The following is a 144179-nucleotide window of genomic DNA, read 5'->3' on the forward strand; positions in this document are numbered from 1 at the left end:
GGGGGTAGATAAGGGGTATTTTCATATATTCCTTGCATGCAGGTGACGTCTCCTTATTACTACTAGTGAATCCCCTGTGAACTTAGGTGACTAGGTGTTCCTTGGGTCTACTTTGCAAGCAAAGAATCTAGCCTTATCCCATGAGGATCAGCATGCATATTCATACAAAGGACCTATCTACAGTCTCTAGTGGCATAGTAACATCAAGCTAAGGCGATCACTATTGGTAAGTCGTCTAAGAGCACCACACTTGGTTTAATGATAGTGAGAAATAGGGGGGGAGGGGGGACGGGAGGGATTGAGCATCAATCCCTTTGCTCGTGAGGCATAGTCTCACATCAACTCCCTAAAACAGTGCTAAATCAGTTCTAAGACTCCACCCTAAGATGGTCACAATTCATAGCCCTTTCTTAAATTTTTTGGAGAAGCTATCAAGCTAATTGGGTTCATCCAGTCATAAGATGATTTTGTTAGGAAGACCATCCACCCACTTCTCATTTTCAAACGTGGCATATTTTAGTCTTCTAACAAGCATGCTACTCACGTTGTGAAACAAATTAAGATAACTTAATTAATGTTAGCACAAGGTTCATTGTCATGTTTCTTACATGTGAACATAAAAACATTCCTTTGGAAAATAAGATATTGAAATTATTATAATAGTTACAATCACTTTGAAGAGCAAAACCAACGAAAAACCTAGGTTGCTACCCTACTTTGTTCATCTCAGGCCCTCCAACACTAAGCCATATTAAGCTCGTATAGATTTCCTTTCCTATCAAAGATAGCACAGATGTCATTAGTATCATTTACAAGATTTTCTTCAACCACAATCCATCATTTAAATTAAATTTGAATAAATGTTCAGTTCTTTTTAGATAATTTCTCATGTAACTTTTTCAATGGAATCTCAATAACTTCTATTGAAAGTGTTTTGATTAATTTTAAAAATATTAGAAAGTAAGACAAGAAGACTAAATGATTTACTTACCATATTCTAGTAAATTATGGAAATGGAAAATAAAATATGCCTTTTTCATAAAGGAATTGATTTTTTAAATAACTTCTAGGCTATTGTTTTAAAAGATACTAAGATTACTCAACTATTTTAGTGACGAGTTAAATAGAAAACTTCCTAGAAGTCTATTAATACAAAAAATAAAATTTAACTTTTTATAATAGATTTATAGAATTACAATATATTATTTATTTTCTCAAGTTTTACTTACTAATTTAACCAATAACTTTAAGAAAAATCTAAATTGAATCTCTAATCTAATTTACTTTTATTTTATTTTATTTTTAAATTTTAATTTGATTATTTACATTTTAATTCTAATTATGCAAGCTAAATTTAAACTTAATCTCTAAATGTTTAGTTTTCAATATTTAATATTGCACAATGGGAACTACTTAATTAACACTGAGAAAGTAAAACTTAACATAAAGAGAGTTGAGATTTTTGGAAGCTTAACTTGATTGAACCCTTTTGGTCCTGTGAAATGAAGGCCTCCAAGCTCTTTACTCTCTAGAAGAATATTTCTTGAAGATTTTGGAAGATCTCTACTATACCCCAAGATACTACATAGACATGCACTGGCCTCAATATGGCATCTACTACTTCATTGATGCTAAGAGGATAGATTTAATCTTAAGTGGATTTGGTGAATGGAGGAACTAAAGCTTATCAAAATATTCTTGTTTGAAGAACCTAGGATAAATGCCAAAACAAACATAAGTAATCAGAATATATATCAGGGCCAACACATCTATGACTGAGTAACAGACATCCTCATAGGATAGCATATTTGGTAAGACTTAAGCCAAACCTTTATGTCTTTAAAGGAATCCCAAAGCAGCCTAGTCACGACCGTATTCTCAAAGTCCATGAGAAGCCTCCACTATCTAAAGAAGTCTCTATCACCAATTTCGATGGCTAAGTTTCCAACTAGTGTTTTAAAAGCTCTTCTAAAGCTATGAGCAATGTAAATATTTCATGCAATAAGACTTGAGCTTTTTGTGGTGCGAATAATCACGTGTAAATTTTGTAAAACTTTTTAGGTACTCCCCACCTCCAATTAATTTGTCTGACCAGTAGCAAGAAAAGAAAATTATGCTTAAGCAAATAGAGCCCTGAGTTTAATAGAGGGGGTCTCAAAATCAAAACCAACGTGGAGACCTAGATCGAAAAAAATGGTGAACTACTTTTCTACCACCCCTAGGACAAGTGTAGCCAATTAGGTTGAATCACATGACTCCGTCTTATTGGAGAAGCTCATCTCTAGTGGAAACAATTGTGCAATGACAAGGCCATCACCGAGACCTCCCAAACATGGGAACAAATAAAGGCAATAGTCCAATGAAGTTAAGTGTCTCCATCTTATCACATTTGAAAGACAAATGAGTTCTTTAGTTTGAAATAGCAAGAGTTGACATAATGGAAGGTTACTATTCTCATTTTGTTACCCTCTCAAAATATGTTCCAATATGACAATGACATACCAAGTAGCTTGATTTTGCTAAGGCTTGAACCCACCACTAAATGGGCAACTAAAAGCCATGAAATCCTCCAATCTTGAGGATGTCCTATTGTGAGCTCAACCAAACTCACTCCCCCGATGCAAGTTTCAAACAATCATACACTTCTGAATCAAGGATTCTCCTTGAGAGGGAATTTTAGGAGCAAAATCTAAGCTTTTTTATGGGATGTGGGAGTGGATTTTAAATATTTAAGCCCAAAAAAGAAGAAATAAGACTTAATTCAAGTCTTTTTCACAAGACATCCAAGGTGCAATTCACAATACAATCCAAAGGCATAAGTGCAATGGAGCTCAAAGATAGTGTTGTAGGGAAGCATAGTAGTGGCCAGCATTTAAGTTATATATTTTAGTCTAGAAATTTTGTCAAAACACTTCAGTTTCGAAGGGAAGTAGTGGGAGGACATGTATTTGGTCAAAAAAGGCCCAAAGTCAAGTGGGCATAGTCAAATTTGAAGGGGTGTGCGACCTAAGATTTGAAGGCATGTAGTTCTCATGAGTCCAATCATGGTGAGAAAAGGGAAGAACAAAGACAATGACTTCCTCTTGCTTGATCCTCACCGTCGTCTTGCACATTTAAATACACATTCGGGGCCTCCTCTTATTGTCTAGTGAGATGATACCACCCCTATGCAATAGAAAAAGGTAGCACTATAACTTGACATCATAATAGCCACCATGAGTACTTTAAACCAATGTTCTACATCATCACCATGACTAAATGAAAAATGCAATAGATTTCTCAGCACAGAAAAACCACCACTAGTGATGCTAAAAGCTACCATGGTTGCTTGAGGAAACTTCATCACAATTGCATGCTTTCTCCACCATGATTTCTCAAATATCAAAATTTAATTTTCTAATCATGGCATACCAAATCTTTGCAATTCTATGTGCAAAATCATTGTGGTATTTTTCTTTGATTTTTAACTCTCACCAAGGCCTACTATATCAGCAAGAGACAACACCAAATTAAGTACATGTGGTTGCAAAGACAACCATCTCTGCATACATATCACCAAGGATACTCATAGCCAATTCTTCTCTTCATAGGTATAATCCTTGATTATGATTTTTTCTATTCATGTTGAATTATTGAAGGGATTGAATGAATTCTGCTTCTATGGATGGCATACAAGTCAAGTTTGTAATATTGTGTTGCCTTTGTGCTTTTTCTACTCTATTGTTTACCATGACTACTAAAGAAGCTTTAACATTCTCAAACTCCTCATGTTTAGTTCATTTACCTTACATGATTTGCATGGCATATCGAGCTTAAATCTTGTATCTACATTCACTTATGTACGTTTCATGCCCACCTTAGATCAATTGTGCAACCATGTGCTTATCAATACAACTCATGCATACAATATTATGATTTCTTGGCCACATAACATCCATGACATAATACTAATTTGATTGTATGCTTTTTGTGTATCTTCATCTAGGTTGCATGGATATACTATGTTATATAAACACGTCTTATACCTCGTATCATTAAATCTGTATATTATTATAATTATCATATAACTAATTTTTTACAAATTATAAGTTATTTAAAAATAAATTTATCCTAAATAATTCTTTCATAAGAAATGGCTATTTTGTACAAAGTATACTCTTGTATAAAATGATTGTTTTATATGAAATATTATTTTGTATGAAAGGACGTTCTTTAATAAGTACGAAAGAAAATTTAGTAAATGATATGTATTTCTCTATCTCGAGACCTCAATTTTTCAATTATGCATAAGAACAAAACCATTGATTCACACTATCATAAATTAAAAGAAAGCATGCTAAAGGACTTTGAAGCTCAACAATAAATAAAATTTAATGTTTTTATCTTAAAAACCAAAAATCAATAGCTTTGTGCTTTATGATGGAAGAGCTCTTTTTAATATATAACTTGGTTGTTTTATAGTGATTCATTGAGACTAAGGGCTTTGTTATGCTTATTTTCTTGGTTTTCTTAGACTCAACATACATTGCTATCAAGTCCAACCAGGCAAAGAAAAAAAAGCATAACAAAGACCCTATTCTAAGTAACTCATTCATAAACAACTAGATTGTAGATCTAGGAAGACCTCATCCATCATAGAGCACAAAGTCATTTGCATTTGGATAGATTTTTGAGTCTTTTTACATTTACTAGTCTTGATAGTGTGTAGCTCCCATGTCCTTTAGTACCATTTCTTTTACATTTTCAACATCTCTTGTTGTGTATGTGGTTTGAGCACTATGAAGAAGAATAATGATTTATGGCAATAGAATATAGGGCAAAGACTAGTGTATTTTGCACCTACAACAAACATAAAAAAGCCCCAAAATAACTACCAATGCACAAAGAGATTAAAATGTTTGATAGTGATAGGAGATACTAGCTAAGAAGAAATAAGAGGATAGATATTTAGAACAAGCACCAAGATCAATTGAATCATATATTTGTTATACGCATTACACAGAATCACTCTGAAGGACTCCTCTATCCATCAAAGAATGAGTACATTTATAAAGTCCTTGAGCGGTTCCATATGCAAGATGGTAAGCCTATTGGTTTCCCACTACCTTCTTATGTAAAGGTTAGTCTTAGGAAGATTGTCCCCAGTTAAATTATGAGAAGGTCAAGATGGCCAAGACCCCATATGCATCTACAGTGGGCAACTTGATGTATGCCATGATAGCCACACTGGACCTGACATAGCATTTGCAATGGAAATTGTGGCTTGTTATATGGCGATACCTAGCAGTAGGTGACATTGGGATGCATGAAGTATATTATGACATATATTAAGGGTAGTGTGCATATGTGCCTTTGTTATGGTGGCCAAGATACTAGAATTGTAGGCTACAGAGACTTGGATTATGTGGGACATGCAGGTAGTAGGAAGTTCATCTTTTTCTATATCTTCACATTTGCTAGAGGTGTTGTTTATTGGATGTCCAAGGTGCAGAAATGGACGGCCTTGAGACTAAGTACATTGCAACCACCATCGAGACTTGCAAGAAGGCCCTATGGTTAGAGGCTGCCTAGTGTGGCAGACCTTGGTATGCCTATGACTCTTACATTGCATTTAGACTCTATGAGTGCCGTTCAATTGTTGGCATGTAATCCAGTCTTTCATGTGAAGACCAAGCACATTGAGGTTCATTATCACTTCATTTGAGGTGATTGAGGACAAGAAAATAGAGCTTGACTAGCAAGGATCTTGCAATTTTGCTCACTAAAATTTTCTTAGTGGGACATTATGCCTTCCTTAGGAACATGATAAGCCTAGGATGAGATGATGTCTATTCCTTATCCCGTTATACTTCTATGTATACTTTGTACTTTGTCACTTTTTTCTTATTTTCTCTACACTTAGACATACTTATCTTTAAGTAAAAGGTTATTGGAAGTTAAAGGCCATCTGTGCCACATACATTTACTTGTACTTATTACCCTCATATCTATACACTATAGGTGATGGCTACCCATCACTATCACTTTATTCTTTGTTCTTACTATGACCATAAAATAACGAAAGGCAGTAACACATTGTGACTGTTGAAGTTCCCACATATTGTTCTTTCTCTTCCTTTCTTAAACTTTTGTAGCTCTTTCTTTCTCTTGTGCTTCCACTCTTACTCTACCTTTCGTGCCCTACTTATGGATATTACTCAACACGTGGCTAAGTTTTACCAAGGCTTAAATCCACCTTTGGACACCCAAATGGAAATCATACATTCCACAGATCTTCAAGATTCTTTGATAAGAGCTAGATTACGCGCACTCTAAACTCATAAAAGTTTATTAATTTAATATGCATTTTGCGGAATCACCCGCTATGGAATCACCCATGTACACACTAAATTAATGAAACGCCCGAAAAGGACAGGCGTCCCCATCAACTTCTCGCACAAAGAATCCACTTTGTGTATGAGCCCCGGTCATCAAAGTTTATGGAATCCACCATAAAACCTCACGGAATCCACCGTGGCACGGAATCCACCGTGAAATATGCCTCCACCGGGGCTCATACACAAAGTGGATTCTTTGTGCGAGAAGTTGATGGGGACGCCTGTCCTTTTCGGGCGTTTCATTAATTTAGTGTGTACATGGGTGATTCCATAGCGGGTGATTCCGCAAAATGCATATTAAATTAATAAATGTTTATGAGTTTAGAGTGCGCTTGGAGTCATTTGTAAAGGATCATTCTTTGGATTCTGAGTTAGTACAGAAGACACTTGATAGTATTGGTATCAGTCGAGATGCTTATATGCAACTTTTCCAGCTTTTACAATCAAATATGAAGCAAGGACAGGTACGCAATTGCATACTTCCGAAGTCATTTGTGGTTAGGACTATCAGACAGAGAGTTAATAACAAAGTGATGGGGATTCTAGGTGAGCCTTTTCATATCAATGCTAGCTTCAAGGGGTCCAAGAAAAATCAAGGAATGGAAAATAGAGAGTCAAGGGTAGCCCAATGAAGAACCTCGTGCTTTCAAACAAAGAGTGTAGGGACAATAACAATTCAATGAAAGGAAGAAGGCCAAGGTTAATACAAATGATACATGTTAGGAATTAGAGATCGTATGTGCATAGCCACCTACGTTTACTTATCATCCACATGCATACATATATATAGGTGATGGCCACCCATCATTCTCACTTTATTTTCTATTCTTTCTATGATAATAGAATAAGGGAAGGTAGGTCACACATTGTGACTATTGTAGTTCCACATACCCTTTTGCCCTCTCTTACTTGAACCTCCATAGCTATTGCACCTTCTTGCTTCCACTTGTGCTCTCACCTCTTGCTCCACCATTCAACTAGTATCAAAGTGGACATTCGAGGAGCTTCACTAACATTCACTTCAACCCAAGAAGAGAGCTTTAATTGAGATTCCATGGTAGCCCCAGTTTAATCTATTTGAGGTACGTAGCAATATCTTTCCTTCTTCCGGGCTTGTTTCCTAGCATTTGGAGCACCTAATTCCCCCTTGCTAAGTGACCTCGAAGGTCAAGCACAATACAACAACCACCTTAGGATCAACCCCATAATTTGTGGTCCATCTGTAGGGGTTGTTCCTACTTTTTGTAGTCATCAACCATGACTCATCGGTGGTCCTCTTGCTTATTCCCTAGCATTTGGGGATTCTTCCTAACTAATCGGACTCCTTCTTGATCTCTATTTGAAAGGTTTTCAATCAGCCATTGCTCTACATTTCAAGACATGTTTGTTGTCCATTGTTTGGATAGCAAGAATTTGCTTGGTTTATACTGTCAAGATTGTGGGAGAGAAGGAAGAAGTCTCACTTGTAGCTTTCTCACTTGCACAATGGGGGAATACACACAAAGGTGGAGGCTAAAAATAGTTTTTCTCTTCTTAGTTGTGTAAGCCAAAAGAACTCTAGTACATAGAAATAGAAGAACCCTATATATGGGTCTCAAACCAAACTCAACTAACTAAGGTAGCATACTAACTAAGCCACGAACTAGAGTAGATAAGGATAGCTATCATGTAGCTATTATTCATGGGCGATGTACCAACCGCATCTGTAGCTAACAAGTCGATGACATAAATGCACAACGGTCACCCTGGCATATCACGAGTGGAGCTCGATATCTCAACACTCCCCCTCGAGCTCAATCCCAATTCATGCACACCAAGCAGGTCTCTGAATTTGCGCAGCTTCTCTGTGCCCAATGCCTTCGTAAATATGTCAGCTACCTGATCCTCTGTGCTGACATAAACTAGATCAATAAGACCTAGTAAAACCCTCTCCTGCACATAGTGATAATGCACCTCAATGTGCTTTGTTCTAGCATGATAGACTGGGTTATTTGCCAAGTGTATACTACTCATGTTGTCATAATAAATGACAATTGGCCCATCTGTAGACTGATGCATATCATAAAGTAGCTTATGCAACCAAGCTACCTCACATGCAGCCATTGCTGCACCCCTGTACTCGGCCTCTGTGCTCGACAAGGCAACTGTAGACTGTTTCTTGTTGCTCCAAGTGACTGCAGCACTCCCAAAAGAGAACACATATCGACTGGTAGATCGTCTATCAGAAATACTACCAGCCCAATCAGCATCAGTGTATCCATGCAACTGTATCTGAACCCCAGTCTCATAAAATAGTCCATACTGCAATGTGGACTTCACATACCTGAGTATGCATCTAGCCGTATCCAAATGCAGTTTCTTTGGAGCTTGCATAAACTGACTTACCAATCCAACAGCATAGCTCAAATCTGGCCTGGTAATAGTCATATAAATCAAACTTCCTACTATGCGTCTGTACATAGTAGGGTCTTCGAGAAGCTCACCTGCATCTGCGCTCAACTTCACATTCTGATCCAAAGGAACTGGAATAGACTTACAGCCTATCATCCCATATTTGGACAGCATGTCCAATCCATACTGCATTTGCAAGAGCCATATCCCACCTGGTGATCTAATCACCTCAATGCCCAAGAAATAACGCAGCTCTCTCAAATCCTTCATCTCAAACTTCTGCTTCAATAGCATTTTCACATGAAGGATATCTTCATCACTATCACCTGTGATAATCAAATCATCAACATAAATGACAAGCAGCATAATACATTTCTCTGTTTTTCTCACATAAAGTGAGAAATCTGCCTTGGAAATCTAAAATCCAATAGTGACAAGATACTGTCCTATCTTGTCAGACCATGCTCTAGGTGCTTGCTTCAAGCCATATAAGGCTTTCTTCAACCTGCAAACAAACTCAGGATGAACAGCATGCACATAACCTGGTGGCTGCTCCATATAGACCTCTTCTTGCAAATCACCATGCAAGAAGGCATTCTTTACATCCATCTGATGTAAAGACCATCCCTTTGATGCACTCATAGCAATGACTGCTCTTACGGTTGCCATCCTTGCAACCGGACTGAATGTTTCTTCATAATTAATGCCATATATTTGTGCATACCCCTTAACTACTAATCTTGCCTTGTATCTGTTCACAGAACCATCTACATTGTGCTTCACCTTATAAACCCACTTACAACCAATTGCATTCTTATCTTTAGGCAAAGGTACCAATTCCCATGTAGCATTTGCTTCCAAAGCATCCATTTCTTCATCCATGGCTTTCTCCCATTTTTCTTTTTCCATGGCTTGCTCAAAAGAAGTGGGTTCTGGTTCCTGTATCACTTTGACTATATAGGCATAATGAATGGCTGTAAATCCATCGTATTTCAGCCTATCCACAGGATACCTAGCTCTAGTAGACTTGCGCAAAGTAGGCTCACTTCCAGGTGCTCTCAAAAGATCCCTGGTCTTCCTTACTCCAGGTGTAACAATAGAAGGAATACCCAACTCATCATCAATGCTGTGTTCTGAGCCACTAGATTCACCATCCACATAAGAGTGACCTGTATTCACATCAAACATGGGCTGATCTACCTTCTCTTTTCCTTTTCATGAAACTTGCATACCACTATCTGCATTGTTTTGAGGAGATTCTCCTGATCTCAATATGCCTGTCCATGGCGAAGAATGTGAACCACTGCTAGAGGGCACTCCATATCCACTAATATTTTGTGACTGCTGCTGTGAAATCTGTACAGCATTACCATTTTGTGCATCTACATCATCAATCACATTTACTGGTTTATACCAGCTACTCATCTCATCAAAAATAACATCTTTGCTCACTGTAAACTTACGAGTAGAAGGGTTATAGCATCTATACCCTTTCTGCTGCAGAGAGTAGCCAATAAAGATACACTTCTCAGCTTTTGGATCCAACTTGGATCTCAACTCATCTGGCACATGAACATAGGCAATGCAACCAAAAATTTTGAAATGAGAAATATCTGGTTTCCTACCAGTATACCTCTCCTCTGGAGTCATCCCATGTATTGCTACAGTGGGATTCCTATTCATTATGTAGACTGCTGTAGCAATTGCTTCAATCCAGTAAAAATCTGGCAAGTCTTTTTCATTGAGCATGGCACGAGATACCTCTCCAATATGCATGTTTTTCCTTTCTGCAATTCCATTTTGTTGTGGGATATGACTGCATGAATATTGCTGCTTTATGCCATGCTCCTGCAGGAACCTTGCAAACTCATTTGAGAGGTACTCTCCCCCTCCATCTGACCTTAGGCATTTTATTTATAGGCATGTTTCTTTTTCAACCATAGCTTTAAGGGTTTTGAAATGCCCAAACACTTCACTTTTCTTTTTCATAAAATACACCCAAACTTTTCTACTATAGTCATCAATAAAAGTGACAAAATAATGACAGCCTCCAATAGATGCAACTTTAATAGTCCACACATCAAAGTGGATTAATTCCAATGGCTTCTTACTCTCTTGAACATGTCTAAGAAATGGTTTCCTTGCCTGTTTTCCAAATTAACAGGCTTCACATACGTTATGCATTTCTGCAACCTTGAATTTAGGCAATCTTGCAACAATATTTTGGGCCTGCATTGATTTAAGTCAATGTACATTAACATGACCAATGCGTTTATTTCAGATATCAATATCTGCAACTACACCGGTCCCATGTGCAAACATTGCTGCACTCAATTCAGGCATGTCTGCATCCAACGTAAACATTCTGCCCTTCTTCTTTCCTTTTGCTATCAAGCTACCTTTATTTTTCATATCCTCAACAAAGCATCCATGAGGATTAAATCTGACCTGCAAGCCCTGCTCAACCATTTGACCAATAGAAACCAGGTTCTTGGTGATATTCGGGACATGAAATACATCCGATAGGTATTTTTTTTTCCCATCCTGCATAGACAAATGAATTTTTCCAATCTGCCCAATAGGATGTACAGTATCATCACCAGTCTCCACAAATCCTGGTTTTTCCATTTTCCTTGCATCCTCCATCCATTCTGCATGACTTGTCATGTGGTTTGACGTACCTGAGTCAACATACCACACTTCGTTGCTTTCTTCTGCACTTGTCACTCAATTGTTCATGTGCTGCACCATAAACAAATGCTCATTTCTATCATCACCCTGTCTACTAGAAGATGCATAATTCCCTTATTGAAATTTTCCATTCATGATGTCATTCTGCTTTTTATAGTAGTCTTTAGCCATATGATCCATTTTACCACAGTAGTAGCATTCAACATTGCTACTTGCATTTTGGCCTCTTTGCCATCCACCACGACCTCTTTGGCTCCCCCTGCCTCTAGAGTTACCACGTCCTCCTCCATAGGACTGGTTTTCTTGAGTTTGCTGCATATTCTGATTTCTACCACGGCCTCCAGATCGACCTCCTCTACCTCTGTCTCTACCTCTTCCAGCATTTGAGTAGAAGACAGTTTCTTTTGAAGTTTCTCCTGAAGAAGATGCACCACCATTTCTCTGCTCCTCAGAAATTAGAAGAGCAATCAACTCCTCAAAATCAGGAAATCTTTCACGGACGGAAATGGATGTTCGGAACTGTGCATAATCCTTTCCTAGACCATTCAAGGTCACAGAAACTAAATCACCATCTTCCACTGGCGACCCAATGGAAGCAAGTGCATCTGCAATCTTCTTCACCTTCATGTGGTAGTCATTGATGCTCATACTTTCTCTTTGCATATTGTGCAACTCTTGCTTGAGCTGTATTTTCCTGGCTTGCGTATTTGTGCTATACATTTTTTACAAAGTATCCCATGCCTCCTTTGGTGTACTTGCATCCTGAATATGCACAATCATAGAGTCTGAAATACTGATAGACAGCCAGTACATAACTTTTCTGGCTCTCTCATGCCATCCTTTAAATGCCTACATTTGCTGTTGATTGGGAACATCAGGAAGAACTGGTTCTTCTTCATTTCCTGCAACGAATTCCCAATATCCTTTTCCCATAAGGAAATTCGTCATTCTAAGCTTCCATGCTTGGAAGTTGTTCTTGTCAAGCTTTTCAGTGACAATCTGAGAAAGAGAATCAAACGCCATTACAGAACACTGCAAAGAATTCTGTCACTACAAAAAACACAGCTTCAACCTCACAAGGGCAAATCTACAAAACTGACGAAAGTGGTATTTGACCACACAGTCACTTCCTAGTGACGATTTTGCATCAACAGGCAACAAGGATGATTCTGTACCTCCCAATGTCTCTGCGCACAGGCATACAATGCAATTTCTACGATAAATTTTCACCGACCTGTAGAACAGTGGTCGCACAGCAAAAAATAGGGCCTTTTCCTGAGTGCGTGCGGAAAACTTTCGCCTCCAAAATAGGCCCCGAAATGGCCTCAAATCAAAAAAACAGGGCAACCAAGGGCTAAAGCCTAGTCCTGTAGCATATACTGCCCTCTTGCTACACCGCAAAGGGCATCTCAATCTGAGACAATGCACTCTTGCACTTTCCGGCTGTGCTACCTGCAAAGACTTGCTCCCAAAACAGAAAAATGAAAGCAACATTGGTCCTCTTACCAGAACACCACGAACTTGGTTTGCTTTCTTGAGCTCCTTACCACAAACAAGGCTCTGATACCATGTCAAGATTGTAGGAGAGAAGGAAGGAGTCTCACTTGTAGCTTTCTCACTTGCACAATGGGGGAATACACACAAAGGTGGAGGCTGAAAACAATTTTTCTCTTCTTAGTTGTGTAAGCCAAAAGAACTCTAGTACATAGAAATAGAAGAACACTATATATGGGTCTCAAACCAAACTCAACTAACTAAGGTGGCATACTAACTGAGCCACGAACTAGAGTAGATAAGGATAGCTGTCATCTAGCTATTATTCATGGGCGGTGTACCAACCGCATCTGCAGCTAACAAGTCGGTAACATAAATGCACAACGGTCACCCTAGCATATCACGAGTGGAGCTCGATATCTCAACATATACTCTATTGGTGCTTATGGGAAAATTTTACAATGCATTGATGATATATTGATACTCGAGAAAGGCTTTTGGATTGATTGGGGCTTGTTTAGATTTGCATTTGAAGGTTTATTTGTTGTAATACCCTATGGGTAGTAAGCATTCACTGTGAAGGCTTATGTATTGAATGACTATATATTATTTGGGATGCTACATTGATGTATTGATTATTGGTATTGGTTACGATGCACGAATATGCTTATGTTGAACTCTAGGCTTTGGTTTTTGAGCTCTGATTGTTATATATTTGCAGCAGCTACTTGCCTTGAAGCTTTCTTGAGTACAGGCATGAAGGCCTTTTTGTGGGTATATTCTCCTAGATGTATTGATTCACATTATTGGGCAGCCAAATGTTATGAGACACATGTATTGAGCTTTTCTTTGCTCTTGGACATTCTAGTTTTCTTTCTTGGGTTTGATTTTTTTTTTGTAGAGCTTGGACTCTTCACTTACTAGGACTCTTACTTGCCTATGTATATATACCTAGCTACTTATGGTCTACATTGTTAGCTTTGGCTTGTACACTGAGTAGTTTCTCTTGTTAGATGGGTTTGTCAAATTTGGATGCGTGCTTGGTTATATACTTGAGCCTCGCTATTCATATGCAATGATTTCATTACTTAAATTATAATATAAATAATAAATATCTTAACACCGCAGCTAATGGCATATAGTCTTGAGCCCAAGGGGTCCACCTTGACATCTTTAAAATAGGAAATTTTCGATACATTGATGCAGCCCATACTTCTTGTGCACTTATAATTAGAGGTAGAAATGATGGTAAAGGGAATAATAACCATGGTAGAGCCTCATATTCCAAATAGGGGCAAGTCTAAGTCTCGTGGTGGGTAATCATACAATAAGTCCCATGGTCCGAAGTCCTCTCCTACTTGTCATTATTGCAAGGAGAAAGTTCACATAAGACCACAGTGCCATAAGATGCACAATGATAGGCATAAAAAATGTAAAATAAAAGTGCAAATGATAATGCCAAGTCTTCTAATAATCGCAATATTGTTCCCAAGTCCAGTGTTAAGATAGAAGAGATAAATACCTTAGAGTACAACTCACATGATTTCTTACTTGTTGCTTCTTCACTTGATGCTACTCAGTTGCTTGATGTTCAGTCTACTTACTCTCAATGTTAGCTTCTTGATTTAAGGGCTTTCTTCTATATTACCCTACATCATCATTGGTTTTATACTTACTGCACTATTACAAGTTCAATCAGACTAGGTAATGATCATGCATATTCATTATTGGCATAGGTAATGTGAGATTGCAGTTTGGTATTGGTGCTCCATTTGTGCTACATGATATACATCATGTCCTAGCTTTGACTAAAAGCCTTATCTCAACTAGATAGTTGGATAATAATAGGTATCATGTAACTTTTGGTGATTTTGCATGGAAGATTACACATAGCAACCTCATTTTTGCTAGAGGTGCCAAGGTTGGCAGCCCATAGTTAAGAGTGAAAATCTGTGTGTGTCCATATTTACTTTTAGCCCAACATTGATATCCAATGGATTCATTTTTGACACATATTTGTGAAAATGAAGGAACACAAATGCATTGTGTGCCTTGGCTACAAGCCGTTCTGACACAGTGTTTTGATCTTGATTTAGCATACAACCAAGGCATGAGAGGCTTGGAACATATTGAAGAGTCAATATGAAACATGAAATCAAACAAGGATTCAAAACTTGGAGAATCAACTAGCAGTTTTGAGTTTGAAAAGATAGACTTGGACATGTTGCACTATTGTTTAGGAAACAAAATCTTCATCTTTCACAAAAAGTATGCATGGAGATCGTGAAAGCATTTGGCATGGCTAAGTGTAAGGAGATGTTTGCTTTGTCCAATGACAAGGTAGCATGTGTTATACAAGCAACAAAGTACAAGACATTTGTAAACATTTGTCAGTCAAAAATGTGATTTAACATGTCAAAGTTCCTAGTTTTGGCTCAAAAAGCCCAAAAATGCCATTAGAAAGAAAGGTAATATGAGGAATGTATGATGCCATGGATGCTACGCTACGTGAATGGGTAGGACAACAAATTGCAAAAAATATATATTTATATTATAGTGCAAAGTACAGAGGCTTGTTTTTTACAGGGGTATGCTTAAAATCTTAAAGCTCAATACAAGTTTTAGGTTGTCTTTAAATGCTTGATTTTCTCATGGACCTACTTCCATCTCTTCTTGGCCTCTGGAAACCCTACCTTGATGCTCTCCTACATGGTGGCCTAGCTGGCTCCTATGGCTTTGCCAATCCCGATAGCCTGTAGTATCCTTATGTACTTGCATGTACCAAAAACATGCTTCACTAACTCCTTTTTAATAAGAATGGTCTCATGCATATTCGAGGTGATGATGGATGCACACAACACTTTTGACATGGCCTTCAGAATAGAGAGCTGAGCCTGTTGTCCATCTCGGGTGAAGGTGGTATGGACAATGGCTATGTCAACAATGGGGATCCAGCGCCAAAAATGTGCTTCATTAACTTCTTTTTAATAAGAATGGTCTTTTGCATATTTGATGTGATGATGGATGCACACAATACTTTTGACATGGCCTTCAGGATAGAGAGTTGAGCCCATCATCCATCTAGGGTAAAGGTGATATGTACAATGGTTATGTCAACAATGGGGATCCGGCCAATATAGCGCCCTATGGAGGTACTCTTTTCCAATGCTCCCCAACCCTTTTTGCAACTTGCAAAATCATCGATGTTGAGCACGACCTACATTTACATGAAGTTATCTCAAAATAGCATACATAGTAAAATAAAATGTCTAGATGGACTATTGATACACGCTTGACTTGGACTCGTCGATTAGGGGGGCTTATTACTCTTCCAAGGGTACCTATCTTGCCACTAAGCTGACTTGCACTGCCTCAAACTCTCGGGTGCCAACAGTGGTATGGTCCACCAAGTCCATGGCATTTCCAAGAGCTATGAGTATTCCATCTATGCCTTCTAGCTTTGGGTTTATGTACTCCATAGGCACATCATCAGATACGAGGGGGAAGTCATTGGCGATTGCCAGCATCTCATCCTCCCTCACTCCAAAAAAATTATAAACATCATGTGGACAAATACAAATTCTCTGTCATCAATTAATACTTTGAACATGATGTTATTTATGTGATAGTTTGCATCAATGGTAGAGGGTACAACCTCGTGCTCACCTAATCCACCTCCTAAGGTGTTGTTCACAACAACTATAGCTTTATTGACCATAAATTCTAGAGCTTTTGCCTCTTCTATGGCCTTTACTTTCTCTCTAACATTGTCCCACTCATGAAGATCAAGGACATCCTTCAATAAGCCTCCTACTTGATCTTTAGCATCCACTATGACTGCAAAATGGGGGGGGGGGGGGGGGGGGGGGGGTCCTCACCTTCATTGAGTAAAAAAACAAAAGTGGTAGTCCATGAGAGGTAGTTAGTGCCATGTTGATCAAAGAATTCCTTATTAAAACCCTCAAACATGATTGTATATTCTCATAAGTATGTGTTTATGTACTCAATAGGGTATTGTAGACTTGGGTCACGCCACAATACTATATCATAGTACTTATTGGGACAAAAGATCTTGTAAAAATCTGATCTCCCAACAAATTCCGTGCCTTGAAGGAATTGCATGAAGCTATTAAGAGTGCAATCAATCGTGGAAGAAGGGGTGAAGGAGGCAAGTGCAAGGGTTCTTTTGGGAGAGGAGAAGTGGTTGGAGAGTTGGAAAATAAAAATGACATTAAGTGAATCGTTTTTATAGACCATGGACTTAGAGTTTTGGTTTTAAAAAAACTATTAAATATTTTTAATATAATCTTAAAATTTTTAAAAATAAAATCACAAAAAATCCAAAATATAAAATGCTAGCGAATCTAAAATGTGTATAAAGCATTAAAAAATAAAATCCCATGATTTATTCATCACTAATTTTTTATACATCATTTTGTACACAAATTTTGATTTGTTACAAAACACTCGATAACATATAATTATTCTCCATTATTTTGCCTATTTGAAAGAAAAAAAACCAAATAAGATTCAAAATACTATGTCTCAACCAAAATCAAAAAACTCCATATTAAACAAGCTCACCTTTCTACCAGCAATACAGAAGTTGAAGCTCTTTGTACAAATGCTTCCCATCAAGACAAGATGCTCCCATAGATTTAGAAGACTCCAACAATCACTCATTGTGATTGACTCAATCATTCCACCTGACATATGAATTTGAACATCAAATGCTTGTCCCATGCCTTTAGTGGACTCCAAAGGAATCCACTGGCATGCTTTCTTCATCCAATGTCGGTAATAGAAGTGCATGTGTAATGATGAACATGCAATCAAGTAATAAAAGGTAACACTAGAGATCACCACTCTACACAAAAAGATATAATCTTTGTGCACCCCATCCACCTCATTCCATCCTTTTTCAAAATTGGAATTACAAAAGTCCTCAATTATTATGTCCATACAAATGAACATGGAGGGACATTGATGTGTATTAGTGCTTTTTGAATATATATGCAAAAAAATGAATTGGTACAAATCGTGAAAGGCCCACTAATCTTGAAGCTCTCTCAAATCTCAAATGAGCTATGAATGTCATGTACGACCTTCATTTTAATGTCTGAAATGGGCCAATCCTAAGAATTGAGGTGAACAAGGAAGTAATTCAAGAGAACCATACAAATCAATTGATGTAGGCACTATATACATGAACTTATAGAAGAAAATCTTATGATATAAAAGATATTGTGATAACTTTCCAATCATCATTGTCTCCCCACATCCACATGTAGAGCTTTGTGTATTCTAGACAAGCTTCCCAAAGGTTGATCCTCAATAAGATTCAAAAGAAAAATGTCTGGTAGGAGAGTAGAAGTAAAAACCTCAAAAACACATGAGAAGTTAAGAACATAAAAGTAGTGACTTACAATTTGAGGGGCAATTTTGTGGAGCTATTCTAGGAGGTAGCTTCAAGTCCTTCACACCATATACATGTTGAACTAATGCAACAAGACCACTATCTCAAGCCTCCCAAAACCCAAGCACTTTGCCTTTCCAATGCTTTTGCAGTACACCATGATGATGAATTACACAATAAGGCCCTATTGCTGAAGGTTGCATATAGACCCATGAATCCTTCTTGAACAATGTTCCTTCCCATTTTCCATGTTCATCCTTGCTCTCTATATATTGTATACATAGATAGTAGTTATGGAATCATGAGGTTGCCTTTGTTGACATGTAGATGCCATTGGAATGGAAATGAAAGTAAGAAGGGCTATGTGGCTATGGTTGTGTGAGCACAGAAAGATAGGAACTTTTGTGGAATGGAAGAAAGAAAATTACCATGGAAGAAAGAGGGAATTTGGGTGTTGGGTGGCTATGGCTAGGAGAATAGTAGGGCTGTGTGGCTAGGGCTATGCTCAAAAGAAAGAGAGAGGTCGTGCTATGCAGCTATGACTGGAAGAAGATGGGTGTTGTGTGGCTATGGCTATGTGAGAATAGAAACATGAGAAGATTTATTGAATGGAGATAAGAGAATGATCATGCAAGAAAGACAGAAGCTAGGTGTTGTGTGGCTATGGTTGAGAGAAGCTAGAGGCTATGTGGCTGTGTGGCTGAGAGAAACTAAGAGCATAGAAAGCTGAGAAGATTTGTGGAATGGATGTAAGAGAATGACCAAACTGAAAGCATGTCTCACAAAAAGACACCAAAATTTTACATTTTTTTAACTATTCATGTCATAAGAAGAGTTTCGGGGATGGAGGAGAGAGAGGGGGATTTTTAAATTTTGGGTCACCTTTTTGGATGCCCAATGGGACCCACCTGCTGACATGTGGTGGTAAAAGTGGGGGGGAGGAGGGGGAGAGGACATAGTGGGGGACAAGTCTATAAGTGGTAGGGACAAGAGAAAAAAGGGAGTGGCTAAAATGTGCACACCACCCCCTCTCCCATTGGTCCACCTCAAATCTCTTGTCATTAGGAGAGACATTAACTCTTAAGCTAAAGGGCCCTTTTTGAGTCCATATTTCCCCTAATGGATGTGGCGATTTCAAATGCTTAGTATGTATGGACGTAATAGTTTATTAGCAATGGATGAGATCTTTCGTACTAGTAAATATAAGGCACTATTTTCTTATTATTTCTTGGCTTAAAATCACAGTGGAGGGCCCATGATGTGGAATATTACATCCTCTTCTTGTGCGACGATAGTTACATCATGGTTAGTTACATTAATAAATTGTGTCTATGACAAGTCATGAGAACCAAATGTGTTTCTGGTGGATGATGCTCAAGTAGACATCAGTGCCATTCAGTATGGGTTTCTAAATGTATATTTGTTGTCTTTTATTGCCATCTTTTATTTCCACGAGCAACCATTAAATAGTTTATATATTTGTATTTTCAATGATGTTTTTGGTATTCCTATATATCTATATATATGGCATGTAAGAAGGTGTTGGCTAAAAAGCCATGTCCACCAGGTCCATGATTGTCAAGTTCATGTTGATATGTTTAGAGCACTTGGCAACATTATGAACATGAAAGGTATGCCTAATTCATATGAGAATGCCAACATCCATCTGCCATAATTTCCAACCCTTAGAAAAAAGACACTAATGCAATGATTGTTCTCTCTTGGCAACTGAGCTGAAAGTCTCCTCATAATCTAGGCCATACCGTTGTGCATATCCGTTTGTAGCCAGTCGAGCTTTATACATTTCCAACAAACCATCTAACTTACATTTCACGTTATAAACCCATTTGTAGCCAATGGGTACTTTGCCTTCAGGTAGATGGACCGATTCTCATGTCTCATTTTTAGCCAATGATGTGTATTCCTCATCATCCATGGCAGCACACCAGTTCTTCTCATATGTATAATTGCCTCACTGAACTTCGTAGGCTCTCTATAGCCTGACATTTTAGTCATATATGCATGATGTTTGGTTGAATACCCACTGTATGTCGGTCTATCAACTGGTTTTCCAATCCTTTCAGACCTTCTCAACTACAGTGCCCTTTGATCTTACCTCTTACGAGGTGGCACATACCTGCTTTGCCTTGCACCAAGCGTTATAACTGATGGTATGCCCAATTCATTGTCAAGATTGTCACTGCCACAAGTGACTCATATCCAGTTGTAAGTGGGCATGTCACATCATCAAACATCTTTTCTTTGCCTTTATCCAATCTCCCCCTCACTAACATATCTATGTCAATGGATGCAGTAGCACGACTACAGAGTCGTCTTGTCCAAGGACTAACAATAGGATGAACCATCACCTGTCGGTCCACTCATAGACGTACTAGTTGAAGGATAATTTTTAGCATAAGTAGGGTTAGCTGGTCCATCAAAGACCAGTGCATTCGGATTACCATACCATGAGGCCACCTCATCAAAACTACATCCCTGCTGATCACGTTTCCCGAGTGGATGGATCATAGCATTTGTAAGCCTTTCTCTCCTGTGCATAGGCAAGAAAAACACTTTTGACTTGGCACCACCAAAAGATGCATTATGGGCAGGACCGCATATATCCAAATGTATTAACGACAAAGGACGAGAACTGTTTGTGGCATGTCTCATGAACGGGAATCTTGCTTGTTTTCCAAACTAACAAGCATACATGTCCAAGATCAGTGTACTTGAACTTTGACAAGCCAAGTATAACCTCTTTCTACTGTATATTTTTCAGCTTCTATATATTAACATGACTGATGCATTTATGCCAGATTTCTACATCTCGAACTGCTCCATTATCATGGGTAAACATGGCTGCCTTCAATTCCGGGATAGATGTATCCAAGGTAAACATTATACCATCTTTATAGCCATTGCTATATTCTTCAATAAAACAACCATCCCTTTTGAATATGACTTGCATATTCTATTCTCTATCATCTGTCCAACTGATAGTAAATTCTTAGTAATAGAAGGTACATGTAGTACATCATGTAGGCTCTTCTTTCTCCCATTAGGCATGAGCAACGGATCCACACCTGCATGCTAAATATCATGTTGTGTATCATTACCAGTACATAAAAATCCATGAGACCCTATTACTAACTTATCAAACCATTCACCATGAGGAGTCATATGATTGGATACTCCTGAGTCTATGTACATTTTCTCATCTTTTCCTTGCTTAGGCGTATTCTTTGATACATGCTGCATAGCAAGCAGTCTATCTCCCTGGTCATCCTAAGTACCACTAGAAGATACATAATGTCCATGTTGCTTGCCTTTTGTCTTCATATTAGCTTGCTTTCTATGGAAATCCTTCACGATATGCCCATATCTTCCACAATAATGACAGACTTTATCACTATTAGACTGCTCATGCGACTACCAGGAGCCACCTTAGCCTCTAGGTGATCTCCCCCTGCATCTAAAGGCTCCAAATCCTTGCTATCCTTATGTATTTGAGCAATGCCAAGTATTTTGCTACTGATGTCCATGTGTGTTTTGAGTGTCTTCTCGACTAGCCCCACGAGCTCTACCACCTCTAGCTCGCTGACCAGAGTAAAATACAATGTCTCTGTCGTGAGATGTGCTTGAACCTGTATTCAAGCCAAGATTTACTTCTTCATGTAGCAGCAGTGCAAGTAACTCATCCCAATCAAGGGGTTCTACTCTCACAGAAATGGACGTATCAAATGTATTATACTCCTTGCCTAACCCATTCAATGTCACTGCAATCATATCATCCTCTGAAACATGAGATCCAATAGTAGCCAGCTGGTCAGCTATGGTCTTTATTTTCGTCGTGTATGCTTGAATGCTCCTACCATTCCTCAACATATTGTTGAACTTCTGCTTCAGCTATATCTTCCTTGCATGTGTGACATTACCATAATTCTTTATGAGTGCATCCCAAGCATCCTTCCGGGAATGGTAAATGGTAATCTGCATAGCCATCGCATCAAAAATGAACAAAGAAAACCAATACAATACTTCACTAGCTCTTTCTTCTTACCGTTGTTGGTGAGCTCTCTGTTATTCCTATGTCGGATTCGGTTCAAGCAATTCAGGTTCAGCTTCAGCTCCCATACATAAATCCCAATAGCCTCTACCAATCAAGAAATTTTGAATCCTAAACTTCCATAGAGCAAAGTTCTTGTTATCAAGCTTCTCTCCCACAATTTGAGTGATATTTTCAGTGCCTTCGGCATTTGCCATATTTGCAACTAAGGTATTCAATGCTATATGCAATCTGTAAGTGCTTGACTCCCTCCAGTTCAGGAATAGACTTTTTGCAGTTCACGAATAGTCTTCCTATAGTTCAGGAATAGTTTTTTGCAATTCATATGATCAATTTTCTACAATTCTTCAGATACAGTTTCTTGACAACCTGCTTGCTATAAATTGTATTCCAACAATGAAAAAACATAGTCAATTGAGCATAAACCAAGCTCAAATCAGTTCAGAACATTCTATGGTAGTGGCAAAATATCCCAAGAACAAACTCTGTCTATACAAGCATCAATAAATACATAGAACTAATACTGACATTCACTAGACTTTCCCATAGTTTATGACAAGAAAGCAGTCTGTTATGACTAGCAGCAGCATAAAATCTGCAATAATTAGGGTATTCTCAACTCAAAAATATCTTTAAACCACCACAAACATGTCCCAGTACATTGGGAATTCAATATGCAGCCAAACAAGCATCAATGTTTGTATTATATACAAGTAGCAGTGCCAAATACTCTTCCCACAGGTTGTTTACAACTAGTCCATTACTATAACCAACCCATATTTAAGTATTTAATGCTCATTTACATTCACAAAAAATATTATATTCATGGACCAACATGCCAGCATTTACGAATACCAAATAGGTGTCAATATACTCCAAAACTTCATGTGTAGGCTGTCATATATTTAGGATAGATTTCAACCCACATTCTAGACAGATTTTAGTATGTTATTACCATTTAATTCTAAGTGTTGGACTCTTCAAAGCCATGCCAAAATGCATGAGAGTAAAGGCATATACATTGCCAAGCATCAGTAGCAGTAGAGCTCAATATAGCTCCCAATGAGCTACAACCAACTAGATGTATGATGTTCCTGTATAATTAACATCAGACCTACTCTATTTTCCAGCCAATGTTTGATTTGAACATCCCACAAACAAGTTGAGAACCAAGCTACAAATGCTATGAAGCTTTCTTCAATCCTCCCTGACAAGTTCTATATCAATAGTAGAGTGTGTTTATGGTTGTCAATGTCTGAGTTGGAGCAAGAGAAGATGATCAGCAAACTGGCGCAATCTGTGCAGGTCACGTTTTTTACCTTGCTACTATTTTCTCCCTCAATGCTCATGCAACAAAGCTCATTCAAGCGGCAAAGAACCCCTCTAGGAAGCCTCAACAGGTTGTAAACTGATAAACCACAAGAAACATACCTTCCAGCTGATCCAATGGCTGCCAACACATGGACTTTTGCAGGCATAGTGTAGCTCCTGACTTCAGACTCCAGCTCTTGGAATGCCGATGCCAATGCCACCACCAAGCCTTCAGGCTTCAGGCTCTAATACCATGTTCAAGATTTTGAGGGAGAGAGAGACAAATACATGGAGCTATAACAGAGAGTCATGAACTCCCATTGTCCTCTACTTCTCATTATTCCATAATACTTACTAAACTCTAATCACACATAACTGAAAACACACTAGGTCACTAACTAACCATACCACTAATTGTGGTTAAGTCTGACTCGCTCGGTTATTACAACACACATGGAGAGTGATAGCTAAGACGACAGTTGTCTAGATAAGATCGCTCATGTCAGTGTGATATTGAGCACAAGCTTGATTCTCAACAATTTTGATTAAAGCACATGTGTAAAATCCAAATAACCATCAACAAATCAAAACTCTAATAGAGGAAGACCATTCAATAATCCACCATAATTTTTAAAAAAAACACAAACTCTTAAGTATCACCCATCATGGAGCGAGCCGAGCGCACTTATTCTCCATGTGAGCCAATAATTGCTTTCGATGATGGCAACTGGCAAAGAAGCTCGAGGGGGTTTCACTATATGTAAATCCTCTATATCACATTATCACACAAGTGGTGATCAAGGGAAAACCACTCTAACAACATAAGGACAACAGGAAAAGGAGAGCCAACAAGTGTATGTGGTTTATGCTTAGCTCAAAAAAACCCAAACTCTCACTTTAAGGACCGTTGGATTATTGAATCTCTCTCCACACACATTGAGAAAACACAACATCTTCCAAGCTTATTGGGAAGAATAAATATCACTCCTAAGATATGGAGAAGTTAGCATGCATTTGCGACCAAACTGGTTCCTTCAATTTTGAAGTAAATTGGATTTGATACAACTTCCAAGCAAAAGTCTCCACCACAAACAATAAGATGTCACCACAACTTAATAAGCATTGCCACTATAACACTAGTCCCACCTTCCATGCAAATTACTAGAATCACGTCCAAGACATGCTGTAGTTGCAGCCTAAGAAATCGATGATAACCTGCATTATTCCCCTACTATAAATAAAGCTATATTTTGCCCTAGCTTTTTAAAAGCTGATTTTTCACACTTTTTTTATTTTCTTGCATTGTTCTTTACATCGTTTATCTTGTTAATATCATAAATAATTCTTAATTAAAATAGTTCAAAACAATATTAGTGAGTTTGGGAATCTCCCAATTCCCATTTTTTGAACACTAAAAAGGTGGCACCCGGATAACATGCCCATAAGTTTCTCAAAGCCATATGATGTGACCTACCATTGGAAAGCGCTTGAAAATTGGAATCTATTGAGCTGCTATAGAGCGCTCAAGTTGGAGTTATAGTGTTCAAGTTATGACAAATCCAAAGATTTGACCACGTTTTCTAAACTTATGGGAAATTCCCATATTCTCCAATATGGTGTTGTTCTTTTTTAAAACCAAAACTAAAGGCCTTTGGTATGCACTCATGCTCAACAATCTCTAAGGCATCAAAATATGTCTTTATTGGAATCAACCAGTTAAAATTTTCATGATGTTCAACATCCAATGTCTTCTGAGTAATGTCTACCATATTTTGGAATCAATCTTGTAGCTACTAAAGCTCTCAAGCCATGCCAAATTTTCCAAAAAGCACGTGACATTTAGCCCTCCCCCCAATGTGCAAACATTCATGTGTAGTACTCCAATTGGATCAAAGATCAATCTAACATTTCTCTCATTGTGCTAACCTACAATGAATACCTCCTTAGTACCTAGATCAAATACAAAGATGATGTTCTCATCATCCCATGTGAGATACTTCTGTAAACTCGTGCTAACAAAGAGTCCAGCCTACTATCCCAAATACTATGCTTCATAAGAATCATGTTTGCATAAACTACATCATCAACTTGCTATCTTTCATACATGTCTCCAAGCTTCATAACATCTTTCTCATAGCCTGTAAGCCTTACAAGAACCTATATGCATCCAAGTAAGAAAACCAAGAAGTTCTCAAAGCATTTTTTCATCCTAGTAGGCATATACAAACCAATGATTATAATTACATCCTTTGACCTCATCTACATACAACAAAAAGGCTAATCGCACCTCATATCCCATACTACTTTCTCACCAAGCAATAATCCCATTTGCTCCATTGTGTAGCCTTCCTTGCAACCTTGGACACTACACATTGATGCATGCATCTTATCAATATAAATACTTTGCCAAATGCTAGAAACAAACTCCTCTTTTAGCATACCTTGATCCTTCTTTATAGACACATCATGTGCTACCCTTTCCAACTTGCACATATAGTACCAACATCCTTCACTGTATCCTCTGGTGTATACTCCAATAAATGAGAATCTTTAAAAGACACATCTAAGTCAAATTCTTTTCCCATAGTAACATTTGTATTCTCATACAACTGCAATCCCTAGATATACAACTCATAAGAGAAGTCTAGATCAAAAGTAAAGGAAAAGAGAACAAGTGAAAATTCTTCTCCATTCAGATCACTTCGCATCTGCTCTTGGCATGCAACATGCTCAAGATTGTCTTTCCTATTTTCTTGCTTATCCAAAAGCCCCTTTTCAACACAAGAAATATCATCCAAATCCACAAATTGCTCCTTAAGAGTTTCCCCATCTTTTAGTATACCGGGGATAGGTGTTCAAGTTTACTTCCATCAAACAAACAATCTTCATCAACCATCTCTCCAACCAACTCATCATCTTTAGACCCAAAAACATCCCCACAACCCTCATGCATATCTTCATCAAGATGACTACAAACATTACATAAAAGAATCATCAAACCCACAAGAAACATCAAGATCCACTTCACAAAACAAAGAATCTGAACCAAGATCATCATCACCATACAAAACACCTACAATTTTTATATCACCATAAGATAATGGGGACTTATGGAAGCCTTGCCTCTCTTCTATGTCACTACAATTGACAGTAATACTTGCATAAAAACAAGATTCCTCCATACCAAAAGAAGTATCCACTAATGTACATCCTTTTCCACAAACTAAACACTATTACTTTCATATATCCCATATGCCAAGTCCTACACTTTCAGCCAGATCAAATACAACACATCTTTGTAATCCCCATAAGAGTATCCCATCTCCCTAATCTCATTGAGACAAAGACGGTACAAACCCTAAAATCACCTATATGACTGGTCACTTAAATACTACTATAAGATTTCCCAACTACTAACCATATCATCTGGCACATAGCTGATAACTTCAAAGGCATAGTCATCAAATCCATGTAAAGAAAAAATCACCTTTGCTTCATCATCCACAACATGAAACCTTTGCATGCGCATTTCAACATATACAAACCCAAGCATTGACATCTTCATCCAATCTCCCATGAAAATGAGCCATCCTATAACTGACTAAAACACCCAAGCCATTGTTGGCACTCTTAAGCAAGGGCATCAAAAAATGTCACATGAGCAGTGATCAAGCGAAAACCTCTCCCACAACCCAAGGACAAGAGTAAAAGGAGCACTGATAAATGCATGTGGCTTGGTGCTTAGCTCAAAAATAACCTAAACTCTCGCTTCAATACATTGTGGAGTATCGAACCTCTCTCCACACACACTAAGAAAACACAATCTCTTCCAAGCTTATTGGGAAGCATAAATATTAATCCTAAAATATAGAGAAGCTAGCACGCATCCGCGGCCAAACTAGTTGCCTTCAATTTTGAAATACAATTGATTTGATACAACTTCCAAGAAAAATTATCCACCATGAACAATAAGATGACATCGTAGCTTAATAAAGGTTGCCACTATGACAGTGGTCACCTATAGTTGATGGCGATGATGATGATATACGATAATAGTAGGGTCTACTTTGAATATAATGTTTTCTTTACTAGTACAAATGCTACCACATTCTTGGACGATGCTCTAAATCACAAAGGAGAAGCCCCAATCACCATAGCCATACTATAGTCGTTCGGTCAGTCATCATATTTTGTGCTAGTAGCCTAATACTCCACAAAATCTAGTCCTACCCCATCACTTCAACTCCCAAACCACGTAGGGCATCTCTTCTCAGTCCATGCATGACTTTTGTTATTGCAAGTAAATTTGAGCTACACACTATGCAAAACTCCCCAACTTTAATGATGATGAGGTGCTACTCACAAGACTCCCCCTCATGAATTCAGCAAGGTACTGCAATCATTCCTTGCATCCATTCAAAGAAGCCCCTCCAAATAGTGACTAGTCAAATCACAACATCACAAATTTCAAGTGGTTCAAACAGCATTCTACAGCTTCTTCATGCTTACACCCAACTCTCAATCAAACCATGTAAACATATTGCTATATGAGTGTTGTTGTCATGCCAGCCCACATCAATTGCAACCACTAAAAGACACACTGCAACATCTTGTAGAATAACACATCTACCATCTACATCCCACCTTCCATGAAAATGGCTAGCATCGCATCCAAGACATGTTGTAGTCGAGTTTAACTTTAAATCAAGCACAGTACAACCTAGCAAAGGTAGAAACCAAGCATTAGCAAGTCAAGCATTGTAAAGAGCAAGCCATACTTATCAAAAGGGCACCCATAAGCCTCATCCTCTTGGTCACTCTTCATACTATCATTCTCTCTGTCAACCCTAGGAGCTACAAGAGGTCTCTCTACTAAAGGCGGCACATTGCAATCAATAGTATCAAGGTCACTATCAAATGAGTAACATGGATGCCCAAAAGCTATACATGCATGATCAATGGAGCTATACCACATCCCATCTCCAAAGCTAGTTTCTGAGGAGGACACAATGCATCTAAAAGACTCTACACGAAGCCAATACTACGTTGCACACTAATTGTGAGGTAACATTCCTCTCTGGCCTCCATCGCTCTCTGCACATATCTGGCAAGTGGTCCTGTAGCGCATGTGCATAGTGAAGTCTAAACCCCCTGCCTTTGTGCAAATGATGCAGAGCCATCCAAGACACATAGAGAAGCCAAAGCCCCATGATGTCAAAGCATATGTAAGAAGAATGCATCCATTTGTTACAATAAACCAATATAAAAATAAGAACATCAACACAAGCACATGGAGAAAATATGAATTGAGAAAGAACTCGAACATTTGAAAATCACCTGAATGGAGATGCCATCAACCACCATCACCCTATATGAACAAAGTCCTCCATTATGAATCTACACACAATCTCTATATCCGAGTGGGTTGCATGCCTTTCTATCCATGAAGGTGAAGATCCTTAGATGCACATCATAAAAGACCAAATGCAATTAGTAAAAAATAATAAGATGAGCATTGACTAGTAATAAAACTTAAGGCAAGCATTGCAAACCACCCAAATGTTGAGATATCGAGCTCCACTCGTGATACGCCAGGGTGACCGTTGTGTATTTATGTCACCGACTTGTCAGTTGCAGACGCGGTTGGTACACCGCCCATGAATAATAGCTACATGATAGCTATCCTTATCTACTCTAGTTCGTGGCTCAGTTAGTATGCCACCTCAGTTAGTTGAGTTTGGTTTGAGACCCATATATAGGGTTCTTCTATTTCTTTGTATGAGAGTTCTTTTGGCTTATACAACTAAGAAGAGAAAAACTGTTTTCAGCCTCCACCCTTGTGTGTATTCCCCCATTGTGCAAGCAAGAAAGCTACAAGTGAGACTCCTTCCTTCTCTCCCACAATCTTGACATGGTATCAGAGCCTTGTTCGTGGTAAGGAGCTCAAGAAAGCAAGCCAAGCTCGCGGTGGTCTGGTAAGAGGAGCAGTGTTGCTTTCATTTTCTGTTTTGGGAGCAGATCCCTGTAGGTAGCACAGCCGGAAATTGCAGGAGTGCATTGTCTCAGATTTGAGGCCATTTCGGGGCCTGTTTTGGAGGCGGAAGTTTTCTGCACGCACTTAGGAAAAGGCCCAATTTTATGCTGTGCAGTCACTGTTCCACAGGTCGGTGAAAAGTTTCTGTAGAAATTGCATCGTATGCTTGTGCGCAGAGACATTGGGAGTTACAGAATCATCCATGTTGCCTGTTGATGCAAAATCGTCACTAGGAAGTGACTGTGTGGTCAAATACCACTTTCGCCAGTTTTGCAGATTTGCCCTTGTGAGGATGAAGCTGTGTTTTTTGCAGTGACAGAATTTTTTGCAGTGTTCTGTAATGGCGTCTGATTCTCTTTCACAGATTGTCACTGAAAAGCTTGACAAGAACAACTTCCAAGCATGGAAGTTTAGAATGACGAATTTCCTTATGGGAAAAGGATATTGGAAATTTGTTGCAGGAAATGAAGAAGAACCAGTTCTTCCTGATGTTCCCAATCAACAGCAAATGCAGGCATTCAAAGCATGGCATGAGAGAGCCAGGAAAGTTATGTACTGGCTGTCTATCAGTATTTCAGACTCTATGATTGTGCATATTCAGGAGGCAAGTACGCCAAAGGAGCAAGAGTTGCATAATGTGCAAAGAGAAAGTATGAGCATCAATGACTACCACATGAAGGTGAAGAAGATTGCAGATGCACTTGCTTCCATTGGGTCGCCAGTGGAAGATGATGATTTAGTTTCTGTGACCTTGAATGGTCTAGGAAAGGATTATGCACAGTTTCGGACATCCATTTCAGTTCGTGAAAGATTTCCTGATTTTGAGGAGTTGATTGCTCTTCTAATTTCTGAGGAGCAGAGAAATGGTGGTGCATCATCTTCAGGAGGAACTTCAAAAGAAACTGTCTTCTACTCAAATGCTGGAAGAGGGAGAGGCAGAGGTAGAGGAGGCCGATTTGGAGGCCGTGGTAGAAATCAGAATATGCAGCAAACTCAAGAAAACCAGTCCTATGGAGGAGGACGTGGTAACTCTAGAGGCAGGGGGAGCCAAAGAGGTCGTGGTGGATGGCAAAGAGGCCAAAATGCAAACAGTAATGTTGAATGCTACTATTGTGGCAAAATGGGTCATATGGCTAAAGACTGCTATAAAAAGCAGAATGACATCATGAATGGAAAACTGCAACAAGGAAATTATGCATCTTTTAGTAGACAGGGTGATGACAGAAATGAGCATTTGTTTATGGTGCAGCACATGAACAATTCTGTGACAAGTGTAAAAGAAAGCAACCATGTGTGGTATGTTGACTCAGGTGCATCAAACCACATGACAGGTCATGCAGAATGGATGGAGGATGCAAGGAAAATGGAAAAACCAGGATTTGTGGAGACTGGTGATGATACTGCACATCCGATTGTGCAGATTGGAAAAATTCCTTTGTCTATGCAGGATGGGAAAAAGAAATACATGTCCGATGTATTTCATGTCCCGAATATCACCAAGAATCTGGTTTTTGTTGGTCAAATGGTTGAACAGGGCTTGCAGGTCAGATTTAATCCTCATGGATACTTTGTTAAGGATATGAAAAATAAAGGTCGCTTGATAGCAAAAGGAAATAAGAAGGGCAGAATGTTTACATTGGATGCAGACATGTCTAAATTGAGTGCAGCAATGTTTGCACATGGGACCGGTGTAGTTGCAGATATTGATATCTGGCATAAACGCATTGGTCATGTTAATGTACAGCGACTTAAATCAATGCAGGCCCAAAATATTGTTGTAGGATTGCCTAAATTCAAGGTTGCAGAAATGCATAAGGTATGTGAAGCCTGTCAGTTTGGAAAACAGGCAAGGAAACCATTTCCTAGACATGTTCAAGAGAGTAAGAAGCCATTGGAATTAATCCACTCTGATGTGTGGACTACTAAAGCTGCATCTCTTGGAGGCTGTCATTATTTTGTCAGTTTTATTGATGACTATAGCAGAAAAGTTTGGGTGTATTTTATGAAAAAGAAAAGTGAAGTTTTTGGGCATTTCAAAACTCTTAAAGCTATAGTTGAAAAAGAAACAGGCCTGCAAGTAAAATGCCTAAGGTCAGATGGAGGGGGAGAGTACCTCTCAAATGAGTTTGCAAGGTTCCTGCAGGAGCATGGCATAAAGCAGCAATATTCATGCAGTCATACCCCACAGCAAAATGGAATTGCAGAAAGAAAAAACAGGCATATTGGAGAGGTATCTCGTGCCATGCTTAATGAAAAAGACCTGCCAGATTTTTATTGGGCTGAAGCAGTTGCTACAACAGTCTACATAATGAACAGGACTCCCACTGCAGCAATACATGGAATGACTCCAGAGGAGAGGTATACTGGTAGGAAACCAGATATTTCTCATTTGAAAATTTTTGGTTGCATTGCCTATGTACATGTGGCAGATGAGTTGAGATCCAAGTTGGATCCAAAAGCTGAGAAGTGCATCTTTATTGGTTACTCTCTGCAGCAAAAAGGGTATAGATGCTATAACCCTTCTACTCGTAAGTTTACAGTGAGCAGAGATGTTGTTTTTGATGAGATGAGTAGCTGGTATAAACCAATACATGTGATTGATGATGTAGATGCACAAAATGGTAATGCTGCACAGAATTCACAGCAGCAGTCACAAAATATTAGTGGACCTGGAGCGTCCTCTAGCAGTGGTTCACATTCTTCGTCATGGACAGGCAGATTGAGATCAGGAGAATCTTCTCAAAGTAATGCAGATAGTGGTATGCAGGTATCACGAAAAGGAAAAGAGAAGGTTTATCAGCCCATGTTTGATGTGAATGCACGTCACTCTTATGTGGATGGTGAATCCAGTGGCTCAGAACAGAGCATTGATGATGAGTTGGGTATTCCTTCTATTGTTACACCTGGAGTAAGGAAGACCAGGGATGTTTTGAGAGCACCTGGGAGTGAACCCACTTTGCGCAGGTCTACCAGAGTTAGGTATCCTGTGGATAGGCTGAAATATGATGGATTTACAGCCATTCACTATGCATATATGGTCAAGGTGATACAGGAACCAGAACCCACTTCTTTTGAGCAAGCCATGGGAAAAGAAAAATGGGAGAAAGCCATGGATGAAGAAATGGATGCCTTGGAAGCAAATGCTACATGGGAATTGGTACCTTTGCCTAAAGGTAAGAATGCAATTGGCTGTAAGTGGGTTTATAAGGTGAAGCACAATGCAGATGGTTCTGTGAACAGATACAAGGCAAGATTAGTAGTCAAGGGGTATGCACAAACATATGGCATTGACTATGAAGAAACATTCAGTCCGGTTGCAAGGATGGCAACCGTAAGAGCAGTCATTGCTATGGCTGCATCAAAGGGATGGTCTTTACATCAGATGGATGTAAAGAATGCCTTCTTGCATGGTGATTTGCAAGAAGAGGTCTATATGGAGCAGCCACCAGGTTATGTGCATGCTGTTCATCCTGAGTTTGTTTGCAGGTTGAAGAAAGCTTTGTATGGCTTGAAGCAAGCACCTAGAGCATGGTCTGACAAGATAGGACAGTATCTTGTCACTATTGGCTTTCAGATTTCCAAGGCAGATTTCTCACTTTATGTGAGAAAAACAGAGAAATGTATTATGCTACTTGTCATTTATGTTGATGATTTGATTATGACAGGTGACAGTGATGAAGATATCCTTCATGTGAAAATGCTATTGAAGCAGAAGTTTGAGATGAAGGATTTGGGAGAGCTGCGTTATTTCTTGGGCATTGAGGTGATTAGATCACCAAGTGGGATACAGCTCTTGCAGAGGCAGTATGGATTGGACATGCTGTCCAAATATGGGATGACAGGCTGTAAGCCTATTTCAGTTCCTTTGGAGCAGAATGTGAAGCTGAGCGCAGATGCAGGTGAGCTTCTGGAAGACCCTACTATGTACAGACGCATAGTAGGAAGCTTGATTTATATGACTATTACCAGGCCAGATTTGAGCTATGCTATTGGATTGGTAAGTCAGTTTATGCAGGCTCCAAGGAAATCGCATTTGGATGCTGCTAGACGCATACTCAGGTATGTGAAGTCCACATTGCAGTATGGACTATTTTATGAGACTGGGGTTCAGATACAGCTGCATGGATACACTGATGCTGATTGGGCTGGTAGTATTTCTGATAGACGATCTACCAGTGGATATGTGTTCTCTTTTGGGAGTGCTGCAATCACTTGGAGCAGCAAGAAACAGCCTACAGTTGCCTTGTCGAGCACAGAGGCTGAGTACAGGGGTGCAGCAATGGCTGCATGTGAGGTAGCTTGGTTGCATAAGCTACTTTATGATATGCATCAGTCTACAGATGGGCCAGTTGTCATTTATTGTGACAACATGAGTAGTATACACTTGGCAAATAACCCAGTCTATCATGCTAGAACAAAGCACATTGAGGTGCATTATCACTATGTGCGAGAGAGGGTTTTACTAGGTCTTATTGATCTAGTTTATGTCAGCACAGAGGATCAGGTAGCTGACATATTTACGAAGGCATTGGGCGCAGAGAAGCTGCGCAAGTTCAGAGACCTGCTTGGTGTGCAGGAATTGGGATTGAGCTCGAGGGGGAGTGTTGAGATATCGAGCTCCACTCGTGATACGCCAGGGTGACCGTTGTGTATTTATGTCACCGACTTGTCAGTTGCAGACGCGGTTGGTACACCGCCCATGAATAATAGCTACATGATAGCTATCCTTATCTACTCTAGTTCGTGGCTCAGTTAGTATGCCACCTTAGTTAGTTGAGTTTGGTTTGAGACCCATATATAGGGTTCTTCTATTTCTTTGTATGAGAGTTCTTTTGGCTTACACAACTAAGAAGAGAAAAACTGTTTTCAGCCTCCACCCTTGTGTGTATTCCCCCATTGTGCAAGCAAGAAAGCTACAAGTGAGACTTCTTGCTTCTCTCCCACAATCTTGACACCAAAAACCCATCTAAAAGACTGATGACCCATCCTAATTCTACCAAACATGCTAAATCAACCCCAAGGCCATGATAGATGTGGTTCTCAGTTACTTTGTTCCACGTTGGAATACCATCCATGCCTAACAATGCATCCATAAGGAGATATAGGAGAACAAAGTTAGCAACCCAAGCCACAACACTTCTCTCTTCTTATATTCAATTCCAAGCTTATCTATGCCTAAAAAGAAGTTATGAATATTGCCAAAGTCCTCGTTTCTTATAAAAGACACAAAATCCTTACCCATAGATATATAATCACCAACCCCAAATGCATAGAGAGTTGGATCACAATTATGAAGAGTACGTGGAGGAGAGTATGCAAGGGGCACGTTGCCGGATTTGTGAGGGTATATAGATTGGTCCCTTGCAGAGGCAAAAGAGAAAAGAAATTTTTCAAAACAAGTGGAGAGCATTACACCAAACAATCATAGGAAATGCTTAGAAATAAACCTCTACTACCGAGACTCTCCCCCACGAAGGTAAACCTATCAAGGGCTTAGCAGAGTCATCATGTACCCCAACTATCAATCAAAAATGCAGCGCTTTCAATTTCAACTCCCTACATTTTAACCAAAAATAAAGGAATTTGTTGAGCATCTACCGGTCTCTTTATGTTTCCCTTGTTGCTGTGGCTTCCCTTTTGTAGCCCTATCTCTCCTCTCAGGCTCATCTAGAAGAAAAAAAAGATGATGGATTTAGAAGGAAAACAAGATAAAAGATTTCCCAAAGATATGCATATCAAATATGACAATGAAAATTTTAAATGTCATATTAGTCTTACCTCGTGCTTGTGAACAAGCCCCATCACCAAGCCATTTGAACTCATCAAATTTTTGCCTCTCGCTTGGCAAGACATTAGGTTTTGACATATCCAACCATCATGGGAAACTCTCAATCTCACACCTAGATAGCCCATCCATGTCATCCCCATACATAGTTCATTCCTTGTTTGTAATGTCAACCCATGACTTGCAAGCTACCGGCAATTCCACTATCAACTTAAGATCCCTTAAGTGCAAGAAGTACCTATCATCGAAACATAAAAGAAAAATGCATGCATTCACAATAACATATCCACCAACCAAGGAGACATAGAAAATAGCAAAAAGATTCATCTATTGTAGTTTCATAGATGTAAAGCAAGCAACAAGAGGCTACATCTAGCTGACACTGTGTAGGACCATCATCCTTCTTTTTGGTCTTATCCTTTGAGCCAACCTTCTTGATAATTCCAAAGTTTGTGTTTTTTGCCTTCATAACAAATCTATGAGAAGTGATCATGTAGAGAGGGCTCGAAAGGAAGGACTAGAGGACTCCCTATAGTTGTTGCCAAGTTTACCTCATCCTCTAGTGTCCTCAATGCAATTTTCTCTATCATATCTAGCAACACCTCTCTAGACAACCGCCCACACCAAGACTAACTATAAGCTTAAAATTCAAAGAGCATGTTTGTACTAACGGCAATTCATATTTCCAATTCAAAGAGTTGGGGCATGATCTTACATTCTAAATTCAAAATTCGTGTGCTTGGCATCCCATCACTTCGCACTACTCTTGAGGTCTCAAGCATCCTCGGCCATGTGATATTTTTGTCAATGGAAATTCGTGAGATTGCTATCATGTTCAACTTTTCAATGCCTACTATTGTCTCAGGGCCATCAAATCTCAAGGAGAATAAACTCTCCCTCCACTCCCTTCTAAGTGAAGGATTGATTATGTTGAGAACCTATGGATGGAAGACAATCCAAGTAAGCAAACAAGTGTATGGAGACTAGAACGTAGCTATGGGGAAAACAAGCAAAAAGCTTACCTTTTGCATACAATCATTGTATTTGCACTTTACGTCTACCAAAATCTCCTATTCCTTGATCAACTTCTAGTCCTCGCTAAGATTATTTGTTGCCTCTCCAATATTTAAACATAATTCTTTTCAAAACTCAACCTAGAAACCTAAATATTAGGAATGTTCAATCCTCAAATTTTGAAAATGTTAGTATACAAAATAGGAATACTCAATAAACTAATTGCGCCATGTCCTCTCTCACCAGTGGTGGATACCATGATGGGGAGCTTTTTGTCTCAAGCTTCTTCTCTGCCTCCAATTTCCTGCCAACTTGTGATTGTTGTTCTTGCAATTATACCTTTATGTCCCAGTCATAGATGTTGGCAACATTGACCAACGTGTCTTTGAGTTTTGTAACTATGACTACATGCTCATTCCAGCTTAAGGACATAAAATATTAGAACCAATATACAAGTTCTATAATCCAAAACATATATGAACAATGTACTACTTACTCATTCATGCACAAAAGGCCAATAAGCAATGCAACCTCGCTAAGCCTAGTGGGATCAATCATTGTGCTTATGGCTCTCAAATGCCACAACTGTACATGCTGATATTTCTTCAAGATAAGCTCCATCCAATCCTCTATGTACTGACGGTTTCCTTCCCAGATATAAAACATCTTGTTTGAGAGAAAGGTAAGATGCATTTTTCCTTTCAATTCATGCTCAAACTCCCTATCCATGTCTTGCCAATGGGCATCCCACCTTGCACGATCCTCATTTGTCATTGGCATGTCTTGAGCAATGGGAGAGACAACTAAAACAATGAAAGTGTCCTTCTCAACATAGTAGGTCTCTCCCTCAAGTGCAATCTTTAAAAGAGACACATCACTCCTTAAACCATGTAGCCTCGGGTACAAGTACATGCTGCACAAAGGGATTATGGACATTTTGAACCATCTAGAATCCAATACTTGGACAACACATCACCCCCTTTCATGATCTCCAACCATAGGGTCAATCAACTCCCCACTTGTTTCTATTGGCTTCACTGGAGTATGCCAAACTTGTTGCAAATTCACAATTAGAGTATTCTTGTTGTCTTCTAGTCAACACCTTCAATAAAAATTAAACATTCAAACAATAGGACAATTTGATTCTCAAATCTTATGGCAACATGCTCAAATGCAAGTGATAGATCTAGTGTTTATACATTGGTGTCCATGAAATCAACATTGTCATCATCAAGAGGTATGAGACTAGATCCACTTTTGTTCCTGAGCTTGAACTCTTGGCTATAAGAAATTGACACATCAAAAAAAGGAAAAAATCAAGAAAACTCCATGATTTTAACCATACACTTACCGTAATTGCCTCCATTTGCAATGGTTTCATTGCATGTCTCTTCCGCTTAGGGGCCATTGAACTCAACTTGTATGAAAACAATCATCAATGAACCCATGCATGATGACTTCAATGAGTCTACATGAGCATCATATCTATACAAACTAATGATAAAGCCACACAAAGCACTCAACACTTATAACCACTTCTCCACATGTCATCTAATCAATCAATGCACACAAAATGACAAGGGCGCTAGCACTTGGACTATGTACAATGAAGACCATGGTCACAATGAAAACCAAATTATTTACACAAATTAGGGATCTAGCACAAGGCTAATAGGATAATCAGTCGATTGTTCCATAATATCAAAACATGTGGGGGGGGTATACTGCAATGGAAAAAGGGGCCTAAAAATCCAAAGTATGTAAGGTCTTGGGTAAGGGTCTTAACTATTTTTTTTCAAAAGGCCAACTTTCTTATGGCCTCTATAGAAAAGTTAAATCTTCAAATTACTAACGGGGAGGCTATGACTTTCCTTCTTATATCCTCTGAACCAAACTATATCACACACCCCACACCATGTTAGTTATCATGGTGTGCTCACTCTTTATTGGCAATGCCACACTATGCAACCTTCTTCTTGTAATGCACCTAATGGCTATTTGAATGATCATTCAGCCAATAAAGAGGATTAACTTGAGAAATGTAGACACAAGGAGGCCCATAGAGCTTTTGCAAGGGATTGGTTGAACGGTGTGGAGACCAGATGCCAAGCTATAGAGGAACGCATGCATCATGGTCATGGTCTCATCAATTATTTCATTTTGAGATAGCATAACCACCTAATGCATGGCTAGTGTAGAGCCATGCCTTTTGGCTAAACCAACGAACATAAAATGCAGACTAATATATGAGTCAAAACACATATGCTTATGCTCAAAGTATTTCCAATCGAGAGCTCATGACATTGTCTTTAGAAACTTACGAGTAGCCATATGAAAGGGCTACATGTCCATATGAACATTTCTATAGAATGAGCTGCAGGGAAAGGAAGGAAACTTTGAAATGGGTAGCAATACTACTTGCTAGAAAATAATGCCCAGTCAATAGGAATGATTTATGTATGATATTAAACAATGACATATCCAACAATGTAGCCATGTGAAGCAGCCCTAAGCAACAGCAAAAAGGGTGGTACCCTTGAGTGATTTGCAATGTGAAACGAGGCAATTACTGAACGTCGTGAAATCACCATTAAAAATAGTCATGAGAGAGTCGTTTGAAACAAGAGATACGACCCACCCTCTCATGACAAGCGAGGTCAGAGTCGGAAGGCCAGTGGAGAGAGTGCGGAAGGGAAGGGAGTGTGGAAAGACTGTATTCCAGAGACCAAGCCCATGAGGCCAAGCGTCGGTGCCTCCCCTTGTAAGCATCCGGTTGTACCTTTGCAAGCACCAAGTTACACCTAAGCACCTATTATTAATCAAAATGATTCAACCTAAGTAATCATACACTAACCAATTTTAGCAATCATGTGGAGCCTTGTTGCGATCTGGCCAACAAGCGCCAACGCACCAGCATTCTGAACCTTGTGAGCATGACCAAGGAGGCTACATACACTCAACACTACATACACTCAAACTCAGCACTACACACACACACACACACACATGCACTTAGTCCCTTTACACACACTATACCCACACCTAGTCCTTGTTCTCTAAGCTCTATTCGTGTAGAGGGTGTGTGTACACGGTAAAAGTGTGTCTATGTTCATAACTAAAAAATTGTTAGCGCATGGTGGTGGAGAGTTTATTCCTCTTTATGGGCAATTATGCAAAATCGGTACACATTTGTTGGCACATCATTGCTTAGTTATTTTCAAATGTATTTTTTAATCGAATGAATTTGTGTACCATGTAGGATTGTTTTGCTATATATATTTTTGTCCTCTTGTACCCTATTAGCCACATCCAAATATTACAAATGGTACACACAATAGACATTAGGAGCAATACGTTCATTCAGGTTCTCTCTATATTTTTTGAGCCAATTGAGATAACGGTAACAAAGGAGGAGCTCCAAGAATATTTTGAGATTGGTGATAGGCACTTGTTCTATGCAATCCCATTGTGAAAGACTCCCTAGATTTCAACAAGCAAATGGTAAGTTTGCATTTCAATTAACCGCTTCCCTAGAAAGGGACTGTATTCTCTCCTTCCTTAATGACAATACAACCAACATAAACCTAGATAGTCTTGTAGATGACTCTGCCTTAACATCCACCTCTCAACTTTCATTTGCAGGATCCTGCATGCCATCCTCTATGGAAGGCAAATAGAACAGTATCATTGGTCTCCTCAAAAGGTTGCCTTTGAATGAATCATTGCTTATTGTTGTGTGATGAATACCTCTATTGCTATGCAAGTTGATGAATTGCCTTCTCAATATGATGGAGACATTGTCTTTGAGCTACGTGCATCCCCAAAGAGTAAACCAACATCAAGGATGAAGCAAAGACATGATGCTCATGTTTAGGTGGAGTACAAAACTTGCACCAACTATAATTTTGAAGGTCTGGTTCGATGTAGCTCCTGTCCAGGACACTTGAGATGTTTTAATTTAGAGTGTCTGTATTATGGACGCACTTACGCCAAGTGCCCTCTATCAATATTTTGACACAAGAAAATGGGACACTAGTGTGTCGTCACTATTCCATCATCCCAGAGTGTCTACTGGTTTGTGAGTGCTGCATATATTACTCATATCCTACCAATAAAGTCAACACTACTAGGTGTGCCATACACATGGGATATCATAATCACCCCATCTCTAATGGGGTATGTAGGAAGAATATAACAACTGCAGAAGCCTTGGTGACGGATAAAGCCATTCTAGATCTTGATGCAAAGTGCAAAAAGGTGGAGACAAATGTTGCAAGGGACTTGGTGATGAAAATGATTGATGGGGGGACAATGAGGCCAAGGGTGAGTGTGGTGTTGAGATTCAATTGGAGAGGGTCACTCCTCTTATCTAGCATAAAAGGTGAGTGCTCTTTATTAACATTGCCATTCATCATGGAATTACATATTGGTCTAACATTTTGTCTTCATAGGATACAAAGGACCATGGATATTGCCAAACAGAATATAAAAGGGTTTCTGTTGGGCCTTGAGGCACTATTAGAGTTGAAGGATAGAACAAACAAGCCGTCCTTACTTTCACAACATCTTGTTTCCAAATCAATTGGCTCATGCAGAGGAGCCACATATTTTTAAAATGCCTACTGTGGGTCCTAGAAGTGGAGTAGACATTGTCAAATGAGACCTGGAGGCCCATTGGAGCACCAATTTGTGCATTTCAATCATGTTCACTGCGCTCAAAGAGATGGACCACAATGCGTGCCCCTATATATCACCCATATGTTAGAGAGTTGCTTACTATTGCTATTGGTGAGTTCAAGGTGGAAAACACCAAAGCTCAGGTGCTTTTTGGGACCTTGTTAAATGAATGAATGGGTGAATCTGGATTTCCAAGAGCACAAATTGCTAGCTTCATGACCAATGAGGCTCATGCAAATTGGTTGGCAGTGCATAGTCTTTTTGAACAAAGGAAAGAGGAATGTGATGCACTATAAGGAGAGATCGTGCTCCTTTCATTGGGAAAATAGTATGCTAGAGCATACAAGATAATGTATCAAACCACAATTCCAAGAGGAACACAAGGAGCTATGTGGTCAAACTAGAGGGATGCCCCAAGTGAGGTATGTGCTGAGGCAACAAAGGACAAACTCATTAGCTTTTGGAGATTGGGTCATGGTCATGTGAGGATGAATTACAATCCTTAGACACTTAGATATCTTAGTGGGAGGTAACTTTCTAACTACAACCAATCTTTCCAAAAGCAAGCATGCACCAATGAGGGCAGCCCTTGGATATGCTCAACAACTTAGCTTGTACTCTACTTGTGCTGCAGACCTTGCTACAAGCTACTTGTGCTACAAACCTTGCTATGTTAGTTCTTCAAAACGCCCATTGTAAAGCTTATTTGGTAGGAAGACATGAGGGCTCTAGACTAAGCCTTAGAAATATACATAATAGATTTATGGAAGGGGAAGAAGTGGTTCTAGTAAGAAAACATTTGGTGGACCTAACATCAACTGTGTTGGAGGAGCAACAAATAACAACTGATCTGCAAAGTGGTTTTGAATAACAAATTGCTATGTGAAAGAGGAGAATTGTGCATGCGAGCATTGTACTAAACATTGACGGTCATAGGCTAGAGTATGAGGATGTTACTATTCATCATCCAACAAGGGAAGGGTCAACACTCACGAGGGGCATTCCTAAAGAGACTAATGTGGATGTGAAAGATGGGTGATTCATCGAACACCAGCCAATTGTCAATCCACATGCTGGGGTGTGTTGTAGGGCAAAACAAAGTGATGTGCAGCCTTTATTTGTGATGGAAGAGGTGGAAGAGTTAAGGGCATCTCTACAACACCATGCTTTAAGGGCCGGAGATAATATAAGGATAAGGAGAGTTGGCAAATGTTTTGGTTTTGCCCCTCAATTGTGGTTCACTTAGCTAGGATTGATAAGCAGATTCAGAGCTTTAGTGGAGTAGCACCATTAGTGTGGAAGGTAGCCAAGAGGATAGGTTTAACTGCATATGAGGCATCTAAATTGGTTTTTGCAAGATTTCTTTTGGATGGTGTGGAGCATAGGGTGCCAACTGTGCAAACAACTCAAAGCAATGTGCGCCCCTCAAGTAGAGGAGACAATCTTGTTGTTAGAGAGAGAGAGAAATTAAGCAAGCCTAATAATGAGTGCATTGTCCGTGCTCATTTGTTGCAAGGAAAAATTATCCCTAAGATTATAGTTGTCCTCGGTGAGTCCCACTATTTTGAGGTTTCAACAGTGGAATCAAAGGAGACAGGGATTGCCTACACAATGAACCTAAGTGAGTTTTCGAGATACTCACGCCCTGATTTTTCTCTCCAAGAGTCAAAGAAGGAGCCTTACATAACTTTTGTTCATATATATTTTGTGTTCATTAGGGTGCTTAGATGAGACCTTGGTTGACAAATTTATGGACCAAGCAACTCTAACAAAGTTGGAGATCAACCAAGCGCTATCAGGGCGTCACAATGTTCCTTTTCTTGGTACTATGTAGGTAGTGATTATATGTGAAAGAGAAACTTGGGTTTGGTAAGCATGTGATGTATTCCACATTTTGGCCTTGTTGGGTTTGCTAGTGGATTTTGGAGGGAAAGCATACACTAAACTTTTTGGAAGGGAAAGCATGCGCTAAACTTTTATGTGTCCTCCTATATCTAGCCTATATATGTATTGGTTATCATAGGTTGACACATTTGGTTGAAAGAGATTAAGAATGCATTCCTATAAACGAAAATATATAGAACTATAAATAATTTTTTGGCATACATATAGCTTTTGACATGTACAAAAGAGTAAGTGTGTTGTTCTTGAAAAAGTGTGGTGTAAGGATAGTTTGTCTTGCATCAATTCATGTGCATGATTGGTCAAGTCATGCTCAGTTGCTTTAGTTTCTCACTCCAATCTTGCTCAGTTTAAAGTAATCCTCTATAGTCGTAGCCCAAGAAATCAATGATGACCCCAATCGCAGCATCATCCCCATACATGAATCATTCCCCCACTATTATAGTTTCCTTAAAGCTATTATTCGCCTTAACTTATTAAAAGCTATGCTTTTCTATGCTTTTTTAATTCCCTCATGTTGTTCTTGAGTGTTTCTCTTGTTAATATCATAAAAAAAATTTAATTGAAACTGCCCTTTTTAAAAACCAAAGCCAAAGACATTTGGTATGCACATGTGCCCAACAATCTTTGAGACATCAAAATATGTCTTTGTTGGAATCAACCAATTAAAATATGCATGATGTTCAACATCCAATGCCTTCTAAGTAATATCTATCATATTTTGGAATCAATCTCATGGTTATTAAAGCTCTTAGGCCATGCCAATGCACATTAGTACCATTCACTAGCGATAGTTTCCATACTCAATTAGTGTAGTTCAAATTTGTTGAAAAGCACGTGACAACGTGTGTTCCAAGCCTATTTAAAAATACCCTTATCTGCAAATTTTCTCTAAATAAAACACACCCTTTTCTATTCAATCTGTGAATAATCCATGTTTATGATACTCTTTTTTATGTAAAGCATGTCTAAAAATGGTACTTTAAAAATCCCCTATTTTAAGTCCACATGATATGCTTACATTTCCTCCCCCACCCCCAACAATGTAGAAACTAGTATAAAAGACAAAAAAGACCATTTGAAGGGAGGAGAAATGAGAAATGAATGGTTAATGAAGATTTGTAGGCCATGCAATGAGCTACCATGGTAGAGGGTGTTACCTTTTTCCTACATAATAATTTTGCATCACTAAATATTCCCTTATCTTAGTTCAAAGTGTGATAGCCCCATGTAACTATGGAAAAAAGGTGTATTTAGGGACCTTACCATTGTAAGATTGACCTTTTAGGACATGTGGCCAAACCTCATTTGTCTCTTCTAAAAGTATGATTTATTTTTGAAACAAAATACATATTCTCCATGTAGCACACAAATTGCTAATTGAACTACCATGCTTCCTAAAAAGATTGATTATAATATGCAACCATGGCAGCTCATGTGCATGGTTTTTCATTACTAGAAGTCAACATTTAATGAACCGTTAACCAAGCTACCATGTTTCATCAAAAGTTTAATTGTAATCCCCAACCATTGTAGCTCATGTGTGGGTTTTCATCATGAGAAGTGAACAGTTAATGAAAAAGAAGAGTATCAGTGAGAGAATAAAACAGTCATAACAATAAAACTATTAAAAATATTTCTTTTCCATTAGTTGAATTTACGTGCTAAGAAAAATCAATAGTCTGTGATAATTTATTATTGCATTTAGTAGGTCAAAAATGTGCATCATACATTAGAGCCAAAAATATGGATCACCAAAACTACATGATCGCAATATTCACAACCAGATTGCATGAGTCAAAAGATGGATGACCAAAATAATATGATTGTGAGAGTGTGAGACTATCAATAATCACACTAGTTCAAGAAGGCAAAGATCTAGCAACAAAATTGGCCCGTTGTAAAATTCTAATTTAATTTCCTTGAATGATCATCTAAAGGATGAAATGGGCTTCAACGAATATGGAAGGTTTATGGAATGCCACTGTCGATAGTATTTAGAAAAAGTAGCCATAAAGAACAACACAATTGGGTGGGTCTGATAATGTATCCACGCGACCATATTACAAAAGGATAGCGCATCATCCTAGCCATGAACGACATTATCTATTTTTTTAAAACAAAATGTACTCTTAGCTCCTAATAAGCAATGTTTCAACAAATCGTTAGATGTTTTGGGCCTAGATTCTCCCAACACTTCACACCAATGTTTGGAAGTATATTTCATGTGACGACAATTCGTGCAAAGTTGATATAAGAAACATAATCCAAAATTCAAAAGCTTTGGCAACCTAGACTAATTTAATATTGAATGCACAAAAATACAATATATGGAGATGTGGCACTCACTAATATATAGACAATGGAAAACCAACATTAACAAGATCAAGCCTAAACTATATCTTCAAAGAACAACCCATATGACCATTTTCCAAAGTTTCTCAAAGACAAATGCATTTAATGGTGATTTCTATTCACATTAAGCTTATTATGGCATGCATATTATCCTCACACACCATGTCTACAACATCATCATCATCTCCTCCTCCTCCTCCTCCTCCTCCTCCTCCTCCTCCTCCTCCTCCTCCTCCTCCTCCTCCTCTCTCTCTCTCTCTCTCTCTCTCTCTCTCTCTCTCTCTCTCTCTCTCTCTCTCTCTCTCTCTCTCTCTCTCATGATTAATAATTAATTATTTTATAATTATAATTATATGCATATACATAATGTTTTAACTAAAATATAATTAATAATTTTATTAATAATAAATAGTTAATACATCATCAAGTACATTATTGTATCATTATACATATTGATTTATATATACATAATCAAGTATATTAAATTATTCACAATCAAAATAATTATATTAAAATTATTGTTAATGTAAATAATACATAACGGCTCATTGAATATAATGATAATTTATTAAAATAATAAAACATGAATAAATATATAGATTATAGCTATATATTAATATATATGCATTATACATATATACATTAATCTATTTATTGATCATTATAAACATACACACACACATATGCATCTTTTATCATATTAATAATTAATGACTAATATGTAACAATTATACACATAATTAATATGTATAATATTGAATTAACTTACAACTATATCATAGATATCATTATTATTATTTGTCAATATACATATTGATTATGATATACTTTAATAATAATAATAATATAGATACTCATTCTTATATTTATATATATAATTATTATAATTCATTTAAATAATAAACTAATTATAACTATACGTAATAATTAAGCATTAATTCATAATAAAAATATTTCTTATAAATATACATATTAATTATAGATTAATTATAATTTACATAAATATTCAATACTTAATATTTAATCACTTACATTAATAAATTGATAAATATAATTCATATATATTATTAAAATAAGACATAATTACATCATATATATCATCATCGTCACCATTATACATATTGAACATAACAATATATATAGATATAATTGTGTGTGTGTGTGTGTGTTTGTGTGTGTGTGTGAATTATCTTTATCTATATATTAATAATTATAGTATGAATACTATAAATATGTTTAATATGAAAAATAAAGTACTTATACTTATATATAATATTTAAGTATTCATTATAAATATACGTATTAATTATAGCTTATAGATCAATAGTAATTTAGGTATTCACATTCAATTATAATAACAATATGGTATCTCGAAGAGAGATTAATTATAAGTTAAGTATAATTTACATAATAATATTCAATTGTAATAATTGTGTGTGTGTGTGTGTGTGTGTGTGTGTGTGTGTGTGTGTGTGTGGAGAGAGAGAGAGAGAGAGAGAGAGAGAACCCCTCATCCTTATCGAGAGGAGATTTTTTTTTTTAACATAGAAAAGAGGAGAGAGAAAGAGAAGGTTTTTGGGAGTGATGAGAGGTTACCACATGGAATCCCCAATACCTCCTAGTAATAAGTATGTAAGGTAGGGTGGGTGGCTTTGTGTGTGTGTGTGTGTGTGTGTGCATATTCATCTTTTGGTCTTGTAAATGTTCTCTCGCTCTCATCATTTTTATTCTCATTTATTTTTCTTCCTCCTCTCATGTTTCTTCATCTCTTATGTGCATGTTTTGTATGCATGTGTACATATGTATATATTTATGTATGTGTATACGCGTGTATATCAATGTATATGCTCATGTATATATGTGTCGGTGCATGTATATCTCCATATGCAAGGGTGTGCATCTCTCTCTCTCTCTCTCTCTCTCTCTCTCTCTCTCTCTCTCTCTCTCTCTCTCTCTCTCTCTCTCATTTTTTCTCATATATTCTACATGTGCGCATATATGCATGTGCATACATGTATGTATGTATACATATATTACAAAGTACTAGAACATGGATTTTGCAACCACCTATGAAGTTAAGAACAAAAGCAAAGCAAAAGGGGGTTTCTTGTCCTGACCAAACTTATTGTAAATTATCAAGCCTTTCATACCACCCTCTTGAGATCATTTTGGTACGTATATTTGCTAGAAAGGAGTTGTGACACAAGAATAGATTAAAACTTATCTTCACATATGTAAAATAGCTTATAATTTGTTGACAATTTAAGTTACAAGAGAGACCGATCAATTATTACAAATGTCATTAGTTTATGCCAACAATATGATTGGATGTGGATAGTCTCTATAGTCTTGAAAATAACCAAAAAGTTGTTATACGTCAACTTGAAAATATGAAGAAAGAGAAATGGTAATGCTAACTTATGCTATACTAACTTAAAAATCATAATCTCATTGTTAAGTAACCAAAAGTTGTTATATGTAATAGAGTGAGAGAAATGATAACATCAACAAGAGACACAATCAACATCCGCAACACCACAAAGAAAGGAGCAAATAAAGACAACAATGTCAAAACGGCTAGAAAGATGTATCACAACTACAAGACTAGACACAAGCACTTAACAAACATGGCACAAAAATTTATGTAAGATCCATGCCATAACCCTAGCAAATCTACACTACCCCATCTCAAATCAAGCCATGGTACTAACTCCATGTGAGTGAATGCACACCTCAAGCGAGGTGAAGTGGGTGGCTGTAGAATAACATCCCAATTTGGTACTTAGACCTCATGCAAGACTATTTAACAAAAACTTAAGCATCTAATGTTTTTTTTTTCTACAAGCTTGTTATAAAAGTTTCAAAAGCCAAAGAAGAACAAGGGCATTATTACCTTAGGAACCTTGCTCGACAATGATAGTATAGTTCCCTAAAACAATAGCATATTATTTACTATAATAAGAAACATCACAACATAATAAAACCAATTGAAGATTGGTAGAGAGTACTATAAGCACAATAAGGTATGATGGAAAGGAGTGTGGCATTAGGAGTGCAATTCTAGCCCTAGGATCTAGACGGTGACATGCTATGTATAATCACCTTCTAAGAGGTTACATAGGATATTCTCCATAAAGTTTTGGGGTCATGCCACACACAAGCAATGAGTAGACTATTCTAATGTCTTGTAAGTAATCCCCTTTTAAAGTAAGAGGGTTTAAAAAAGGTGGAACCTACAAGTTACTTGATATACTTCCAAAAGGTAGAACAAGTTAACTTTTATCAACACATGCCTACAAAAAAGCTGTAGTAAGATGTAATAGAATGTGTACTAAACCTAAAACGTATATGGTAGCATACTATGTATAATCGCCTTCTAAGAGGTCACATGGGATATCATATATAAAGTTTTAGGGTCATGCCACACATAACCAGACAGTATACTCTAATGTCTTGTAAGTGTAATAATCCCCTTTTCTAGTGCGTAGGGGGTCTTAAAAAGGTGCCACATGCAGTTTCTATACTTGTGAAAGTCTAGCAAGTCTGCCTATGGAATGGCCCTTAATATTGTTTCCTTTTATTAACGCATACCCACAAAGAAGCTTTTGATGTTGTCAAGAGAGAATATGATAAATGTGTCTGTTGCAAACATAATTGTTGATAAAATTTCTAGAGAAAAGTATCCATAAACTGGACATCTAACAATTAAGGCATTATCTGCGTGCATATTTAAAAAGCACATAAAAAAGAAGCTAAAAGTATAATGATCTGCCCAATTCCTCTAGGATAGAAGGAAGCCTTAACAATAAATTAGAGGATTTAGAAATGAGAAAATTCATGAAAAAGGTATTATCACACTTCTACAACCAAAATACGTTAATGAACTCACCCCACCCACCAAAACAGGGGAAAAAAAGAACTTAAAACTGGATTGTGTGTATAAACAGCTACATTGAGAGAGTAAACAAGTTTCATAGAGTCAGAAGCTGGTGGTCACAGAAGACAATAGACCTATGCAATATTTTCTTGTAGCATTGTCTCCACCTGATTGCCAGCCACCATCTCTCCAGCCTGAGATGACCCTCCTTTCTTACATTCACACCCTCAAGCGATTGCAAAAATCTCTTGACTTCATCCAGGACCACCAATCGACTTCTTGTACCGAGAGTGTCCCATCCACAGATGGCATCTCCAAGCAATTTACAACCAGTGGGGCTAAGGTCCCTCTGGTTTCCCATGTCACCAAGAAGTTCAACCAACCCAGCAACCCCATCAACAGAGCTGCACATGGATACTATATGCTCAAGTGCAATGTCAGCATGCAATGTGGTTTGGAGGGAAGTGAGGAGGTTGATGCATTTGGCCTTCAGCTTCTCATATAAGGTCCTATCCCCTTCTGTGCTTAATCGCAATCCAGACAATGCAAGGTGCCCATGTCGCTTGCGGGTCTCTGCTGATGCACAAGCCAGGCGCAAGGCTGCTAGAAGTTGAAAAGATGGCCTTCCATCTATCTCAATGTGCATGCTACAGTTGCCAAAGGAACCCAACAAAGGCATCAACCCTAGCTCTTGACTGGACTCCTCAAATGACTGCAGGCTCAGCTGAACTTTGTCATTAGGATTTTGCTGAAGTAAAAAGCCATAGTGCTCCAGAAGCTCTAAGTTACTATATAGGCCATAGCATAGAAGTACCTGCCAGACACTACGATTGAAAATTAGGTTGAAATAATGGAAATTTCTGAAAAACTGCTTAAATGGCCTTGGAAGCACAGAACCTGCTCCCCTTTTTTGTAGTCTTGTCGAGCATAAAAGCAGTACATCTTTGTGCTTTCATCATAACCCCCATCCGTGAGACGATTTGTAAAATGCAAACCACTTCCAGCATCATTGTCTACATCCAGACCATCATGTTCTTCATATCTGTTCATTTCAATCCCAGATACCCATCTGTTAAACTTGAGAAAGGTTCCTTGCACCTGTGAACTTGTTCCAAACTCTATATTTTCTGGAAATGATTCGGTCAGATCCTCTTTGAAAGGAGGACCAGGTGCAGCATAATTGAACAAATCTCCAACGGGACACAAAGTTCCAGCATTGTCCCAAGGTATATGCAATGTGCGAGAAGAGACCTGACCAAGTAAGATTCAAATTATCCCCAACACTGTACATGCAGTATCGGTCATCAGTGCAACACTTTACGCTAGACGTTCTAAGAGGACAAGAAACATAACCTTGCTCACACTATAACAACCTTACATTCTAGAGAACCAACATAAAAACATGCATTTGTTAACATCAATCTTATGATCATCCCAAGTTCTGCAGATAGAAGATTGAAGTGATGAGAAGCGTTTATCTTCTGACCGGCTGTAAAGGTTGATCTGTATTCCGCTGGTGGCACTGCAGGCATTGTTCATCCACTAAATCACTCAGATCATGCATTCTTAGAGAAAGTTGATGATTGTGGCTGATGCACTTTCTCCTGAAGATTACAGCCTCTAATGCTTCCTTTGCTGTTGGTGAATCCATTGGGACTCGAAACTCGAACAACAGCCCAATTTCACTAAATTTTCGTGACGAATCTCTGAATTTTCTCTCTGCAACATTCTCTCTCTTTCTCCAACCATTTCCCAACTTTGCTCACTCCAATACCTGAATTATTAAAGGCTGAAGATAATTATCAGTTGAAATCAAGTGGAAGACTAGCCACCCATCAAATTTGGGGCATTTCCACCCTTCTCGAAGTGGTGAAGGCCAATTGATTGCCCAAATCAAGGGGCAAATTAGATTGAAGACTTGCTGGTCACTTTGGACAACAAGAGGAGTTTGGATTGTGAAGGGATTGGGAGAATCCCAATGTAAATCAACTTCTACTTCAATAAAGCTAAAGAAATACCAAAAGGGGTGCCAGTTTTGGGCCCAACCCGATGTCCATTGTCCAAAGATTAGTAGGTAAATTTGTATTTTCAATTTTGCAATAGATGTTTAATGATGCAATCAAGTTGTAATTAGGAATTACCACCCATCCACTGAAGGAAGGTTGGTTCCATGGTTCCATTGTTGAGATACCATCAAACCCTTTGAATTAGTGGGCTCATGGCACTTGATTGCAACCTAGAATCATAGCAATCTTGTTGAAATTGCTCTCAACACTGAATTACATCAAGCATGTCTTCACGCGGTGATAGGGGATCAAGTGAAGAGGATGCATCACTCCTTGGTCATTTACGTGGTGAAGGGGAAAATGCAATGACTGATGTTGGACATGGTTCTCAGCATGGACAGCAAGCTGAAAACGTGGGAAATGACCCAAATATTGACACTCCTATGCATAAAGAGGCTGAAAACGTGGGAAATGACCCAAATGTTGACACTCCTATGCATAAAGAGGCTGATGACCAGCGAGAGGTTGAAGAATTTGATAATAGCTCCAAGGATCGGATGCAAACAGTAGCAAAATTCTTTGTTGAATTAACAAAGGATCCCTAGTCTACTCGATTCTTGAACACTCCAAAGGAAGGACAGCGAAGGCAAAGAGAAGAAGACCTCTTCTAAAGCCTTGGGACAACCGGAAGAACCAAAGGAGATGCTTGAGCTTCTTTGGAAGAGCCCAAAAAGTGTGATGAGCACAAATAGTCGATACCCGCAAGACAACAAATACAAATGCATGGCCAACTTCGTAGTGCCAATCCATGGGAGTATGGACAATAAGGTATTCAAGTAAATGTAAGCACGGGGCAGCAAGAATACTTTGGTAGAGGTACCATTTTTCGTGCTATGGTTGGACAGCCACCACCTACAGGAATACATGCACAAATCCCTATGGTATGCAGAAGCCAATGCATGGCTCACAACACCAAATGTATCCAGACAATGCAAGTCGGAGCTCAAGGATTTAGTACTCGTCATGCAAGTGCATCTCATAGTGCTTGGTTTCATGTAAATACAGCAAATGCACCCTTTTTGCAACAACCTATTTCTAGAGGCAACTTCACAGAGGCATCTGAGATATGCAAGGCAGCCACATTCTTGAAGGGAAATGCATTGCAATGTCTATACTTCTCATTCAAGGAAAGGCACCCACCACTTGGATCAAATTCAAGCAAATGTTTACTTCAAATTGGTTGACAAGTACCTTTGAAGTAGACATTATGACAGCATGGAATCATTTGGATTCGAAGGATTACAAAAACTTGAACCGGTACAATAAGTTTAGGAATGCTTTATTGCATGTTACTTCTTATCATTCAATATCCCTCCATGAGTAGATGGAGAAGTATGTTTGTGGTTTGCCACATGGTATACGCGATTTTTGCATAAAGTCCACTATTTCTAGCATATCTCAACTCATAGAAACTGCTACTACACAACTGATGCATTGATGCGTGGAAAAGATGCGGGGTTCCAAGACATTGATGCCAAGTCACATGTCAAAGAGATTAAGGCTGAGAAAAAGGGCAAATCTGAAATAAAGGCTGAAAAGAGGAACATATGGCAAAGAAAGAGTAAGAATAAAGATAAAGGCTGATTGTATGGCACGTCTTTTTATGCAGCATGTGTTATAGTACCATGATATGCCAAAGTTGATCATTAGTGATTGTGACCCACGAATGGCAAGTTCGTTTTGGAAAGGATTGTTTGAGAATATGGGCACAATGTTGAAATTCTCTTCATCCTTTCATTCACAAATTGATGCTCAGTCCGAAAAGGCTAACCGCTAACTCCACAGTTCTAGATCTTTTGAAGTGCTATGTATTAGACTACAAAGAGCAATGGGAATAGTATTTGCTATTGGTTGAGTTTGCATATAACAACATGGTGCATAGTTCCATTGTAAGGCTCCTTTTGAGGTGGTAGAGGGTGGTAAGAAAGTACCCGAATTTTGCACACAAAAAGTAAGATCTTTAAGGCTAATCATGCAGAAAGCATAGATGCAACTTATCAAAAGGTTAAGTATGCACTTCAAAGATTATCAAATAAGCAAAAGAGAGCATCTGATCGTCAGAGGCGTGCTTTGCACTTTGCAAAGGGTGATTATGTGGTGGTGTGTTTTGAAAAGGCACCGCTGACACAAATAGTAGAAGATCAAGGGTAAGATTTCCAAATGGTACTTGGTAAAGTTTCAAAACTATTCACCAATGGATGCCAAACCGACGGAGGAGGATGACTTGGCAGACCATCCTCAATGGTTGTAGCATTGGCACTTATCTTTATGCTTTCCAATTAGAGCCAACTTTAGATCAGGTTCAGTCAAGTCTAGCATAGTAGGGGTCCAAAGTATTACTTGATGCTTGTGATAGAGCTAGCACCTCCACTCCTCAATAATGGACAGCTCTAGATGTAATGGATCTCGAATGTATTCAGCATACATTTGGGGTATTGTAGCTAACAGTATGTTTGCTAGGAGACCACCAATTAGTGTCCTAGGCACTATGTTTGGTATGCATATGGTATGGTCTATTATATGCAGCTCTAAAACTATACATTTGCATGAGTTAATGATCATCAGGGGCTAGTTATCGAATGCTAGTTTTCAGTGTATGCTCATTAATTTTCAGTGGTATTCAACTGATTTTATAGACAGCAGCATATTTCATGATACCATTGATGTTTCAACCATGGGTTATGATGGATTTATGCTATCCTATGGTTTAGTTTTGTCACATTAATTGAAGTTATGATTTATGGATCCATTGTACGATAATCTAGCAATGTTTTTGAGATTCTTTGGGAGTCTTATATTATGTTATGTTGGCTGGTAATTTTCAGCATCTATTGGGCATATAGAATGGTTGAACAACAGCGCACAATATTCTATTGACTATGTCTGGTGGAAATTCCACTGCAATACTTTGCTTTTCATGCATTTGGCAATGCAATCGCAAATGATTGCAATGATTTCAAGGGGAAAGGCTGCCATGAGGACATGTATTTTTGCAAGCCTCACTTAACATGTGAATTAATTTTTAATCACATGTTTAATTAAATGTTGCACATGTGAAGTGCAACTGAGGTTAGTGCAAATTAATGAGCCCATGACTTAAGGGAATCAACAAATGTCAAAGGCAAAAGTTGTAATTAGTTATGTGGCACAAATACTAGGTGGTATTTGGTGTCACTTATTGGCCTAAGTCATTTCTTTGGCCTTAAGTGTTAATTGGTAACACAAGAGATATGGTGTTTAATGGTACTTAATGACAATTTGATGGTCAAAAAATGGCACTGAGATGCTCTAGAGATCAAGTGGCCTAGCCAATTAAATTATTAGCTGATCAAACTATTTTTCTCGACATTGAAATAATTATTGTAATATTTTTTAGTCATTTAAGATAGAAATTTAATATAATAATGTGGATAATGCTCGAAATTCAATTTAGAAGGCTGCCACTTGGCAAAACTTGCCCATGCAAGTTTGGGAAAGCTGAATTGGGGTTAAAGGCAAAAGAAAATCTCGTCTTTGCATTTTGGAGCTATTGGAAATAGAGATTGGGTTGTTGCTGCCTACTTTTGGGATCATTTCTCAGCCATTGGATGTGAAGATATGCTAGGGTTTACACTGAGGAAACACAGCATGTACAGCCAAGACCAAAACACAAAGACTTAGACAAAGACCAACAAAACTCAAAACCTAAACGCAAAACACAAAACTCAAAACTCAAACACAGAGGGATGAAACTCTAAAGTGAATGAGTTTGTAAATGAACGTAAGAGTGTACAAAATACCCAAGGGCAAAGCAATTGAGCGTTGGAGAATGATGTCCACTAAAGATGGATCCCAAGTGCTATGACTACCATTCGGAGTACGGAAGACGAGGAAAAAACCAAATACTGATCACCAAGCAGTCAGAAGACAACAGGTCAATGATGATCGTCAGTTGCCACGCGGGGAAGAAAAGGCAGAACGCAGACTGCAAGACTGACGTATAATGATGAGGGAGAACTGCCACCTATCACTTAGTTGATCAAGAGTCTGAACGCAGAAAGAAGGCAATTTGTGGGCTCGTGATGGCATATGGACCAAACGGAATAGAGGAGTGAAAACCTGCATGGAAGGGATGAGACTAAATGATGGACAACATGGACAGCACGCCTATTTACAGATGTTGAAGGGTGCCTCAAAAAATTAGGGTTTTAGGGAACCATTGAACTCTCTCAAACCACACACCAAATGCGTGTCTTTCATCAATTAAACGTGTTTTGGGGCTATTTAAAGATGGTAATCAACTATAAAGCATATTTTAGCTCAAGACTCTCTCTCAAGCCCAAGGGCATCGGATAAAGAGTGCATGGTGGCTACCCAATGGCCTACCAAGACTACAGAGACAATGTTTATCTTACCAAGAGAGTCCATGTAGTCACCCTAGAGAGGACAAGGCATCGGATAAAGGTGTTTATATTACCAAGGGAGTCCATGTAGTCCCCCTAGAGAGAACAAGGCATCAGACAAAGAGTGCTCATCGGCTGCCCATTGGCCTACCAAGCCTACAAAGACGGATGCAACCACATTGAACTATTATTTTTGTTTTTTCTTAATATGAAAATTAATTTTACGAGTAGCAACTGATTAAGTAACAATGACCCACAAGACGAGAGTAGGGATCGTATGCCCAACACATCACAAAATAGTGCAAGCTTACCCATCCACTGAAGGATTTCAATGATGAGAAAAAGGTAATGAAGTATCATCTAACGAAGAATGGTGGTGTAATCTGTCAGTGGAAATAGCTTAGGATCCATCCAATGGTGCTCTGCACAATGGGATGCATAGTATACTACATGTTGAAAAATGCTCACACAATAGATGCCACTTGGACAATGTCTCTCATGAAAAAATTGTTTACTTATCCAAGTGCCCTAGTACAAAGATTATGAAACCATGCAATGCATAGGGAAAGGTATAAGGGGAAGGAAAAGGAGGGAGGCTATGTCAAAGACAAGTGTCAAAACTTGTAGAATACTAAGAAGAGTAGAAACCCCCTCTCAACCTAGATATCAAAGTCGAAGAAGGAAGAGGAGCTTGAGAATGTCGATCTTCGTATGATGCCAAGAACCATGTGAATGAAGAGAATAAAGCATCCCGACTAGAAGAGCAAGAATAGAAGGCACTGCTATGATAGTATCAAGAGAGATGTTGTATGATCCACTACAGGAGGGAAAGCCTCCATGCTAGTAGAAGAGTAAAACTCTGAGTAGATAAAACCATGAAAGAAATGGTGCACAACTCCTATCTCCAACTCGAGGTCTGGTGCAAACCCACATGTTAGCCCTACAGTGAAATACAAAACCCTGCAAAAGATATCAAAATCTGCAAGCATAGAGAAGAGTAGTGAGATGCTCCAAAAAGCAAAACTAAAAATAAAGGAAAGCAAAGCTAAGGACAATGCAATGAGTATGTAAGTATACAACGAAAGCCTTTAAAGAGAAAGGCTAAATATGTGGCCACCATCATTTACATTGAGGTGGGAAAGTGATCCTAGAAGGTGCAATGGATGCTCGAAGAATGGATGTGTAAAGTGCAATAGGTGAGCCACTAGCAAACCAATCAGCTAAGTCTTCAAGAGTAGTGAAGGATATAATCTACTGAGGCTGTTTGCATGCCACATGTCTAGTAGCCACTGGGGCACATGGAGCAAATGGTGCAACAGCAACAGGCATAGCCTAACTAGACTAGTCAGTTGGAGTGGAGGCATTCACAACAATTTGCTATGGTTTTCTACATGGAAAACCTTATGCCTTGGCACAAGACTCCTCATTCAATGGCCCAACCTCTAGCAGTGCCTGCAAAACCTATTTTTCTTAGGAATATGTTGCCAAAGGGGTCATGTTTTTTTGGTTCCATCGTAGAAAGAGATGTCACCCTTTGATTGGCTTGTCTTCGCATCTTGTGAGTTCTTGCCACTGTTGGTTTTCCCTCCTGAAGAAGAGGCAATCAACCCTCGCCCCTCTATATGGATTCTACTACTTAATAAAGCTTGGTACATCCTATCTCATTGTTTTTGCTAGACCTCTCTCCGATAAGTGCACCACCTTGAACAATTTAGAGTAGCACTGAAATACTATCACTTAATGAGCATCCGAATGATGCATGTAGATACAATAATTACATTCCCAACATAGTGACATGGGGCAAAATTTGGGCACAAGGGCAGGGATAGGAATTGCTGTCCCCTATCACCATGGGAGGCAGCTGTAATATGGTAATGAGATTGGGATGTACAAAGACAAGATGGAAACTAGGTCAAGAAGCTAGAAAATGGCCATCCCATGTCACTATGGTTCCGGACGATGCCATTATCTTAGCTAAGCTTTACAGGACATATGTGCATTGGATGAGGTTGTTGCTTTGAAAAATGGGACAAGTTTTTCAGTCTTGATGCAGAATACCATGTACCAAGACAAGTAAAACCCTTCTACTCTTAAATTGAAAACAAAGGAAAATCAGATAGCAACCATATTATGCAAGAAACACTTCTGTACATGAGTCAGCAAAAAATTCCACATCTAAAACATGGGTTTCATGCTTGTTTCAGTAGAAAATTAGACAAACTACCTCATGCTCTCTTGCTAGTGCATAAATTTAAAAAGAGTTTAGTGCATAAAAGAAAAATAATATGTCACCACAAGTTTAAAAGAGCACTCACGCACGGTGGAAGCTGCCCACAGCCATGCCTTGAATGTCAGAAACTGGCGTTTTAAATGTAGCATTTCTAAAAGAGGTCGTGTTTCTCTCCAATCCTTTTGAGCTTTCTCCACTGACTGTTCTGCAGTCCAAATGGCTGTTTCTACCTGTACATTCTCTAGCTGGATTATAAACAGGAACATTGGCACTATTCCTGTATCTAAATTCAATTACATGCTACTATACCTGCAAAGCCAGGATTTCAAATGGAGAATAGGATGCTAAGGTGTGGTAGAACCTGGGAAGACTCTTCAAATAGATATACCATCTTGATGCTTCACCTTTTACAATTTCTCTCAATAAAAATGCATTCAAAACCTGCTATGGAGAAGAGGAAAAAATAATAATTCGAGATCACTTATGGTGTCAAAACTGTAGTCAAGAGATATGGCAATGCATGCTGATTGATGTTTTGCTGAAACTGATATTACTCAAATTATAATGCACAAACTAGACAGCACCAGCACATTCTTTATGGCTTATCAGTCAGAGATGGCTTATGCAGCTCACAACATTGGCGATGTCTATCCAGTTACAATGAAAAATAAAGGCCGCTCATGAGCTTCCTAAAAAAGGGTCATTTTGCAAATGAAATAACCGATGTCAATGCTCATTTTTGGCAATCCCCATTTTCAGCCTTCTGGTTAGCATTTCCAAAGAACAAGTATATGCTACCTTGGACTGATTGATGAGAATGAAAGGCAGAATCCCAGATTCAAGAAAGTTTGTTGGCTTCATGGCATTTTGCTTCAATTTGCTGAGTCTTTTAATATAGGACAGTTCTCCAAAAACACACAGCTCCAGGTAAAAGTTATTCTCATACTTGTACATCACACAGTTATATAATGTCTACAAGTGAAAAGGCTACTTAACATATATCCCCATAGAACTCCAGCTGATACAGTCCTTCACATTCCTACAGTCCATATCCCCAGAAATACACCTGCTGACCAACCCAAGACAAGTCTTCAATCAGTCACAAAGACTCCTCTTCATGATCTCCATATCTTGGACACACTACTTGCACCGTATACTCATAATGCTGGACTAGACTATGTGTTAATACCCACTAGAGAGAGTAAAAGAAACAGAATGATGATGTTTGCCTAATTCACATGAAGAGGGAGGGGGTAGCTCTTGGATGGGCCCAAACCTGGCCAACTAGATAGTCTATCCGATTATCAATCCAATTGACCATTGCAACATGGAGAGTTGCAAGAATCCACCATAGTTTAGAACAAATTTGAAGAGAATTGAGAGAACCATGCACAAGAGACCAATTGGGTTCAATGTTCCCCCTATGCATGGGCGAGCAGATCCCCCATGCATGGGTTTATTTAATTTTATTATCTTGGTGCTCAAAATGCAGACATCTCAAAATAGACGCATCCATTTCTCTTCCTTGGACGGTTCTTCTTTCCCAATTCTTTTCTCAAAAGTAGACTATCTTTCCTAAAGATAAGATTCTAAGAATATTAATCCTACTCTATTCAAGACATACATCAAATTAATATTAAAATAATAATTCCAAGCGTATATAAATTAGTCCTCAAATAATCCACCATCGCTTGTCCGCATACAACCATCACACTATAGAGGGACCATCCAAAATATAATAATTATGCACTACTCGAGCACCTAATAAATAAATATCCCTTGCGCACCATAACCACTCTTCAAACAATATCTTCACCTAATAATCTACTACACCAAGCATAAATCACACTAGTCCCTGCCATTTAACTACTAAGCATGAGCAATCACCGTCACACACAAGCCTAAGCAAGACAAGTTGTAATCATACGACAATTAAACAATGTTGAAATTCCACAAAAATAAATTAAATCATCATCTTATTTTCCTATAATTCTTATTGGAATTTTAATAACTTGTTGTGCATAGGCCTACATGTAACACTGGGTGGTTGCTCCTACTTTGTAGTTAAATGGCAAGGACTAATGTGATTTGTGCTTAATACAACACATTATTAGATGAAGATGTTATTCTTCGAATAGGGATGGTGCCCCACAAGGGTTCAAGAAGAGAATCAAGACAGATGGAAGATAGAAAGATTCCAAAAAGACTCGGTCTATTGCTCTTGAAAGACTTTGCACAATTGTAGCTACACCCTCAAGTTACAAACATTGCATCTAAGTCAATTGCTAAGACTAAACTCTTCAAAGAGACACTCTATACAGCCCAAAAGAATTCTACTACAATAGTACAATGCGAAACAATGTCCCTTTGATAGCCCAAAGCATCCACCAACAGTAGGCAAGTAGAAGCTTTAAGCAAGAAACCCTATATCAAAACCCTAAGGACAATCATGTGCTAAGCCTAGCTACAAATTGTTTTTTCTCTAACTTTTTTCTCTGAACTTAGAATATGGTCGTCTGGGTACTCAAATCAATCAACATCGTACTCTACAAGTCAACATGGATAGATTTGCAAAAATCATTAATGAATAGCCAAAAAGGCCACTTTTCGTAAAATGTGTTACTTCTTTGTTTTTCTAGGACATGGACACCTTGTATAGAATTGCAAAAATCGTCTCTAAATAGCCAAAAAGGCCACTTTTCGTAAAATGCGTTACTTCTTTGTTTTTCTAAGACATGGACACCTTGTAGCACGCAAGCTCACTCCTTGCATGTATTTCAATCTACCCAAAGTATTCATTAAGTTTGTAGAACTTAATAATAAAGACTTAGACTATTTTTGAAGACCAATTCTAAATCCCAAAAACATATTTGCATCCTGATTAAATCTCCCAATAAGCATGTATGCTTGTATAAATGTCTTTTTCCTAGTTTTTCTTCATTGAACACGTGGCCACACAACATTCAAAAGTCGAAGGCGGGTGTCAAGCCACAAAGCACACGGATTGGGTTCGGGAGAATAGACAATACAGAAGAAAAAATCAAGAGAATCAAAAATACTCTGCATATGACTCTACAAAACACTTTGTACACTGTAGATAACCTCTTGGATTACAAACATTGCACCCAAGTCGTTAGCTTAGACAAGAACTCTTTCAAGATAAATCCTAACTACTTTGTGCAATCCAAAAGAATTCTACTACATAAATACAATAAGAAACAATCTCTTTTAATAGCCCAAAGCATCCACCAATAGTAGACAAGTTGAAGCCTTAAGCAAAAAACCCTATATCAAAACCCTGAGGACAGCAGTCTTGTCTTGAACTTGATATACCTTGTTTTCTCTCTAACTTTCTTCTCTAAACTTAGAATATGGTCATCCGGTACTCAAATCGAACAGAAGAACCTAATCTACAAGCCAATCCAGGTAAAATTACAAAAATCTTCTTTGAATATGCAAAAACACCATTTTTCGTAAAATGTGTTGTTTTTGTTATTTTTAAGGCTAGACACCTTGTTGCGCTCAAGATAACTCCTTGCATGTGTCTTTATCTACCCAAAATTCTCATTAAATTATTAAAACTCAATAATGAATATTCAATCTATTTTGAAGACCAATTCTGAACCTAAAAAATCTGTCAAGATCATATATATCCCATAAGTATATATCCAAAATATTTATTAGATGTCTTTTTCTTGTTTTTCTTTCATTGAACGTATAGCCACATAACATCCATCCCCACTAAACCTGCACATCCTCCAACATATACCACTGCTACTCATCATCGTTTAAGTTATTCTCTTGAAAGCAGTCACCTAGATCGTAAACCTAGATATATCATACATAGTCTGCATTTTCCAGTATAGTCTCTTGAAAACTTTTTGGCATCTTACTATCAGCAACAAATTCATTATCATCATTAATCAAAACACTCATTTCGTTTGCATCCTAAGTCATTGTTTCCACTACATCCATTGCTTGTACTACCCAAATATTGATAGAGAACATATCCATGTTATCAAACAATGCATTCTCTACTACCTCTACATCTGCAATATCTTTAGGCAAAGCATCATCCACAGTCACCATCACTATATCCTCTACATTCACTATCAAGCATAGTCATCAGACAAAGCACATGTATCTTGTACACCCTTGCACAATATTGTATCTCTATCTATGATTACTGTTTCATCTGTATTCACAAGCACTATAGCATCTACACTTGAAGTCACAACATTATCAGTTTGCACTTGCATCATCTCTAGCATATCTGCATCCTCATGTAAACCATGTATATGATACTTTGCTAGTGTATATGCAATACCCTCTGTCAAAGCATCTTGGTTTTTCTCTTTTTGTTTTCATTCTCTCCTTTGTGCTCTTTCTATTCTTATTTTTGCTCTTTCTATTTTACACCCTCCATATACTACTGTAGTCCAAGTCTAGGAGGAGATATAAACTTCTCAGCCCCTCTAGTTACTTTCTTTGAAATACCAAGATTCCCTTCATCTCTCTTCCTTTTCTCTTCTACAATCACTTTTGTATCCTATGTTTTAACCAAAGTATACATCTGAATAGATATCTATAGAAGATTCCCTTCCAATCTAAGTTTTCATAGTCCGTCCTATACTGGTCAACTCTGTCTAAGACACCTTGCCCTTTTTTGTAGTATGTAGCATATAGGTCCAATTCTCTATCTTTTTATCTTTAAGCTTCTTCTCAATCTGCAATCCATACGCTGCAACATCTACAAAGACATACACGATCTACATGGACAAATCCTCTAAAATCTTCTGCAATCTACCCTTTCAAAGGTTCGTGGTAGTAGGTAGACCTCTCTCACTGGCACAAATCTTCTCATCCTTCCAAGAAATCAAATTTTGCCCCATAGCATCTATATAAGCTTCAAAGTCATTGTGGTCATGCTCAATGCTAATGCACCACATACATCTGCAAACAACCTCAGTTCTAAGCGAAGTCTGTGAAGGAGCAGCTCTCCCAAGATTTTCCAATTTAGCCAATTTTATCTATAGATCTCACATATTCTTCACAAGCTCGTCCATGATATCATCCTTTGCTAATGCAAAAGCGAGTACAAGAGGATGTGGCCTAGGCAAAGGCTCAGGCTGTGCAAGGATAGCCATAGTTCGCAAACCCATCAACTACTAACGTCTTCTTTGCCTCTTTATCAATTTTTTAACTACTTCTTAGAAATCCGTCTTATCAATCCCCAAGTCATTCTCTGTAGCATCATCTTCAAGAAGCTCTTCTAATTTTGTTTGCAAGGGAGAATCGGCGGCCTGTAAGAAAAGCAAGACTTTTTCTGTCTCAAGTGTTAGCTGATCTATAATACTCAACAACTCATACTTTTGCTCCAAAATCCTCTATAGCTCTAGACCGAAAAGCCCCTTTTCGGGTTTGGAAACCTGCTCTAGGAAAAATCTCTTCGTCACACGATTTACATCTTCAAGATAAAATTCGTCTATTATAGCTCTCTTGAAAGCAGCCCATGAAGTCTCATGCTTTGTATAAATTGCATTTACTCTGATCCATAGCTCATAAGCCACAACTCTATCAAAATACATTGGTATTTCTTCGATCAGTACCCTAGCCATCTTAAGCTTTTCTACATAAACATGGAGATATCTCGTAATATTTCGTTCGTCAAATTTCTTGACTTCAGCTATGATCCTCTCCAAAGCATAAGTCACAGCTTCTTTTCATTTGAACATCTCATACATCCTCATGAAGTTCATGAAGTCTCTCGATCTGACATCATCCTCATCTGCATACATACCGGACGTGGCTTTTCATGTTGGATTTACCAAATGTCGAGGAGGTATATCTCAAGCCACAAACCACAGGGGTTTAAGAGAATAGACAAGACGGAAGCAAAAATATTCTATGTATTAGTCTACAACAGACTTTGTACACTATAGACACCCTCTTAGATTAAGAACATTGTGCCCGAGTCATTAGCATATACAAAAACTCTGTCATTAAATTTCTCTTGGAAGAGGTATTTTGTTGTTATGGCTTGTAAGTGAAAGAGGGGAAATGAATGCAGATAAGACTCGTGTGTTCTTCTCTTGGTTGGAAATTAAGCTTGCATTGACTTCAGCATATAATCCAAAGGACAATGGATAGAGTGAGAGGGGCCATCTGTCTATCATCAAGGCATTGGCAAAGTCATGTGTAAGTAAAGTAAAGGAGTAGCCACATTGATTACCATATGCATCATGGGCTCATTACACAACACATAGTGCAATGATTGGGTATATGCCTACTCAATTGATGTATGGACAAAAACATATTATGTCAACTAAGGAGGTGGCTACCACGTGTTTCCCTGGAAAGAAGAGAGAAAAACTACTTGCTCTACACATTTGACAATTAGAGAGGAGGTTAAAAGTCATAGAGACAACAAAGCCTAACTACTCTATACAAGAAATAAATTCTAATACATCAATACAATAAGAACAATATCCCTTTTAATAGCCACCACCAACAGTAGGTAAGTAAAAACCCTAAGCAAAAAACCCTATATCAAAACCCCGAGGACAGTTATCTTATCCTAAACTTATTGCAACTTGTTTTCTCTCTAACTTTCTCCTCTGGACTCAAAATACAATTATCTAAGTATTCAAATCGAGCTGAACCAACCTAGTCTATAAACCAATGTGGACAGAATTGTGAAAATCTTCTTTGAATAACTGAAATGGTCACTTTTTATAAAACACGGTATTTTTTTATATTCTTAAGCCTAGACGCCTTCTAACACTCAAAATAACTCCTTGCATGTGATTTTATCCACCTAAAATTCTCATTAAGTTATTAGAACTCAATAATGGATATTTAAATTATTTTTAAGACCGGTTCTAAACCTAAAAAATCTATCAAGGTCATGAGTAATATCCCATAAGCATATATCTAGAATATTTATATAGATATCTTTTTTTATTTTTCCTTCACTAAACGTGTAGCCACGTGATAGCACAAGCAATATTTATTTATTAGACGCTTAAGTAGCGCGGAATTATTATATTTTGGATGCACCCTCTTTAATGGATGCTTATATGCGCACAAGCACTAGTGGATTATTTGAGGGCTAATTTATATTATTTTGATGTATATCTTAAATAGATTAGAGATTTGATCTTTAAGAAAGATAGTCTACTTTTAAGAAAAAATTTCAGAAACAATAACTATGCAAGGAAAAGAAATATATGTGTCTATTTTGAGATGTCTTTTGTACTTTGAGCACCAAGATAATAAAATCAAATGAATACATGTATAGGGGTTGTGCTTACCCATGTAGAAAGCCCGATTTTTCCTTTGGCCTCTAGTCCATTTTTCTCTCTTAACTCTACTTTCTTGCAATTAATGGCTCTCTCAATTCTCTTCAATTTGGTTTTAAGCTATGGTGGATTCTTGCAACATTGGTATCAATGCGCAATGATTGACTTCTGCATCAACATTGAGGTCAACATCATGATCAAGGCATCCATCCATCATCAAGGTTAACATCAAGATCAAGGCATCCATCATCAAGGTCACCTCCAACTTTACCATCAAGTATCATTAAAGAGTCTGTGAGACAAAGCTTTTACATAGAGGGTTTTTGTCTTGGATATGGGATACGTCAATTTCTCTCTTTCCAAGAATCTCGAAAAAAAAATTCTCAATACATAAAAAGATATTTTCAATCTCCTATCTCTACGCAACATTCAGCTTTGTGATTGACCAATCCGAGATAATTAATGGTGACAAGTCCAATAATGGTGATCAATTCCGTGGCGATTGCTTGGCTCATCCAACAGTCTATTCAAGAATTGTTCTTTCTTTTTCTTTCATTCATTTTTAAATTTTTTTCCCTGAGGCTATAATCATTAATTAATCCCCCCCTATGTTCCCTTTCACACGGGGTCTCTAAAAAGCGGAGGATATTACACTGGTAGAAGACTTCAAAAAATTAACCATTAGAATGGATGCATATCCTAGGAAGGAAATCTTTGATGAAGTTCTTTAGTATCCTTACTTCCATCCTATATAATGTAAGCCAAAAGAGTTGAAAGTAATTATATTGAGAAACATCTATAATACTTTGAATCATGTAAAGATCCCAAGATCTTTAGATGAGTTGTTATACAAATTATCTATCCAACAAAGCATCTCTATGGTGAAATATACTATGCCAAAGTATCAATCATCCTATCACATGGAATGCATTTCAAAAGAATTTCAAATACTTTTCTTACCTTTTCGATTTCATCTCAATGCTCAAAGGACTCATCTTTCATGGCAAAAGGATGACAATGTAGTTACCTACATTGAAAGGTTTTAGCAACGATATCTATTGTTGCATATGCTAGAGGAAGTCTTAAAATACACGCTCCAACAAAAATATGATAATGGACTCCAATTAAGTATACAAACTAAACTTAATTCTCTTAACTTTTTTTACAAGGTGCCATGTCTCCCATGTCCCATGTACACAATGTTGAAAAAGAGCTAGTACTTTCATAATAACAACCAAAATCCACAAAAACCTTTCATTACCTTATGTTCAAATATTGTCTTACCTTCTCGTTTGCATAATTTTATATCTAGGGGCACTACGGACCAACAAACTAAAGCAACAAAGTAAAATTTTCAAAATCCAAATCTCAATATTTACCCTAAAATTTTTAAGTTGACATGTTACTATTGTGGTTATTGTAGCCATCTACTAGTAAACTATTGAGTTTAAGTTGCCAAACAACAATAACAACAACCACAACACCACCACCACCACGAACAATATCACCGCTTAACTACACAATATAGAAGAAATACCAAGCAAAAGCTAAAAGTAAGTAATGTACATACATCTCTCTTTATGCTTTATAAAAGATGCGAAAAGTTGTACAAGGTTTAGACGTAGTTATTTTATATGATAATGATAGCTCACACAATTTCATTTATGAGAAATTAATTAGATGATTGCATTTAAAAACCACACTATTATTATATAAGATAAATCTGCTTTCTAAGAATAAGATATAATAGAAGTCGTAAAGTTTAATAGCTAAAAATAATTATGGATTCTTTCAAAGAAAAATCTGATATTGTTCTAACTCCTTTACAATCTTTTAATGTTATACTAGATATACCTTTTGCCACTAGTATAATCCTAACATCAATTATTATACTCATTCAATATCCTTTGATTTTCATAGAGAGCATATTACTTTGCATGGCAATTTAGAACTGAGAGTTATTTTACTTAATTTTACATACCAAGCCAAGCGTGCTCTTAGAAAGCAAAGTAAAGCCGAAATGATTTATATTGCATAGGTCAAGAATCAGTAAGCTGCACTTCTTACGCCATCACAAAAGCAATTTCTAGCTATCTACAAGATCTATTTTACCGACAATTGCCCACCTCAATTGCCACCATCTAAAGTAGAGTTAAACCATAAGATAAAATCATTTCCTAGAGTTGTTCCTCTGCATAAGACACCTTATAGGCATAATCTTTTTCACTAAAAAAATTTTCAACAAGTCACTGAACTCTTAGATAAAGGCCTCATTTGTCCTAATCACCCTTTGAATCACATGTACTTTTTATCGAGAAGAAAAACAAAACATATAACTTATGTATTAACGGTAAAACACTCAACAAAGTCACTATCAAAAATCAATATCCTATATCCCATATCAATGATTTATTAGATAAATTAAAGGAAGCTTTAATTTCTAGTAAAATTTGTATCGAAATATATCGTGTTTAAATTAGACCAATAGAAATATTATTTACAAGCAGTTAAAGTAGATTGAATACCTCTGTGACCTAGATAGGATGGTACATGCATTTCACACATAGCCATGACTCTAAATGGTATAGATATGTGCAACTTCTTTTGAAAATACCAAAATCAAATAACAAAAGTATAATCATTGAAAACGATAATATATTAGAGTCATACATATAATACCATATATCACAAAAGTCAAAGTCAATAACATAAGTAGAAACCATGAAATCAAAAGATAGAATTGCCATAAAAGAAACATAACTAAAATAAACAATTGTTCTGAATAAAGGAAGTCTACTTTATATGTCTATCAAAAATTAAAGACTAAACCAAAAGGTGTTTTATGGTTTCTTGATCGGTTTTGATTAAAACTTCAACATCAATAAGGTAATGTTTTCAAATATCTAGAGCATGGAAAATGGTAATAACTCTTTATCGTATGTGCTATGATTCTACTTGAATGATTTCAGTTTGCGGTTTTTTTAAGCAATGGGATGGTCATTCTACATGAGTACAATACCTATTCCTAACATAGATGAGAAAAAATGTGAAACAACAATGAAAACAAAAACATTAATTTTTTAAAAGAAGGAAACAGAAACACCATATCATTGGGGGGGGGGGGGAGAGGATTTGGGGAGGGACGCATCTAGGTGCTTAGAAGTTACAATATAGATTACAAGTTTCATACTCAAAATTAAAGCTTTCTGAATTTCAAGTTTTAAAAGAATTCTACAAAAGACATAAGCTGAAAGGAGCTCTCTAATGCATACAAGGAGTTTGAAACGTAATTTGTATGCTAATTGTAAAGAAAAAATAATTCTAAATAAGTGCATAATGCAAAAAGAAAGTGATTGATAACTAATTACTATCTTGTAGTTTCTCTTCCTCTCCATGTTTCTCTTCCTCCTCCATTTCACAATCTTTAATTACTATAGGCAAATCCTCTTCATCCTCCTTCTCCTCATCACCACCATCTCCACATCCAGATTCCTGCTCACTTTTATGAAAGCCCATATAGACTTGAAAAATGAGAAACGGAGAGAGAGGTGTTTGCTAGAAAGCTAGGATACTTAGCTTGATGGTGGTTGATTTGGATACTCTAGTCTTAGATGGCATGGAGCAAAGCTGAAGTGCATATTTATAACGTTTATAGATTGTAGGAGTGAGAGAGAGAATCTGGATTTTGTTACAAAGCCTAGAACATCACGACTGATTCATGAAAGAAACAAACTAATCAAGACTGTTCAATAACTTTGAATATGATCCCATCGTTTGGAACTGGGTCCTACCACGCAACCCAACTATTTAAAACAAAATATTAAAAACGTTGACTATTAAACATATACTGTCAATAACGTTCAATATTGAAAACAAAACATTAAAACGCTTACTATTAAAACGTTTGGACGATACGTTTAAAACGAAACATGAACACTAAAATGAAATGTTGAAATAAGATGTTTAGATAAAACGCTTAAAATAAAACATAAATAACAATCACATTTCACAAAACAAGCTGATTAACCAAAAACATTTAGGCTATATGGAAAAACAGATCAACCCAAACATTTCCCCAAGCCGAAACACCACGTCGCAGCCCTTTCCCCAAAGGCGAAACATTTCAGTTGGGAAAACACATTTCACGCCCCTCTCTCTACATTCCAACGTTTCGGGTCCTCCCAAGGGGCGTTTTGGGGCATTTCTTGCTTACAGATTTCCTGATCCACTGGCATCAATGACAACTAAAAGAAATGCATGGGAGATCTTAAAAGCATTTGGTACGACCGAGTGCAAAGAGAAAGCTGCATATTTTAAAGAATCGAAAGATTTTTGTTGACTAGTCTCCAAGGAAAAACAACACTTTTATGCAATGAGAGCATTAAGAGGCAGAGCATTAATGAGACTTTATTGAAGTAGAATCATAGAATCTAATTTAATGGTATTCTTAATAGGATACGGATTTTTTAAAGTGACTTTATTAAGTGCCCTATAGTCAATATATATATAATATGTTTTTTTTTCCCTCGACAAGAAGTACCAGTGATCCGAAGGGTGACAAACTAAGACAAATAAGACCTTAATCTAAGAGTTCAATGACTTGCCGTTGATTTTTTTTTTGGTGAAGTAGACTATGCCTATAAGGTGCCATAGGTGGAGGAGAAACTCCAGTAAACGATTCTATCTTATGGTCTAACTCTACTCTAGATGGTAGCAACTAAGGTGGATAACTATCAGCAAAACACTTTTTATAAGTAGCCAAATAATGCTTTTGTGATAGCCTAAGAAGTACAATCTTTGGATCCTCAACATTTAAAAACATAAATCATATAAGCTTTACTTTACTTTCTGAGAGTACACTTAGCCCTAAATGTGAAATAAAGGAAAATAATGTTTAAATTGCCATGCAAAGTAATATACTCTATTTGAATATCAACAAATATCGGATGAATACGGTAATCAATATTAGGATTATACTAGTCACGAAAAGACATACCTAGTATAATATCAAAAGACTATAAAGGAGCCATACGAAAATCACATTTTTCTTTATAAGAATCCATTATTATTTCTAGTCTTTCAACTTTACAACTTTCATATCTTATTTCTTGGAAAGCAAATTTTATAATAGAGTGATTTTCAAATGCAATCTTCTAATCAATTTCTCAAAAATGAAATCGTGCGAGCTACCGTCATTATGTAAAATAACTACATCTAAATCTTGCACAGTTTCTCGTATCTTTAATAAAGCATGAAGAGAAACGTGCATACCTTGCTATAGAGTGATTTTCAAATGCAATCTTCTTATCAATTTCTCAAAAATAAAATTGTGTGAGCTACCTCATCATGTAAAATAACTACATCTAGATCTTACACAGTTTCTTACATCTTTAATAAAGAATGAAGAGAAACATGCATATCTTCCTTACGTTCAGTTGTTGCTAATCCAATCAAAAGCATAGACAAGCATTTCTTCTATATTATGCACTTAAGCAGTGATATTGTTAGTAGTGGTATTGTTGTTGTCGTTCAGTAACTTAATCTAGTAATTTACTCAGAGATGGCCACAACCAGAACGATAACATGTTGACTTAAACTTTTTACGATAAAAATTGAGATTCGTATTTTGAACAATTTCCTTGGTTGCTCCAATTTGTTGGTCCATAGTGTCTCTAGATGTAAAATTGAACGGACAAAAAGACAAGACTGTATTTGAATGGAAAGAAATGAAAGGCTTTCATGGATTCCGGTTGTTATTGTGAAAGCAATTTTGAGTAAATTGTTGAGTGCAAAGGATATTTACAATAGCTTGGAATTCTTTTTCAACTCATGTACATGAAACATGGCATCTTTTAAAGAGGAAGACTTAAGAGAATGAAGCTTTAGCTTATATACCTACTAGAGTCCGTCCTCATATTTTCGTTACAGCATGTCTTTTGGTACTTCCTCTAGTATACGCAGCAATAGAAGTCATTACCAAAATCTCTCGGTATAGGTAATTACACCGTCACCCTCTGTTAGAATTTGTCAATTCTAGGCAGTGCCTAAGTAATTCAAGTAGTCTGGACACCTTAGTAAGTGTCAATTTAGTATATGTCTACCTAGTGTCTTCACATTTAAAAGCACTGACACTAGAAACTAGAGTTACTTAGCTTAACTCTTGTCAGTTCGTGAAAGGCAAGTTAGGTCAAAATCTTTGGCCTAGCTTAGGTTGTATCTTCACTCTATCTTTTCAGTTCAGCAAGTACACTCTACTCTCTTACCTCAACTCACTCACTGTCACTCTCTCATTTGTCTCTCCTTCATAGCTGAAGCCTGACCTACAACCTTCAGGGTTTGTGGTCAAGGAAAAAGAGCACATGGTATGCAAGTTGCATAAACCTCTCTATGGTCTCAAACAAGCTCCTCCTACATGGTATTCTAAAATTGATGCTTATTTGGCCAACAAAGGGTTCAAATATAGTCCAACTGCTCCCACTCTATACATTAAGAATAAAGCGGACTTGCTGATTATCATTCTTTATGTAGATGACATGCTACTCGCTTGACCTACAAAGAGCAAAATTGCAAATTTTAAGGCTAAATCAAAACATGCATTTCCTATGTTAGATATCGTCTACCTACACTATTATTTAGGGATTTTGTTCACCCAAAATCAACATGGTATCATCATGTCATAGTCTTAGTATGTGGATAAGCTATTACATAGGTTTAATATGCAAGATTGCATGAGATTGAGAGAGGATTGAAGCTTAGCTCAGAGTGTAGTAGACAATGTGAGAGTGAAGCACGACACCCAATGCAATAGACCGAGAGTATAAATTGAAAGTACAAGGTACAACCCTTAAAACTTAGGGTTGTAGTTGGTGTTCACACTCGAACACAATAAGTGCCCATAAGTGTGTGCCAGAAGCACATACGAAATAAGACAAAGTTTGGGGGGAAAAAACTCTCGTACCAAGAGTAAAAAGTGCCCCACTGTCCTATTGATCACCGACACTCCTATGTGAGCGTAGGTGTAAGTGAGGCGTAAGTGAAATACCCAACAAATCCCCCTGGAGTGAAGAGTGATCAAAAGTACAAGGATCATCCACCACCAAAGGAGATCAAATTTAAAGCATTGAGAAATGCTTCAAATTTGTCACGAGGAAGAGCTTTGGTAAAGATGTCTGCCACATTACTGGTGGTAGGACAATAGACAAGGCTGATATCACTTGCATATAGTCTCTCTCTAACAAAGTAATAATGTATCTCAATGTGTTTCGTATGTGCATGAAACACTGGGTTCCATACCACTGCAATGGCACTCTGAATGTCAATGAACAAAGGAGTAGGCTCCGTAATAGATACATTCAGATCACCTAGCAAGCATCTAATCCATATGCATTCAACTGTGGTAATGAAAGCTGCCTTGTATTCAGATTCACATGACGATGTGGCAACAGTGGATTGTTTCTTGCTAAGCCAAGATATGCAAGATGAGTCAAGAAAGAAACAATTGCCACTAGTAGAGTGACGTGAATCATAATCACCATCCCAATCACAATCACTCTAAGCACGTAGCTGCAGTGATCCCCCCCTTGGCATAAAGCAATCCAAGAGATCTAGTACCCTACAAGTAACAAAAGACGCGCTTAACAGCTTACCAATGTGACATGCGTAGCTGATGCATATATCTGCTCAGGGCTGGAACTGCAAACTATATGTCCAACCTAGTGTTGCATAGGTAAATAAGACATCCAACTGCTGGAGCATATGTGTGTATATCAAACAAATCATTTTCATCATGTAATGATAACTTTAGTCCACGTTCCATTGGTGTACAGACTGGCTTGCAATCCTGTAAGCCAAACTTCTCAAGAAGTTTACCAATGTATCTTGACTATGATAAACCAATACCTCTAGTATCATGTATGAACTGAATGCCCAAGTAATAATGCAAAGATCCCAAGTCTGACATGTCAAAAGTTTGCTGCAAATTTTGTTTGAATACTGAATATCTGATCAGCATGTGTCCCTGTAAGCAAGAGATCATCCACATATAGACAAATGATCAACATGGACCCCCCCTCTTTACATACGTAAAGGGTAGACTCAGATGAGCTATTTATGAACCCTTGGCTAAGCAAGAAAGCATCTATCTTTGCATACCAAGCTCTAGGAGCTTGTTTCAAACCATATAAAGCTTTTTTCACCTTGCAAACCAAGTGTTCCGATCCCTCAATTACAAAACCAATGGGCTGCTATACATATACTTCCTCATGAAGTTCCCGATGTAAAAATGGGGTTTTAATATCCAACTGATGCACAGTCCATCCATAATGGGCAGCCAAAGCAACCATAAACCTGATGGTCATCATTCGGGAGGTAGGAGCAAATGTCTCCTCATAGTCAATGCCTTTCTTCTGTGTATAGCCTTTAGCTATAAGCCTTGCCTTATATTTGTCAATGGATCCATCAGCATTTCATTTCAGCTTGTAGACCCATTTTGTTCCAGTGGCTTTCTTCCCAAAGGGCAAAGACACTAAATCCCATGTTTGATTCTTAGTTTTAGAATCCAATTCAACTTGCATTGCTACCATCCAATGCACACTCTGTTGTGCATCCTCAAAACATTCAGGCTCCTCATTATCAAGTGTGCTTGCTGCCATAACAAACTACATGGTATGTGCAGTATCATGCATACGACCTTGCCTTCTAGTACGACCAGTCATGGATGCATCCAGATGACTATCTTTCATAGTCTATAAATACCATCTAGGCATTTGTCTTGCCTCCTAATTGTGCATAAACTCTTGTTGAATTTCAGTTTCAGCACTTTGCTGAATATTCAAATCAGCCAACGGCTGATTTTCTGCATTTTCCAATGGAGCAGCTGGCTGAACATTGAGTTCACTTGCTGAAACTCCAACTGAATCACCAAATGTAATGGGCAGCAGCCCTTCAAATACATCACGGACAGCTTGATATGTATCTAAACCAGCATGGGCCAATTCTGATTTTTCATCAAATAGTACATCCCTACTGACAAACACCTTTTTAGAGACAGGATCATATAGTCTATAGCCTTTGCTTTCACTACTATATCCCACAAAAATGCATTTGACAGCCTTGTTATCCAACTTTTTTCTGAGTACCTGTGGAATGTGTGTATATGCAAGACACCCAAAGGTACGAAAGTATCCAACAGAAGGTTTCCGGTTGTTCCAAGCCTCATAAGGTGTAATTTTCTTTAACGCTTAGGTGGGGCATCTATTCAAAACATGGCAAGCACACATGACGGCTTCCATCCAAAAATTGTGTGGCAAGCTCTTTGCTTTCAGCATACATCTAGCCATCTCCACAAGTGACCGATTCTTCCTCTCTGTAACCCCATTCTCCTGTGGAGTATAAGCAGAAGTGAACTGATGGACAATACCCTTCTGCTTCAAAAAATAATTCAGCATAGAGGACATGTATTCCCCCCCTCGGTCCAAACGGAGAGTCTTAATTTTACAACCAGATTGGTTCTCAAGTGCAACAAAAGCCAAGAATGCATCATACACTTCTAACTTTTTTACCAAAGAATAAACCCAGCAGAATCGTGTAAAGTCATCAATAAAAGTCACAAAATAGTAACATCCTCCCAATGACTTTGTCTACATAGACCCACAGACATCTAAATGCACTAACTGCAACCTGGCTGTCGCTCTAAAGGCAATATCACGAGGAAACGAAAACCGATGCATTTTTCCCAAAATAGATCCTTCACACAAGTGCTCACGAGGTCTCTCCAAAAGAGGTAATCCATCTAGCATCTGTGTACACTGTTAGAGTATCAAGCTACCAAAGTTGACATGCCCCATCCGAGCATGCCATAACTCTGCATGTATCATGGCAGGAGTAAGAGTGGATGCCAAGTACGCTGACTAATCAACTAAAAGAGCATCCAACTCATATAACCCATGACATAAAGTGCCAGTCAAGACCAAAGTCATGTGTTCTTTGTCTCTCACCATGCATCTGTCATCATCAAACGTGACTTGCAATCCACAACGTGCCAAAGAAGAAATAGAGAGCACATACGAAATAAGACAATAAGTCTGGGGGAAAAAACCTCTCGTACCAAGGGTAAAAAGTGTCTCAATGTCCTACTGATCACCGACACTCCTATGTGAGCATAGACGTAAGTGAGGCGTAAGTGAAATACCCAACAAATTGCAAAACTATGTGCACTCTTATGGAGCTAGGCTTAAAGCTGTCTATGCGTGATAGTCAAGAGATGTTTGATGTTGCAATTTACAGCCAGGCTATTGGCTGTCTTATCTATCTTTGCAACATAAGCCTTGACATTTAGTATGCAGTATCTCATGTGAGCAAGTATATGTACGACCCATGAACCATACATTGGCAAGCTATTAAGAGGATCTTTAGATATTTGCAAGATACTCATTCACATGCATTATTATTTTCTGGGCTTACAATGATTCAAATTAGACTAGTGATGCAAACACTAGGCAGTCCACTAGTCGACATTGTTTTTTTCTAGACCACTTACGCATTTTATGGATACGCAAGAAACAGCCTATAGTAGCTACCTCCTCTTGTGCGGCTGAGTACAAGGCAACCTTCACGGCATTGTAATGTGTATGGTTACACAAATTGTTGACTGATCTACATTTACCATCAGAGAATCCTACACCTATTCTTTCTAACAATCTAAGTGCTATTGCAATGGCACAAAATCCTATGTTTCATAGAATATGTATGGTTGTACAAATTGTTGGCTGATCTACATTTACCATTGGAGGGTCCTACACCCATTCTTTCTGACAATCAGAGTGCTATTGCAGTGGCACGAAGTCTTGTGCTTCATGCTCGCACGAAACACATTGAGGTGCATTACCATTATGAGAGAGAGAGATGCTATGTAGGAGAGATCAGCTTGATGTATGTACCCACAACGAAAGATGTTGCATACATTTTCACCAAGGGACTACCAAGTGAGAAGTTTGAGGCTTTTCAAAAGCCCTTAAACTTATTACCCTTTGGTGATTGATCATCCTTGTACTTCATCACATTGGCACTACAAGAGGGTGTTAGAATTTGACAATTTTGGGCAGTGCCCATGTAATTTGTGTGGTTTGGACACTTTTATAAGTGTCACTATGTGTGTGTGTATGTGTGTGTGTGTGTGTGTGTGTGTGTGTGTGTGTGTGTACTGTCTTCACATTTAAAAGTAGTAACACTAGGGACGAGTTAGTTAGCTTAACTCTAGTCAGTTGGTGGAGGGCTTGTAGATCAACCCTTGACCTAACTTGGTTGTACCTTCACTCTCTTTTCAATTCAATAAATACACTCTATTGTCTTGCTTTAGCTTACTTTGTATCACTGTCTCGTTTCTCTCTCCTCCATAGCTAACCTGATTTCTCATACCCTCATGCCATGAAAGATTAGCCCAATTCCTTCGAGCCTTGAGATGAAAGCCCGAAGAACAAAATTCTCTGTGTATAAATAGAGCCTTGGTTATTACTGGTTATTATTGACTCTTTACTACATGGAAACACCAACTTGAAAAGATCTTTCTACGTGCTTAAAAAGGAAACTCTGAGATCCTACATATGAACAATGCTTAGAGGGCAATATATTGGCCTTTATGGAAAAGGGGTTTTTATAATGGACCCCCCTCCCCTTGAATTTAAATAAGTGCTAACTACTGTTGTGGTCTTTTTTTTCAATAATAAGATAGACTTTAGATTTAATAACTTTAGCTTTATAAAGCTAAAAGCTTTATTACACTTGATAGACGGAATGGCAGCATGAGGAGCGATATCCAATGAACATTTCGGTAGCAAAACAAACAGAGTGTCTTGCCTGCAGTTTCAATCTTTCTCTCTACTGCAGGCTCTGTTTTTAGTCTTTCTCTCTCCTCACTGTTGTCTGCATTAGATCCAGCTTCTCACTGCTGAGTTTGCTGGTGTTCGACATCTGGAGGCTGCCTTGCTGCAATTCGGGATCCGTTCGGAGTACGGCACGCTCTACAGCTCATTACCCCTGCCCTAATCCTAGAGATACAAGAGTTCGAGGTTCAATATACATTCACTGCATAGTGTGTTTGCTGCATGAGCATCATATTATTAGCAGTCATATCATTTCATTTATTCACTATGTTCATTGTCTCTGAGTTACTCTAACCCTAACCCTAACTGTGTTCTTTTTGTTAGTCTGTGCTTTGTCGTATGGTTTCTGTTTATGTTTCTGTGTTAGGGTATTTTTCTTTACATGGGCTGTGTGCAAGGACTGATCAATCCTTCTGTATTTAGCATTTGATCCTTGTTCAGTGCACGTTTCTTTTCTTCTTCTCTTGCAGGTTGTCTCTCTCTTCCTCTGTGTTCAAGTTCCTTCTTCTGTTGCGCACTCTCACATGGTATCATAGCATGTTACCATTGCCTAAGAGCGACACAGAGCTGACTTCTCGCGGAGACCACCCAAGCTGCCCAAAACGCAGCCAAAATCACTTGCGTTTTTTGCATCCACACCCTTCCTGTGCAAAGGCAACCCTCTTTGGAGGCAAGGAGACTTCATACACAGCTTGGCGACCTCATTCTGAGACTTAGCAGCAACATCAAGGTAGCAGTCGTCACCATCTAGGGCTCTGTCAGCACCTACATCAAGGCGACTATCCCTTTTCCTTGGCGTTTGCTCCTTTGCTAAAGTCGTCATCTTCTATGGACAAATCGTCAACATCACAATCATTTTCCACTGCAAATGCAAGGTTGCTATTGTACTAAGAAATGCACTTAGCCACTTAAACAACCCCAAAACATGCTTATTTTAGGCTTATTTTAGCCAAAACCCTAAGATGGGGAGCGGATCGAGAAAGTTAAGTGGGAGAGGATCTAGAATCTTAATTTTAGCAGCAACATCAAGGTGGCAGTCGTCACCATCTAGGGCTCTGTCAGCACCTACATCAAGGCGACTATCCCTTTTCCTTGGCGTTTGCTCCTTTGCTAAAGTCGTCATCTTCTATGGACAAATCGTCAACACCACAATCATTTTCCACTGCAAATGCAAGGTTGCTATTGTACTAAGAAATGCACTTAGCCACTTAAACAACCCCAAAACATGCTTATTTTAGGCTTATTTTAGCCAAAACCCTAAGATGGGGAGCGGATCGAGAAAGTTAAGTGGGAGAGGATCTAGAATCTTAATTTTCTATAAATAGGCAACCAACCCTCCACTCTTCTCTAATCTCGTTTTTGCAGATTTCAAGTGTTTCAGCTTGCTGCCCACAGCCCATTCGCGGAGGACATCTAAGCCGAAGCTGCCCATTGCTATCTCCATCAATTGGCGCCTGATTTCCAGCCCTCTTCACACAGTTTGGAGCTGATTCCAGCCAGGCGACTGCTGTTCCTGTGCAAACCTGCTACCGTACAACTTGCCACATCATCATAGTCCTATTGCCTGCGTTTTTAGTATTTCTCCCACCTACTACCTACGTTTTTAGTCGTCATCAGCTGCCTGCGTTTTTAGTCTCTCTCTCTCTTCACTGCTGTCTGCATCAGATCCATCTTCTCACTGCTGCAATTGCTCGTGTTCGACATTCGAAGGCTGCCTTGCTGCAATTCAAGATCCGTTCAGAGTACAACACACTCTCCAGCTCATTATCCCTAACCTGATCCTTGAGATACAGGAGTTCGACGTACAGTATTCATTCACTGCATAGTGTGTTTGCTGCATGAGCATCGTATATTAAATAGTCATATCACTTCATTCATTCACTATGTTCATTGTCTCTGAGTTATCCTAACCCTAATTGTGTTCTTTTATCAAACTATGCTTTGTTGTACGACTTCCGTTTATGCTTCTATGTTAGGGCATTTCTTTACAGTTGCTACATCAAGTGACAGTGATTTCACTTTCTGGCGGAGCATCTACACCAATTGTAGCTGGCATCCTCCTGTTTCGTCATTGTTGTCACATAAACACAGATTTTGTGGGTGTTATGCAGATATATACAAAGATGTCTTACCATCAGTTCTTTGCTGACTCAAAGGATGAGATCTCTGTTCCTTCCTCTAAGAGACAGAGATTTTTGTGCTAGTTCACGTGACGACCGGAGGTCACCTAGCCCATTTATATGTGATCCCTCTCCTCCCCGTTCTCTCCATGTTTCACAGAAGGCTCGTTTTGTTGGCCTTCATATGTCTTCCATGGCACCCTCTATACAGGTGTCCGTACTCCCTTCTTTGCCCAAAGAAGACCAGCTTGATAGTTCCAACTAGGAGAAGGTAGCTCATTCTAGAGCACTCAGTTTATTGCATTTCAGTGCATTTTCTCCTCCAATTGGGATTTTATGTCCGTTTCCCGAGGCAGTTTCTGCATTCTTCAGCCTGCCTCACCTATCGGACATTGTCCACCCTTTCCAGAACTTTCCTAAGCATTTCTGGCATTTTTACTAGCATTAAATGCTTGTCGAACATATTTTTTGCCTCAAATTTCAAGTCGGCTAGTTTTTGGGTTTTCTGGCTATTTATAGCCATTTCCCACTTGGCAGTCAATTAGATTATCATCTTCCGTCCTTCCTTCGCACGTGCATACTCCGACTCCGTCATTTTCCTCCGTCTTCGGTGCTGCCATCATCATCAGCCTAATCTGGTGCCCTCACTGCCGTGGGCTGCGTGCAGGGATTGATCAATCCTTTTGTATTCAGCATTTGTTCCTTGTTCAGTGCAGATTTCTTTTCTTCTTCTCTTGCAGATTGTCTCTCTCTTCCTCTATGTTCGAGTTCCTTCTTCCATTGCGCACTGGAAAGCTCCTCCCAAAGAAGCTTCTCACGGGTCCTCGATGTAAGAAGGCTAGTGTAGAAGACGTAAAACCGGGGAGATGGCAGCTGAGTCAAAAGAATCATGGCCATATCCTCGGAAGAGATCATCTTGCCAAGGGACGCAAGCTCATTTCTCATGTCCTCCATCCTGTTGATATGATCCTTCATGGAATAAGAATCATCAACAGTGAGCATCCATAATTTCTTCTCGAGAGTAATCCGATGGGGAAATGTCTTTTGATGGTATAAAGAAGCAAGCTTTGTCCACACTTCCGCTGCTTTCCGCAACCTACGCACATGTACTAGGACAAAATTTTGTAAGCTCATAAAGAGGAAAGATCGAGCTCTCGAGTTGAGCTGATCCCATAAGGCTGCATGATCCATCGATGATCCAATGATGGAATCCTCCATTGGACGAGGAATAGGGTGGGTAACAAACTCCCACAGATCGAAGGTATGAAGGATACACTCCACCTTACACGTCCTCCTGTTTCGTCACTGTTATCACATCAAACACAGATTTTTGTGGGTGTTTTGCAGATATATACGAAGATGTCTTATCACCAATTCTTTGCTAACTCAAAGGATGAGGTCTCTTCTTTGGGCAAAGAAGGGAGTGCAGGCACCTGTATAGAGGGTGCCATGAAAGGCATATGAAGGCCAGCAGAACGAGCCTTCTGTAAAACATGGAGAGAACGGGGAGGAGAGGGATCACGTACAAATGGGCTAGGTGACCTCCGATCATCGCATGAACTAGCACAAAAATCTCTCCATCTCTCAGAGGAAGGAACACAGACCTCATCTCTAAGTCAGCAAAGAACTAGTGGTAAGACATATTCGTATATATCTACAAAACACCCACAAATCTGTATTTTATGTGAAACAATGACGAAACAAGAGGACATCAGCTACAATCGGTGTAGATGCTCCGCCGGAGAGAGGAATCACGGTTGCCTGATGTAGCAACCTTGCGTTTGCAGTGGGAAATGACTGTGATGTTGACGACTAGTCCACAGAAGATGACGACTTGAGCAAAGGAGCAAACGCCAAGGAAAAGGAACAGTCACCTTGATGTAGATGCTGACAGCCCCAAATGGTAACAACTGCCACCTTGATGTTGCCGCTAAGCCTCAGAATGAGATCACCAAGCTGTGTATGAAGCCTCCTTGCCTCCAAAGATGGTCGCCTCTACACAGGAAGGGTGTGGATGCAAAAAACGCAAGTGATTTTGGCTGTGTTTTGGGCAGCCTGGGTGGTCTACGCGAGTAGTTAGCTTTGTGTCGCTCTTAGGCAATGATACCATGTTCTGATACCATGTGAGAGTGCGCAACGGTAGAAGGAACTCGAACACAGAGGAAGAGAGAGAGAATCTACAAGAGAAGAAGAAAAGAAACCTGCACTGAACAAGGAACAAATGCTAAATACAAAAGGACTGATCAGTCCTTGCACACGGTCCACAACATCAGTGAGGGCACTAGATCAAGCTTATGATAACAACAACACCGAAGACAGAGGAGGATGACGGAGTCAAAGTGTGCACCTGCCAAGGAAGGAGGGAAGATGATAATCTAATCTGACTACCAAGTGGGAAATGGCTATAAATAGCCAAAAAACCCAAAAACTGGCTGACCTGAAATTTGAGGCCAAAAATACGTCTAACCAGAATTTAATGCTGGTAAAAATGTCAGAAATGCTCAAAAAAATCCTGGAAAGGGTGGACAATGTTCGGTAGGTGAGGCAGGCTGAAGAATCGGCAATCTTCATCGACGGACTTCATCAACATTGGCATTCCCCTTGGCACCCCAGGATCCGTTTCTCCCTTGGCCTTCCACCACATCCAAGATCTAAGAGGGGGTGTTAGCAGTCATGTTTGTCATGCCTTGTCATCTCCTACCTGTGAGCCTCAGTCTGAGTCAGACGAGGACTTTAGGATTCTTGACTTGTCTATCACTTGTTTTGATGGAGGAGGTAGCTCATTCTAGAGCACTCAGTTTATTGCATTTCAATGCATTTTCTCCTCTAGTCGAGATTTTATGTGCATTTCCCGAGGCAGTTTCTGCATTCTTCAACTTGCCTCACCTGCCAGACATTGTCCATCCTTTTCGGGATTTTTCTGAGAATTTCTAGCATTTTTACGAAGCATTAAATGCTGGTCGGACATATTTTTAGCATCAAAATTCAGGTCAGCCAATTTTTGGGTTTTTTGGCTATTTATAGCCATTTCCCACTTGGCAGTCAGAATTAGATTATCATCTTCCTTCCTTCCTTGCCAGGTGCACACTCCGACTCCGTCTTCGATGCTGCCGTCATCATCAGCCTCATCTGGTGCCCTCACTGACGTTGTGGGCTGCGTGCAGGGACTAATCAGTCCTGTATTCAGCATTTGTTTTTTGTTCAATGCAGGTTTCTTTTCTTCTTCTCTTGCAGATTGTCTCTCTCTTCCTAAGTGTTCGAGTTCCTTCTTCTATTGCGCACTCTCACAATATCCACTTGCCCACCTATTGATTTGGGCTGTCACAATAGATAGACGAGTGGTAATTTAGGTAGTGGTGGAGCAAGCAATGTCTAAGCACAATCCAACTAGGCGCCTAGTTGATCACCACGTTGGACAAGTCATCTCACTCATTCTCCACTTCTTCGCTCATTTTCCACTTCTTCGCCTTCCTCTTCTTCTTCTTCTTCTTCTTCTTCAGGCTTCAAATTCTTCCTTAATTGCTGCTGCTACTATATTATAAACAGCAATTCATGGGATGTGCACGCAGACTATTTCTTCGCTAGATAGGGACAAATCCGATCAGCTGCTCTGATAGCACTGTTGGATTCAGCAGCATGAGAGTGAGAGAGAGCTAAGGTGGATGGCTCCATGAGAGAGAAAGGGAGCTCTTGCAAGTACACAACAAACCTAAATAGATTGATGTAATAAACATTGATGAAAGTACAATGGTTAGGGTGGCCTCATTATATAGGCATTGGGTTTCCCCCAAACCTTTAGTCATTATTAAAGGCTAGGAGGTGTAAAGGGTGTTCACAGCTTTAGCACACACACTTACACACCTAAGGTGTGTTCACATACAAGGGCATGTATAAAACTAACATGTGCCTCTTGCCTTTGATCAACACTCGTCATCAAAATGGCTAGCCTTTTAATAATGTTGACAATACCTATTCTTTTTTGGTATATTCTGCCACCCAAGTTTGAGAGATGACTAGGAGGTTCCTTATGACTCACTAGCTTGGTTTATAGTTGCCTTTGTACATCATACGATACTAATCGTACCATACGATACGGTATAAATCCGTATGATTTCGTACGGTCAAACTACCCATTCCTCACCATTATGTCCGATACATTTTTGTGTGTTCCTGCACCTTGCTTGCGCGTTGTTTAGTCTATGTCGTCCTGCACGGCACTTTAGGGGGGGTGGAAAGCCTTGGACACTTCAGCCCACCCCTTTTCTAGCTATGCGCTCCTCCCCCAATCCCCCTTGGATTTCATCCAACTGGCAGCCCTGTTTGACTATTTGATCCCTCTTTGACTGTTTGGCCCTTCTCTCAACTACAAAAGGTGCTCCTCTCCTCCATGCTTTCACACCAATTCAACAAGCATTTGCCATTCTCATCTCCCTCTCTTCGCTCTTGAACCTTGGTGGTGATTTGTGATTCATGAAGCTCTAGCCTCCCACTCTCTCCTCTTTCCCACACCCTATCAAGGCTCAAGGCTCAAGCCTCTCCCATCCCCTCTCTCACTCTAACTCTTTAAACTTTACCCCAACCCTCTCCCTCTCTTTCAACTTTCAAGAGTCAAGACGCAAGCATCTCACTCTCCCTCTCTCTCTCACTCTCCCTTTGGCCTCTCTAACCAACATCGGCATCATGACTCATGAGAAGCACAAGGCCTTCAATTTGCATACCATCCATGTGGAGAGGGATACAAAGAAGTCTAACTCCCACCATTGGACGTGCAAGTATTGCGGGAAGCGCTATACAAGTGGTGCAACCCGACTTCTCCAACATCTTTCCAAGATCGAGAGGCAAGTTGCTCCATGCAAGGAAATCCCTCGAAACATCGCGGATGAGATTCTCCCCAAGATGAGAGGGGGATCCATAAGAGGAGAAGGAAGTGGCATTCCGGCACCAACTCCAATGCCTACTAATGAGAAAGCATTGAATGGGGGTGTACCTTCAACCAATGCAAGAGAGGCCTTCACCATTGGTGGTGGGGGCTCCACATCCACATCCAGCTCTGGCAAAAGACAATGTCGAGGCTCACGTGGCACCAAAGACGCAATCCTCTCTCTCTCAAGCTCCTAGTCATGTATGTGAATCGGTTGCCTTTGTTAGAGCAGGGCAATGACTTGTTGACATGAATCTATGATCCACATGCCACTATGATCCATTGTCCGTGTATGTACTAGACTTTAGTTGTATCACATGTTGCGTGCAGCGCATGCGGCCGCAAGGGTCACCCTATGTATTCATCTTATTTTGTAATGAAATGGCTATTTCCACTTTAAACATGTATTCTATCATTTAATCATTTACGATTTTTTTAAGTCAAGTTAAATTTTCTTTTTTGTACTAATATTGTACCGTACCTTATAAAATCATTAGGTATCATTTAATACCTTATTTTATCATATTGTACCGTATCATATCTTTTATACCTGACAACTATGGCTTGGTTTTGATTCCGATTTTGATTTGGATTTTAGTTTAGATTTTGCTACCCCTTCCCTTGTTGCTTCTTCTGAGAAGTGGCAATGAGGGCTCTCTCTAAGGATGTAGGGCTATAAAACTAATCGAACAGCCGAGTATAACGCAGTACTTGACACTCAAATTATAGAAGGTGAACATGGTAGGCTTTGAGATTACATGCCGCTCAAAATGGAAGTATTTTCTCCGCAACTTGCTTAAAAACAACATAACCTGGTCATCAAAGAACTTAGGAGCCCCTGTGGTAGAGAACTCAACAAGAAGCCACAGATAGTCAACTAACTTGGCCTTAAGGTGATCCCGGTCAATGATTTTGAAGTCTTGGAGTTCATGGACAAGTATGATATGACAAGTCCTATCCCAAATTGCACAAGGGTCAGTCATGTTAGGCTGCCAATGTTAGTCTTATCAGTCTATCATCTCTTGGTTGTGAGCTCTTAACAGAGTCTAATGAAGATATAGGAGCTTTGACAATTTAGGTACATTTTTCTTTATTTGTCAACTTCATGTGAGTTTAGGCCTATACACAGGAGGAATGTCGAGTGACAATTGTTCCCCAGTATTTCAGTCTATCCACATCAATTGCGTATTTCGGCCAACCCCCAGACCAAATTGATACCTTGAGAGAAATGTCTTTGTTTCTCTCTTCTGTGGTGCATTCTTAGGCCACTTTCTACTTTCCACAGTCTGCCTACACCTACCGGATATTGTCATTGTCATCTAGGATTTCCAAGGTCTCCCCTATTTTTTTCTGGCATTTTTCTTCAGTGACCAGCATTTAATGCTGGCCAACATTTATGGCCTCTTTAGAATCAAGTCAGCCAATTTCTTTGTGATTTTGCTATTTATAGCTACAATCCCCACTTAGCAAATCTTCAATCTTTCCTTTGCACGTGCACACTCCGACTCTACATGCTTGGTGCTGCCATCGTCATCAACCTAATCTTGTGCTCTCATTGACACTTTGGGCTGCGTGCAAGGACTGATCAATCCATCTCCATTGTATCAACATTCTTCTTCAATCAATGCAATATTCTTCCTTCATCTTCTACACTCTCTCTCTCTCTCTCTCTCTCTCTCTCTCTCTCTCTCTCTGTGTGTTCGTGTTTCTCTTCCATTGCCCACTCTCACATGGTATCATCACCTGAGTGAGGACATATTGTGGAGATTTCTTGCAAGCAAGTTTACATCGTGGAGGAGCAGCCCAAATCTTCAAAACGCTGATTTTTAGCTTACGTTTACAGCCCATACACGTGGCCAATCAACGATTCTAGAAACTAGGCGACATCATCTAGGACTAGGTGACCTTGTCTAGGCATCAGGCTGCCCCTGTCTTCTGCGTTTTGCAACAAACACAAATTTGCATTTTGAAGGCTGCAACTTTCTAGTGCAGGCAGCAGCTCTCTGGTACAGAAGATAGCCTCCTCGTGCAAGCGACCCCCTTCTGGTGGCAAACAAGAGCCTTTCTTTGCCGAACGCAGCTTTCTAGGTGATTGCAAGATTGAAGATGTCTTACCAGTTCACGTTATTTAATCACTCAAAGAAGGAGCTTCTTTCTAGACACTCTTGCGAACAGAGACGCGATTATTGTCACAACTCTATAGAAACAGAATTTGTATCCTTTTTCATTAATTTGTCTATATAATGATTTATTAAATTTGTTTCCTTTGCACTAATTAGATATAAAGAAAAGTGCATTGGAGCTGGCCATTGATGAGTGGTCATAGGTTATGGTGGGCCCATGCGGTGGGTTAGAGAAAAGATAGTTCACACTTCCACCTATATGGCCCGATTGGGTGCCTGTGACCAGAACTCACGCATATCAAGGTTAGACTCGCACACAGAAAGGATTGATGCCTTGAAGTGTGGGCTAGATCCGCGAGAACAGACAGTTACAATCAACAAGATGGCATGATCATGAAATGCTTGTACAATATGCATGTGTGGGCTGAAAGCTTGAAATGCACATTTCTTTGCATAAGAAAGTCACATGAAGATTCTAATACCGTTTTTGCAATGTACACGGAAAAAGCTTTCATATAATACCCATATTGGGAGGTCCCTAAATTTTAGGAGCCTCGAATTAGCCTAAAAATGCTAGCCCTAAAAAATAGGGATGTCATTCTAAAAATAGTAAATTCTGTACTCTGACTGTGCTTATTAAATTTGGTTTTTTCTATTCTTGACAGTATTCAGCCCAAAAAGGAAGGCCATAGAGAAGAGACAAGTGTCAAGACACTTGTCACACAAGTTTCCAAGAGTCCCACCACTTGTCACATCTCATGACATGTGGCTGGACACTTGTCTTGTGCTACTCCACTTTCCCCTTTTGTACTAGCTCTTCCCTCTCCTATAAATAAGAGCTCGTTTTTCTTCATTCAACATCATTTTTCTTTGCTGTAAACTCATGTACAGCACCCACAGATAGCCAAAAACTGGCCCCATCCATCCCCATCATCATCCCCCACTTCTCCATTATCAAATTCCTCCATATTCCCTCTTCTATCACACTGCTGTTTTACAGGACAGCAAGCCTGTAAATTCATTACAGCACCTCCTTCTCGAGCTCTTTCTTCCATTTTAGCAACAAGAAGCAAGCCCTATCCATGTACTGCTGATAAATAATGGAGAAAGGCTGATTTCCCCTCTTTCTTCTCTCATACTGTAAAGAAATCCGTTCTTATCATTGCATACTAGATAATGCATGTGTGTTTATACATCTTTGCATGATCTTGTGAGAGTGAGAATTACTTCTCTTCACTCTCAGGTTGATTGTAACTGAGCTCTTCTCTAAGGGACTTGGGTTGAGCAGAAATACATTCCTTCAAGAGGGGGGGGGAGTACCCATCTTCAACCCTCAATCTTGTCTCCATTACTTTTACATTTTCATGGCTGTAATTTTGTGAGTAATTTTCATTTTCAGCTTTAAGTGTTCATTCTCTTTTATATTAAATCTTGAAAACAAGCGAATATCATAATTGTTAAGCATACTACGTTGTTCGGGCCGTTTACAGTGGTATCAGAGCTTTGGCTCGATCCTCACCCCAACACTGGTAGTGGTTACAATTATAAGTTTGTTTGCTTTCAGCCCCTGCATTGAGTGCTTGAGCATATTTTTCTTAGAGTCTCAATGGATCAGTCGAGTGCTATCCTTCAAGCCATTCAACGTCTTAGAGAGGAGAATCAGCAAATTCGTGAGCAACTTCTCAAACTAGAAAAAGTTGAGAATCCCAAAGAATTCAAGAAAAGAAGCCCATCTGCTTCAAGGAGACAAAGCCATACCAATGAAAGAAGCCGATCAAGAAGTCCAACTACTTCTAAGAGGCAGTCCCATTCTACTTCAAGACAAAGAAAGAGATCGCGTCGAAGCTCATCCTCTTCTTCAAAGTCATTTGGCGCCTACTCTGATGGACCCTCTTCTAGTGACGAAGAGTCACACCCTTCTCGTGGAAGACCTCATTATCGTCAAAGGCGTCGACATTCTTCACCCTCGTCTCCATCTTCATCCCCATCAAGCACTTCATCATCTTCAACCTCAAGATCCGAGCATGGACGAAGGCATAAGAAGAAGAAGAAGGCTAAGTTACTATCTCAACTTGAAAAGAAGATCAAGTTCAGTATGTATGATGGTTCTCGAAATCTTGATATTCTTCTGAAGTTTATTCGTCAATTTTAAATTTTGTATGGTCATGACAAGTATAAAGAAAAAGAAAAGATTAAGTTTGCAGCTTTACATTTGACCGACTTAGCCCATACTTGGTGGACGGGGTTGGAATATGATCATGCTGTCCCAAAATCATGGCGGTCCTTTGTTCGCATGATACAAAGCCAATTTCTTCCTGTTCATTTCAAAAGAGATGTAAAAATGGAATGGGATCGGCTTTGGCAAAGGAAAAATGAGTCACTTGGTGACTATACCAAGAGATTTTGGGAGCTACTTTTGAAGGTCCAACATTTCAAGAAGATCAGCAGTTCGGAAAAGCTTAGAAAGTTTCAAAGAGGTTTGCATTTTAAACTTCGTACTGCTCTTAATCATTATCATTGTTCTAGTCTCAGGGAACTCATTGACCATGCTCAGACATGGGAAATGGAGCACAATGGCAACAAATCATTCCAAAAGAATGATAAGAAGAGAGTGGCTGATGATGAGGAGTATTCAACCCCAAATGAAGGACAAAAACAGCGGCAAAAGCAGCCATCAAATCAAAAGAAGATGAAGCCCTATGCACCTCCTAATGCTCCTCAATTTCGCTCCAATCTATACCCACAAGCAAAGCAACTTTCCGAAGAAGAAAAGCAGCGCTTCATGAAAGAAGGGAAGTGCTTTAAATGTGAACAAACAGGCCACATAGCGAAGCAATGTCCAAACAAAGGACAAAGCAAGGTTTCTGACAACAAGCCTAAGTCGCCAATGAAAATCAATGCTATCAGTGATGTAGTTGCAAACACAACTCACACTCCAGAGATGCGCAAATTATTAAAAGCCTGGGGATAGTTGCAAGGTAAGCAAGCACTATTCTTGATAGATCTTGGGGCGAATGAAAATGTCATTTCCTTGCAATTAGCTAAAGAGCTTGGATTAAAGAATGAAGAGATGGACACTCCGGCAGAAGTTCACCAAGCTTTAAATGCCGATGAAGGTGACACAGTGAAGACTGTGACACCCTACATTGGCAAGCTCAAGTTTCAAATTCAAGGCTACAATGACGAAGATACCTTCTGTATCGGAGACCTTGATGGTTGCAATGTGATTCTTGGCATGCCCTGGAATCATAGAGTAGATTCAACCATCTTCTCTCAGAAAAAAAGGTAGAACTCACCAACAAAGGCAAGAAGTACGAGATCCAAGCTGGAGTTTCTGGAGACACCATACCTATGGTAAGCCATATGCAAGTCTCTAGAGCAATTAAGGACTGTGTTCAATGTTGTTTGCTTTATGTCACTGATGTAAAAAATAATATGAATGCTGAAAACCAAGAGCGACTTCAGCTCTTGGAAAAGTATAAAGATTGTTTTTCGGAAAATCTTCCTTATCAGCTTCCCCCAGAAAGGCCAAAAGACCATCATATTGATATTATTCAGGGCAATTCTCCTCCTAATATAGCACCATACCATGTGAGCCGTCCTCAACAAGAAGAAATCAGAAAGCAAGTCGAAGACCTACTCAAACGTGGGCTAATTAGGCCAAGTAACTCACCATTTTGTTCACTCGTTCTTCTTGTTCAAAAGAAAGATGGCACATTCAGGATGTGCATTGATTATCGAGCCCTCAACAAAATCACTGTGAAGAATTGGTTTCCTATTCCCAAAATTGACGACATTTTGGATCGTCTAGGAGGCTCAAAGGTTTTCAGCCGCATTGATCTAAAGAGTGGTTATCATCAAATTAGGGTAATACCACAAGATGTACACAAAACTGCTTTGCGCACTTCATACGGTCTTTATGAATTCTTGGTGGTTCCTTTCGGATTAACCAATGCACCAGCCACCTTTAATCGAATGATGGAGTGCATCTTTAGAGAGCATCGACAATATATCGGTACTTTCTTTAATGATATTCTTGTCTTTAGCAAGAATGAAGAGCAGCATCATCAACACTTGGAGATTGTTCTACAATTACTTCAACAAAATCAACTCTTGGTAAATGGTAAAAAGAGTAAATTTTTCATGCATAAAATAAATTACCTTGGGCATGTCATCTCTTCTGAAGGGATTCAGATGGATCTTGAAAAGATCAAGATAATCCAAGAATGGCCTCATCTTCATGATGTACATGAGGTGCAATCGTTTCTTGGCTTATGCTCTTATTACCGCCGCTTCATCAAGCATTTTGCACATATAGCTTCTCCACTTCGTGACCTTAGAAAGAAGAAGACCTCTTTCCAATGGAAGGAAAAAGAGAAGGCAGCCTTCACAAGGCTGAAAACAGCTCCTACTTCTGGACGTGTTCTTATCATTCCACATTTGGTAAAACCATTTGTGGTGGAAGCAGATGCTTGCGGTGATTGTATTGGTGCAGTGCTAAATCAAGAAGGCCATGCCGTAGCCTTTGAAAGCCGCCGCCTAAATGATATGGAGAAAAGGTATGACATTTATGAAAAGGAGCTCTTAGCAGTGGTTCATGCTTTGAAGATATGGAAACATTATCTTTTAGGCAATGAATTCCTTATTAAAACTGATCATCAGAGCTTGAAGTATTTCAAGACTCAAAAGCGTTTGTAGGAGAAACATGCAAGATGGGAAAATTTCTTGTCTATGTTTCATTTTCAAATTATGTACACTCCAGGGAAACAAAATGTAGTTGCTGATGCACTTTCTAGAGTGCCTCGCATTGCAACTATTACAATGGCTCATCATGAAGATTTTCAAACGATGAAGAATACTTATGATGAAGATACTGATTTTGCAGCAATTTGGTCAAATTTACAGCAAGGAGGTTCTCATCCAGATTATTCCATCAAAGACGGTTACCTTCTCATGAACAATCGCCTTTGTGTCACTCTTCTTGTTCGACAAAAGGTGCTTAAAGAAAGTCATGAACCCCCTTATGCAGGGCATAGAGGGAGGGCAACCACTCTAAGTGCAATTGAGCGCTACTTTTATTGGCCAACATTACGAAGAGATACACATAACTTCATTGAGGCTTGTCTAGTATGCCAAAAATCCAAGTATGATAAGCAGAAGACTCCAGGATTGTTGCAACCTCTTCCAGTGCCCAAAGATCCATGGGAATCTATCACAATGGATTTCATCTCAAGTATTCCAAGAACACCTCAAGGTCATGATATGATTTGGGTCATAATTGATCGATTCAGCAAGCAATCACATTTTATTCCATGTCATAAAACATTGAAATCCGCACAAGCAGCAAGACTTTTCATTCAACATATCTTCAGATTACATGGTATGCCTTCTGAGATCATTTCAGATAGAGACTCCAAATTCACAAGTAACTTTTGGCGTGCTTTATTTGAGAATTTGGAAACCACTTTAAAGTTCTCCTCAGCTTTTTATCCTCAAACTGACGGCCAAACAGAGGTGATGAATCTCTCTCTTTTGGATATGTTGAAAGTATATGTTAGTGAACATAAGTCACAATGGGAGAAATTTCTTCCATTATTGGAGTTTGCTTACAACAATACAGTGCACTCATCCATAGGGAAAGCTCCAAATGAAATAGTTCAGGGTAAAGTGATTCCTCTTCCAATTATTCGCACTAAAGATAAGATTTTTGTTGTTGATGAGTTTGCTTCAGATTTAAAAACAGCAATGGATCAAGTTCGAGCCACTATCAAAGTTGCCCAAGAGCGACAAAAAAAGCAAGCAAATAAACGAAGAAGACCTTTGGCTTTTGAAAAAGGTCAATATGTCTTGCTAAAGTTTGATAAAAGCAAGCTCAAACAAGGTTCCGGTCAAAATTCATCTTTTCCAAAGCTCTCCAGTAGATACTTTGGACCCTTCAAAGTGATTGAGAAAATAAATGAAGTTTCTTATCGACTTGAGCTTCCTGCTCATTGGAAAATACACAATGCTTTTCATGTAAGTTTGCTAAAACCTTACATAGGACCAGAACCAAAGAAACCCATTACTGAAGATCCCCCAGAAGTTGAAGAAACAGAGCAACTCTTGGAACCTGAACAGATTTTGTTTCACAAGGATCGAACCACGAGAAGTGGCCTTGTGACACGAAAATTCTTACTAAAATTCAAGAATCTACCCACAACAGATGCACAGTGGGTAGATGAAAAATTCATGAAGGAATACCTAGACATTCTTCAGCCATATCAAGAAGCTTTTCAGCTAAGGACAGCTGAATAAAAGCCAGAGGGCTGTCACAACTCTATAGAAACAGAATTTGTATCCTTTTGCATTAATTTGTCTATATAATGATTTATTAAATTTGTTTCCTTTGCACTAATTAGATATAAAGAAAAGTACATTGGAGCTGGCCATTGATGAGTGGTCACAGGTTATGGTGGACCCATGCGGTGGGTTAGAGAAAAGATAATTCACATTTCCACCTATACGGCCCGATTGGGTGCCTGTGACCAAAACTCACGCATATCAGGGTTAGACTCGCACACAGAAAGGATTGATGCCTTGAAGTGTGGGCTAGATCCGCGAGAACAGACAGTAATCAACAAGATGGCATGATCATGAAATGCTTGTACAATGTGCATGTGTGGGCTGAAAGCTTGAAATGCACATTTCTTTGCATAAGAAAGTCACATGAAGATTCTAATACCGTTTTTGCGATGTACACGGAAAAAGCTTTCATATAATACCCATATTGGGAGGTCCCTAAATTTTAGGAGCCTCGAATTAGCCTAAAAATGCTAGCCCTAAAAAATAGGGATGTCATTCTAAAAATAGTAAATTATGTACTCTGACTGTGCTTACTAAATTTGGTTCTTTCTATTCTTGACAGTATTCAGCCCAAAAAGGAAGGCCATAGAGAAGAGACAAGTGTCAAGACACTTGTCACACAAGTTTCCAAGAGTCCCACCACTTGTCACATCTCATGACATGTGGCTGGACACTTGTCTTGTGCTACTCCACTTTCCCCTTTTGTACTAGCTCTTCCCTCTCCTATAAATAAGAGCTCGTTTTTCTTCATTCAGCATCATTTTTCTTTGCTGTAAACTCATGTACAGCACCCACAGATAGCCAGAAACTGGCCCCATCCATCCCCATCATCATCCCCCACTTCTCCATTATCAAATTCCTCCATATTCCCTCTTCTATCACACTGTTGTTTTACAGGACAGCAAGCCTGTAAATTCATTACAGCACCTCCTTCTCGAGCTCTTTCTTCTATTTTAGCAACAAGAAGCAAGCCCTATCTGTTAGAGATCACAGCCAGGCAGGCAGGCAGGTGCAGTCAGACAGTGTGCAGTCGGACTGCACAGTCGGACTGCCACGTGGCAGTCCGACCTGTGCAGGCAGTCCCGACAGGGTATTTCTGGCGTCCTATTTTTTGGCGGATTCTGGCTATAAATAGCCGACATTCCCAGCAGTCTCCCACACTTCTCTGCTCGCAGATTACAGACCGGTGACACGCGTAGATTCCGTCTCTGTTCACAGATTTCAGACAGGAGACAGTGCAGACTGCAACGGACTTCGAGGTGAACAGCAAGTTGCATCGTCGAGGTGGAGACACGCAGTCCAGCGCACTGCGCCCGTGTATATATCTGCAAATCTTTGTATTCAGCACACTTTATACAGCAAATCTTCATCTTCCACTGTCTCTTTCTCTCTCTTCTCTCTCTGTGTTCTCTCTCTCTCAGTCCTACGCTTCTGCACTGCTGCACTCTGACATGGTATCAGAGCAGTGTTAGAGGGCTGACTGAGCGCAAAATCAACCTGAAGAGGAGTTTCTATCGCGACACAAATTTGCGTTTTTTGCGTTTAAGGGCAGACAGGAGGGCTACGCCTTGGAACAAGGCTGAAGCGAGTGTGGGCGCACAGGAAAGGAGTCCAGGTGGTGGATTTGCTGCTGTTTACTGCTGTTTGACGCGGAGGAAGTTTGAGTTTTCAGCCTACAAGTGCAGGTTTTGCTTTTTCATCGCCTCCGGCGGGTGAAGAAGGTACAGGACGCAGAAGAGCCTTAGCAGGCTGAGTTTTCACAGTCAGAGGGGGCTGCTTTTGCGTTTGTGAAGGCATTACAGGTGAAGATGTCTACAAAGATTGACTTGGAGTTCCAGTCGATTATGGACCGGAAGGTGCCTGTCTTACCGGCTCTTCCTGCAGATCAGAAGCTCGACGGCGACAACTACCGCATTTGGCGCGTCATGATGTTGGCCATCCTTGAGTCCTATGATTTGGCGGAGCTGGTACAGGAGGAGATCGACCGGCCCTCGGTAAGAGATGAGTCCAAACTCTCTTCCGATGCTCGTGCGGAGTTGGCCAAGGCTCAGTCTCATTGGGACAAACTGAATGCCAGGATTCGTTCCTTTCTTTTTCTATCATGTACTACAGCCGTGATCGCTCACATCGAGCACTTGACGGTGGCTCGGGAGATATGGCTGGAGCTTGATCAGATGTACAATCGGATGACCCTTATGAAGCGGGTTTCTTTGGAGGTACAGATGCGGACCTTGTCCGTAAACAAGTCTTCTTCGTTGCGGGAGCACATTAACAAGCTAAGGCAGCTTCAGATGCAGGTTCAGAATGCGGGGAAGCCGATTTCCTCCGAAGACATGGCGATCACACTATTGTGCCAGTTGCTGCCACGATTCAGTACATTTTACTCTGCCCTTATTGCTTCGGGGCGAGAGTCTACTCTTCGGTGGGAAGAGTTGGTTCCTATGGTCTTGGACCAAGAGGAACAGTTAAAGGGACAGAATGCTTCCAAGTCGGAGGCGCTGACAGGTCAAGCCTCTCAGAAGAAGGGGAAGGACCAAAAGAAGAAGAAAGGGGATAACAAGTCCAAGAAGGACAAGGAGAAGGACAAGGACAAAGACTCCACATGCCATATTTGTGGAAAGATTGGCCATTGGAAGAAGGATTGCCCTGACAAAGACAAGAAGGACACCAACAAGAAAGACACCAAGGATTCTGGAGCGGTGGCTGCACCCTCATCAACTGCATTTCTTCATCTAGCTGTCATTGAGGACGCTTCACCGAATGCTTCTGATGCTACGATGACGGCTTCCCAGGCTCGAGAGTGGATCATTGATAGTGGTGCCTCCCGGCACATGACTCCTTCATCAGATGGTGTTGCTCAGTTGCGACCCTCGCATGGGCAGATTCTCATTGGAGACAGCTCTTCAGTATCTATTGCCGGTCGAGGTAAGATGCAGCTTATTCCAAATGGACGAGGTGGTACCCATACCTCAGAGGTTTTGCATGTACCAGGCTTAGGGTACCATCTCCTGTCAGTTCATAAGATTTGCTCCCTTGGCCTTTTGGTGGAGTTTGACAGTTCTACGGTGCGAGTCCTTGATCGTGGATCGAGGAAGGTTCTATCATCCGGATATGAGGAGAACGGCATTTATAAATTGAAGTCTTCCACCGCCCTCTCTACTCTTCTTCTTACCTCTCAGTCACAGTCAGAGTTATGGCATGCTCGGTTTGGTCACCTGAACTATGATTATCTTCGGAGAGCGTCACGTGGACAACTTGTTCGAGGGTTGCCGGATATAGTGGTGAGCCAGCAGCCATGTGTCTCCTGCATACGGGGGAAGTAGCATAGGAATGCCATTTCCCACACAGCTTCGCGGCGGTCTACTTCACCGATGGAGCTTGTATCTACGGATCTATGTGGCCCTATGAGGAATGAGTCCTTGCGTGGGAGCTCCTACTTCATGCTGATCGTGGATGACTACAGCAGGATGACATGGGCCTACTTTTTGGCATTAAAGTCAGAAGCTTTCTCACACTTCAAGGATTGGCTTCTCTTTGAGGAGAACCGATCGGGCCGGAAGTTGAAGACCTTGCGATCCGACAAGGGCGGTGAATTTGTTTCTACTGAGTTTGCTCGGTTTTGTGCAGATAAAGAAATTCACCAGGAGTTTGCCAATACCAACACTCCTCAAGAAAATGGCATTCTTGAACGGAAGAACCGCAGCATGATCGAGATGGCGCGCACCATGATGGAGCACCGACAGACCCCTCAGGTTCTGTGGGCCGAGGCTGTGGCTACTGCAGCCCACATCCTTAATCGATCCCCTACTTCGGCCGTGGAAGAGATGACCCCGTTTGAGGCTTACTTTGGGACCAAGCCAGATGTTTCTTACTTCAAGGTCTTTGGGTGTGATGCCTATGTTCACATTCCCAAGGCTCACCGTCATAAATTTGAAGCAGCTTCCCGAAGACAGGTATTTGTTGGCTACAGCTCCCAGTCCCAGGCTACCGATTGTATGATCCCGTCAAGCGAGATGTGTACACTAGCCGCGATGTGCGGTTTGTGGAGCTTCCAGCTATATCAATGGGTGAGGAGCATCCCGTTCTTGGAGATCCAGGGGAGAGTTGGGCTCCTTCTACAGTTCCACTGGAGCCCGTGCCTTTTGATTATGATTCTGTTTCTGACACAGAGTCTACTGTTCCACCGGTCACCCTTGAGGCGTTACCACCGGTGGATATTCCAGAGTCTTCTGCTGATGGAGAGAGACGAGGGGAGGTTCGGCCTCCTCCTCGCTGGGCCCGTGACACACTCCGTGATTCAGGGATCGAGGAGGTTCCTGAGGAGTGGGGACCGCAGGATGGTCCGCGGCGGTCACGGCGGCACCAGGCACATTCAACGGAGCTTGTATGCTCTAACTATTGTTTGATGACCCGTGTTATGCAGGATCGAGAGCCCACCTCTGTGAAGGAGGCTTTACAGTCCGCACCATGGAAGAAAGCTATGGAAGCCAAGTTGGAAGCTATTGAGAGGAATGGCACTTGGTCACTCCTGCCCCGCCCCCCGAACAAGAAGGTGATTGGCGTCAAGTGGGTCTTCAAGACCAAATACCTTAGCGACGGTTCTTTGGATAAGCACAAGGCTCGCCTTGTTGCTAAAGGTTTTGCACAGCGCCCAGGGATTGACTGTCATGGTACTTTTACCCCCACAGCTCATATGGCGACCATTAGAGCTGTTCTTGCCTTGGCTGGCCATAGGAGATGGCCTGTTTACCAGTTGGATGTGAAGTCGGCCTTCCTCAATGGTGATTTGAAGGAGGAGATCTATGTTGAGCAGCCTCCTGGCTTTGGATTTTCAGATGGGAAAGTCTATAGGTTGAAGAAGGCCTTGTATGGCCTCAAGCAGGCTCCGCGTGCATGGAACGAGAAGATTGATTCGTTCCTCCAGTCTCAGTTGGGATATCGGCGTTCCAAGGCCGATCCGCAGCTTTATGTTCACACTTCCGAGGATGGTTGTGTGCTTTTTGTATTATATGTTGATGATTTGATTGTCACATGTGATAATGCACAGCAGGTCCAAGAGACGAAGTCAGCTTTACATCGGACGTTCGAGATTACGGACTTGGGTCTACTCCATTTCTTTTTGGGCCATGAGATTTATCAGTCTCAGAGGGGGATCTTCATCTCTCAACAGAGATATGTACAGGAGCTCTTGGTGTCTTTTGAGATGGAGGATTGTCGGGCCCTTTCTACTCCTATGGATACGAATTGGAAGGCCACTTCCCATTCAGCTTTTCCTTTGGCGGATGCTTCCCGCTATCGTCAGTTGATTGGGTCCTTGATTTGGCTTCTCAACACTAGGGTTGATCTATGTTTTGTTGTTGGGCTCTTGGCAGGGTTCATGAGTGAACCTCAGTCGATGCATTGGCAGGCTGCTCAGAGGATACTTCGGTATTTGAGGGGGACGTCTGATTTAGGGATTCATTACCCCACAGGGACAGATGGTTCAGATCTTGTACTTGCAGGTTGGAGCGACTCGAATTGGGCCGGTGATGTGGACCACAGGCGGTCTACTACAGGTTACTGTTTTACTTTGGGTGAAGGTGTTATCTCATGGAGTAGCAAGAAGCAGCCCACGGTAGCCCTTTCGTCTACTGAGGCGGAGTATCGGGCCGCGTCTTCTACCACATGTGAGGCTGTGTGGCTTCGGAGATTATTGGAGGAGCTTGGGTGCCCCCAAACTCGTCCTACTTTGCTGCAATGTGACAATGAGAGTTGCATTGCCTTGGCACGGAACCCTGTTTTTCATGCCCGGACAAAGCACATAGAAATCCAGTACCACTTCATCAGAGAGAAGCTTTTGGATGAGACCATCACTGTGGAGTACTGCAAGACGGAGGACAATCTTGCGGATTTGTTTACGAAGGCACTTCCCCAGGCTCTACTTCGGAGACATTCCAGATCCCTCAGGCTTCTGCCCTGCCCAAGCTCTGAGAGGGGGTGTTAGAGATCACAGCCAAGCAGGCATGCAGGTGCAGTCGGACAATGTGCAGTCGGACTGCCACGTGGCAGTCCGACCTGTGCAGGCGAGGCTGCATTTAATGCAGCCGACAGGGTATTTCTGGCGCCCTATTTTTTGGCAGATTCTGGCTATAAATAGCCGACATTCCCAGCAGTCTCCCGCACTTCTCTGCTCGCAGATTACAGACCGGTGACACGCGCAGATTCCGTCTCTGTTCGCAGATTTCAGACAGGAGACAGTGCAGACTGCAGTGGACTTCAAGGTGAGCAGCAAGTTGCATCGTCAAGGTGGAGACACGCAGTCCAGCGCACTGCGCCCGTGTATATATCTGCGAATCTTTGTATTCAGCACACTTTATACAGCAGATCTTCGTCTTCCACTGTCTCTTTCTCTCTCTTCTCTCTCTGCGTTCTCTCTCTCAGTCCTACGCTTTCGCACTGCTGCACTCTGACACTATCCATGTACTGCTGATCAACGATGGAGAAAGGCTGATTTCCCCTCTTTCTTCTCTCATACTGTAAAGAAATCCGTTCTTATCATTGCATAATAGATAATGCATGTGTGTTTATACATCTTTGCATGATCTTGTGAGAGTGAGAATTACTTCTCCTCACTCTCAGGTTGATTGTAACTGAGCTCTTCCCTAAGGGACTTGGGTTGAGTAGAAATACATTCCTTCGGCCGGGGGGGGTCGCGGGGGAGGAGGGGGGGTGCCCATCTTCAATCCTCAATCTTGTCTCCATTACTTTTACATTTTCATGGCTGTAATTTTGTGAGTAATTTTCATTTTCAGCTTTAAGTGTTCATTCTCTTTTATATTAAATCTCGAAAACAAGCGAATATCATAATTGTTAAGCATACTACGTTGTTCGGGGCATTTACAATTATCGTGATTATAGTTGGCAAGAGGAGTCCCACGTTAACACCTATCCCCCTTCTATTCATCTATCACAGAAGGTTCCATCCTCAATGAGGATGCCATCCTTGATACCCTCAGTGCAAGTGTCTGTCTTACCTTCATTATCCAAAGAAGACACACTAGATGACTTTAACTATTCATTGTGGTCATGTAAGGTGGAGTGCATACTCGATACCTTTGATATTTGGGCTCTTGTTCCAAATTCCATTCCCCATTCTAGGGAGGATCAAGCAATGGGACTTCTATGGACCAAGCAGCCTTGTGCAATCAGCTCAACTCTCAAGCCCGATCCTTTCTCTTTATTAGTTTACAAGATTCTATCCTTATGCATGTTCACAAGTTGACAACCACGGTAGAAGTATGGAAGAAGCTTACGTCTTTGTATCCACTGTCGTAGCGCCTAGGGTTGAAGGTCACCACAGAGGTTTGGCAAGCAAACTAGAGAAGATAGATGGAGATGTGTCTTCAAGAGATAGGTAGATACAAGTGAATGTTTGTGGGTTCGAGAGGAATTTCACAACCTTTAGTTCACCATTTACTTCGACTTATCTTGGAAAAACAGATTTATAAATAAGACAGTTGAATAAATGGGTTAAGAGCTTGAAACTTATGATCATAAAGATGGATGAATTGTAAACAGGAGTACAACTTCAATTGATACAAGAAGAGTCTTGGCCTTTCTTGCCTATGAATATAGCTGCCTATTTCAGGTTACGTATGAAGAAGATCTTCAAGACACTATCGCTTTTCAACTGATTAGTACAATGAAGATAGCGGATCAAGAAGAAGATTGCCTATAACAGCCTTTAAATGAATCAAGGTTATAGACTAGCATTTGGGTTTTTATGAAAAGATCATGAGTTTCATGACTTAGATCAATGTAACTTGAATTAAGCACCTACATAAAAGCTTCAGTTTATGGATTGACTGTTCTGGACAGCCAAGGTTAATTCCAAAGCATGGCAAGAAACCACCAAAAGTCTTTTTTGAATCCTCCCTTGAATGAAGAAGAAGCAGAATACTATGTAGAGGAATTTACAAGTCTAGTTTGTACTTGCAATGATTGTAAATGAAAAAGAATCTGTGTTTACAGGTTTCAGCCCTGAAATACCCTGTTTTAGGTTGAGAAGAGGAGACCAAAAGTATCACATAACAGTGCCAAAAGATGTCCTTGAAACTTCCTTACAAAGAGTATAGCTTGTAGTCACTCATATGAACCAAGAACAGCCCATGTTCTACCAAGATCAAAGAAGTGGATCACAAATAAAGCTTCAGCCCATAAATACCCTATTTTAGGCTGCTACGAATAATCCAAGATGACATAAATAATCTCCCAAAGAGTATCTACAATGCCCTTTCAAGGCAAGAGTGTTTTGATACAGCAATTACAAGTTAAAGTAGAGAATGTCCTTTTCATAAGCCAAGAGAATAGAAATGGAGTATTAGTGTGACAAGAATCAGCCCACAAAGAGAGTAATGGGCTGTGTATAACAGTTCAAATCAAAGCTTTATGTTTTCCAAGATCTCCTCTTGATAGAGAAGAGAGTTTACATCAAGAGATAGGTGCATAAGACAGTGCCCTTCCCATTTTCTTCACAAATGCATGTACCTCTTGAACCATGCAAGAGATGCTTTGTAAAATTGAAATTCAGTCCATTAAAGAGCATTCTTGGGCCTTCCAGTTCAGCCCACAAGTCTTGATAAGAAAGATCAAGAGTGGAACAAGAGGCTCCCTTGAAAGGAGAGAGTTGTTACTCCATAGATATAGACACAAACAATGTTCAAAGCTTCCTTCTTTCTTCTTCCATGAGCATCAATAATCCCTGAATGGGCTGCTGCCCTCCTTTTATACATATTTACCCTGTTTTACTCAGCCAAGAGTGGCCTTCCATTTTCATCAATGCATGGGAAGGGAGATACTTACAGTTCAAGTGGAGTCTTCTGAAGTTGCTTGTGGTTGCATGGCTTGGGCTTCCCCTTTGTGTGGTGGCTTGGACACCTCTCTTCCTCCTCCATCCATGGAGCCCTGTTTTCAGCCTGAAGATGCCCGCAAAATGCAGCGCAAAAAACGGAAGTCCCATGTAGTTCAAATGATCCACAATAAGTCCACATAAGCAAGGCTAATGCATACACAATGTCCCACACTTAGTCAACTTAGACAACTCCTTTGCGACTTTGCTTGTGAATACACTTGAAACTCTTGAATATCATAAGTTCACAACCACATCATTGGGTTCTGGAAAATATAATCCAAGGGAACCTACCAAGTCATCTACTCATGACCATATTTCTCTTGTTTAATGTTCTATGAGTTACAGAACTTGTAGCAACTTCATGTAAGCAATGCAAGGAAGGATAAGAGTTAGTAACCAAAATCAATCATCTTGTCACGGACCCATGATAAATTTATTGTATTTTAAGGCAGAGCCTCTTCTTTACTACACCATGTCTTATGCTGGTGAACTTTGGTGTTTGAGATTTATTGCACTAGACAAGACTTTATATAGCATGTCTAGGTTACAAGTGTCTAAGTGATACTTATAAGGGATAAAGGCTTTGTTTTTTAAATCATGGGCAAGGAATCCCATGACACCACACAAGGCGTTTGCCCACAAGATTTCCCTTGAGAAGAAGTTGTGGATGCTCAATCTTAATGATTCCTCCTCTATGCAGGAGCACATCATGAAGATGGAGGAAAGGAGAGGTGAGCTTGCCTCTCTTAGTTGGATAATATCCTCTAAAGACATGGCTATGATCCTTCTGACTCAGCAGCCATCTCCTCGGTTCCATGTCTTCCACACCAACCTTATCATATCGAGGACTCGCAAGACACTCTTATGGGAGGAGCTTTCACCGCTTGTCTTGGAGCATGACATGCGACTCAGAGAGATTGGGGCCATTGGTTTTGGCTCCACAAAGGCCTTTACTATAGGTACAGGTGGAGGGAAGAGGAAGAAGGCACTGGCCAAAAACAAGAAGCAAGAGCCTTTTGAAGCCCAAGTGTCCATGCTGTGGAAAGGGCACTCATCTTGAAGAGAAGTATTGGCAAAAGTAAACCCATTTGAAGCCAAAGAAGAAGGATTCGAAGGATACAAAGGCCGCCCCTGCAACAGTAGTCTGTCTTTGAGCATGTATTTGCCGAGGAGAATACACTCTTGCTTCTTCCGCTCAAGAGAAGCCTCGACTTGTTAACAATGGGGCCTCTTCTCACATGACCTACAAACAAGATTGGCTTCAGGATCTAAGTACCAGAGGGAGGCACAGTCACCATTAGTGACAACTCTATTGTTCTCGTTTGAGGAGTGGGAACTATTCCTTTATTGCCAAACAAGCAATCTTCTTCGGCCAAAGTTCTCTATGTACCAAATTTAGATTTTAACATATTGTCTGTTCATGGTCTTACACAACTTGGCACCCATGTAGTATTTACACAAGATACGGTGACAGCAAAGGATGCTTCTACAAGTACCGTTCTTTGGACAAGACCCCAAGAGGGTGGGGCTTTATATGCTCACAACCTTACTTGTGAGGTCTTCCCACAAGCTTGGGCTGCTTTGGCATGCTCGTTATGGTCATCTAAATTTTGACACTATACGACAAGCTTCTCGAAAGAAGATGGTGGAGGGACTTCCTCATGTCCCTCCTATTCACACTTTGTGCCCTAGCTTTTTGCAAGGCAAGCATCGTAGGCAACCTCATCCCCAAGTTACAACTCCAAAGGTTTCTGCTCCGCCTGAGTTGGTTCATACCGACCTTTGCGGACCTATGGGCACGGCCTCCCTTGGGAAGCCCATGTATTTGATGCTGCTTATAGACGACTTCAGCCGTTATATATGGTCTTATTTTCTGGAGTAAAAGAGTGAGACATACTCCCGTTTCTGTGAGTGAAAGATGTTTGTGGAGACGTAGACTACCTTCAAAGTTCGTGGCGTATAAGCAGATCATGGTGGAGAATTTACTTCTAACCTCTTTTCTCAATTTTGCAAGGATCATGGCATTCGAATGGAGTATACCCATCTGAACATACCTTCGGAGAACGATGTGGTGGAGCGTGCGAATCAGACCATGCTAGCGATGGCCCAATCGATGTTGGTTGGAGCATCAAGGTCTTCCCCATACCCTTTGGGGTGAGGTAGTGGCTATTGTGGTTCGCATCCGCAACTGCTCCCCAACTTTTGCATTACAAGACATGACTCTCTATGATGTTTTCTTTGGCCGAAAGCCCTCCGTATCTGACTTTCCCATCTTCGGATGTGATGCACTTGTCCATGTGGACAAGAAGAAGAGAAAGGCGACACTTGACTCAAACTCTAGGAAGCTTATCTTCGTGGACTATAGCAATACCACAAAGAACTATCGCCTCTACGACCCAACGACATGGAAGCTTGATGTGAGTAGGGATGTGATCTTCGACGAGGCTTCGGCCTTCAAGGCTCCTCTTGATGGTTCTATTATAGGTGATTATTCGTCATCGACTAACCCTCCCCCACCCTCAGTTCATCTACTTCCTACTAGGTTGCTTCTTAGCACCCCTTCTTTGTCTTTGGCTCCTCCCTCTCCTCCTCCTCCATCCTCTACTCTGGCTTCCCCAACGAAATAGTTCATTGTGTGAACTATGCTCTTACGTCACAAATTCTTCATGATGATGAGCCTACTACAACTGAGAAGGCTCTTGCACAAGATATTTGGCGTCAAGCCATGCAGGAGGAGCTCGATTCTATCGACTATAATCAGACTTGGGAGTTGGTTTTGCATCACCCGAAGTGGAAGGTGATAGGTGTGAAGGGGGTCTATATGACCAAGTACCTTGCAGATTTTTCCTTGGAGAAGCACAAAGCTAGGCTTGTAGCCAAGGGTTTTGCTCAAAGGGCAAGTTTGGACTATTTTGAAATTTTTGGACCTACAACTCGGATGTCTACTATTCGGCTTATTCTGGCTCTTGTAACCCACCATCGATGGCCTGTTTATCAAATGGACGTAAAGTCTACCTTCCTAAATGGTATCCTTAAGAATGAGATTTATGTTTCACAGCCTCCAAATTTTCTTGTGCAAGGAGACGAGGACCATACCTACCGATTGTGAAGGCTCCCTATGGCCTAAAGTAGGCTCCTCATGCTTGGTACCATAGGATTGATCAATTCTATACAGTGACTTCCATCGATCAGCTCATGACCCCAACCTATACTTCCAAGTTGAGGGTGACAAGTCAATTTTGCTCATCTCGTACATGGATGATCTTATCATTACAAGGAGCTCTACTCATGAGGTTGATCATACTTTGGAGGTTGGGATCCTACATTTCTTCCTTGGCTTGGAGATCTATCAGATGGCACATAGCATTTTTATTTCGCAACAAGTACATTTCCAAGCTTCTCTCCGAGTTTGATATGGGCAATTGTCACAGTCGAAGCTCCCCTTTTACAGATGCCACCCCATTATCGGTGTCCTATTAGTTCCCTCATCTAGCTTATTCACACTCAATCGGACATTTCTTTTATTATGGAATTGTTGCCATCCTTCATGAAGACTCCCACTTAGGAGCATTGGAGAGCAGCCTTGAACATTCTTCGTTATTTATAGGGGACTCAATCCTACAGGATCATGTTTGGAGAGGGGGTCACTCTCTCTAGTTGGAGTGATCCTGACTAGCCAAGTGATATGGATTTGCACCAATCCACTACAGGTTATGCTTTCTCCCTTGGATCGGGAGTTATCTTGTGGAGCAACAAGAAGCAGTCTGTTGTGGCTCTTTCTTCTACAAAGAGAGTATTGTACCTTATGTTCTATAGCTATGGAGGCGGTTTAGCTTCGCCGCATATTAGCAAAGATTGGCTTTCCTCAGCCTAGACCTACAAAGCTAGGTGTCGACAACCAAAGTGCTCTAGCTTTGGCCAAGAATCCCATGTCTCATGCTCGCACAAAGCACATCGAGGTTTAGTATCACTATGTTCGAAAGCAAATCATGGATTCCAAGTTTGGTAGTGGCATACTATCCCACAAAGGACAAGGTAGTTTTAATCTCTTCATGAAGCCTTTGCCCCGACCTTCTATGCTTCATCACAAGAGATTGTTGGGTCTTCAAACATTCCCATGATCTCAGAGGGATTGTTAGCCTACCTATGTTAGTCTTGTCAGTCTGTCGTCATCTCCTAGTTGTGAGCTACTATCAGAGCTGATTGAGACATAGGAGCTCTAGCAGTTTAGGTGCATTTTTCTTTATTTGTCAGCTTCCTCTATGCATTCCTAAGCTAGTTTTTGCTTTCCACAGTCTGCCTACACCTACCGGATATTGTCATTGTCATCTGGGATTTTTCCAAGGTCTCCCCCTTTTTTTTGGCATTTCTTCAGTGAACAACATTTAATGCTCGTCGGCCAGCATTTATGGTCTCTTTAGGATCAAACCGGCCAATTTTTTGGTGCTTTTGCTATTTATAGCTGCATCTCCCACTTGGCATACACACACACTCTTCGATCTTCAGTCTTCTCTTTGCAGGTGCACACTCTTTCACTGCAACACTCCATGCTTGGTGTTGTCATCATCATCAGTCTCTGATGCCCTCACTGACACTTTAGGCTGCATGCAGGAACTAATCAATCCATCTCCATTGAATTAACATTCTTATTTAGTCGGTGAAATATTCTTCCTTTATCTTTTGCTCTATGTGTGTGTGTGTGTGTGTGTGTGTGTGTGTGTGTGTGTGTGCTTCTCACTGTGTTCGTGTTTCTCCTCCGTTGCACACTCTCACAAGTCAAGCATGCCCATCACTTGGATGCTAGGTCAAAGTCCTGTAGTTGAGTGAAACTCAAAGAGAAAACCTTGCATCAACTCAACAATGGCAAAGGCATTCCTAGCCTTTCAAGAGCAAACCACCTTGTATGGAACAAGTGCAAAATCGAGCTAGGGTTCAAACCCCTGCACAAGGTTCAATAGGTTCCGATAGTTAAGTGCATATCTCATCAGATTCGCCCAAGTGGTGTAGTTAAAATCGTTGAAACAAATCTTGTCAAAGAAAGCATGCTTGGCCAATGAAGAAGATGAACCATGAGGTGTCAAATAAGAGTACTGATAGTGGAGGCATTCGCACATTAATGTTCTCATAAGGATGCCGATGGAGGTGGAGGCACTAAAGCATCTAAGCCCTATCCAAAGGTTGGCTAGGACACAACAAAATGACCAATCGATCCACTAGGTAATGCCATGGTGGCAAACTATGGTACCAGTTGATCTACATGTAGGTAAGTAGGGGGAGGAACCCATGTTGGGTGTAACCCAAAGGTATAAAAGATGGAGGTTAAGTCTCTCCCAAAGATGCATGAGCACTACCAAGGATAGGTGTAGAGGTCCTAAAAGCTATACCCATGTGTGATGGACCCCCCAATGTCGTGTGTGTAAAACCATGTGGGGACTAATATGCGAAAGTGAAAGGTGTGAATGCTAATGGTGATCTAGTAGAAGGAGTGAATGGGATAGGTGGGTTTTTAAAGTTACATTGAATTAATTTTAAGAAGATACTGAATGCAAAAAAGATGAAGCACCAAACTCATTCTGACTATTAGAAGCATAATGAAAAGAACAAAGGGAAAAAGTAGAGTTACCAAACTTTTTCTTATAATCACCCCTTCTTGTTCTCATATACATGAGTGGATCATCCATGGGGTATTTACCATGTTAAGACACAAGAGTAAGATGACCTAAGGAGAATATGTTGATAGTTTTTGGATAGTGATCAATCATGACCATATGCTTTTTACATTAGAATCCCTAGATAGATTTGCCAAGAAAATAGGTATACTCTGATACCATGTCCAGAAAATGACAAAGAGACCAAAGAGAGAATAGGGTTTGCAGGAAGAAACAAAATGTGTATAGCAAACACTGAGAGAGAAGAGAAACTCAGAAACACAAAAGAACACGGTGATGAGGCAGTAAATCATGCTATGAGAAGAAAAGCAGATACAGTGGAGCCAAAGCTCAGTAGATAACTGCACTGTCCTTTCTCAATCAAGTGGTAGCACCTGTGGGAATCTGCACGGTGAAGGAAGCGAAACATAGTCCTCTGAGCAATGGGCTATGAAAATAATCATTGGAAGGTGAAGGACAACTGTTGAGGGAGCGAACCACAATCCTCTAATGCCATCAAGGATGAAGAAGATGACCACCAATTGTTGAGGGAGCAAATCGCTGTCCTTTGATGCCGGGGAGATGAAAAAGATGATCACTAACTATTGAGGGGGTGAACCGTAGTCCTTTGATGCCGAGGAGATGACTTGGGCAGCAAAACGCAAATCAAGAACAGCCCAAACGCTAACAATTGATGCAAGGAAGGTCACCAAGTGTAAGGATGTTGTCGCCAGGTGCTAGGGACTGACAGGCTTCCAGATGCCAAAACATAAATCTGAGCAAGTCACTAGACTGATGAGCTAACTCTAACTGGTGGAGAGCCTCCGGATGCCGCAAACACAGGGAAAGGGATGATGCCAAATGATGGAGACTAATGCCAAGGATGTGGGGAATCCTCTAGGCAACCAAATGCAAATGGCAAGTTGGCCTAAGATGACGTCAGGATGAGAGAGAAGATTGTATTGCTGGAGGAGAGAGATAGATGCCCACCACGAACCACAATGCCCACCTAAAGGAGTGTGAGGGTAGTGGAGATGCAAGAGGGAGAAGAGGGGTGTGTCGAAATGACAAAGGAAGAGGGGTGAAGAATGACTGAAGTGGGGTGGAATGAATGAAGTGACTGCCTATTTATAGGCATAAGCTGTCCAGGGTGGCGCACCACTATGTAGACGCTCACTAAAAGAGTGGCCAAAATTTGGACACCGGGCCTTTTTGGGGCTGTCAATGCGAAACCCTACATGAAGTGTGTAAACTAAAGAAATGTTTGTTCAACTGATTATATATATGTAAAGTGGGTTGAAGTAGTTTATAGGTTCCAATTAGATATATAAAGAAGGGATTTTTCATAGCGCAATGTACTACTTTGCAAGATAGGATAACAAGAGTACCGACATGAAGATGTTACCTTTGTATTGCACGTATACAATGGTTGCTATACCTCTAGGGGTCAAAGCTGCCTTTTATTGGAAGGCTTTACATTGTTCCAACACTCCTCATTATTATATTTCTTATCCCCCTATCTTAATTTGGTACTCTCACTGACACTCCACTGAGTCAGACAAGCCTTGTATCATTCACTTTTCCATCAATTTTGTTCCTTCATTTTCACTACGATTCCTCTCGTCTCCTTCTCTATTCACATCATATTTGTGTCCCTCTCCAATGCACACTTTCACACCCTTATCCCTCACTCCATCATTCTAGCTAGCTATCACTAGCCCTCTCCACGCCCACTGCTGTCTACGTCCCTCTCCCAGTCAATACCTCCATTTATGGTGCTTTCCTGACTGCTGCATCAGCTGTCAACATAGTCCCACAGCCTTGTCATCTGATTCAGGCAGGTTCCTTCACATCTTTGGCATTAGAGACACATAGCCCAGCTGTCTGCCATCATTTCCCAGCCAGGCGACAAGTTTTGGCACCCCTATCAGGCTGTGTTTTCATCTTCCAATTTGCTGGCACTTGTTTGGGCCCATCCAGCAGCCGTCACCTTCATTTGTAGCTGCATTTGCTGCTGTTCCAGGGCACACAGCATCCTGTAACACTCCTACAGCTGTCATCCACTATTTCCAGCCTTGCATTTGCTACCAGAGGTCCTCTAGACCCTGCTGCCATCTACATTTTCCAGCCAAGCAGGTCCCCCCTGCCGCTGCATGATTTCCTCCTATTGATTTGACCAGCTGACATTATCACCAGCAACCAAATCTGTGTTTTAAGAAATCTGGGCTGACACACTGGCAATGGCCACCACCATCACTCAAATATCATCAGAGACAGCCTCCTGTTTTTCAGGATCCATTCAAAGTACATCACACTCTCGGAGCTGTGATCAGTGTCTCTGACTCCTTTCCAACTCACCTCATCCCTAGTCCACCCAAGGCACAAAGGTTTGAGTCCTATGTCTCCGACTCACCTCACACCCAGTCCACCTGAGACACAAAGGTTTGAGGCCCATTGTATCATACACACTGAGTTCTCTTCATCTTGCATCCTATTATTCACTGTGTTTGTCATATGCTTTGATTTCTCCATCTCTGTTCAACCATTTCTTCACAATAACTGCACTTTTGCATCAAGGAGATCCCTATCTGCTGGTGACATCATCTTTGCAATCTTCAACCAACTAGCAATCCACATATCACTACGTTTTGGTGGGCGGGTGCTCTACAAGAAGCAGACATCATTCATATGCTCTTCTGCATCTTGAAGCAGTCTAATCATCAACAGCAGCAAGCTTCATTCAGCATTCATCGACTGCATTTGCTATAGCCACTGCCCTCCAAAAAGAAAGTAAAAATAACAAAAGCGAAATATTCACCCTCTCTAGCATGTATCTCCTCCTGCACCTGTGTCAAATGAAGCACATACACTTCAAGTAGAAAATGGGAGAAAATTTCACGCAATCACCATGCACCATCAGGCCATCACCAACATCTGCCACTACCCACAAGTATCACATAAGAGAAAAACTCAGCATATTGACCACTTACTTGCATGTGGTCTTCATGCCTAGTTTACCCCTAGTAGTGTCTGATACCATCAATTGGAGTAGACCTACTCGATTTGACCATCACAATCCCATGAGCTTTCAATACTTTTGTGCATTTCAGTATGGCACATGGTAGAAAGCATGTCATTGCTCTAATATCAATGCAGAACCCCCACAGATCCAACCTCATGAAAGAAGCCATACAAGCATAACATTCTGGAATAGATATCAAGCTCACCCCCAACCCGTATAGCCAACTCATGCTTAGCCCTGAGCCTAGGATTGGCAACATGCTAGGCCAAGCTTATATTGCAAGAGTTGATGTCCCATACAATTAACAACCCATACCACTTGATGTGTGGATGAGACTACCAAGGGCCTAGAGTTCAAGTGTGATAGTGGTACAAGAGATAGGCACAAATGAGCCTTTAGGGTCCCTCGTTTTTTGTGCTTCACAACTAGTGACTCCTTGACCATTAGAGCCATTCACCCCCTGTGACCAGTGGCCTATGTTGGGGGCATGCATCTTGGACTTTTGACGATGTAAACTCCACGACCTAAGAACACTTACATCAACATGGAGCATAGCAAACATCTAAGCCTTCATTTTCTCACGATGAAATTGCTCACTCAGCTTCCAAAGTAGTATTTGTTTCATCGTACTGGCTACTTACAAGCTAGCACAAGGTGTGTATGTCATTACTGCTCTCTCAAAGAGTCGCAAGTGTTGGGGCAAGAATCAACCAAAGGTGGCATCTGTATTTATGCTTCAGAGTGACCTCAATTAATATCCAACCGGAACACTGTAGCTTACCCATGTAACTCCTCAACTAACTGACTTCATCAGGCAGCAGTAATAGGCAGTTTGCACATGTCACAGTCAAGCAAAAAATCGACACAACAAACACGGATGTTCTAACAGTCGAGCTCGCATGCACAATCCTCCAAGTGACTAATAATGAAAACGGTACTGACTGACAAAAATGCCACTACCTGATAAAAATGCGACTACCCGACAATGCGAAAGAGCGCCTTCCAACAATTATAATAGTAAAATTACTCTGACCTGTGTAGAGGACAAGTTGGGAAACTGCAGCCAAGCCGTTCTAAAAGCAGGGTCCTGCTTGGCAGTGTCCACGTTGAAGAGAGCGTCCTTTGGCACAGTCAGAATAAGCTCCCCTTCTTTCAGGTCCCGAACAGCACCTAGCCCTCGCCTTCAAACAACAGAAAATGCGAGATACAAGCGTGAGCGACGACTTGCTGGCATGCAAGAAAGAATGGTGTGTGCGTACCCTCCAGAGTTCGGGAAAGACGAGATGGAGAGAGAGTGACCCAGGCAGGTCCCTGGAATGCCGTCAGATACGTTCATTGAGGCAGCCCAAGCCACGAGCTCTGGCTCCTCCATGGAAGTTTGTGTGTGTGTGTGTGTGTGTGTGTGCGCGTTTTTTTGGAGCAAGGCCTGTCCCTTTTTTTTGCAAGGTGGTATTTCCAGGTTGCTTGCAACACCTTCCAAAGGGGAGTCTAGAGGTTTTATGCGTACAAGCAATTTGACGCTGTGTGCTTCGATTCTCTTGGCGTTTTCTACCACTATTTTTGCAGCATTTCATATCGGTGTTGTCTTGGATAAAAAAGCACCAATGTCAATAAAATAACTAGAATACTTTGCGTCTTAATACACGTCTCATGTATTTGTACACCTGTAATACTCAGAGTACTTCATGTCCTAATGCACGTCTCATTTGACTTTATACATGTTATTTTATTCTTTATAAATGTATTGATATATTTAAATATTTTTTAAACATGATTCATGTATTTAAAATTAAACTAAAAATGTTGCTCAAATTCACCACATAAATTTAACTTACACTTGTTCTTTTTTTTAAATAATGCGGTAGAGTTATATTTCAACCAAAAAAGATAAAGTGAGTACATCTAATAGATGCAGCAAGCTTCAAGCCAACATGCTTAACTTCCTCCAAAAGAGCTTATGTATCCAAGACTTCTTCATGGAGCTACCTACAACCGTAAGGACTTCAATTCTAAGCTAGTTAAGGTTGTTATTGGGAAGCTCAACTTCTCTTCTTCTAAATACCATATTATTTCGCTTATGCCAAATAAATTTCAACACTACTCCAGTTACCAGACTAATGAGATTCCAAGAGTCATCATCAAAATTAGAGCGGTTAGCAAAGAATGCATTCACCATCCCAAACTCAAACCTCAAGTTCACCTTCTTCAGCCACTTTTTGATGATCATCCACATTGGTCTTACATGCAAGCGCACAAGACATGCTTTTCTATTTCCTCATCTTTCCCACAGAAAGGGCAGAGCGGGGAAACTCTAATCCTCTTTGAGAGCCTGGTCCTCAATGGCAACTTTCTGATGAGAATTCTCCATCTTAATACATTAATCTTGAAGGACGGTGACACACACCACTGGCTCTTCTCTTCCAAGTACTCATTGTTACCATGGGGGAATCCTTTTTCCATTTGTGCTTCAGTTCCATCAAAATTGCAGGTGAAGGAGTCTTGTAGTCATCCATACTCTTACATAAGGCCAATGCTTTCCCAGAAGGACTCACAATATCAAGTAGTATAGAGTCATTTTTCTGCACAACAAACGTTGGCCAATTAGATTTGCAAGGAAGCATCACGAGTTGCAGCCAGTCACACTCCCGCTTGCTTAGCCCATATTTATCCTCCAAAGCTTGCAAGCTCATTATGCATTGCAAGGGATTGAAGAACTGGAGGGATGTTTGGGATGAAACTTACACTTGTACTTGTATACAAATATGCAAGCAATATCCCTACTTATCATAATATTAAAGTACCATAAAAAGATTAGTGCATACTACAATTTTCTATATCGTAACCATACGAATGAATAAAAAATATAATGTTTATAGGATAAATTCATTATCCCATATCAAATTGGAAAAATAACTTCATCTTCAAAAACATAGTTTTACTTTTTGATCATGCATCAATTACAATAAGTGATCTCTTAACTTCATTATTTAAAAAGAAATCAATAACATTGTTCACATCCTCACATAAGTTTGACTTATACATCCATTCTTCTGAATCATCCTAAATCAATAATTGGAAAGATAGCTTCCTTTTTCTACTTGAATTTTTTGAAAGTTAACATGGGTCGCACACAATATGTAAGGGTGACATGTTACGTCCCCTCTTAGACTATGTTACACCATGTGGCCTACCAGCATTGCCTATCACACCTTTGAAAATTTTTAAAATTTAAAAAATAATAGTTTTTTTTAATGTATTCTATGCAACAAAAGTTTTAGAAGTAAACTTGTGTAAGTATTACCTGGGGTGATGATATGCTGACCTCTAGCATTGGTAGAGCAATTAGTGGATTTTGGATTAAACTTATGCAAAGTAATGAAATAGAAGAGATCCTGAAACTCCCATTTACTCAAATCATTTGGTATTCACCTAATGTATGAGCAGTATATACTATAGTCATCATTTATTTGCACAATATATACTACAAGATATAGGCCTCGTACCAACATTCAAAGCGACGAAAATGTTCACCAAAAAAATTGCCCCCATCATCGCTATTAGTGACGCTATAGAACCGTCACTAAAGCAATAAGAATAAAAGAAAAACTTACAAAGTCCTCTAAATAAGTCATGCGGCCGCTACTCCCACGATGATGGACTACTCCTCCAATCATGCCCTCGTTGCCTCGTGCTGCTATCTCCAATGTCCTGGAGAATCTGTAGCCTCCTCTCTGAGTCAGTGCCAGTAATCTACGTCTAGCCACTTGGGATTTGAGGCTCCAATCTTAAGTACCTAGCGTGCATCCCAATCATCTGTGTGACATGTACGCACGCATGCACTCCATCACCCAACTTGTATAAAACCTATCTGCTGCGGTGGATACTGGAAACTCCTCGTGCAAGGATGCTACTATGTAGCCCTTGCTGCCCTCCGGTATGTTCTTCCAATGAGCCAAGGTGTTGTGCCGAAAAACTTGTTGGCACAACTCTCTCATATGAGCCATTACCCTCCTCCCCTCATCATTCATGATGATGACTCCAGTCATATCTCTCTCCCACCTATGAACGCGCTCCTGGGCATATCTAGGAGACCCCTGTATATATGGTATACCCATGGGGATGGTATCTCTCGGAGTAGCACCCATAGGGGTCCCACCTGCGGACGACCGAGCAAAAGCTGAAGTGCCAGTAGAACGACGAGACAGAGACATTGTATCGGTACCTCCACAACAACCACCTGAGCCGCCCTCTCTCGAACCTGCATGAGCGCGAGGAGTAGCACCTGTATCTCGAGCCGACCGCGGACTCACTGCATCCATGTCTCCACAGCATCCCCCAAAACCACTCCCTTCGTCTGGCCCAAGTCTGGAGTCTGGAGCATCGACCTCATCTACTGGAAATCGAAGCATAAGAGCGTGCTGAAGTAGATCTAACGGAACGGTCTGATGGTGTCCGAGACAGCTCCTAGTCCACCATATCTCTAAATTGAGCCATCTGATCTGGAGACATACGTGTAAAGATCTCCTATAGCTCCTCGTTGCTCATCCCTTGACTCATCGTGCTGTCCAAATATCCACAAAGATCACATGCATAGACAAAAATTGATATTAGCATAATCAATATAAAGATTCAAGCAAAGCATGGTAATATAACTCTTAAAAAAATTATATTACTTAAAATGCATATTCTAGAGTACCCTTATAAGTGATTCATCAACAATTAAGTAGGTGGATGCTTCAAGTACGACGTAGCCTATGGTCCCATATCAATCTCCTGACACAACTCCGCATACACTAGAAGGTCGATAGAAAGGTCACCACAAAAGGATGAGTCCACCTCATTCTCAAAGAAATTTTGGCCTCCTGTCTTTCCATCGTTGTTACCCGATTCTGCTTCCTCTACATGCTCCAAGCTTTGGGGGGCCTCCACCCCTTGCAATATTGACCCCTCCATCTGCATATTGTCCTCATCTACGCTAAGAACATTGCTTTCATCATTTACTCTCGCACTTCGGGGAGCTAAAGGCACGATTATCACCATCGAGGTTGTTAGGGGTTTGGATAGAAATTTACATGCAATGTGTAAATCGCCCCATGTATTTCTGGAGTAAGGCATCATGCGATCACAACCGGTAGTACAAACTGCCACAAATGAAGAAGCATTATGAACAACAATTACACTCCAAATAGCAAAATATGCAGGCCACTTACAATCCATTAGTAGTACAGACCTAACATATCTTATACTAATCATGGGATTTTAGCCATGATAATTGGTCCTCTTCTAAATGCAGCGTCGGAATGTTCCCCATCCCATGGTATTGCACCGGACCTCGCTACCTTTTTTCCTTTGTATGTGACTTGATATGCATAGCATAGAGAAGGTAGCACAAAGCATGTCAAGAAAACCATTCATTCACCTCCAAGTCCAATCTCTATTTCGCTTTACCAGGCTTGGAGACATAGGCTTTCCGTGCCTTCCTGATGCGTCAAACACACCCAAGGTGTACCTTTAACAAAATCTCTCTCTCTCTCTCTCTCTCTCTCTCTCTCTCTCTCTACTACTACTACTACTACTACTACTACTACTACTACTACTACTACTACTACTACTACTACTACTACTACTACTACTACTACTACTACTACTACTACTACTACTACTACTACTACTACTACTACTACTACTACTACTACTACTACTACTACTACTACTACTACTACTACTACTACTACTACTACTACTACTACTACTACTACTACTACTACTACTACTACTACTACTACTACTACTACTACTACTATTACTACTACTACTACTACTACCATCCCAGCTTTCATATATTGCTCAACAATTTCATAACACGAGATTACAATAGATGTAATGGCCATTTCTCTCTTCCTCTTCCTTTCTTCTTCTCCCTCTCTTATTTCCTTTATCTCTCTCTCTCTCTCTCTCTCTCTCTCTCTCTCTCTCTCTCTCAATCTCTCTCTTATTCTCTCTTATTCTCCCTCTCTCATTTCCTACCGTTATCCCTCAATGCACCACATTCTCTGCCCTCTCTCATTTCTTATCTCATTTTCTCACTTTCTCCCTCAATGCACATCATTGCAAAAAAAAACAAACAAGAAAAGAAGAAATTAAAGAACAAGAACAAACCCTCTCTTTGTTTTTCTCTACACCCTCGTGTTTTCTCGTTCATTCTCCTCTCTCCCTCCCTCTCTCTCTTTATTTCTCTCTTTCTTTATTATGTTTCATGTTTATTCCCTCTCGTTCTTTCTTTCTTCTTTTTTCTTCTTATCCCTCTCTCATTTCCTCTCTTTCTCCCTCAATGCACCTCATTCTCAATAAAAACAAACAAAAGAAAAGAAGAAAGAACAAAAACAAACCAAGAGGGAGCAATGCACTCACCGCAAAGGCCCAAGGATGGTTTCTTCATCTCCTCTTCGCGACGGCGGCTCCTCTTTGCCCTTCGTGCACTTCCTCCTCTTCTTTGTGAACGGCAGCAGTGGTGGTGAGAAGCTCTCATTCTCTCTCTTTCTCTCCCTCTCCCTCCCAAATGCACGATCTATTTTGCTCTCTCTTTCACTCTTTGCGGCAAAATATCGCGCTCAGGTTTCGGCCCTTTTTTTTTTGTCTAAGCATCGTTGCTATTTGTGTCATCGCTAATTTGCGTCGGAACTGCCCGTCGCTATTCCCTTATATCTTTGTAGTGATAGTGGCACTGGATATAACCATAATACAAAATCTCTAAATACTCTAAATACAAAGGAGAGTTTCCATTGGTAAATCCATCTATTGGTAATCTTTCAATTATCCTCTTAAGAGATCTATGGATAGTATTATCTGTTGCTAATGGTCATAATGTCTCTTGCAATTGCATTTGATAAGGTGAGGCACAATAATATTGAAAGACAGATTAGGTCATGTAAAAAAATATATTTATAAAAAATAATCAAAAATTAAGATTTATTATCAATCTTTTAATAATCTTAACAATAAAGATAATACACATTCGAAACAAAGAATATATAAAAAAGCAAATAAACAAAGATAATCAATTTGATTTTTAAAAATAAAAAATAATTAAAAACAAAAACAAATAAGAGAACAAAGATAACAACTTTGATGATAGTTAAATTGAAATAAAACTTGATGTAGAGAATTCAGATTCAAATAACTTATAAGTCTTAAAAAAATGAAATCTTACAATACTTTGTATGGTGTAAATGAATAACCAAAGAAAATACTAAATATAATCATGTTTTAATATTTAAATATTCTAAGACTGATAGTAATAAAGTTATTAATTACACGTACTGAGTATATTTAGAGACAAATAAGTACATAGAGTTGGAAAATAAAGATTACACTACTTAATAGAGAATGAGAGCTTGTACTACCATTTTCAAAATGCATTTGTCCATATGTAAACAAATATGCAAAGAAAATAAGTTTAATGGTGTCAAAACTTTTGAGTATACATATTTTGAATCAAAATTAGTAAGGGAAAAGGAAGGTAAGACAAACCTTGTACACAATGTTGATGGTAGCATTTACCATATTCTATGTGTCATGAAGCAAAACTTTCACTTTGTCTAGTGACTTCACTCTTGAGAATGCAATATAGAGTTATCTATGAGTAAAGACTAGAGTTTTTAGATAAAACCCTAAATATGATAATATTTGTCCTTGAGATTTGTTAATTGTCATTACATATGCTAAATGGGATAGGGAATTGCATATGTTTCATGGAGAAAGGGAGTTGTAATATGGTTGAGATGAAAGTTGTTCTTGGAATAAGCACTCTCTCCCAAATATTTGTTCATGTTATTATCTATGCTTCAATTACCTTGTTGTTAAATGCATTGCATATAAGTCTTATACCATTGCACAAACCTTTGGAAGGATTCGAATTTCTTAGCAACATTATCAGAGCATTTACTTTTAGTATTAAGATATGGGAAGGAATACCTCTACTTAGATCAAGGGAAATTAAGATGTTACAAGAGGCAGGTTTCTTCTATTTTATTTACAAAATTAGCATTGAATTATTGTCTAACTTGACATCAAGTGCAATGCATGGTTATTTAAATTTTCCACCTCGCTATTGCGAGGCTCAAGAATGACACATTCACTAAATAAGAATGCATAATCATATGTGCGACATACATCCTAATAGACAAAATCAATCAAGTCTTGCATTGACCCTCCATCCAATAACATTGTAGATGAAATTTACAACATGTCATTACTATGTGTTGAACCTTTTCCATTACCAATATCCTACAACTATGCAATAAAGTGATCTTCATTCATAGTCACTCACATGTTTTGTATAAGTTTCAAAACAATGATATATTACCTTACCACAAATTATAGAACAACATAGAGGCAATTAGAAGTGAACTTGGCATTCTCATTTTGGGTGATATTGTGATTATTATGAGAGTCACAAAAAGCAACAATATTTTCTCTAGGTAAATGAATTTGCAATCATTTAATATCAGGTTTCTCATCATGAAGTTTGTATTTACATATATGCCAACATGCTTCGAAAGCTTATACATATTGTGCATCTAAATAGCTCTCGAATTCATCAATATTCTGCATGTCATTCACATTGGATGTAGAACCATGCCTAGTTGTAAATCTAATAGTTGCACTATCATGAACCTAATAATTGTAATTGTATAAATATTTTATTACTGCAATCATCGAGCACACCTCTACATTCATATGATCATTATACTTGGAACTCAAATAAAGATTGTAAGGCACAACCCATCAATTATCTAAGATGTTACCCTTGGTATTAAGCTTTTTCCCATCATCTCAAGATGTCTATATAGCGGATAAATAGTGTTATCAAACTATAGTTGCATGCACAAACTTCTTTGGATATTGTTTTATGCATTGGCCATCCCTTAGGCAAGGACTTCTTCCATTAAACATCGTGTATGGACCATAAATGCTGGATTTAAAGATAATTTCATACAAAGATGGAAATTTTTACTTGTCAAAAAGCTCGGCACACATCAATCTATCATAATGGAGTGGTTCTAATGACTTAAAATGTGGCTCCAATATCAAGAGTGTGTGTGAATGAGGTATACCCCTCTTTTGAAACTTTATAACAAATATATATCTAGAAACCTTATCGAATAGTTCATTTTTCACTATCAAATTTCATAATGTCCTTATGTTTCTCATGGAAAATTGTCGTAGTTAAATCTAGTTGATCATATGGAAATTTCCCAAGCAACAAAGTGTCCTTCATTTCTTGCCGCTTAGGATTACATGTCATAGAAATAAATAAATCAAGCTTCCTTTACTATGCACAATTGCCATAGCATCATGATATAATTTGTACATGAATGTGGGTCCTCCTGTAAAGAAGATGGAAATACTATTTTCTTGCCCATAGCAAGTCCAACATATACCAACATATATTGGTCTCAGGCGCATCCACTGAATTCACCATATCTACCAGTCCCTTTGTACATTTTAGTTCATAGAGTTGTTTAACTATGATGACACCGAGCTAATCTACATTGATCAATGCTATTATAAGCATCAACAATGTATTATTGCAGCAAGCAACCACCATGTAAGAGAGATGCATTAGTTTCATTGTGAATCTGAAGTTGAAAAGGATCATATTGCATTTGATTAGCACAATCTTTGTTTGTGAGATTTTCAACACTTATTTGAGGATCCACATATCTATGAGGAACTCGAATATGCCATCCATTCTCTCCATTTGGAAATAGAAGAATATATGCCTTATGCAAGTTAGATATAGTAATCAAATATCCTTATCGAGTGCAAACTTGAATATTGCAATGGTCCATTGTGTCATCATCACCTTGCCTATGCATGATTGCAACAATTTCACTCATAGTTGGAACAGAATATAGTCTGGAAGTGGACCAATTCTCATAAATTGTCATCCTTATTTTCATACAAGGATTAGTTTGTAAGTTTGTACCCATTACTCTAAATGCTTTGGCATAAACATTATGGTCATGCATCATCTATTGAAGGCCCTTTAATAAGTTTCTAGACATAACCCCCATGCGATTTGATAGCTCGTAAAGTTGTGCAAACTTTGGCATTTGTTGTTCATTCTCATTTGAAAGCAAAGAACCTATGTGATGATATATTGATCCATGGACTCAAAAAGTATAACTATTTTCATTACATAAAGGTCATGAAGATTTTTGTAAAGGTGATAGAAGTACTTTTCCACCTCTACAACAATGTTTTCTAGTAGAAACAAAACACACATTTTTAGTTTTGGATTGCCGCAACTTAGTTATCATATAACTCAAAAATCGTACCAATTGTATGCAAATTTGGTTGTTGGAAGAGTAAAATAATCACAGATAGATGAACTTTAAATTAGGTGGCATTTCATGGAGAATTGTATAAAATCCACCATTTTTAGGAAGAAAAACATGAGGGTTATTTTCATAATGCTTATATAGCATATCAATCCTTATAGTATTTGTAGTTGCATTGATCTATTTGGCAATGGGCAATGCCGATACTTGTAAGGGTAAGAATTCATGGAGAGAAGGGCAAAATTGCGCACTTGGTGTTTGAACCAATAAATTGATTTTGTTTCCATCATCTTCGTGCTAGATGTCAAGTTTATTTAGAACCCTAGATGGAGTGTGTATGAACTATATCCATCTCTATCTCTTGTAGGTTGTTGTGAGTGTTACAACTTTGTTCAAGCTCTTCCCACATGTCTATGTTGAGCTTTAGTAACATTGAGCATTTATCTACATGTACTTAATCCACAATTCGGATTTGTTTTATTTGTATTGTGTTGTTAGGCACTTTTGCAAAAACTGAAAATCCCTATAAAAACTTTAGATAGGTAGGATTTTTGTAGTTTAGTCATTTGTGTAACTGGTTGTTTTGTTGTTTTGTAGCTGGAAGGGTTTTGAGTTTGTTCAGATTAGGAATTTTTTGTGTCATTATTTTGGATTTGTGAGTGTGAAAAATTGATAGCCTTGGTTGAGATTGGTGTTTTTCGAGACAAATCGGAGCAGGATTTGATGGTAGTTACTAGACATCCTAAAACATGTATATTTTCTTGCCGATATCTTTGCACATCATAGGATTTTTGGGTTCACGAGCACATCACGTTGCACTTGTCAAATACATTGCACTTGGGAGTCATCTACTGATTTGCTCAATTACTTCCATGCCATGGGATGGGTTGATGCATTTTTTGCACCATCATTGAGCACTAGCATGACATGATGCCCACTACAACTATATGTTATAAATCTTAGATACACACGTACCTGAGAGAGCACCTTCATTGTGCACACATGATTCTTTGCACACACGAGAGTTGGGATTTTCATCACCAAATTAGGAACCTCAGGTTCAATGGAAAAGGTGGTTGGGTGAGATTGAGGGTCGTGAAGGACACTTGCAATTGTGAGATGGGTTGTTTGTCTAGTCAACATCTTGAGGACCATTATTTTCACGAGTGCTTGTGAGATTTGGGTGGGTGGAGCAGTGTGCATTTTTTTTCTTTCTCTGAGAGTTGAGAGGTGAGGTTAAGGATCATAAAGTAATTAAGAAATTATATTTGTGTCTTGCATAACTCACATGCACTTATAGATAGGCTAAGAACTAATCCTATCGATGTAATCATTTTTTTTTGTGTATGACATTGCTTGCATGATTGCATGGCATAAATTTCGACTTTGCACTTCTTCTCAAACTCATATATAACTGGGCATTAAGTACATTCTCAAAGCATATTTTTCGAATAGGCACATTGCATTAAGAAAAGGAGATGTGAAGGGATGATGCATGTTATGCACCGGTGACCCATACTGAAGGAGGCATTCATCAAATTCAAGGGTCCCCACTTGTTTGATTATTATAAGCAAGTGAGTTTCCTTCTTAAAGTTGTGGACTAGTAAAGTGATCCAATAATGACTCTAATAGGAGATGAAGAGGGTCAAAAAACTCGTTGGGGAGAGCAATTTAATTGTTTTGGTGGTTGAGCTAGACTCAAAGAGTATGATGAAGATCATGGAGGGTGGCAATGCTATCTTTGAACTTGGTTTCAAGGACATTGGATAGGTGAGTGTTTTGAAAGAGCATAATGATGGCTCAAGAGATGGTGGCAATTTTTGGATGAAGCGATTGATCTTGGAGTCTTCCAATGAGCAAGTATAATCACAAGGAGGAGAAATGGGGCCATTTATAGTTGTGGTCATGAATAAAATATGTGTTGTTGTAATGAGTATGATGAGGAAGACTGGATGTTTTGTGGAATGAAAGGCCAGCCGCTTGATTGGAGGACACATTAGTGCACCTTCCAAGGAGTGGAACTATAATTGTCATATCATAGAAGTGTATCATCATCAAGTTGCTTGAAAGGTTGCTCACGCGTTCATGGAGGATGATGGTGTGCTTTTTGGTTGTAGCAGCCAAGCTTTTGACGAAGTGTTTTTTGTGGTTATGGGGTGGACTATCATTGTAAAGATGATTGTGATTTGGTTGGTCAACATCAAGTGACGTAAAATAGGTTGCAGCATCACAAGTGCTTATCGAAGGAATTGAAATGGTGTATAGACAACTAGCACATAGAGAAGTGAAAGGTAGGCAAGGCTGCTTATCATGTTTCCTGGGGGCTACATGCGCAATCATGCAGGGACTCTATTTGGTATTGGTGCATTGGAGTTATGCAGGGTGGTATGGCTATTGTTACTACTGAGCTATAAAATATAGTAGCTCAAAACAAGAGATGATGTAGTCGCATCAAGGATAAAGGAAGGAGAAGGAAATTAAAGGGGAGACGCTTAAGTGTGGCAGCCTACCTTTGAAGCAAAAGCACCAAAATGTAAAGAAAAGCTTAATCCTTTTCATTGAGAAAAACGTAAATAAAAAGCTTAAATGCTTTTGAAAAAGCATGTCACATGTAAGGGAAGGAGAAAACTATAAAAGAAGGGTAGCTTATGGAGTAGAGTCCCTTATCTTGGTTATCTCAAGTCTTGATTGTGAGAAGAGGAGGGTCACACAAATTTTGTTGGAGCAAGATCTTTATTTTTCAAAGTGTAATTTTCTATCCAAATCCCTCACCACCTCAATGGTGGTATGTTGTGCAGTTAGCTCCTCGGAGTACGAGAGTGTATGATGAAAAGCAATGTTCCCAGCGTAGACGAGGAGAGTATGCAAGTGTAGAGGGGTCGATAATGCAGAGGGTGGAGGTTGAAGAGGGCTTGGAGCATGTAGAGGAGGCAAGAACGATGACAAAAAGACAGGAGACCAAGAATTCTTTGAGAACAAAGTGGAGTCCTCCTTCTACGGTGACCTATCTATAGACCTTGTATTGTACATGGAGTTGTGCCATGAGATTGAAATGGGACCATAGATTGGGTCGTACTTACTGCATTTGCCTACTTAATTTGTTGATAAATCACTTTTAAGGGTACTTTAGAATATGCTTTTTCATTAGCATCATTTTTTCCAGTATATTACTGTGCTTTATTGTCTATTTGTGCGACCAGGAGTTGCAAGAGATATTCACATGTATGATGTCTCTAGATCAAATGGCTGGATTTAGAGGTACGGCGGACCACAAGCTGTCTTCGGACACCATCAAGCCGTTCCATGTGAGATCTACTTTGGCACGCTCTAATGCTTGAGTTTCTAGTAGACGAGGTCGACGCTCTAGACCTCCAACACATTGGGCTCCACCCTAACCCTTGCCAATGTGACTAAGTTCCTATACCTCAACACCCATCAATGGAATCAACCCACTGTACGTCCACTCGCTTGCTTTTAACTTGCATCATTTGGCACTTATCTGACATTTCCTGGGTGTTTAAATCCTGCTCTCATTGACAACTTTTAAGTGGCATTAGTCTCAAAGTAGCTTGCATCCATGAAAACCAAACATGGCCTTGAAAGTCCAAAGATTTTTTACGATGAGGTTCTTGTATGATAATGGTCCATTAAGTTTAGGGTAATATGGCTCCCCCATTTTTGTCAAAAGATTGGCATTAAAGTTGGATTGTGGATTGAGTGAGCTAGTGTTTGGCTGTGTCTAGTCGATGTTTTCTAAACGAAAGTAGCATCTTGAAAAAGTCATTTACATTATTGGCAATCCTTGTCGTCTCGTTTTCAGGTCATGTGAGAGGATTCTCTTCGAACACCACTAGTGAAACCTCTTTTTTGGTGCCCCCGCTGCTTAGGAGTGGCGAAAAATTTGACTTTGTTTGGGATTTGTGAATTGTTATTGCTTGAGATTGATTTTTGATAGCTAGTTCCTCTTAGAAATTTCACGGTATTAAAAAAAGGAGAGGATCCTTGACTATTCCTCAAAAAATTGGAGTTAGGATGTATAATCCAACGAATTACTAACTCGACCTTGAAACTTCAAATTCTGAAAATTCAGTTGTTGGATGAGGGTAGAAATTGGTTTGAAGATTATGAAAAAAGCCTAAGATTGAGAAATTATGAGGTTCCTATGGAACATAAAGCTACTAAATAGGTGTTTCTTAACCGATTCAAAGAGTCCAAGACTTCTGAGGACCTTGGCGAAATATAGAAACTTGCCAAAAAAAAGAAGAGCAGACCACATAATTTTTCGCCATAGAACACAACCGGCCGACTTTGGGATTGTTGGAACACATCCCTAGGCCTAAGAGAGAGAACATGCGAAATGCTAAAAATAAAACATATTATGAAAAAGTTACAAGGAGAGGTGAGAACTAAATCAAGAAATAAAGAACCGAACACCTTTGAGGAAACAATGATGATTATCATAGAAAAATAAAGAAAAATTGAGAAAATAAAAAAGAGAGAACCATTGAGAACACCAAACATAAAAAATAGAGACCAAATTTTGTAAGGAGATGGACAAACTTATCAGATTTTAGCAAGATCGAATGCTCAATTAGATCCAAAGGCAGAGGATAGATTGTATATGCAAATGCAAAACATAAGATTAGAAGCATTGAGAGGAAGAACTTGGGGAAGGGGACGTGGCGGACCTATTGGGCAGACCAATCAGGAAAATTTAGGAGGTGGAAGAGGAGGAAATGGGAGAGGATATTTTAAAAGACCAATGGTAACTTGTTTTTCTTGTGGAGAGATAGGTCATATAAGCACAAATTGTCCTTATCAACCTAGAGCAGGAGGGGATATGTACCGTTTACCTCAAAACATTCTAAAACAAACAAAATGATTTTGGGATAGATATAAAAAACCTTACCACCTCCCAAGCATCAAGGCCAATGGAAGAAGAGAAAGGGAAAAGTGCCATTAATTGTATTCTTCTGGAAAGACAAAGCGAGGAAAATAAGATAGTCGATGTAATGCCTGCTATCAAAAGGAGGAGAAATGTTGAGAGAGATGAGCCTAAGACTAGTAAGGTTGGTGAGCAAATAAGGAGAAAGCTAAAAAAAAGGAGAAAAAAATGGAGAGAAAAAAAAGAAACCTAGGAAACATTATTGTGGTTCCGATACTCCATTGGGCGAAGGGGAAAGTGATTATGACCTAAAAAGAGGTATGATGGGTAAGAAGGCGGAAATATCTTTTGCTTAGTCAATGGAGTTGTGCCCTAGGATGAGAGGACAATGGAAAAAATTAGTGAATTCGAAGTCCAAGGAAAGAAAGAGAGAAACAATGAGAGTTTTGAGTGTAGAGGAGTTACGTGATATTTGCCTTATTGTTGAAGCTTGGTATAAGAATCAAGATATAGATGAAGTGTATATTGATGGAGGAGCACAAGTTAGTGTGATTACTTGGTTTGTGTAGAGCAGTTTGGACTTCAAATTGTCAAGGGATCAAGGTTTCAAATCAAGCTTGCTAATCATGCTAAAGTAATTAAAAATTTGGATGTTAAGATTTATGGTGTGTTTATGAAGATCGATTGTCATGTTATGCCAACGATAGGGTTGGGAACTTTTTCGCTTATCCTTGGTAGACCATGGCTTAGGAAGGCAGGTGCAATACAAGATTGGGGGAAATGAATCATTACGATTTATGATTTTAGAGAAGTAGCAAAAAATTTTGATATGGCTTCAAGAAAAGAACTAGGGAATGAGGATGATAGTGAAGAAGAGGAGGAGAAGAGTGATAGTTCTAAGGAAAATGATAGTGAGGATGAAAGTTCTAGAAATTGCTAGTAGACAACTTCATTATTGATATGGAAATGAACTATTCCACACTAGAGAGGAAATGTTAGCCATAGTGTTTGTTGTAAAGAAGTTTAGACATTATCTTTTAGCAACACCCTTTATCTTCTTTGTGGATCATCAATAAGCATTGCTTTATCTTGTGAACAAACCTTGCATAACAAGACATGTTGCTCTCACTGGTTACTTCTACTTCTGGAATTTGACTTCTCTATGGTTGTATTTAAAGGCAAATAACACTATATAATAGATTATACATTGAGGGAGAGAATGAGCACTTTGTGGCCTCTACACAAATGGGATCAATCTCGACACATTAAGGGATGCAAAAGGGACACCACCTAGCCAAATTGAAAGTGAACTAGGACACTTTTACACACACAAGTGGAGAGATGATGATATTAAAGAGGAAGAGAGGAGAATGCATGGTACGATATAAAGTAAATTATTAAAAAAGTACTATTTAGGGTTACAACTAATACATCCCAACCCAAAATGGTGGGGGGATAAAGACACATATGTGGAGGGATAATGGTAGTGGCGATGTAGGAAGAGAAAGAGTAAGAAGGGGTGGAGAGGATAACGGTGTAGAGGGGTTTGAGATAGTGGAATGGGAAGAAATGAGATAATGGAGAGATGGAGAATGAGAGCAAGAGTAGGAGAGGGTGAGGGTATGACTTCCTCCTTTCATTTTCAAAGATTATGGCTCTAAGGAGACTCTAAATAATTGAAAACTTTGAATTTTTATAGAAGGCCTCAGAAGGAGGAGGCAAAACAAGCTGCTAAGAGGAGAGAAGTTGAATGCCTAACTTAATAGCAGCAAGAGACTTCAAGTGAGAGGATAGTTAGTAAACATGGGGAGGTAGGGTTTTGTGCCATTGAGAAAAGAAAGTGTTGACAAGCTCAACACATGCGGACATTAATGATGGACCGCATGGTTAGGTGGGTCCACACATCTACACTTAGCACGTCGGTGGTCATTATGACTCTCACATAGCCACTGACTCATTACTTATTATATTCAGGTTGTTACACCTATTTACAGCTGGCATAATTATAGTGCCAGTCGATTAGTGTAGTCGGTTATGCATAGTTTGACTTAGTAGGCCACTTTCCTTTATGTTGTATCTTATCTATACCTTGTGTACATTGTAAAGTGTGTGGAAGAAGAAGAAGAAACCAGCAAGAAAATGTTTTGGCCTCCATATCTCTTCTTGTCTCTTGAGTGAGCTTCTCCTTGTGCATTCTGTGTGTGTTCAGCGCAGCATCTTGAGCAAGTCTCCCCACCACACGATTCTTGACATGATGTCAGAGCTGCACCACTGATTGAGGCTGGTTTTGAAGGCTAAAGCAAAGGAGAGGAGCCAAGGATTCGAGCAAGCAAGCAACGGGAAGAATCTCTTCCATTCTCTACTTCTTCTCTTAGACAGTGCCTATGGAGGCACCGGAAGCAGGCAGAGCAAAAATCTCAGATTGCAGTGAGATTTGGTGTGCGCGAAGAGCGCTGTGTATTCTGCAGATTAGACCTTTAGGGTGCTCCTACTGCTATTTTGGCCATCCGAGGTTATTTTAGGCCCCGTTTTAGACTCGCAAGGTTGGGACAGCAATTCGAGATATCCTGCAATTTCAGCTGTGTCTGTCGTATACAGGTGCACAGGTTACAGATTTCAGATCTGTAAGTTCAAAGGTGTTTACCTGCGAATAAACACAAGGTTTATCTGCAAATTGGTTGCAGATTGCATGTATTGTTGAGCAGACAGTGAAAAAGGCTGTCTGGTGTATTGATGTGCACTACAAGTCGAGGGTTGCAGAAGATTTGCTTGCTGTTTGGTATTAGTTTTGTGATAATGATAGAGAACAGTGGAAATCCCATCATTGAGAAGCTCGACAAGAACAACTACCCTTCATGGAAGTTTCGTGTCACGAACTTCCTTATTAGAAAAGGCCTCTACGAGTTTGTTTCAGGTGAAGAAAAGGAGCCGAAGGTGAGTGATCCTCCAACTACAGAAGAGACAAAGGCACGGAAGGAATGGAATGCAAAAGACAAAAAGGTCATGTATTGGCTGTCTGTAGTAATTGACAATAATATGCTGGGACATATTAGAAATGCAGAGAATTCATATGCAGCTTGGACCATACTTGAAAGTATGTTTTCCATAAATACAAAGGCCCGAAAGATTCAACTCAAGCAAGAGTTGAATACATTGAAGAAAGGGAAGATGTCTATCAATGAGTATGCACTAAAGGTAAGGAGCATTGCAGATGCCTTGGCAGTGATTGATGCAATGCTTGATGATGATGATTTAGTATCGTCTACCTTGGGTGGACTTAACAATGAAAAGGCTTGGAAGTCTTTTGTAACTTCCGTATATGTCAGAAAGCCATTTCCAGATTTCAATGAGTTGGTCTCCCTTATGATCACTGAAGAGATCAACATGCAGAGTGAGACATCTGAAAAAAGTGGTAAACAGGTCCAAGCTTTCTACTCCAGTTCAGGAAGGAGACATGGCAGGCCCTCTTCAAGAGGCCACGGTACATGACGTGGTAGTGACAACCAGTAAAACAGATTGAATCAGCAATTTGGCGATATGCAGGTTTCAGGAGGTCGTGGTAACTTTAGAGACAGGGGAAGCTTTAGAGAAAGATGTGGATGACAGAGCAGAGGTTCTAACAACTTTGGTATTATGTGTCACTACTGTGGCAAAACAGGTCATATTGCAGCCCAATGTTATGCTAAGAAAGATGATATTCGCAGTGGTAAGTTGCAGCAAGGAAACTATGCATCGTCTTCACGACAGAATGAAGACAAAAATAAATGTCTGTTTGTTATGCAGCATATGCTGAATGTTGTTATAGGAAAGGGAACACATGATGATGTTTGGTATGTTGATTCAGGTACATCCAATCAAACGACCAGCCATGCAGAATGGTTTGGGAGAGATGCAGGATTTGCAAAATACAGGTTATGTGCAAACGGGTGATGATTCATGCCACCCAATTTCACACATTGGAAAAGTTCCCTTGTCCTTGCATGATGGTAAGACAAAGAGTCTTTCGGATGTATTACATGTGTCATCTATTACAAAGAACTTGGTGTCATTCGGTGAGATGATAGAGCAAGGGCTGCAAGTCAGATTTAATGCAAAGGGCTGCTTTGTAGAAGACTTCAATGACAAGTGCAGGTTGGTTGCAAAGGGAAGTAGAGTTGGACATATATTTACTCTGGATGCTGGAATTCCTACTATGAATGCTACTATGTATGCTAAAGGAAAAGGTGTTGTTGCAGATATTGAAATTTGGCACAAATGCATTGGACATGCAAATGTACAAAGGCTAAAATTAATGCAGTCCAAAGGGCTGGTTACATATTTGCCTACATTTAGAGTTGCAGAATTTATAAGGTATGTGAAGCATGTCAGTTTGGTAAGCAGGCAAGACAACCCTTTTCACATGACAGAGATGTAAGCAAAAATATCCTTGATGTTGTGCATACAAATATTTGGGGAACCTACACAAAATGTATCTCTTGGAGGCAGTTCATACTTTGTCACATTCATTGATGATTGTTCTAGAAAGTTGTGGGTATATTTTATGAAGGAAAAGAGTGAAGCGTTTGAGCACTTTAGAACTTTCAAGGCTGCAGTTGAAAGAGAAACATGCTTGAAAGTAAAGTGCTTGAGGTTAGATGGAGGGGGAGAGTACCTCTCAAATGAGTTCAGTGATTTTCTGAGGTCTCATGGGATAAAGAGAGAGTTCACATACATGTATACCCCACAACAAAATGGTGTTGCAGAAAGAAAAAACAGGCATATTGCAAAAGTTGCACGGGCATTAATGGCTGAAAAGAATATGCCCAAACATTTTTGGTCTGAGGCTGTCCATATTGCTGTCTACATTATGAATAGAACTCCCACAGCTGCAGTTCATGGGATGACTCCTGAAGAATGCTTTACTGGTAGGAAGCCTGATGTATCGCACTTGAAGGTATTTGGCAATGTTGCACATGTTCATGTGCCAGATGAGCTACGGAAGAAGCTTGATCCAAAGGCAGAAAAATGTGTCTTTATTGGATACTCTTTAGAACAGAAAGGGTATCGCTATTATGACCCTGTCACATGTAAGTTCAGAGTGAGCAGGGATGTCATCTTTGATGAAATGAGCAATTGGTATGCATCTAGTGGTGATGCACTGGATGATGATGATGATCATGACACTCATATGCAGACTGAAAAGCAAGAATCACGGACTCTTAGTGGACCAGAGATATCATCTAGTAGTTCTTAGTCTGGGAGACTAAGGAGTAGCTCTATATCTTCAGGTGCATCTAGTAGCACTACAGGTAAAGACAAAGGAAAGAATAAAGTGTCAGATGGCATTGATGCAGTTCTTGATGGAGACTCCAGTGGCTCAGAGAGCTTGGATGATGAGCTTGGTATTCCTTCTGTCAGGACACCAGGTGTACAGAGAGCTCATAGTAATGTAAAGGCTCCATTGAGTGATCCGGTGGTACGCAGATGTAGCAGGGTTAGATACCCTGTTAAAAGATTTGGTTTTGAAGGTTATGCAGCTCACCATTATGCTTATATGGTGAAACTAGTTGAGGATGTTGAGCCCACTTGTTTTGAGGATGCTGTTGGTCATACTCATTGGGATGCAGCAATGGATGAGGAGATGACTGCATTAGAGGCCAATAAGACTTGGGATCTAGTATCATTGCCAAAGGGCAAGAAAGCTATTGGATGTAAGTGGGTTTATAAGATTAAGCACAATGCAGATGGTTCTATTCGTAGGTACAAAGCTAGGCTAGTTGCAAAAGGCTATGCCTAGACATATGGCATAGATTGTGAAGAAACCTTTAGTCTAGTTGCTAGGATGGCAACTGTCAGATGTGTGATTGCTTTGGCAGCAGCCAAAGGTTGGAGGTTGCAGCAAATGGATGTGAAGAATGCCTTCTTGCATGGTGATTTGCAGGAAGAAGTGTATATGGATGAGCTAGCAAGTTATGAAGATTTAGAGCATCCCACGTATGTGTGCAGGTTGAAGAAGGCGCTCTATGGGCTCAACCAAGCACCTAGAGCATGGTTTGAAAGATCAAAGAGTATCTTGTCAATATTGGCTTTTATGTTTCTGATGCTGATCACTCACTTTATGTGAGAAAGGGAGATGCAGGTTTGGTCATCATAGTCATCTATGTGGATGACTTGATTATTACATGTGATAGTAATAGTGGGATTGTTGAAGTCAAGGACTTTTTGAAGAAGAAGTTTGAGATGAAGGACTTAGGTGGGCTAAGGTACTTCCTTGGCATTGAGGTGATTAGATGTGATGATGGTATATGGCTGTCCCAAAGATAGTATGGCTTGGATATGTTGTCTAAGTATGGTATGACAGCATGCAAACCACTTTCAGTCCCATTGGAGCAGAATGTAAAGTTGAGTGCTGATGTTGGGGATGAGATAGAAGACCCTACTATGTTCAAGAGGATAGTGGGGAGTTTGATCTACATAACCATTACAAGGCCAGACTTGAGCTACGCTGTTGTTCTTGTGAGTCGGTTTATGCAAGTACCTAGAAAGCCACATTTGGATGCGGTCAGACGCATATTGAGATATGTGAAGTCCACATTACATTATGGACTTTTCTATGAGGCAGATACAGATGTACATGTGTTTGGATACACAGATGCAGATTGGGCTGGTAGTATGTTTGATAGAAGATCTACCAACGGATACATGTTCTCTCTTAGTAGTGCAGCAATTACTTGGAGCAGCAAAAAGCAATCTATAGTTGCTTTGTCGAGTACAGAGGCTGAGTATAGAGGTGCTGCTGTTGCAGCATGTGAGGTAGTATGGCTGCAAAAGTTATTGGCTGATTTAGATGTGCAAGTGGAAGGTCAAGTTGTCATTTATTGTGACAACATGAGCAATATACAGTTGGCTAGGAACCCTGTGTTCCATGCCAGGGCAAAACATATTGAGGTACACTACCAGTTTGTGAGAGAGAAGGTACTAGCAGGTGAGATTGACTAGGTGTATGTCAACACACAGGATCAGATAGCTGACATCTTCATGAAGGCATTAGGTACAGAGAAGCTTCAAAAGTTTCGAAGCTTACTTGGAGTTGCAGAGATGCAGTTGAGCTTAAGGGGGAGTGTTGAGATGACAAGCTCAACACATATGGACATTAATGATGGACCGCCTGGTTAGATGGGTCCACACGTCTACACTTAGCACGTCGGTGGTCATTATGACTCTCACATGGCCACTGACTCATTACTTATTATATTCAGGTTGTTACACCTATTTACAGCTGGCATAGTTATAGTGCTAGTAGTCGACTAGTGTAGTCGGTTATGCATTGTTTGGCTTAGTAGGCCACTTTCCTCTATGTTGTATCTAATCTATACTTTGTGTACATTGTAAAGCATGTGGAAGAAGTAGAAGAAACTAGCAAGAAAATGTTTTGGCCTCCATCTCTCTTCTTGTCTCTTGAGTGAGCTTCTCCTTGTGTATTATGTGTGTGTTCAGCGCAGCATCTTGAGCAAGTCCCCCCACCACGCGATTCTTGACAGAAAGAAGAAGAAGAATCATGTTGATAATCCCAAGCAGAAAGACTGGAGTCTCAATGGAAGGGGACACAGACCTAGAAATGAGAGGAAGAAAATGAGTGCTTGTAGAGAGTAGAAGAGGAGTCAAAAAGATTTGAAGAAGAACGTAGAAAGAAACAAGAGAAAGATGAAGAAAGGTTGAGAATAGAGGAGGATGAGCAGATGGCTCTTGCCATTAGACCATCACTAGAGCAATCCTCTCGATCTTAGGAGCTAGCCATGATAAGCCCCACATGTGAGGATATGCCTAGCATAAGTACTGCTGTAGAAGAGGTTGAGCAAAGACCAGTGGTGGAAGGGAAGGGAACCACCGAAGGGGCAATCAATAGCCCCGACAATCGCCCCAATGCAAGGAACCACCGAAGGGGCAATCAATGAAAGTAACATCATGGCTTAGGTGCAGGATCCCGTAAGCAAAGTGCAAGAGCTTACACCTACACCAAGCAAAGGAGCTCCACTCACAGGAACCAAAAGGCCAGTAGTATAGGCAATTGATGCAGAATCACACCAAGGGATGAAGGTATCCCACCTTGAAGTATCTACTACTTTGGTGGCCTCAACCATGCGCAACATAGAAGAGTACGATGAGCTAGTGAAATAACTTCAAAGGCAACATGACAAGATGAATAAAGAAAGAAAGGTCGCACTTGCTGAGCTAGACGAAGAAAGGAATGCCTTTGCAACCTATTGGCTAGGAAAAATGAGGTAGATGACCATAATAACTAGGGAAGTGATGGCATTGAAAGAGACCTTAAAGGCAAGGTAGGGTGAAGAAAGTCTAAAACACCTGTATGATGATGAAAGGGAGAGCCACATTACTCTAGAGGCACAATGCACTCTCGCATCTCAGGACAAGCAATGCCTTGAGAAAGAGGTCAATAGCTTGATGCAACAAAGAGAACAACTATCCAAAGAACCACAAGAGACAAAGGCACAAGGTGAGCAAGACGCAAGGAGAAAGATGACAGAGCTACATAACCAACTTTACACAGCTCTCCATGAGTAGACCATCTTAAGGGAACAAGTAGAGCGCCAAAACTGAGAAAAGGAACAAATGAGTACATTATGGTGAGAGCAAGAGCAAGAGCAAGTAATCACTACCCTCATACAATACAAAAACAAGGGACTAGAGAAGATGAACGGGAAGGTAGAAGAATGGGTAGCTTAAAAATGATGACAAGATGAAAGAATTAGCTTACTGCTTGGCATATTCAGAGAGCGAACACATTATGGCAGAGAGCAAAGCTAAAGTTGTGGAGACATGGATGCTTAAGTAGCAAAAATCCTTCTTGAAACACGATATTGAATGTCACCCAGGTAAAAAAGGAAGAGGAGATTAGTGAACTCAAAAGGAAATTAGAGCTGACATTTAAACATGGACTCCATGGTAAGGCACCCAAACCTAGCACTAGCTTAGGTATGGAGGAACAAAGAGTCCATTTGACTCATGGCTGGATTAACCATGCAAGAACTTGAATTACTAGGGTTTGGGAAGTAAGAATAGTGCAAGCAAGCCTCCCCCTAAGGAGCTGAGAGAGCCAATACATGAAGAGGGGCTAGACTTTGAGCAAGACCATAATGAAGAAGAGCAGCGGCATGAACCAAGCCCCCCCACTGTAAACACAAGCACAACTAGAAGAGCAAGTTGAGGAAACCATACCCCTTGAGAGAATGGTAGAAATGAGACACAAGCAAAGAGAATAGGTAGAGCTAGCACAAAGAAAACTCCAAGCCAAGCTGCAATAAGTCCCTAATTGTCCATTCCCCAAGGAGAGGAGTACCATCCTGTGAACTGAGCCAGAAACTTGTAGTATGGGAGCAGTGGGAGAATTGTGCCCAACCGTTTGAATTCACCTTCATCTTCCCTTGAACACTGGATAGAGTGTTATCTCTAAGGGTAGTGGATGAAGTGATAAAACTCTCAGCAGCAAGGCTAGGGAAGAGATGGTCGAAGGAGAGAATTAGGCACCCCACAAGGTGGCAAATGAGCCTACAAACTATTGGGAGGACAAGGTGATGGAAGTGCCTAGGAAAGTGGAGGAATATGAAACACAACCAAAATGGCGAAGAAACATCTAGTATTCTAACTTACATGGCTGGATGGCATTCTATAACACACTACCATACGAGAGGAATAATCCTACCTACATGCCCTATTTGTGGAGAATTGGAGTTATCTCCAGAGGAATGCTTGACCTTCATAGAGAGGGGCTTCCGCCCATCCATAACAAGCTTCCTCAAGGAATTCTCTTCTTGCCCAGATCTTGCCTTCATTACCACTTGTAATTATCTTTGCCTTCTAAGAATGTTACCAATCCTCTTTTTTGACATTAAGGTAAGGATAGATAGCTGCAAAATGGCCCCCCCTCATGATGAGAGCCACCCTTTTGCTAGCATTTTGTATGTATGAGCTTATTAGAAGATATGAGCGATAGTATGTTTATTAGGTGCAACCACCTGTTCTTGTCCACCACACCCCTCAATGTAAGAATCAACTTGAAGGGCTATATGCAAAGGTGACCTTTCCTAAGAAAACCTCTCTAGTCTTCCCACATCTTGACCCCTACCCATGAATGGGATGCCACTTAATGTGCTCCCTTCTTGTAACCCAAAAAAAAGAAAAAAGAAGAGAAAAGAAGTGAAAAAGGAAAGAAAAAGAAAAATGAAATACCTTCATTTGTACCCTATGAGTGTTACAACCACTACACCTAGGGACTACCCTAGCCCCTCCTCCACTTCACAACTTAGGGTACATCAAGGGCAGGACATTTTGATAGACCTGTCTCCCTAAGTCACATGCAACCCCTCCCTTTATACGAATTGGGTCCTCAAGTGTGGGACAACACCTTAGGCGCTAGGTACATTGTGATTTATTTTGTAAAAGAGCATCGGGCTCTCTCCCGTGCAAGTTGTTAAGAATGAGAGGCACGAGTTGAGGCCAAGCTAATAGGAAGAAGGAGGAAAAAGAGTGGAGGAATGAACAAAGGGCAGACCAAAAAGGGGATGGCCACCCAAGGAGGAGATATGACATATATGAAAGTTAAAAAGTGAATGAAAAAGCTCATTCTTGGTGTGTGGCTAAACTTTCTCTCTTATTGTTTCTTGCTTCTTACTTCATTCTTGTGTATGAGAGAGGGAGCGTGAGAGAGGGAGAATGTATGTATGAGAGAGTAAGGGACCATGGAAAAGCTCTTCTTCTCCTCTCTTCATCTTCTCCTTCTTCTCTTCTCTTTTCTCGTGGACATGGCTATGGAGCTTGAAGCTTGGAGCTTGGCGATAGAGCTTGCTTGAAAGCACATCTTGGATCATAAAGCTATTGGCAGATTCATGGGAGGAGGTAACTTGATCGGATTCAAAAGGTAAGCTCACTACACTTGTGTGTTAGAGAGTGCGCATGGCTATGTGAGAGGTAGCCATAGTTCTTGGCTTGAAATGCTTGAAGAAATAAGCTGTCCATTGATCTTGGTGGTGTGCTCGTGAGAGCCTGATAATAGGATAGGCACTAATCCTATTGGTGTAATCATTTTTTTTGTGTATGGCATTGCTTGCATGATTGCATTGCATAAATTCTAACATTGCATTTCTTCTCAAACTCATATATGACTGAGCATTAAGTACATTCTCAAAGCATATTTTTCAAATAGGACACATTGCATTGAGAAAAAAGTAGCTACATCTAAACAAAGAGATTATTATTAAGAAAAGGAGATGTGGAGGGATGATGCACATTATGTAGTGGTTACTCGTACTGAAGGAGGCATTCATCAAATTCAAGGGTCCCCACTTGTTTAATTATTATGAGCAAGTGAGTTTCCTTCTTAAAGTTGTGGACTAGTAAAGTGATCCAACAATGACTCTAATAGGAGATGAAGAAGGCCAAAAAACTTGTTGAGGAGAGCAATTTAATTGTTTTGGTGGTTGAGCCAGACTCAGAGTATGATGAAGACCATGGAGGGTGGCAATGCTATCTTTGAACTTGGTTTCGAGGACATTGGATAGGTGAGTGTTTTGAAAGAGCATAATGATGGCTCAAGAGACAGTGGCAATTTATAATACTTTGGAAGACCATGGCAAGAAAGATTTTGAGGTAGGATCAAATGTTTCATGCTTGGATATTTTATATGAATGAGGAAGTGGTCTCTAAAATGGAATTTGCACTGTTGTGATGGCAAGGTGTTGTCTTTATGAGAGAGATGGAGGATACATTAGTTTGATGATGATGATGATGTATCATCATAGGAGTTGGTAAGATATTAAGTATTCTACTGGCCATCAAGACACTATATTTCTAGATGTTTTGCAAAATGAAAGGCCAGCCGTTTCATTGGAGGACACATCAGCATGCCTTTCGAGGACTATCATTGTAAAGATGATCATGATTTGGTTGGTCATCATTAAGTGACATAAAATAAGCTGCGACATCACAAGTGCTTATCGAAGAAGGAACTGAAAGCTAGGGCCAAGGCTGCTTATTGTGTTTCCTGGGGGGCTACATGTGTGATCATGTAGAGACTCTCTGTTTGGTACTAGTGCATTGGAGTTATGCAGGGTAGTATGGCTGTTATTACTAAGCTGTAAAATATAGCACCTCTCAAAAGGAGAGATGATGTAGTAGCATTAAGAATAAAGAAAGGAGAAGGAAATTAATGGGAAGATGCTTAAGGGTCGCGGCCTACCTTTGAAGCAAAAGCACCAAAGCATAAAGAAAAGTTTAATGCTTTTCATTGAGAAAAACATAAAGAAAAGCTTAAAAACTATTGAAAGAGCATGTCATGTGTAAGTAAAGGAGAAAACTATAAAAGGAGGGTAGCTTATGGAGTAGAGACCTTTCTGGTGGTTATCTCAAGTCTTGATTGTGATAAAAGGAGGGTCACACTCAAATTTTGTTGGAGCAAGATCTTTATTTTTCAAATGTTTTCAAGTATGGTACTAATTGCTTGATGTATCACAACAATCAAAATTAGAGGTATGAAGATTGAGAAAATTTATTTTTTACGAGCTCAAGTTCTATGCTTTGTAGATTTGAGGTTATAGATATTCTACATTATGTGAGCTCTCCCTATGTTTTATGGTTATAAGAGACATTAAATTTGGATTGTGGATTGAGTGAATTGGAGTTTAGTTGTGTCTAGTCGATGTTTTCTAGACGAAAGTAGCATCGTGACAAAGTCATTTACTTTACTGGCAGTCCTTGTCATCTCGTTTTCAGGTTGTGTGAGAGGATTCTCTTCAAATACCACTCATGATACATTTCCCTTGTTGACATGGCACAGTTGGTTGGTATTATTGTAATTACACTCTAAGTCTTGCAATGTGTCTACATTTAGCTCTATTCATGTTCAATATTTGCGTAGACATAGCTCATATGTAATGCCTACTCATAGAATGCACTAAGAGTACCATTATTGGGTAGACCTAAGATAAAATAACAAGGAAAAGAATATCTTCATATCAATTTTAATATGAACGTTGATATATGATCTAAAAAGAAACAATGCCAAATCAAAAGGCATATTATGATTGGAAAAAAAGAAAAAACGTTTCATAAAAAACATACTATAAATTGATGTAAGTAAGTCAACATGCACATAAATGGCAATGCCCTTTGATGCAACCAATCCCTCATTCTTGTTCTTGCAAGGAGTTAACTCACACTCTTGATCCTTCATATGAATACTACCTCTCTAAACCTATGGTGGATGATGCTTCCTTCATATCTCTCTTACAATATTTTCTTAATCCTCTATAGAGGATCGATTGCGTCCTTATTAATGGAATCCTATGCAGTTTCACTACAAGGATATAAGGGAATAGCGACGAGTAGTTGTGACGCATATAAGTCGCATCACTATGTGTCACAAATAGTGACGGTACTCAGACAAAAAAAGCGACCGAAACTCGAGCGCGGCATTTTGCCGCAAAGAGCGAAAGAGAAAATGAAATAGATCATGTGTTTGGGAGGGAGAGGGAGAGAGAGAAGTGCACGAAGAAGAGGAGGAAGTGTTCACGAAGAAGAGGAGGAAGTGCACAAAGGGCGAAAAGGAGCCGTCACGAAGAGGAGACGAAGAATCCATCCTCGGGCCTTTGCAGTGAGTACATTGCTCCCGCTTGGTTTATTCTTATTCTTTCTCCTTTTCTTTTGTTTCTTTTTGTTGAGAATGAGGTGTATTGGAGGAGAAAGAGAGGAAATGAGAGAGGGAGAAGAAGAAAGGAAAAGGAAGAAAGAATGAGAGAGAGAGAGGGAATAAACATAAAACATAATAGAGAGAGAGAGAGAGAGAGAGAGAGAGAGAGAGAGAGAGAGAGAGAGAGAGAGAGAGAGAGAGAGAGAGAGAGAGGAGAATGAATGAGAAAACAAGAGGGGGTAGAGAAAAACAAAGAGAGGATTTGTTATTGTTCTTTCTTCTTTTTTGGTTTGTTTTTTTTAAAAGAATGATGTGCATTGAGGGAGAAAGAGAGGAAATGAGATAGGAAATGAGAGAGGGAGAATAAAAAACGAAAAAATGAAGGAGAGAGAGAGAGAGAGAGAGAAAGAGAGAGAGAGAGAGAGAGAGAGAGAGAGAGAGAGAGAGAGAGAGAGAGAGAGAGAGAGAGAGAGAGGAGAATGAGTTAGAAAACATAAGGGGGTGAAGAGAAACAAAGAGGGGCAACAAAGAAAGAGAGAGAGAGAAAGAAAGATAGGAAATGAGAGAGGGAGATGAAGAAAGAAAAAGAAAAGAGAATGAGAGAGAGAATAAACATGAAAGATAACAAAGAAATGGGGAGAGAGAGAGAGAGAGAGAGAGAGAGAGAGAGAGAGAGAGAGAGAGAGAGAGAGAGAGAGAGAGAGAGAGGAAAACTAGTGAGAAAACAGAAAAGGAGAATGAGTGAGAAAACATGAGGAGAATGAGTGGCTAGAAGTAGATGATTGGCACTGACTCAAGGAGAGGAGGCTACAGATTCTCTAGGACGTTGGAGATAGCAGCGTGAGGCAATGAGGGCACGACTAGAGGCACGAGTGGTCCATCATCTTGGGAGTGGCGACCACATGACTTATTTAGATGACTTTTTAAGTTTTTCTTCTGTTTTTCTCGCTTGTTTTTTTGCAATATCACTTGTGCTGACAATCATGTTTCTAACAGTTGTATTTTGTTTTCTTTGCAACACTTCATTACAAACCGCAATCCCACCGACCTAGAGACTCGATATGCAAAGAGACATGGTCTCACTGCATTGATCAATAGATTGTATGCACACGGCAGCCTAGTAAGTCACTCATCTTTCTTATCTGTAGTTACTATTTTTAATTAAAATGCATTATTGTATGGTGGACTGATGTGTAGTTGTTTCTTTTTTTGCAAAGTTCGTTCGATGCTCCTTTGTGTCGGGATGAGCTTTCGGATGGTGAGGATTTTTTGCTCGTGCTTGGATTCGTGGAGCGCAGATTCTCTTCTTTTTTGGTCTTGTGATTTATGTAGGATTTTTCTATGCACTATGTTATTATCATCCTTTGTATCTTGCCAAGATTCTATGAGCGAATTCATTAAGTGATCTTGTATTTATTTTATGTATTAGTCTTGTTGATTCAAGTACACTTTGCCTTCATTTTGATGACCATTGTACACTTTACATGTAATCCATTCGTAGAATGTAAATATAGCACATGCCCTGCCACAATTTTTTTTCTCTGTAACCATCGCTATTAGCGTCACAAATATACTGCCACAATTTTTTTTCTCTATAACCATCACTATGAAGCAAGCACATTGCAATTGGTATGAGAAGATACATGCATACTTGACTACACATGGTTTTTAGAATAGTCCCATAGAGAGCACATTATATGTTAGACATGAGAGTAATGTGCCTTTGATCATTATGGCTTGTGTTGATGACATGTTGCTCATTGGTCCTAATGAGACACATATTATTGAGTTTAAGGTTTAGTTGAATTCAACTTTTGACATGTCAAATTTGGGTCTATTGCATCATTCTTTGAGCATTCAATTTAAGCAGTGTGATGGAGATATCAATTTGTGTGAAAGAAAGTATAATGAGATATTATTGCAAAGGTTTAGTCTTATAGAGTGCAAGCCCATTGCTACTCCCATGGAAATAGGTTAGAAGTCAAGGCTTCATGATGTTGGAGATAGTTTTGATATCTTCATCTATCAATAGGTTGTTGGTATGTTTGATTTATGAATGCAATACGAGCCTAACATTCATTTTGTAGTCTCACAAATGAGTAGATTTATGCATAGCGCAAGCACTAAGCATTGGTAGATAATGAAGCAAACCTTTTAATGCTCAAGTGGTACTCAACACCTTGGGTTGTTTTATCCCAAGGGGGCATCATTATTGCTAGATTTATATGCTTTTTTAGATGTAGACTAGAGTGATTACTTTAGTACTTGTATACCCATAATTGGTTTTTACTTCATGCTTAACAACTCATGCACATTGTAGACAAGCCCATTGTGGCCATTCTAGTTATGAAGCTGAGTATAGGGTAGCTTTTAAAACTACAATTTAGTGTGTTGGGCTCATATGCCTATTAGTTGATTTGGGTAATGGATAGTAATTTGCCACCGCACTTTTACTGTGAGTTAGACTGCATTGGAAATAGCACAGAATCTATGTTCCATACATGTACTAAGCACATTAAGATACACTCTCATTAGGTGAGGGGGAGAAACTCTCTATAAGAGGGATCAGCTTGGCCTATATGCCAATACATGACAACCTTGTAGATATTTTCACAAAGGCTTTGTCTCATGAGAAGTTCAAAGGTTTTCACAAAGCTTTGGCCTTATTCACCTTTATAGTGATGTGTGTGTGAATACACTTAAGACTGTTGTGACACATTTTTTACTCTTTAGGAGCCCCCCCCCCCCCCCCCCCCCCAATATTATATGTATGCATATCTAGTTGTAACGCATACTTAGTCTTGTAAATCTTCTCTATCAATACCTCTCTATACACTGAATTGTGCTCTCTAAATATTCTTCTTCTCCAAGTTGTGTAGTTGATTCTTGAAACCCTAAATCTAATACTATCCAAGGATAGTTGAGAATATGGAACCTTTGAGTGTATGCATGTGTACTAGATCTCAATAGCCTGGAATGATCTTTTTGCAATAGTAAGATTTTATAGATGTATAGCAACAATTTTAGCAAATGTATCGAACTTTATGAAGCCAAGCATCGACTCAAAAAATGTACACCTAAGTTGTTTTATACCAATTGTAATTTTACACACATGTTCAAGGAATATGAGGGTTTCAGACATACTAAAAGCACATACATAGTACAAAGTGCATGAGAAGATTATTTAATGAGAATTCTAAGAAAAACTTGGATATTGAAAAGCACTCACAATCGTGACACTCTAAATTAAATACATTATCATTTTGGGGTTGCTACTTTTCTTTCCAATTACAGGTACTTTATTGTGTGACAGACTTTATGCTTGGTATTTAAGTACCATAGAGGGAGGATGCCTAAGGATGAACGATTGTGCTTGGATCGAGACATACATGATGTTACAATTGTGGATGCTATTGTTATATGTGAAGGTTGTGAGCCCTAAGTGTTGCAGATGGAGGATGATTAGTTCTAGAGTATCACTAATCTGGAAATCATAATGTTAATGGAGAATTCACTTGCTAACTTCTATTTCAAATTAGATGATAGAAAGATTTGAAGTCAAGCTAAGGGTATAACTATCAATGGAGAGTGTATCACTCCACATATTTTAGAATGCACACACGAATACTCATAGGGGGAGGATAATGTCTCCAATTATTTTTTTGAATATGCATACATACATTTTTAAATCAAGATAAGATGCATACACCCTAATGCCCACCAAGGGGAGAGGGAGGGAGGTGCCTCGCCTCTAAAATTAGTTCATAGACTAGTTGTGTTTTTCTTACACTTTTACAATGAATTTATTGAACATATTCACACATATTTTTTCCTAAGATACAACACATAAATGTGCATGTACATGAGAGAGAGAGAGAGAGAGAGAGAGAGAGAGAGAGAGAGAGAGAGAGAGAGAGAGAGAGAGAGAGAGAGAGAGAGAGAGAGAGAGAGAGAGAGAGAGAGAGAGAGAGAGAGAGAGAGAGAGAGAGAGAGAGAGAGAGAGAGAGAGAGAGAGAGAGAGAGAGAGAGAGAGAGAGAGAGAGAGAGAGAGAGAGAGAGAGAGAGAGAGAGAGAGAGAGAGAGAGAGAGAGAGAGAGAGAGAGAGCCTCTAGATATATAGTAGGCAAGTGGCACACTAGCACATTTATACACATATGTTAAATTTATAAATAAGTTACATAAATATTGTGTGTTAGGGTTTAAAAGTTAGGGTTTTAAGATAGAGCTAGTTACTTTTTGTTTCATTGTTTTATTTTGGAAACTTTTCCTTCATCTCTTCACACCCAAGATGCCCCTCCTACCTATTGCAATGGATATGTATACAGTTCTATGAATGGATTCATAACATGTGACTTATTAGTACCCAGGGACCTAGAACATATAGTCTTAGCGTTGGATCCCCACCTCTAAGTCATGGAGGAGTTTGTGATGAGTACCTTTGCCACACACTCATACTCAATTGAGGGATTCTATGTGCCTTGTGAACCTTTGGAGTAATTGATGGATTTGTAGGATGATAAGGCCACAAAAGAATGGTCAACATGTGCTTGGCTCACATGACTCCTTGGCATAGAGTATGCATTATTCCCATGGGTAGTGCACCAAGTACAACACCTTTTGAGCTCATAGAGTGTGACTCTATATTAGATATCTACCTACTTGTGTTGGATGTCCCCATAGAGGAGAAGAGCAATGAAGATATAGGTCTAATGGACCAAATGATGATAGAGCAAGGGTCAGCTCTTATAATGCCAACTTCTTTAAAAGAGCCAATCCTTGAGAAACCCAACCTTGCTTCCTTAATGCCTATTGAGATAGATGGTATACAATACTTGCTTCGATCCAGTGTGCTACAATATTTGTAGATGAAGGAAGAATAGTTATTCTTGATTCTTATTAGGAATTCCATGGATGACCTTTTCAACTATGATTGAATAGATGTGCATCCA

The 144179-nt window shown here is 39.6% G+C and overlaps 1 protein-coding gene across 1 annotated transcript; it reads right to left on the reverse strand.

Moving 5' to 3' along the window:
• Positions 1-49316: 49316 nt before the first annotated feature.
• Positions 49317-111783, reverse strand: SDG40 (SET domain group 40). The gene is made up of 6 exons (XM_087692887.1): positions 111577-111783; positions 111351-111498; positions 58381-58512; positions 58161-58301; positions 50291-50644; positions 49317-50207 (listed from the first exon to the last, which is right to left on the reverse strand). The coding sequence occupies exons 1-6, from the start codon at positions 111687-111689 to the stop codon at positions 49488-49490; spliced, it is 1608 nt and encodes a 535-aa protein (XP_087549013.1). The 5' UTR covers positions 111690-111783; the 3' UTR covers positions 49317-49487.
• Positions 111784-144179: the final 32396 nt, after the last annotated feature.

The sequence above is a fragment of the Lygodium microphyllum genome, chromosome 14 (genome assembly GCF_053477565.2).
Source record: "Lygodium microphyllum isolate KBCC chromosome 14, Lygodium_microphyllum_v1.1.10, whole genome shotgun sequence".
Taxonomy (NCBI): domain Eukaryota; kingdom Viridiplantae; phylum Streptophyta; class Polypodiopsida; order Schizaeales; family Lygodiaceae; genus Lygodium; species Lygodium microphyllum.

Bases quoted from the DNA above. Each gene is read 5' to 3' on its own strand.
- SDG40 (XM_087692887.1), bottom strand. From the start codon at position 111,689: ATGGAGGAGCCAGAGCTCGTGGCTTGGGCTGCCTCAATGAACGTATCT. The intron at 50,645-58,160 runs GTGCGTGAGTGC...TTACTTGGTCAG, and splicing joins GGCTGTGGGCAGCTTCCACC to GTCTCTTCTCGCACATTGCA. The intron at 50,208-50,290 runs GTTCTGTGCTTC...AGTGTCTGGCAG, and splicing joins ACTACAAAAAAGGGGAGCAG to GTACTTCTATGCTATGGCCT.